Source organism: Zophobas morio, unplaced genomic scaffold (genome assembly GCF_036711695.1).
Source record: "Zophobas morio isolate AGI-343-1 ecotype UQ-CSIRO unplaced genomic scaffold, CSIRO_AGI_Zmor_V1 ptg000059l, whole genome shotgun sequence".
Taxonomy (NCBI): domain Eukaryota; kingdom Metazoa; phylum Arthropoda; class Insecta; order Coleoptera; family Tenebrionidae; genus Zophobas; species Zophobas morio.
The window spans coordinates 246,776-369,245 of NW_026972164.1; the positions used below are offsets into that span (position 1 = coordinate 246,776).

The 122,470-nt window shown below is 28.2% G+C and overlaps 13 protein-coding genes and 6 long non-coding RNA genes across 23 annotated transcripts; 10 read left to right on the top strand and 9 right to left on the bottom strand.

Moving 5' to 3' along the window:
• Positions 1 to 361: 361 nt before the first annotated feature.
• LOC135143461 (uncharacterized) lies at positions 362 to 2,668 on the top strand. The gene is made up of 13 exons (XM_064075322.1): positions 362 to 620; positions 675 to 808; positions 895 to 997; positions 1,044 to 1,113; positions 1,165 to 1,241; positions 1,298 to 1,425; positions 1,477 to 1,534; positions 1,729 to 1,791; positions 1,854 to 1,931; positions 1,982 to 2,185; positions 2,243 to 2,341; positions 2,409 to 2,504; positions 2,572 to 2,668. The coding sequence occupies exons 1-13, from the start codon at positions 362 to 364 to the stop codon at positions 2,664 to 2,666; spliced, it is 1,464 nt and encodes a 487-aa protein (XP_063931392.1). The 3' UTR covers positions 2,667 to 2,668.
• A 2,150-nt stretch (positions 2,669 to 4,818) lies between these two features.
• LOC135143489 (uncharacterized) lies at positions 4,819 to 5,886 on the top strand. Its single transcript, XM_064075357.1, has 6 exons — positions 4,819 to 5,027; positions 5,145 to 5,250; positions 5,311 to 5,411; positions 5,465 to 5,561; positions 5,614 to 5,718; positions 5,788 to 5,886. The coding sequence occupies exons 1-6, from the start codon at positions 4,915 to 4,917 to the stop codon at positions 5,875 to 5,877; spliced, it is 612 nt and encodes a 203-aa protein (XP_063931427.1). The 5' UTR covers positions 4,819 to 4,914; the 3' UTR covers positions 5,878 to 5,886.
• A 3,709-nt stretch (positions 5,887 to 9,595) lies between these two features.
• Positions 9,596 to 12,248, top strand: LOC135143472 (uncharacterized). 2 transcript variants are annotated; one of them, XM_064075335.1, is made up of 11 exons: positions 9,596 to 9,737; positions 9,819 to 9,913; positions 9,984 to 10,066; positions 10,136 to 10,213; positions 10,267 to 10,383; positions 10,461 to 10,560; positions 10,624 to 10,704; positions 10,751 to 10,854; positions 11,698 to 11,814; positions 11,870 to 11,970; positions 12,022 to 12,248. In XM_064075335.1, exons 1-11 carry the CDS (start codon positions 9,703 to 9,705, stop codon positions 12,146 to 12,148), a joined length of 1,038 nt encoding a protein of 345 aa, XP_063931405.1. In that variant the 5' UTR covers positions 9,596 to 9,702; the 3' UTR covers positions 12,149 to 12,248. The 2 variants fall into 2 exon arrangements, with proteins under 2 accessions (XP_063931405.1, XP_063931406.1); XM_064075336.1 differs by having other exon boundaries at positions 12,039 to 12,150.
• Positions 12,249 to 17,703: 5,455 nt separating this feature from the next.
• LOC135143487 (uncharacterized) lies at positions 17,704 to 18,581 on the top strand. 2 transcript variants are annotated; one of them, XR_010282800.1, is made up of 5 exons: positions 17,704 to 17,842; positions 17,919 to 17,948; positions 17,999 to 18,085; positions 18,132 to 18,365; positions 18,423 to 18,581. It is a non-coding gene; the product is annotated as an uncharacterized LOC135143487 (long non-coding RNA). The 2 variants fall into 2 exon arrangements; XR_010282799.1 differs by having other exon boundaries at positions 17,999 to 18,365.
• A 3,051-nt stretch (positions 18,582 to 21,632) lies between these two features.
• On the bottom strand, positions 21,633 to 29,027 carry LOC135143463 (tRNA (34-2'-O)-methyltransferase regulator WDR6-like). Its single transcript, XM_064075323.1, has 23 exons — positions 28,798 to 29,027; positions 28,261 to 28,360; positions 27,002 to 27,109; positions 26,669 to 26,732; positions 26,003 to 26,046; positions 25,879 to 25,943; positions 25,603 to 25,814; positions 25,170 to 25,391; positions 24,947 to 25,111; positions 24,695 to 24,890; positions 24,576 to 24,642; positions 24,421 to 24,518; positions 24,260 to 24,361; positions 24,122 to 24,192; positions 23,980 to 24,066; positions 23,813 to 23,901; positions 23,448 to 23,551; positions 23,156 to 23,238; positions 22,851 to 22,984; positions 22,142 to 22,400; positions 21,957 to 22,088; positions 21,842 to 21,884; positions 21,633 to 21,783 (listed from the first exon to the last, which is right to left on the bottom strand). The coding sequence occupies exons 1-23, from the start codon at positions 29,025 to 29,027 to the stop codon at positions 21,633 to 21,635; spliced, it is 2,826 nt and encodes a 941-aa protein (XP_063931393.1).
• Positions 29,028 to 33,340: 4,313 nt separating this feature from the next.
• Positions 33,341 to 34,057, top strand: LOC135143485 (uncharacterized). The gene is made up of 3 exons (XR_010282795.1): positions 33,341 to 33,450; positions 33,804 to 33,934; positions 33,991 to 34,057. It is a non-coding gene; the product is annotated as an uncharacterized LOC135143485 (long non-coding RNA).
• A 512-nt stretch (positions 34,058 to 34,569) lies between these two features.
• On the top strand, positions 34,570 to 37,809 carry LOC135143486 (uncharacterized). Of its 2 annotated transcripts, none has more exons than XR_010282798.1 (7): positions 34,570 to 34,679; positions 35,369 to 35,466; positions 36,302 to 36,375; positions 36,450 to 36,588; positions 37,207 to 37,287; positions 37,342 to 37,441; positions 37,608 to 37,809. It is a non-coding gene; the product is annotated as an uncharacterized LOC135143486 (long non-coding RNA). The 2 variants fall into 2 exon arrangements; XR_010282797.1 differs by having other exon boundaries at positions 36,450 to 36,546.
• A 29-nt stretch (positions 37,810 to 37,838) lies between these two features.
• On the bottom strand, positions 37,839 to 42,792 carry LOC135143474 (stress-induced-phosphoprotein 1-like). Of its 2 annotated transcripts, none has more exons than XM_064075340.1 (16): positions 42,785 to 42,792; positions 42,431 to 42,640; positions 42,300 to 42,372; positions 42,153 to 42,218; positions 41,849 to 41,936; positions 41,405 to 41,469; positions 41,292 to 41,341; positions 40,093 to 40,137; positions 39,874 to 39,981; positions 39,614 to 39,725; positions 38,923 to 39,025; positions 38,546 to 38,666; positions 38,287 to 38,485; positions 38,117 to 38,220; positions 37,985 to 38,052; positions 37,839 to 37,932 (listed from the first exon to the last, which is right to left on the bottom strand). In XM_064075340.1, the coding sequence occupies exons 1-16, from the start codon at positions 42,788 to 42,790 to the stop codon at positions 37,857 to 37,859; spliced, it is 1,494 nt and encodes a 497-aa protein (XP_063931410.1). In that variant the 5' UTR covers positions 42,791 to 42,792; the 3' UTR covers positions 37,839 to 37,856. The 2 variants fall into 2 exon arrangements, with proteins under 2 accessions (XP_063931410.1, XP_063931409.1); XM_064075339.1 differs by having other exon boundaries at positions 39,874 to 39,984.
• A 2,633-nt stretch (positions 42,793 to 45,425) lies between these two features.
• LOC135143449 (uncharacterized) lies at positions 45,426 to 45,989 on the bottom strand. The gene is made up of 4 exons (XR_010282783.1): positions 45,929 to 45,989; positions 45,746 to 45,868; positions 45,578 to 45,686; positions 45,426 to 45,515 (listed from the first exon to the last, which is right to left on the bottom strand). It is a non-coding gene; the product is annotated as an uncharacterized LOC135143449 (long non-coding RNA).
• A 131-nt stretch (positions 45,990 to 46,120) lies between these two features.
• LOC135143464 (uncharacterized) lies at positions 46,121 to 49,462 on the bottom strand. Its single transcript, XM_064075324.1, has 10 exons — positions 49,392 to 49,462; positions 49,143 to 49,224; positions 48,958 to 49,020; positions 48,755 to 48,847; positions 48,116 to 48,684; positions 47,945 to 48,059; positions 47,746 to 47,889; positions 47,353 to 47,682; positions 46,908 to 46,981; positions 46,121 to 46,204 (listed from the first exon to the last, which is right to left on the bottom strand). Exons 2-10 carry the CDS (start codon positions 49,204 to 49,206, stop codon positions 46,121 to 46,123), a joined length of 1,536 nt encoding a protein of 511 aa, XP_063931394.1. The 5' UTR covers positions 49,207 to 49,224; positions 49,392 to 49,462.
• A 4,980-nt stretch (positions 49,463 to 54,442) lies between these two features.
• On the top strand, positions 54,443 to 55,118 carry LOC135143450 (uncharacterized). The gene is made up of 3 exons (XR_010282784.1): positions 54,443 to 54,534; positions 54,847 to 54,949; positions 55,051 to 55,118. It is a non-coding gene; the product is annotated as an uncharacterized LOC135143450 (long non-coding RNA).
• A 4,970-nt stretch (positions 55,119 to 60,088) lies between these two features.
• On the top strand, positions 60,089 to 71,887 carry LOC135143465 (splicing factor 3A subunit 1-like). The gene is made up of 22 exons (XM_064075325.1): positions 60,089 to 60,176; positions 60,265 to 60,339; positions 60,396 to 60,491; positions 60,558 to 60,687; positions 62,014 to 62,173; positions 63,384 to 63,446; positions 63,505 to 63,595; positions 63,803 to 63,897; positions 64,012 to 64,102; positions 64,665 to 64,798; positions 64,855 to 64,885; positions 65,319 to 65,496; positions 65,905 to 65,977; positions 66,043 to 66,179; positions 66,267 to 66,385; positions 66,560 to 66,613; positions 66,687 to 66,728; positions 66,854 to 66,928; positions 67,997 to 68,076; positions 68,989 to 69,060; positions 70,364 to 70,480; positions 71,801 to 71,887. Exons 1-22 carry the CDS (start codon positions 60,089 to 60,091, stop codon positions 71,885 to 71,887), a joined length of 2,088 nt encoding a protein of 695 aa, XP_063931395.1.
• A 221-nt stretch (positions 71,888 to 72,108) lies between these two features.
• LOC135143484 (multidrug and toxin extrusion protein 1-like) lies at positions 72,109 to 76,216 on the bottom strand. Its single transcript, XM_064075355.1, has 15 exons — positions 76,145 to 76,216; positions 75,954 to 76,052; positions 75,749 to 75,894; positions 75,552 to 75,702; positions 75,337 to 75,415; positions 75,170 to 75,282; positions 75,046 to 75,121; positions 74,895 to 74,972; positions 74,529 to 74,590; positions 74,383 to 74,478; positions 73,132 to 73,235; positions 72,868 to 72,991; positions 72,700 to 72,756; positions 72,472 to 72,650; positions 72,109 to 72,244 (listed from the first exon to the last, which is right to left on the bottom strand). The coding sequence occupies exons 1-15, from the start codon at positions 76,191 to 76,193 to the stop codon at positions 72,182 to 72,184; spliced, it is 1,476 nt and encodes a 491-aa protein (XP_063931425.1). The 5' UTR covers positions 76,194 to 76,216; the 3' UTR covers positions 72,109 to 72,181.
• A 2,940-nt stretch (positions 76,217 to 79,156) lies between these two features.
• Positions 79,157 to 80,522, top strand: LOC135143466 (U3 small nucleolar ribonucleoprotein protein MPP10-like). Its single transcript, XM_064075327.1, has 9 exons — positions 79,157 to 79,224; positions 79,281 to 79,435; positions 79,487 to 79,578; positions 79,628 to 79,801; positions 79,856 to 79,927; positions 79,995 to 80,110; positions 80,169 to 80,230; positions 80,303 to 80,403; positions 80,469 to 80,522. The coding sequence occupies exons 1-9, from the start codon at positions 79,157 to 79,159 to the stop codon at positions 80,520 to 80,522; spliced, it is 894 nt and encodes a 297-aa protein (XP_063931397.1).
• LOC135143473 (uncharacterized) lies at positions 80,470 to 82,116 on the bottom strand. The gene is made up of 8 exons (XM_064075337.1): positions 82,017 to 82,116; positions 81,685 to 81,921; positions 81,545 to 81,632; positions 81,235 to 81,365; positions 80,980 to 81,177; positions 80,848 to 80,918; positions 80,730 to 80,787; positions 80,470 to 80,666 (listed from the first exon to the last, which is right to left on the bottom strand). The coding sequence occupies exons 4-8, from the start codon at positions 81,361 to 81,363 to the stop codon at positions 80,562 to 80,564; spliced, it is 561 nt and encodes a 186-aa protein (XP_063931407.1). The 5' UTR covers positions 81,364 to 81,365; positions 81,545 to 81,632; positions 81,685 to 81,921; positions 82,017 to 82,116; the 3' UTR covers positions 80,470 to 80,561.
• Positions 82,117 to 85,491: 3,375 nt separating this feature from the next.
• LOC135143467 (DNA replication licensing factor MCM3-like) lies at positions 85,492 to 89,793 on the bottom strand. The gene is made up of 21 exons (XM_064075328.1): positions 89,637 to 89,793; positions 89,264 to 89,367; positions 89,119 to 89,209; positions 88,937 to 89,048; positions 88,584 to 88,714; positions 88,357 to 88,515; positions 88,205 to 88,284; positions 88,013 to 88,127; positions 87,788 to 87,964; positions 87,484 to 87,685; positions 87,273 to 87,409; positions 87,048 to 87,219; positions 86,840 to 86,990; positions 86,662 to 86,761; positions 86,416 to 86,596; positions 86,299 to 86,351; positions 86,128 to 86,239; positions 86,002 to 86,074; positions 85,833 to 85,947; positions 85,667 to 85,784; positions 85,492 to 85,595 (listed from the first exon to the last, which is right to left on the bottom strand). Exons 1-21 carry the CDS (start codon positions 89,703 to 89,705, stop codon positions 85,492 to 85,494), a joined length of 2,556 nt encoding a protein of 851 aa, XP_063931398.1. The 5' UTR covers positions 89,706 to 89,793.
• Positions 89,794 to 91,663: 1,870 nt separating this feature from the next.
• LOC135143493 (uncharacterized) lies at positions 91,664 to 92,797 on the bottom strand. The gene is made up of 6 exons (XM_064075358.1): positions 92,669 to 92,797; positions 92,557 to 92,601; positions 92,426 to 92,508; positions 92,126 to 92,364; positions 91,831 to 91,970; positions 91,664 to 91,777 (listed from the first exon to the last, which is right to left on the bottom strand). Exons 1-6 carry the CDS (start codon positions 92,765 to 92,767, stop codon positions 91,685 to 91,687), a joined length of 699 nt encoding a protein of 232 aa, XP_063931428.1. The 5' UTR covers positions 92,768 to 92,797; the 3' UTR covers positions 91,664 to 91,684.
• A 3,645-nt stretch (positions 92,798 to 96,442) lies between these two features.
• Positions 96,443 to 99,727, top strand: LOC135143491 (uncharacterized). Its single transcript, XR_010282804.1, has 7 exons — positions 96,443 to 96,519; positions 96,566 to 96,623; positions 96,717 to 96,804; positions 96,871 to 96,915; positions 97,393 to 97,471; positions 97,766 to 97,856; positions 99,661 to 99,727. It is a non-coding gene; the product is annotated as an uncharacterized LOC135143491 (long non-coding RNA).
• Positions 99,728 to 105,401: 5,674 nt separating this feature from the next.
• On the bottom strand, positions 105,402 to 112,335 carry LOC135143448 (uncharacterized). Its single transcript, XM_064075310.1, has 7 exons — positions 112,250 to 112,335; positions 112,100 to 112,174; positions 111,645 to 111,716; positions 111,514 to 111,588; positions 111,360 to 111,450; positions 111,173 to 111,296; positions 105,402 to 105,462 (listed from the first exon to the last, which is right to left on the bottom strand). The coding sequence occupies exons 1-7, from the start codon at positions 112,296 to 112,298 to the stop codon at positions 105,409 to 105,411; spliced, it is 540 nt and encodes a 179-aa protein (XP_063931380.1). The 5' UTR covers positions 112,299 to 112,335; the 3' UTR covers positions 105,402 to 105,408.
• Positions 112,336 to 122,470: the final 10,135 nt, after the last annotated feature.

Consider the following 122,470-nt stretch of genomic DNA (forward strand, 5'->3'; position numbering starts at 1 on the left):
TCTTCAAACCTAATTTGTAATGGTCAGCACAATCGCACGAACTACGTATAAGAAGTTAGCATTACCAAAAAAAAAAATTAATGCGTTTAACAAATACTTAAAAAATTGATACCTTAACAATGTTAGTGTTAGAGTATTTTTTTTTTATAGTCTAAATAAGTAGATCTTTTTATATATCATTCGCTGTAAATTAAAACTTGTACAGCTCAATATGGTGGTACTCAACCTTATATGGACTATAAAATTTTAAACATTTTTTTTTTTACAGGTAATACATGTCATATAACCTTTTCATTTTAATTGTAAATTTATTAAGTATAAAATTAAAAAAAGAGAGAATAATTATATGTGACTCTACAATATGTACGTTCTAACTATTCTCGGACTTCGTAGGCTCCTGATATTAATTTTAGTAACTGTCTTCATTATTTACTATCTTCATGCTGCCCAAAATCAACCTGCTCACAAGACCAAAAATTCAAACTTGGTTTTGAGGTCGTTCTTGAGCCATGAAGAGGAAGGGTGTTTGGGAGGAGGGAAAAGTGTGTACCTTGTAAGTTATAAAAACTGCTACAAAACTATAGAGGAGGCAATAAAAGTACTTTCGAAGCATAATTCAGGTAGCTAATTATATTTACACCTAAATCATTTAATTTCTTTTTTTTTCTCTACAGATGAGAAGAATTTAATAAAATTATTAAAAAGTAAGTATGAAATCTTCAAAACAATAAAGTTAGACAGAGATGTCGTCTTCTTAGGATTGGAAGGTTCAAGAACTACTATTATAGCAAATTTTAAGGCAGAGGAGGTAAACCCTTCAAGCACGCTATATTATCAAATGTTTTTAGTGTTTACTCCCTCTCACAGTTGACTTGACGTCTACTAATTTTTCAGGAAATATTAAGCAAGTCATCTATAGGAGACACCATATTTTACGCTCCTCTTAACCGTCAAAAAATTGTTTTTAAAAATCTTATTTTTACTTCGAAAAGGAAAGGTGAGTTTAACTTATCTCCTTAAATAATTTGACAATTTTTTTTTAGCAGGAGTCGGTATTTTGAGGACTGATGGTAATTACGTAAACGAGTACAATATTACAGATCCTTGCAAGGGGTAAATGACTTATTGATCAATTGTAAATCTTATACTGCCCTTTTTACTTAGAAGCGACGAAGATTGTGCTATAAACGCTTTAGAATTATATAACATAGAAGTTTATAGCATTTCGTCTAACAGAATAGGTGTGTCTTATATAATAAAAATTCCATAAATATTAAGTTTTCTTTTCTTGTTATAGGATCTGCTTTTTTTGTATATCGTAGTAGAAAAGTTTACTTTGGCGCTAAATGTTTTTTTCACCAAAACTCATTTATCGGATATGATGACTCATTACCTTCTCCCAAAAATAGAGAGACTTACGGAAAGGTGCTATTTTTTCAACATTAGCACTGTTGTAATAAATTCTCTTTGCTTTAGGCTGGAGGAGCTGTTCTTTCTATTATACGCGTGCTCAGGAGTGATAGTGTCTATATTGGTCCGCCATCTCGCTTGCAGTCTACATATACGAACACATTTTGTTCTTAAACTTTACGATCTCGACTTTTATAGTTTTAGGGCTGTTGTTAAGTTCTTTTATACAACTATTTATAATCGCATTGTGACTTATTTACAGTTATTATTTTATTATTTTCTTCAAGTATTGATCTTATTTTATGTTAATATGTGAAGACGGTTTATTTAGACAAAATTACGCTACTTATCACTCCTTGAACAATCCACCTCATGGAAACGGTTAACTATATAAAGTTTATTTTTATAATGGTACTAAAAAATGCTAAATTTATTATGCTTAGGAGGAGCCATATTTATTTATCAAACTGAAGGCAAAGTAGTTATTAATGGGAAATTTTTCGAAAACTCGGCTAATCAAGGTCTATAATTTAATTTCTTCTGATCCTTCCCGTGTTTCTCACTTCTATAGGAGGAGCCGTTTTTGTTAATATTTGTAAGGGTAGTTTACTGTTTGACGGTGTTTATAAGAAAAACAAAGCTTTTTTTGGGCATCGCAAGAAAGAGCTTGGGACGGGTGGGTGTCTGCGCGTCCAAAATCTCAAGGCTGGCTGCCTTTTAAATTTAAAAGGTCGTTACGAGGAAAATTTTGCTGATAAACGAGGAGGTGTTATAGGTTTTATTGTAATTAGGCGCTTCTTGATAGTACATTGACTAATATCTATTATTCTAGCTACCAATGCTCACGAAGATTTTTCTTACTTTATCTTGAATGCAGACATCCACCGCAATCGTGCTGCTGCGGGGGCCGTTTGGGGATCCTGGAGTGAAGGTATATACTACTATTTTCTATACGGAGGCTGACCATAACACGTCTATTCTGCTCCGAAAAATAATAGGCGGCTCTTTAAAAGGTATTTTCATAGTTAACGAAGCATCACGCATCTCCGGAAACGTGGCCACTACACGGGGGAGTTTCTGTTCTATAAGAAGAAGTAAGTCTAAACTTTTTCAAACCTTTTTTTGTAAAAATATAAATTATTAATATAAATATTAAAATAGAAAAGTTAGGGCTAGACTTCTTTTTGGACAAAAATTTTCAAGATTCTAAGGTGGTTGTGAAACTCCCTGATTTTTCTAACTTGACAAATTTGTAATTTTTCGCTCACTAATAAATATGATATTTTTTCTTTTTATAACCTTTTCCTGGCCGACACCATTTTGTATATAGTTAATTAACAAAGACCATAACTACTACTTACCTGGCCAGAGGCGAAAAGTGTCTAGAAGATTACTTACCGCCTCCAAACTTATAAGTTATGTATAACACATAGAAAATCAAGTTTTAAGAGATCGATTATATTTTAGTATTCTATAAATAAAATTCTCAAGAAACGGCGTATAAAAGCCTCACATTCTTGGTTAATAACTAGGGGGTTTCAAATTCGACTTTTTTCATTGAAATAGTTTGTACGAAACTTGCGCTAATTTACCTTGATAATGCTTTTCAAGTTAAAATATAGCTAAGTTTATACCTTAGAAAATAGTTCTCAGTTTGTTACAAAATTTCGGTTCGAAGGAACTTAAAAATAAATAGGTTGTGAAAAGTGGCCTGATGTACAGTATTAGTAGGAAATAGTAAATCCTCAATTTGGGACTTTAAATCCTTTATATATAAATTATTAAAAAAATAGTTTGAAACTGTGCAACTTCAGATTTTCGCAGATTTTAAGGTAATTCGATTAAGAAGGTTTATAGTTGGAAAGTTGCTTAAAAGTTTGTCAAAAATAGAGCTTAATCATATCTATTCCAACAAAAAATTGTTAATATTGACCTAGCATAATAAAGATCAAAGATTTTCTTATAAGATGTTACCTTAGTTGTACAAACCACTGGATATGTGTTGTTTTTAAAAACCGGGTCTGGTTTGCCAACGGTTCTAAGCGACCAGCAACTTACAAGTTTTAACAACTGAAAATGCTGTTCTTGTAATGTTAAAATGCAAAAACTTTTCTTAAAATATTCTAAAAAATTTACTCGAGAAAAAACTTTGTGTTAGCTATAATGCTGTAAAGGCTACACGCTTGGAACTTTAACTTTACAGCACGTAGGCGAGGCAAACTTTTAAGTAGTAAATTAAAACTCGGTTAATTTAACTCAGTGCTTATTATATTTAGTATTTATGTTAACATAAGAATTTCCATGGGTTATATATACTAGTTTTAACTTTTAATATTTGTCGCTTAACAAGTATTAAATGTCCACCCTTTGTAATATATGTTTGATTAGCAAGTTAGCACTATTTTTTAAAACTATTGGTGGATAAAATTAATAAGGGTTACAACTTTTAGTTCTGAGTGAAGGGAGGTGGCACCTTTTTATGCGAAGGCTTTTTTTTTAAAAATATGCTGGCTATAGCTGACTACTACAAGTTGGTTATTAACAATTATTTACAGCCTATACGAGAGGCTATTTGCTAAAGTATATATTCTGCCGTCTCGTTAGCTTAAATATATTTAAATTTATCTTCTTACTGACTAGGGCGCTTCTACGGTCTGCAGTTTTATACTCGTTATAAACCGATCAAACTAATCAGATATTTATTACTTGTTCCGAGCCCTTTTTCTTCGATGAACATTAAGTTTGCTTTTGGAAAACCTTTCTTAGTGCATGATCAAGTCAATCAACTTCGAGCAATCAAGCTCTCAATAAGTTATCGCAAGCAGGGCCGGGGTCACCCCATAAATCTCTGAGAGGGTAATGCAGGATTATCCCGAAGGAGTGGGGTATAGCATGTATTGGATCCGAACTCCCGATATTCGGCTTAGAGTGGTGGAAACCGCCAAATCTATCATCAGGAAAGGAGGCCTCGAGTACTAGACGCGAAGTTTTCTGGAAACACCGACCTGCATCTTTTGCAAAGGCCTCCTCAGCTGCCAGCTTACCACCCAAGAAAGATAGCTCTACTTTTACCAGGCTTAAGTCTTAATATACTTGATATTATAAACTGACTAGTTAGGAACCTCAATATTGCAGTTATTCACAACAGTTTTTAGTTAAAAAAGTACTTCCTTGAAGTAATTTTTGAAGACTTTACTAGTCATGCGTGAAGTTTGAACGAATCACGTAGAAATATTAAATCACTTAGAAAAAAAGAATTTGAACCAAATTAAAACCTTTTACCGCTCCTATTCTTCAAGAGTTGTCTTAATTGCAACAAAATCGGGAAACGGGTAGAACTTGTTAATATCGAGATAATGTTTAATGTGGAAAATTCATTCGCCTTTAAAAAAAAAGGTTACTTAACTTTCACTGCAGGAGATCTTTCACAGTTCAACAGCTAACTGCTGGTGATATCGAAGGCTGCGCGCACTGTTAACTCTTTTACGTAGATATTTTTTAGTTATGAAGAGAGTTGAGGAATCACAAGAGATGCTAACAAATTTGGAAGGATCTCGTGTTAAATTATTAAAAATAGCTGTTAATACCGCTCTTGCTAAGGTTCTATCTTCTTGCAGGTGAAATTATTTTTTATATAATCGAAGTCCTTTCAAATTAAATTTGCTTTAAAAATTTTGGAGTTTTTTTAATTAAAGTAATTTTAAGAAATTTTTATTTTTTTGCTTTAACCATAGTATGGACAAGCTCTCAACTTGTTTTACAAATTTAAATTCAACTCAATATGAATATTTAGATAAAATATTTAAGCAATTACAAATTTTCATGCAACAAAGCGTTGAGGTATATATATAGTACTTTATTTTCTTTAAAACATCCCTCCTATATTTTTTACTTTTGTAGGAGGAACTGGAGAAAATATTAAAAGAAAATCAAGCTATAGAACGTCTTAACGCCTTGGATAAACTTATTGAAGAATCTAAACAATACGCTACCACGAGAAGGTTTTTCTTGGTTACCCTTGTTTACAGATAGTTTCAATCTATTTTTTTTTTAGACGAACGCATTCAGAAACGCCTGAAGATTTAGTTAATAAAAGATTGTATTATATTAAGAAAAGCTACCATAAGAAATTAGTAGAAAAAGTTGAACAGGTTTTCTGTGCAGTATAATCTGTTTGGTGGACTAAAGAGTTTTTTATTGTAGTTGCAAGAAAAACACGAAAAGATTGTAAGTACTTTGACTGTTAAAAGAAACGAATTGCAAAGTCGTCGCAGCGTTATACTTGAAAAGCTTTCTTTTTTGAATGAGGTTTATATGCTCTATTGTTATATAATTTCCTGCACACACAATTTTTTAATGTGTTTTACCTTATGTTAGGCCACTAATTTTGCTAATGAACTGCCCATTGATGAAATTAGCGAAGCCATACTGCAAGGAGAAATGCTTATTGCTAATCAGCGGCTTTAAATTATTAATTATTAATGGTTAATAATTTCCTTTTTTATCCTTTTTGTCAACTTTACTAAAATTCTTAAAGTATTGTTATGTTATCAAATATTGAAGAGTGAATATAAGTAGAAAAAGGTACTTTTGTTAGTTTTTTAGGAGGCTGCAGCTCCTACTTTTCTTTTTTCTCTCCTTATAGCTACTAAGTTAAGCCTTGGTATCCCTGAGCGACTTAAAAAGTTGTTAAGTTATAGTATTCAACAGTACGCTCCCTACTTCAGCGTTTATAAACTTGAGTGCTGCTAGCGTCTTATTAATTGATGGCTCAATAAGCTCTACATAAACGTTAAAGCGGTTGTAAAAGATCGCATATCAATTGTCTTCTTATCTGTAACCTTAAAAAAATTGCAAATTTTAAATGGCTTATGTAAATCCTTTAGTTCAAAAATACGTTGTAAGTAGAGAACTATTACTAAAAACCACTTCTAGTGTTCGGAGTGAGCATCTTACTCGTTATTGACAAATATATAACCGAGTTTACTATTCGGTAATAGTACAACCTACTATATTCAGGCTTTCGGATCTTTTTTACGGCTTCATGATTTGGGCAGGTAGCTTTTCCCGCCTAAGGGTTCTAATATGAAAATTGTAAGATCTTAAACTCTTGGTTAACTACCTTATTTTTAGTTTTAATCTAAAATTAACCCTATCAAAAAAACAATGCCAAAAACAAGTGTAAGCTTTGGTTTAAGAAGAATGAGACTAACTGAGACTAAACAGTAAGAAGTTAAATATTATTTTAGTTTGCCAAAACATCTCAATTGTGTCAGTTACTATTTTAAAAAAATAATAAAAAGCAAGAGCCCCATGGTGCCATTTTTTTGAACAGCGATAATCTGAAGTAAGCCGTGCGAATAACAAACCTATCTAAATAAAATTCCCTGTGTGTATTTTACAGACCGGGAGCCCTCGAGGAAGAATACAGAACATTCGTACTATTATTGACTTTTGCAGATGCTCGGTAAGTCGAGCGCAGGCCGCTTTTAGTCTTGACTTGGGGCAGGTAGTCGCCCGTACCACTAGGATAAGAATCATGCATGTTCCATTCACATTATGCTTTTTGCGCATATTAGCAAGCAGGTAGAGTGCGTGAAATACGCTAAGTCGGTAATTTATCGATGATGACGTCCTAAAGTATGGCCTGAGAGCCCATGGGACCTTAACACCTTCGAAGGTCGGAGGAATGATAATAATAGCAAAGAGCCTTGCGGGACAACAGAGGGGTAGTAATCAATGAAAGTGTCCGCGAGTGATCTCTTCTAAATCCAAATTAGCAATTCTGGAGGCCCTTTGTGTGTTACTACAAACTCTTCTTGCCGACGTAGTATAACAGCCTCCAAGGTTTTGCCCACCGCTAAAATAGGTTAAAAGAGCGATATAAGGTGGCGTATGTTGAGGGCAGCGGAGTATTGGGTAACACTGTTTTTCAGCGTACTGAAGAGAAATTAAGCGACATTGCAAAAGGGGGAAGGGGGGGACTGATCGCCACCAGCAGCTACTTAGCACCTCTTTGGTATCGCTGTTTGAGCCGAATGCTTTGATTTTTTAATTACAGACTCTAATAGCAATTCATTAGCTTTTCTTGGTTTTGGTAGATCTGTCACCAATGGTTGACGAATCCTGCGTTGTCTTGCCTTTCGTACCTAAAGATAGGTTAAAACAGAGAAGCGCACTGGGCAACGAGATGGTCGGCAAAGAGCACCGCCTTATCTCTGTTGCTTTCAGCCGCTATCAAACCGTTTTCAGTGGCGGCGGATTTTAAAAACGTTTGACGAGCGACTGCCTACAGACATGTCTTGCAGCTCTTCGGGTGTAAATTCGGTTTGGCCTCTTTGGGTAGTTGGGGAGGGTAGTGTAGCAGTGGCCTGGTATACCAATTGACGGTGTTAATGAAAAAGGTTCAGTTTATAAACCTGTAGACGAATAAGCCGACACTATACTTCTCGACAGGTTGAATAGCTGTTACGGGTCTCTCAAAGTTAGTAATAGTCCCTTCTAACAGGGAAGGAGGTCGGAGGGAGACCAAATAGCTTTGTAATCTTTACAATCTTAAAGCTCATTCCCACTTCCATTTAAGTAGGTTATCTACACAATTGTAAAACTCTATTTTTACTGAACTTACGCTCCTGTCACCCTGAATTTTACTGTAAAAATTTTTGAAGGCTTCTATAAAAAGGCGTATATGTAAGGAAGCTTGATTAATCTTCTTGAAGCTTTTGAAAAAGGAAAGAGGTAATAAACTTAACTTCTACGAAACCAACTTGACCCATCTATTATAAAGAATAATAAAGCTTACAAAATCATTTTTTTGTATACCATATACTTTGCATTGTACCAAAAAATATTATTCATTAGCTCATAGAAATGTAATATTTACACGGTATAGCGTAGATAAACCTATTACCATTCACATATTGGGGAATTTGTCGTGCTTTAAATTGATTTTTTGAATACTAGTGCTCCTATATACTTGCTTAAATTTAAATTTCAATGAGCAGTTTCATAGAACAAAAGTGCATGTAAGTCAAAACTTAAATTATGAATAACTAATTTTGCAGTACTTTCCCTCTATTTTTGTAAGTAAAATATTATATTAAGATAGCTTAAAATTTTTCACCAGGTTTATCTATATATGTAAAGTTTATTATAACCTCATTTTATGGATTTTTTTAGTAGTAAAAGTTATCATATTTATACGATGTAACAAGTGTAGGGTGCACAATATATCCCTCAAATCCAATATTTCCATAAGATTTTAGTGTGAGGATATCGCTTCTAGTTGTAATGTATATTTATCACGCCTATATTATTGTATTGCACATGCGCTGCTCCACGAGCTATGCTTTTGTTTAGTTAAATCTATCTTTTAAGTAGCAAAATATTAAATTAAAGGTAGAAGGAAAACCTAAAAGTCTTACAACTGATTAAAAACGGTAGGAAATCTGTATAAGCGTTATAAATGACCAATTAAAATATTAATTGCGTCATAAAATAATTTTCAATTATATTTAGCGTCTTAAAGTCATGTTTTAGCAGATTTACTGCATTGAAAACGCTTAATCTATCATGCATTAAATGCGCCACCAATTATTATTTAAGAAAAATACTGAATCGCCTTAGTTCATCTAACAAATACTGTAGTAAATTCTTCTAAACAAATCTGTTCATTAAAATTACTGTACTAAATGTAGCGAAAGAACAAAAACAGCAATTTTTAGTGTTAACAATACTCAAAGGAAGCCATTGTTCTAAGAGTTGTATGCCCTACGACCATTATAAGAAAATTTTAAAAAATTTGCATATCATCCTACTACAAGTTAATAAAGTATATTTTATAAAATAAAATAAAATTTATATAAAATGAACATTTTAAAAAAACCCATAAATACTATTACTTGAAAGTGCTGCTATTTAAGTCTTAATTTACTAAGCTACTTTGGAAGTACTTAAAAAGTTTACCAAAACTCATTAGATCTGAACGGCCTCCCCCTAGTCCTTTAATAAACAAAAAAATTTGAAATATCCAATAAACATGCTAAATTAAAAATTCTTACTTCGAGAAAAAGTTCTAAATAAACAATAATGCGTGAAAATTTTGTTTTTTGGTGGGTTAATGTAGTTGTGGCAGTAAAAAACTTTTACCTTATTAGCATTTAAAAGAAAACCTTTTTTTATTTATATAAAATCACGGTACTAGTTTTTAGCCTAGGAAGTAAAATTGCAGCCAGGCGATTTTAAAAGTCAGTTATATTACGTTTATGTATAAAAACAAGTTTCTTTCAAAAAATGTCTATGTTGGAAATGAATTTGAATACTGGATCGTAAATTTTTTAATTTTTTTTTTCTGAGCTTTTTATGGGGTATGCAGTCATAACTTTTCCGTTGACTTACTATTAATAAAGCTTTTGGATTGCTCTCTATCTTTTAACCAATGTCGGTTTGTCTGTTTATAGCAAAGTTGTACTAACCTCTTTCAAATTCCCTTGGACGCTTTCAGGTGGCGAGATGAATGCTTGACTTTAGGATAAGACCTACAAAACTCGTTTTTTTGTTTATTAATACTTCAGCTGTGCATGTCTTAATATCTGGCTTGGGGGCTGCTATAAGCATTTATATATTTAATTCCTGTCAGCTTAACACTTTAAGGAAGGTACTTAACCATTTTATCCTTTTAAAAGTTAATTTCGTTATGTAAAAACTTTTCACTAAACCTCTTTAGGAACAGGTGCCCATTTGGCTGGGCTTTTCTTTTTTGTATACTATGAATATAGCAGTAAGCAATGTCGCCCTTGAGAGAGTACGAGTTATTAACGTTGGTTATAACAAATATATTAATTTCTCCGATAAAAGGTTTCCCTTCCATTTCATCAAATTATTAGAAGCACAAATCCAGTGGTTACAAGTATTTTAGAATACTTTATTTTCAGACGACTGTACTCAGAGAAAACTTACTTAAGCCTCATACCTGTAATTAATATTAATTGTCCCTTTCTCAAGGATATCATCTCTGCAAGTGCACTACTGTGTCCTTTCTCATGTGGTAGGTAGTGCTGGGCGTGGGCATAGCTTCTCGAGGCGAGCTCAGATTTAACATTTCAGGTCTGCTTTTTACCTTGCTTAGCGTTCTTTTGGCTTCTTTAAAAGGTAAAATTTAGCGAGCGTTAAGTTCACTATTTACTATATATTTCTTTAATTCGCGGTTCACAGGAATAATTTCGAATATGTTAATGGTGGGGGACACAAATGTTCACCCCATAGAACTCGTTTATCGAATGTCCATTCCGGCAGGTTTCTAAACGCCCACGCTATATGTAAATTACTGACTTTTCAACAGGCATCCAGTGCGTTATTTTCTGTGCGCTAACCGGAGAAGCCAGTGGTGTATTAAAATATATACGCCTGCAAGTCTTGTCGAATTACGACCACCTCGAACTCAACGTATATTTAGTTGGATATATATATATATTAGATCGAATACTACCAGAAGGACAAAGGGAAGCCCACCATCTTCTGTCTTCTAACATTGCCATTGTTCATACACGGTTTATGGTGCAGAGGCTAACCAGACAGCAGATAAGTATAGAGAAGTAACCGCACAGAGCATAGAGTACTATTATCATAAAGACGAGGAGCGTTTTTAATTTTAGTAGTAAATATTATGTAAATCGTTAGGCAAAGCATTCTTAGAAAAGAACCCATTTTTTGAGAGTAACGTTTACGTATCTGTGTGTGAACCATGCCTTCCAGCTCGCTTTGTACTATGCTTAAAATTTGCATGATGAGCTAACTAAGCCGATAGAATAAATAATCAAAGCAAGTAATTACAGTTGGGGCTTTTTAAATTCTGAATGAAGACCCTCAAAGAATTGCGTTACCTCTTAATTTTAAGTTCTTACTGTATTTCCTACCTGAAGATGTAGCGGTAGTACATCCTATTGTGTTAATTTTAATAAACAATAATTAAAAAGGTTGCATAACGAAAACTGCTTATAAAAAAAAATTTTTTTTAAGTTTACGTAGAAAAAGAGAACAAGAATGCTAACTAGCTTTTTTATACAATTATACTATTATCAAAGGAGGGAAACCCATCAATACACTAAAGTATAATTGGTGGCGCGCTGAGTGGGCGAAAAAATTTCTGAGGATTAGTACAAATTAGCACACATAATATAGTATAAGTTTCACCAAGGAAAACAACTTGTTATACAGCGTTAACTTTCCGTATAATAAACTGTCGCTTTTCCTAATATTTTGGCCGGTATTTAAAAAAAATAAAAAAAGATGTTATGGATTCTTCTCTTTAACGGGCTCCTTGCTTTTGTCCTGAATGTGGTCAGCTTCACTGCTAACAAGAAAACGGGAGCGCTTTCTATGACTGTTGCTGGAAACAGCACGCAGGTTTGCTTCCTTTTAACCACAAATTATATAGTGATGTTAAAAATTGATATTCAAGGTTTTGTGCATTATCGCTTCAGTTTTATTTTTGAAATATGTTTTAACAATGTGGAGTTTAGCAGGTGTTACTCTGACTATAGCAGGAAGCCTTACCTACAGGTACTTGCTTACTTTGCTTAAACTATTTAAAGGTTTTTAATATTCAGATAGTATTATCAAATATAAAGAGAACAAGTCCAACGACTTCAATCTTGATAGTGGCGAAGAATACGAAGAAAAGGGATTGAATAATGAAACGGAGAAAGAAGGCCTTGAAGAAATTTTTGTTGCTCGATGACAAAAGCTCTGGAGTAAAGAATTCTAGATAGCGTCTCTGTCCTTGTTAACACGGTCAATCCTTAAAAAAATGCTTTAAATTTCAAATATAATAAATTTTATCTGCGTGCAAGCATTCTTCTCGGCACCCATTAAAGTTTTGTCATTCGCACCATTCCACCGACGTAGAACGCCTCGAATCCCAATATTATCATATTTTTTCGTATTGTAAATAGCTTTACACTAATTTATAAGATTCTTTTTACATGCTAAGTTGCAGAAAATAACTAGCTCCCTGCTTGTAGTAAATTTAAGAATTATAATTATCTATGTATGCAAATTTTGTTAGGGTTATGGCTTTAAGAACCCATAAATAATATATTATCAAAGCCCTAATTAAATCTCAAATATGATTAAAAGAAACATTATTTATCAGTAATATATCCAGCCCCGGAATTGCTAAGAGATCTTTTTGTGAACTATAAGAATGTAATAAGCCGATTCCATGAGTGTAGAGATGAAAAGGGAAGCTCTTTGGCAAGGCTGACTGGTCAGGCGTGCGGACCAACTCTCCCAACGATGGTTCTAGCGGTAGTTTCCCCGACTCTTTGGGGAATAACGGGAGTGGACCCCTCCCACCCTCGGGACAAACGTGATACTTCCTCGAGAAAGAAACACTGAAGCGGTCTGCGCAAGCAGATAGATAGCGTTTGTAATAGTTATTAATAATTTTAATTAAAGTTAGTAAATAAGTAAGGGCCTGACCTCTGCACCTTATATTCCTTTGACTATGGACTATTCGCATTCATATATAATATATAATGGACATACCCTTTCAATAATAAATTTACATTTTTTCCCCCCACTGCGAGGAATTTTAAAGGCTAACTTCAGATAGGAATCTGAACATTTTAAAGTTTTATAACCTAAAAGGAACTTTAAAAAAAAAAAGCTTAATGCGTTTAAAATTTTCTTAGCACTTTTAGGCTTTTTAACAAACGCCCTACAGAAGGTAACCTCCTAACATATTTTAGAGAAAATTATTGTTCGGCCCTAAGACCAAAACAATATATTAAACTTGCCCTTTAGAAAATAAAGCTTACAGCCCTATAGACAGAAAGAACTCCGCAAGACAAAGAAAAAAATCTAGTTGTTTATTAAGATTAAAATGAATATATAGACACAATTTTAAAGTCTAGCTTGTTAGATTAAATTTACCTTTTAAAATTAATAAAACGCAAAGCGCACACCCTCACTTGTTAGGAAATTATCTTATTTAACTGTTCACTGTAAGTGGTTCATCCTCCAACAAGAACCTTGACATTACCGCTTCAATATATCAAATGTTAAATTTGTGATATTTCTCGATATAATAAAGTAAAGATATACTCGTCTCCCAGTAAATTATATATTAGTTAAGACTTTATCATTTTTAGTTACAATTATTATCATAAAATTTTTGGTGTAAAACCTTAACTTATAGTGAGGTTACTTATACAATATTATAAAACATCTTGTACTTCTTACAGTACGCTGGTACCTCTATATTATAACCAACGCATTTCAGCTTGTACTATCTTCAAGTACCACTTTTACCAGTTGTCTAACAAATTGGGTTTTTCGCTAAAACTATTAGAACGTTAATCTCATTTTGTTTAAAACAGTTGTCTGGGGCGCGGCCTTGAGTTTACTGCCGCCCTCTTTAGAAAAGCAGTATCCACCCTTTTATATTAAAAATTAATTTAAAATTTTAAAGCACGTCATTTTCTTCAACAAAATCGTTAATCACTGCAGTAACATTCTCGTGGATACTTTGAGCAGATCATACCTTTTGGAAAGAACTGCTTGGAGCCAATGAAACTACTTAAAACTTTCCTGTTTAAAGTAAATTTATTAACTCCATTAAATTTGATGGGAAGTTTCGGTGAACAATACAATTTATCACTATCTGATTCTAAAACTGTGCCTTAATTATCAAGTATCCTCCGGATTTATACCTATCGCGCCCTATCATTAAGGTTGATCAGCAAACACAATAGTAAAATACTACTATGGAAGTCCTCAAATCATTAGTTTTTTACCTTCGTATTTATTGTAATTTGGTCATCCGTACCTCGCACCAAAAATTTCATTCATATCCCGTTGATATCGAGCGAATACATTGTGTGATCTACGTTTCTTTCTATAACTATAGGTACCGCATTGAGGTAGCTACTTTTGTAACTCCTTTAGGCTTAATGGATATTTTTTTCATATGCATGAGTGCAGACAAGTTTACAAGTGAAAGTGAGCACATTTTTCGTGACATTTTAAATAAAAAGCTTTTATTTTATTAAATCTTTTAGAGAAACCCAATTTCTATTATAAAAGAATAATGATCGTCACAGAACGCTACCTTCCCCACAAACCGTATATTCTGCAAAACTAAGCTTATAGTATACCAACTTAAACTTCACTTTACTATGTTCACAATTTGTTAATGGAGATATTACTACTGTCAATGCAATAATTTTTTTAACTTTTATCAGTATGACTTTATTGATACTTTTGATGCGCATAGAAGTATTCCTAAACCTAATTTAAGGGTGTAAAGAACAAGGTAGGGTTAACTAAGGTCTTATAAAAAGTATTATAAAAGTAAGGTTTAAGTAATATACACGGTAGGCGAGAGATTATTTTAAAATGACCAACCTTTATTCATTATACAGGATCTGCATAATTTGTGTACATAAATTAATCCCTTGGCTATCTTATGTTTATTATATGCATTTGGGTGCTAGTTTAATAAATGTTATCCTTCTTCTCTCTACTTGTGTCGCGTTAGAGACGCTAAAGTTAAATTTTGAGAACTATGCTTTCGATGCTTGTAATCACAATATATCGCTGAGTAGGTTTTGTTAAGGATTTTTACTTTTCGGGTTAAAATTTTTATATATCAGATGTTGACAGATATCACAAGTTAACGGCCTTGTCGGCCCTGCTATCCCGATTTCTGTTTACCAATAGCTGCTCTAGTTTCATCCTCTCGATATGGAATCAACCACAATAAAGTCACTCTCTTCTTCCAAAAGTAACTACCATTGATGACCTAATTGACTCAACGTTATGGGATTCTAGCTGGTAACCTCGGACTCAAAATTGTTTTGTATAAATTTCTTCCAGAAACTATCCCAAAGTCATATTAATAATATTTAAATTTAGTCACATCCTATAATTTTTTTTCAAAACGGGATATCATAGTATGTCGGTTAATTACACATAATTCATTAATTCGTATGTACACCACACACAACCGCTTAAGCTTTCCTTTTCTTGATGCTATACTTCATTTAGGCATTTAGAAATTTATTCCTTGCGAACTATAATATATTTGTAATAAATCTCCATCTATATCAAGCAATTTGTTTTTTAACTCGTGCTCGCTATTTTGGCATGAATTACACACAAACTTTTTTTTAACACTATCGTTACTCTTACTCAACCTTCGCTTTCTTCTCAAAGAGGTTACTAAACGATGCTATTAATAACGCTATATTAGATTGCATTAATTCCAATATTATTAATGCATGTTAATAACTTGAAAATCCTTGTTTGTTTTGAATTTTAGCATGTGTATACGCTTGTATAAGGTCTTCGCTCGACCGTATCCCTCTTTTAAATTTTTTAAAACGTTTACTTATCTATATTACACTTTTACAGTCAATTTTTAGCAAATATAGTTCGTATTTTTTAAACCAAACTTATAACTTCTTAAGGTGTTTTTTTAAAAATTATATGCTATTAGTTGCCGTTAACATAACCTTAAGCTTCAAACCGCTGAATACATAATCCATGCTTTTTGATATCTGAAAGGCAGCATTGGCATTTTTATCAGTGGTCTGTCTATTGTATATACCCAGTTATACAATAATAACTAATACGTTACCGATGGAAGTACGTTTTCTCCTTTAAACTCTTGAAACATATCTTTAGCACATTTAAGGAATATACATAAGGACCTCTTTAAAATAAAGCTAAGTTTCAATCCACAAATATAGCATCTGATAAAGGGATCGCATCAGGTTGGTTTAAATCAACTTACGACCTTAAGTTTAAGCGTCAATGCTCTTAATCGCTAATTTACAACAACTCTCAATCCTGTATGATAGATATTTCGTATTAAACCTTTTAACTTCCTGTCATATTCATAACCCACTTAAATCTTATCGTATATAATATTACTGGTAGGGGTAACCTACATTATGAACTATGTAATTTTTTTAATATTTTTTAATTGATTTTTTAGACCTTTCTTCTATACGCTCCTTTCCATATTACTTACTTAAGCATTGCTTTAAGTATAGCTTGAAGTAGCTTTCGTAAGAACTGGTTCTTATCCTCTTTATTTGCTACAGTTGACGTGCAACTTGTATGTTCAAGTTTTTTGGCCCCATGCAATTGTTCTAATTAGACAAACCTTGGGCTGTAGTATCTCTACCTCGACCAGTATTCCAAAGGGTTCTAGGGTAAATGTAATTCAGAAAAACCCAGTTGTTCACAGCAACAGATACCCGGACGAGCAGTTCTCCTGCCCTGTTGAGATTACCTTTCCAATCTATTATAGTTTTACAATTGCTTGTCCTTAGATCACTTCTAAACTTCCTTATTCTACCAATCCAAGGAGTTTGGCTATAATTTATTAGTGGATATTACAACAATAAATTTTGTTATCCAATACTTCTAGTACCTTGTAAGATCACTCCGACTTTCGAAAAGAGTTCTGCTTCTAAATTGAAAACATTCAATGTGTACATAATCGACTATATTGTGTATTTACTAACAAATTTTTTGCCGCAACCTCTCAATGTTTTTGGTTTTGATTTTAATATACCCCTATAGTTCCCTAACCCGCTTTTACAAACATGTCTGCTCGATGGGTTACTGCAGTTATTTTTGTTTTTATAAAAATCAAACTCATCAAGCTTTACATCTTCCTTAAACATCACTTAAACGATCGCTCCCAAAACATTAAAATCTTATTATTATTATATATATTTGTATGTAAATTTGTCTATTTATTGGGGTCCTTATATTGGCAGTTTCTCGACTGAAAGCCCCATGGATTCTAAACGCGGGGGTAAGGCATTGTGTCTTTTATGATGGAGACTATACTGCTTTCCTAGGCTGCTTTCCTAGGCATTGGTACTACTTTTTACCAGAGACATATGTTTATAAGTTTTTTTGTTGAAGGTGTTGAACTCTTTAAGACGCATATACGTAGAGTGCGATGTAGGTGTAAAGATTTGCAATGAAGAGCAGTGGTGAATGTAAACAGCTTTCCGTTTAGCTCTCCCATTAAAAGTTTATTAAACCTGGTCACTATAAGCACATGGCTTTAAAAAGGGGCGGTTTAGCTCTGACTTGCATCGACAGTTACATGATGATGGGTGAACTATTGTCTTTTTTTTATAATAAGTATAACTCATTTTTAGTTGGCTTTGAAAAATATCAATTTTATAAGGGTTCTAAAGAACAAAAAGGAAAATATAATAATAATAGTACTAATATTAGTGATAGTGATAATAGTAATAATTTTGAAAGTGCTGCTGAAATAAAGGAGTGCACTTTTTCTAAAAACTATAGCGGTGAAGATCTATCTAATATGACAACCTCCCAGAAAAATCATTACCTTTCTCTATCAATGCAAAGGGAAACCTCAAGTATACCAAAAGCACCTGTATTTATCTATACTTGAGCCCCTGTTTTTGAGACAATATCAGTATTTTTTTTTTAAAATTTATCCGTAACTACAGAGCAGTGAAAAAGACCTTGATGCAAAATGGGTAAAATTTTATATATAGTAGTGTTCTCCCTTTGTTTAAATACAATAAAGTCATATCCCTCTCCCCAAATGTTTTATAAAGCTATGAAGAAAAAAGGTTACTCGCCTTCGGTAGAAGACATGGACTTAGTTGTTCAGGTTTAAAAAGTTGGTATCGTAATATATTTAAGTTAATACCTAAAAGATTCACAACGATGTTAATGAAAGAACTTGGTTACGTCTTTTAGAGTGGGAAAAACTTCATCCAACGCAAGTCTACTTCGTTTGTTGTATTGTTATTATTAGCAACTTTGAACGCTCCGCACTCTGGCAGGTGTACCATCCTCGTCTTCTTAAATTTCGCCGGACGTCCTGCTGACGTTTCTCCGCGTGCTCGTATACGTTGGTTACTTTTTGGTTATCCTCTTCCTTTTGATAGGTTGTTGTTGGTTTTTTATATATAGTATACTTTTATTAAAAGTTGTGTTATATACAGACACGACTGGATTATTGATCGTTGTGGTACCAAAGTTCGCTATGTAATTGATTTTTATCAGTATAATCTGGATGAAGGTGACCCTTTTTCAGTACCAGTTACGGCCATAGACGTGAGACCTGCACTAGATTCTTTTTCTAACGTCTACGATAGAATTCGTTACGCTTTCGCTTCTTTGCGTTAATAAAATAATTTATTTTATTCAAATAATTCTTCTAACAAAAAGGTGTTATTGCCTAATAATATCAGATAAGCCTTTATTTTCTTATCATTTCCACAGTACAACTTGTTTTCTCAAACAATTTTGAATTTGCTTACTAGGCAATTATAGAGTTTGTATAACTTTCTTGTCTGAGAAAGTCTTGAGGTCACGGCGTCCGTTAATTCTGACGTCGAAAAAATCTTTTGATGGAGTTTCGCATGAATACGTGCTTTAGTTTTAGCCGTCCCTTATGGCCTCCTGATGTGTTTGAATCGGGTCCTCAGCACGCTACTGTCACTGCAGTCCCGCAGGGCTCTCTACTTCTTCCCTTCGTCCTTTATGGGTGCGACGTGCCTTTGCCGGTCGACCAGTTCCTGCAGGCCGCCTATAGGCATGCGATATGGCGAATCACTCCTCGTCTTTGGAAGTTTACAACCAACTGTCATGGTAAAAGTACTGCAGCGCCGGCAACGGATCCAAGCTTCGACAATGCGGAGCTCCTTTAGCGCTACCAAGCGAAATATCTCTCGTACCGGAAGCATGTACATCTTATGGTGCGCACTGTTTACCGTTTAACGACGCAGTGCCTTGCTTAATAAGAACAGCTAGACTGGCACAGGAAACGCCTAATGGCCCACCCGCGTGACCCGCTTTTAGCAGTTTGCAACAGCTTCAACGAAAATATTGAGGTGTGTGACTAGTTGGAATCGCGCATCCGATTTTTTTTTTTGACTCTGTTGGGCATTAGAGAGTCACAAATAATAATACCTCCTTCTTTCCTCGCTGTCTATCTGCTCAATGCCTGATAGATATATGATTTGCAATTTCCTACAACATACCACTGAAATCTGGCAGAGATCCTTTTATGTCGTTTACTCTAAATTTTCAACTTTATCTCCTTGTAAGCTGACCTTAAGTTTTGTAGAACTTTCATGCTTATTTTGTAACAACAAGCTTTGTGTCCTTTTAAGTTGCGTGCCCCTTCACTTTTAAATTTTAATAGGTACGAACGTATACATATGCGTTTTAAAGGCTGTGCGCTTGGACAGACACTTTTCATCAGGGTTTTTCTTTTTGAGTTCGGTCTACACAAAGAAACATCACAGTCGCTGCACATAATATGAATGCGTTCTAGTCGTTCAACCAGTAATAGAGTAAAAAACTAAGTTGAAAAATACTTAATTTCAAGTTAATCGAGCTCGTTTATTCTCTCTTTTAAGTTAACAGAATAGTGCTACTTTTTTTGACAGCTGTCATCATACCTTCTTTACTTGGTGAAATTCTTTTTGCAGCTTCTTTTTATGTGCCCCTATTACTTGATTTTATAAAATCTGCTCTTTACTCTAGGAATGCCTTACTAAACTACCAACTACTGGCACTTTATAAATTTAAGTAAGTAGCACTAAATCTTCTGCGCGTACATAAATTCACAAACTTGAAATATGCCTTGTAATGGCTGTATTGGCTAAGTAAAAATTCGTTTAATATAAAGGGAAGAATTAAAGGTGTATACTATTAAAAACCGCAGCCCTTCGCATCGCAGTGTAAAAAGAGCATAAACTTTAAATACGCTTGCAATTCAGACAACCAATAATTATTGTAATAGACGGCTTAAATGCATAAGACTTGTCCAGTCTAAAAAATTGGCAGAGAAGAAAATTAATTTGCTTGGGGCTTGTTTGGCTAACAATGGTCTAGACTCAAGTTATTCCATAGAATTTCGTTGCCAACTTAAAAAAAAGTGAAGTTGTAAGCGAAAAAACTTAAGTAACGTACACTGACGACCGTGTTCAAAATTGCTTGCTAAAGTTATTTGGTTGAAACTAAATACACCTTCAAACTGAGGCAAGAAATTCAAATATTTAAACAAACTATAAGAAAGAAGAGAAGAGGTAATTGAGTTAGTAAACCTAAATTTTTTTTATAAGAGCTACTATAACTATAAACAACGAGTTTAGTTTGTCTTCAAATTTCTAAGGTGGATTAAAGGGGAGGAAAATTCTGTGATGCACTCGGAGAGATACTTATAGCAAACGGAGGAGGGTTCTACAAACTCATTAGGGTTTGATAATCAATTTTCTCTAAAAAAAGGCCTACAATTAGTAAAAAAAACTATTTATTTTGAAAACTGAGTTTATTGAGCAATTAATATAACAGCTAGCTGGCGTTCTTTTTATAAGTTAAAGCTTTAAAAGCAGTAGATCGAGAGATGTTTTTATCTCCTTGCGCTCTAAGGGTTTCAAAATGCCGGGTTTTAACTCTTTGAAACAATAAATCTTACAGTGCTTATAGTTTTATTTACTATATTGATAAATAAATTAAGTACTTATTTTTTCCTAAATCAAAGTAATATAAAAAAAATGAATAGTAACGCGTTTGAGAGAGACTTTATCTCCGATATAAACCCTTCAAATATATATATATATACAGTATCTTGTGCAGCCTGACATAACCATCTTTTTGTTTTTATTATAAGTCTCTGTTTGGTGGTTTGCATAGTGAACGTTTGTTAATAGTTATCTACACGCGGATTGCATTCACATAGTTAAGGAGTTTATTGTTGTATTTTTAATAAAACGTTCAAGCTCACTCTTTTCAGTTGGTAAGACTAATAAGAGTTCTACTTCAATTTTCGATATTTTAAGACTGCATAAGCAGAAGTAGTTATGTTTGGTATATATTAATTATACTTCAGAAAAAATAATAACCATTAACTAATACAACCGTATTGTAAACTCGCCTTGCAAAATCCAAGACACCAAAAAGTTGGTCACACCAACAAATCACTTGCAAAAGTAACTCTAGCTCATTTGGATGTTACATTTTCCTGCTTATTACAATGAAATCTGGCTCTGTCAAAAGATTATACACAGATTTTTATTATTATTCGTGATTATAATAATATACGGCGCTTTCCTAAGTAAAAAGGAATTCTTTGTAACATTCACCTTAATTTTATAAATTATAATGACGAAAACACTACCGAGAGATAAAAAGATTAATTTTTTTCACTTTTTTTTATTATAACGCGTTATTTTATAACAATTTGGAAATTTGGATTCCCTTTCTGCAAGCTCCTTCAATTTAAACAGATTTGTTTCTTTCAACACTTGAAAAGTTTGAAGTCCGTTACCAACAATAATGAATTTCTCATTGCTTCTATTTAAAAATATAATATATTTTAGTTATCTCAAACGGTCAATCTATAAGTTTATACAAAAGCTCCATAGTAGCAATGTCACTAATATCCGCAAGTCGGCCTACAAAATAATTATTTTTAAATCCAAAGCATTCTTATGTTATTTGAGTATAAAATTATAATTTTCTTTAACCTGAAATATAAGTAAAATGTAAAGTTTGCAGCAAAAAATTATAAACGAGCTTCCGCAGTATCGTCCTTTGATCGGCCGAAGCGGTTAAAATTAAGAAAGTGCCCTCCTCTGTATGCTCGAGCAAGCAAAGGCCTTTCAGTAAAAAGTTCCGAAATAAAACAATCTGATTATAAAAAGTCGCGAACCAGTAATAGTTGCTGCGTGGGCAGCTTCATCTCTGACAATTGCTTTAGTTTTTACTGTACAAAAGCTACGTGCTTTGTCATTATTAATATTATTTTCACTAAATTCTACTATAACTGCACAAAGAGCATTGTCGTCCCCACCAGTAACCACCAATACTAAGTGGTTATCTTTATAGTCTTCGCCAGTAAGAGGCAAAGTGGAGAGGCAGTTGACGCCAGATTGGTGGAGAGTGACGCTATATAACGGGGAGGCGTAATTCTGTAATATTAGTAATTATAATTAAGTATCACGTGCTTGGCTAATATAGTACTGTAAAATAATAGAAAAATATATTAAGACGTGGGTATATAATGTGAAATTTGACGTTAATGAATACTCTAAAGGATGAATACCAGCAAAAAAGTAAAAATGGAATTCAATTATATGAAATGTATTGGTGGAGTTTTAGGTTTTTTTATAAAAAATTATTAAAAAACAAAAATTTTATTTTTATAAGTTTTGAAAAAAATTGATTCGAACAAAATTTGGGCTACTTTACTATAAAATTTTAATTTTCTAATTTTGTTAGCACATTATAAATTAGAAAGAAAACTTATTTGCATTATTCTTCTCCTCCCAAAATTAAAAAAAAAAGTTATAAAATATTACGTTACAAAAAATAGTGCATTAAAGCATAGGTTTGCAAAAAATATCATCAATTAAACCAACCAATGAGGACAAATTTGAGAGATCCCAAAGCGCTATTCGTCCTCCAGTGTCTGTTGAAAACAGATATCGTTTCTTATTGGGCAGTTCACAGAGTTTTAAGCACAGAATACAGCGCTCATGGTAGTGGTTATAAACTATTTATGAAGAAGTCGTATTTACTGAGCTGAAATGTATTCATTATTATAATTTATATATGTTTTACGCGTTTATAATTTTTAGCGCAACAAAATGATTAATTATCTATTTTATTCCAAAAAAAATTGATAAAACTTAATCAAAGTTTAGCAAGAAAAAATATGAGTAACGTTGTATATCAACGTTTCCATTATTTGCATCGAACGCGTAAAAGGAAAGTCTTCCGCCTGAAGAAGCCGTAATGATAGATAGCCTTCAAATCGGTATATATAATAATTTTAATATTTTCATTATACTATAAAAATTTATATTTAAAGTTTCTCGAAATTTTTTTTCTTTCATCGCGTTATAGTTTTTAAGTAGAGGCAATCTTTATGAAAAGGTACTTGCGTTTCTACGCTCAAATAGTGGTGTACTTCTTATAACTATTCTATCCATTAATATTATTAATATATAAGTAACTTATTATCTGAAGTGGGGAAAGACACTACAGCCATAATACGCCCGGCTACTTTTTCCTTTGGCTTCCTTAGGTTTAGTCCTAAATGCTTAACTTCCAAAAGTTTCTATTTTAAAAAAAAATAAAAAAAAAAGGTAAGTAATAGTCTCCTGTTATTTTATTTTTTTATTATTCTAAACCGAAAAAGAAAAACTCCTTGAAGCACAAAATTTTTTTTATAATTATAATTTTTTTAATGAGGAAAAAATTAAAAACTTGTATAATTATAAAAAATCTATTAACATCTATTATATATAGCAACATTAATAAAAAATGGATGGCAGAAACACAGAAAGGGTAGCATAATGATAATAAAAAGTAATAATACTGTAACATTATTCAAAGTAAGCATGCACGCGTCCAGATACCCTTTACTCCCTCCCCAAAAGACGAGGCAGTCCGAAAAAAAGAGGCTTTCTAGAAGTTGTTTACATTTAAAAAAAACAATAATAATTCTATACTTAATTTTTTCTTGAATATTAATATATAAATAACTTTCTTTAGGACAGCGGCAGATAGAAATTGCACGAATGGTATGGCCGGGTGTTTCTATATGCGCCACGGTGGTTGGCGGGTTCTTCACTATTTAGAAGTTAATTATCATTAATAAGAAACGAGACGGTTCTTTATGAATTACGCTCCGATATATATAAGCAACAGTCTTCTCCTCCAGTTATGCAGTATATAAATTCATCTTCTTCCGAGTTTCTAATAGAAATACAAACAAAACTATAAACAAAAAACTAAGAATAGTATATTTAAATTGATATATTACAGTGGCAACGCCTTCACCGAAGTAATACGACGATGGTGAAACTTTTTTTGGAAGAGAAAAGGCGATTGGGGTTGGTCGTCAAAAAGCCAATGAATTTCGTGACTGAAATAAGAAGGTTAATGGCTAAAATTTTCTACTTTTAAATAAACTTTTTTAAATACTTTTTAATATACGCAAAAGCAAAGAAGTGCTCATCAGCCAGCTTTTTTATCAAAAAGTCCAAAGAGCGATGACTTCCAGTGCAAGTAACCTCCCACAACTGTAAGTAAATTATAATAATACAAAAAAAAAGGAATGATAGATCCTCTAAACATACTTTTCTATTGCTACTTCGATTGTATACTTGAAAGGTAGCCCCCACAAACCCACACAATAAAAGGTCACTATTGGTTACCCCTGTTAGCGGTAATAAATAAATTATGAATTAACAAGAACCAATCGTCCCAGAGTATATCCAAGAGCTGAGCAGACTGTGAAAAAGGGCGTATTTTATTAAAACAAACTAGTTGCTTCGTGTCAGTATTAACATTACTACTACTATCCTCATCATCATAATGAATTTCACTTTTATTATTGAGCCATTTGAGCTCGCATAGATAACCATCCCTGCCACACGTAAAAACTTTTTGTTCTATAAAAAAAATTAATTGGGTTAGTAAAAAAATAGCCAAGTATAGACTACTATACGTTGAGTAACGCATAAAATATTCAGTATTGCTTGTTTGTTGTGAACTTTTAGTATTTTGTATTGCTTGACGGCGTATTTGGATCCTGGTCGGTTTAAGCCTTCTTCAGTGGTCCCCAGTTCGTTCTTTTTTAAATATATTACGTGGAGATTTCCGTGCTTATCTCCTTATATGTGTTATTAAAGTGTTATTATTAGAGCATTTTTTGCTGGTAGCGTAACAACCTGCTAACAGTATCTTCTGAGTAGTTGTTATAACGTACAAACAAGCAGAACACGGCAAATATTCCAACGATTGTGTTAACACCAACCCAGCGTGATGGGTCGAATGACAAATACGAATCTTCCACCACTTAAATTCTGCTCTAGCATTGGAGGAAAACAGCTCGAGAGACTTTTCGGTTGTCTTGTGCCAGGAAAGCCAGCAGACATTTTCATCATCGTAAGCTTGAAAGCGGTTCACAGTTAACTATAATAATAATAATAATAATAATAATAATAATAATAATAATAATAATAATAATAATAATAATAATAATAATAATAATAATAATAATAATAATAATAATAATAATAATAATAATAATAATAATAGTAATAATAATAGTGATAACAATTATAACTTTATTTTTAGTATCGAATATCCATATGAATCCACTTCTTTCGCCAATAGCGAGGTAACGTCTACTCCGGCAGAGTAGAACTTTACTGATGTTAGAAGTTCTATTCGCCCTTGAACAGGAAGGTGAAAAGTCATTGGCGAGTTCACAGGAGTTAGAGAAGCCGCTTTCTGATTGGCTGAGAATGTGTTTCGCCATGGGGGTTACTAGACAGGTTCCGTCTATATTTATTTCGGCTTTATAAAGGTTGCTTTTACAGTAAATATGAAAACTCTCATAAAAATTTTCATTATATATAAAGACGTGTGGCGTACCCTTTATTTGAAGTGAGTACTAAAGAGTTTGGGCTGAGGATATGCACGGTCCGAACTTTATCATTCTTTAGGTTGAGTAGCAAGTATATTAATGAAAATATTATATACAATGTTATGTACGCACATTAAAGGCACTGCAGTTTAAATTGATTTTTAGTATTTTAGCTTCTGAACAAAAAGTAAAGTCAGAAAATAATAATTATTGTAAGAACTTTAATGTTCATAAATTTAACTAACTAATAAGAAAGCACATTAATTTTTTTAATGACCAACTAGAGCGTCTTTTTTTATTATTTTTTTATAAATATTTATACGTTAAAAAAAATGATAGAGATAGCATATTTGTAGGATTAAACAAAACATGGGCAGGGGAAAGTGACTAATCAAGTGGTTGAACACAAGTAAAAATCACGTGTTGTATCAAATGGTGCTAGAAGCAGACAAACACATTGCAAGAACATGTAGTACAGTCTAGTGGTATGCCATATGGAGAATTATTACAGGTCATTAATTACAGCCCGCTATATTATTGGTTAACTGATAAATAGATACCAAATATCTTTTGATTATCTAAAAACTTAGTATTTATTGTACTGCTAGTTACCGTTTTATTACTGCAAAAGATGCACATGTTCTTATAGCGCGCAATGCGGGGTTAAAGAAAGTAAAAACACGATTGGCCAATAAATATTTCTTAATCTTTAACTGCTCCAATGTCAGTACGGCTCCGCAACGTAATACAATGTGATACTATTAGCAAGCAAAAGGTTTCCTCTTCCTATTAACAAACCATTTTCCTTCAGTATCACTTCAACGTTCCACACAGCGAGCACGTGGTCATCACCGCCCGTTATCTAAAAATTTTACTTTAATAGAACACATAAAGTAAAGTAAACCATAAAAGTCTTCCTAATAATTTTTATTGTAATAATTTATAAATAAGCTTCCAATTAAAAAAAAGCAATTTTTTATATATTAAACTAACATAATTATACTGTTACTAATATAATGTATATTTAAATAGTATATAAGAATACTAAATCATAATCAGTAAAAAAATTAACCACCAGAATCTACTTTCAAATTAACGAATTTTTTATGTAAAGTATATTGATTTTGTTACTATATATTTATTGTCCAATGAAGAACAAAGCGCTCGAATTCCTCCTGAGTGAGGCGTCCAGCTTTTAATAAGTTCACATGAAGGCGCCCAGATGCAAACCTTGGAATCCTAAATTTTATAAAATGCACACAATTAACAAAGAAAAAAAGCACATAAATTAAAAAAATGTGAACACATTATGAGATTAATACCACTCTATTTATATTTGTACAATGCCAGCAAAATATACACATACCAAAACTTTTAGAGTTTAATGAAACATTTACTTAAAAATAAACAAGAATTTTAAAGTATACAGTTTTATCTAGAAAAAGAAAGTTTGTGCACGTACGATAGCTCTTCACCTAGTAAAACATTACTTAATAGGAGCCTTTTGCAGCCTTTTGCCTAGATTTAGTAATTTTTATAGAAAACTTTATTCTTTGCGCCTTGTTATAACAAAAAAATTTTACTAAAATTTATATATAAAAATTAAAAACTATCCTTCTTAGATAGAATGAGTAAGCAAAGAGCTCAAAGTCATCAATGTTCAATATAATTATCATGTTTTTACATCTTATATTTTATTTTTTAAAATTAAAGTAATCAAGCAACACTTTTAGATAAAAATTAACTTAAATTTATTAAATTAGTAATGCGCACATTCAATGTAAAAAACTTTTATTAAATTATCAGAGGCACAATTGTTTTGTGGTTTAATAATTTATAGAAAGCTATAATGGGGTGAATATAAGGTACATATATATCTAAGATTTATATATAGAAAAATTAAATAAGTTATAAAATACAGTCAAATACGATGAAAATTAATTAAAAAAACACATAAACAATAATTTCATTAAAAATTTTCGTCTTGCAAAGGTAACTAACGCCTTAAAATTTACTAAATTCTCAAAAATAGTAAAAATTATTTTGACAAATTACAATGAAGAAAAAAAATACTAATACACACTAGGTAATTGCGAAACTACATGAAGCTGGAATTTCTCTCAAAAAACTACTAACACTTAAACGATTTCCCTCATTTTCAACGAGATGGTAAACTTGGACTTATAAAATTTTATAATTCACGAAAAATATTTTATTTTATATAACAAGTAAGCCAACTCGTAGTTATATACAATTTTGTTAATTACTCATAACACAATAAACTAAATCTTGAAAAATTATTAATTACTAAAAAGACAATAAAATAAATTAGAAGCTGCAGGAAAAAGTAGTAGAAAAGCCAAACTAGACATATATAAACTTTTATTTACTTCTCCAACGCTTACAATGTGATCGTCCAAAAACGTAACTTTCCATATACGTGCCTCGTGACCATAAATAGTGAAGCTGCAATGCTTTGAATTCTTATCCCTTAAAAATAACAATTTTAAAAGTTATTGAATATTAAATTAACTTTAACACGAATTTATATTTTAAAAAAAATTAAAAAAAAAAGCAAACCAAAGTTGTGCTTGCTTTTATAATACAGCAGTTATTTTAAAAAATATTTAAACTACTTATTATAAATTGTTAATTAAATAAATATAGTTCTAGACATAAGTCACTGTAAGAATTGAAGACAAAACCACTATACTCACACCTACAAGATAAGCCATCTGTTAGTACAAATTTGGTTCTTACACTTTTATAATATAAACCAGATCAGAAAACATAGAAATTATAAAAATCTATGAAGAGTTAAAAAATAAAGTCGGTTTACAAAAAGTTTTGGATAAAAATTTTAAAATTAAAAAACTTTTTAATTTCAACATAAAAAAAAAAGAAGTCAGAATAAACGATAGACGAACTCTGTTAAATTTCTTAAATCCCAAACTCTTATAGTTCTGTCGTCGGAAGCAGAGCAGATGCTCGTTAATGAAGAGTTAAAGGCCAGATCGTAAATGGCTCCTTTACATCCTTTTAAGTAATGAAAAATTGTAATGTCTTCTCGTTCAAATAAGTTAGACTGGATCAACGTAAAAGTTTCCGCTAACGGATGATCAAACTTATTCTCTTCTATAATGTTTTGTTGTTTCATTAAGATAGACTCAGTTGATTTAGAAAAGTCAAAAGTGTCTGAAGAAAAGTTGTATTTCCAGAGTAAAACGTCACCAAAAACAGTTCCTGAAGCAAAAAGTAAATTGCTCTTCGTAGGATTTGATATTGCGAAGGAATAACTGTTAACAAACATAATTATATTATATTTAAAGTAAACAAAAAACTAGAGATAATTATATCGGAATACAGTATTGGCATTTCTTGGCAGCAGAGGGTTTTCACAATTGTTTTTTGTTTAAAATTAATAATTTGCACAAAGTTGTGGGCAAAAGCAACCACAATGTAAACAGAAATAGTTGCAGTTTTCAGGAACTGAACTGCTAAAACTCTGTCCATCAGAGTAAAGAAAGGGCTGAATACTTTAAAAAATAAACTGGAAGGCCCTAACGTACCCGTAAGCGTAACATTTTATGAGAAAAATAAATATATATTAAAAAAAAACTAAACCAAAAAAAATACTTTCAAAACTATATGAAAAGATTCTCAGCTGTTTCTCGCCAAAAACGGCTATAAGCTTCTGTTCCAGATGTGTATGTATTCCATATATTCTTGCCCGATTAAGAGCAGTAAAACTATGAACACAAGTTTTGTATTCAATATTAAAACACTTTAGTAAACTTCCTTCGCCTATAGCCAAAGTTTAAATTTCTATTATACTATATATATATATAATTTTCTAAAAATAATTACTGACCCGAAAGAAAATATTTATTTGTTAAAAACGAAACTGCAGTTATCGGGGCCACCAAAATGTTTCCTTCAAAGAAACCCATTTCTTAGTTGGTAAAAAAAAATAGAGTTCTTAGAGGTTGTATATATTTTGTTTTTATTTATTTAATGTTCTGATATAATACAGTCGTTAAAAATGCTAAAATTTAAACTGAACCATTAACATCCCTCAGCACTAAGAGGGTTGAGGCGGGCATATAGAAGTGGAGACCAGGTACGCCGTGAGACAATTTCTTTTTTAAGTACACATTATTGTGGGCTTATAGAAGCGGTGTTAGTTAATATTGTGTTAAAAATTGAGTCGGCTAAATTATACCAAATTAGCAGGGGGATAACCCGAGATTAGGCAAATAGGTAGAATGCTCTGTCGTCAATTCTTTAAAGTACAGCAAAAATGATTTTAGCTTACATTCATGTTTAACTGGGCGGTTCATATAAAACAAGATGGCAAGTGAAAATCCTAAAGATGGCTCTAAAGAGCCTAAATTCTGTTAATATGCTAAGTAGAGCAGTAGGAGCATGCGACCCAGGCGTACCTTTAGTTGGTTTTACTTTTGCTTAATAGATAAGTGCTTTATTCCCGAAATTTAAATTGTCTCTTTTGCAGATAAGTGGGTAAAGGCGGCATAAGTGGTATGAACTTCGATCGAATATATTTTATAATGATGTTAAAGTCTTTGGCTTGTTTGTTCCAGGGACTGAGAGAATGTGACAGTGAGAGGGCATCAATTTTAACCATTATATATCTCTAATGTACCGCGTTTCAGTAAAAGGGTTAGTTGTAAGTTAAAGTGGTCTGCATGCAGTTGCAGTCAAAGCCAGTATTTTGCAATACAATATATGGCGGTATCATCCAAATATTATTGTAACTTTAGTTAGTCGGAATAAAGATTATTGCAGCTTTAAAGGGTGCTAGGTAAGAATTCTCCCTACTGTATTTCTTGAAGGATTACCACGCCTGTCTTAAGGGCTCTCAATTACTAGAGTTTATTTGGCCTTGACATTTACCTTAAACTTCTGAAAACTACCACCAGGAAAAGTAACACTGGTCACAGAGATCTAAGGACCATAAAGACCAGTCTGCATTGCTGACATCCGGATCTCCTAAATATAAAATAGAAACATTAGAACCCTATGGAATTTGTAGTTTAAATTCTTTAAATCTTCCCCTTAAGGTTCTTATAAACTTAAAATAATAATGCCCTTAAAATATTTTTGATAAACTCATGGCTAAAAGGTATTTCTTTCGTAAAAAAAGGAATTTTATTAATAGTTAGTATTATATAAAAATTTCTAATCGATGTCTTACATATCATAATGGCGTAACCCTTTACATATCTTTAAGAAAGGTTTACAATTTTACACATATTCTAGTAGGTAGTTCAACCACATCTTGAAGTAAATTTTCGGATATGGTAATATTTGTTGAGGAAAAGACCCCAGTTCATAAGTTTTAACGCAAATTACCATTTTAGGTAATTTTATCATTATTGATTATTTCATTTCTTAGTGGTTAGGATCTAATGAAGGTACACGAAAATAAACTGGCGGTCATGTTACTTTTTTCGTCCGATTTTTGGTTTAGTTATATTTGTACATCTATATATATACATTTGTCTACAATTAATTTTAAGAGGGCTTAAAGGTTTAAAACCCTAACATTTTATTTCAGGAATTATTGTGTTATTGCAACAGAAACGAAAAAATAATGTTTTTCGTTGTGATCCGTATATATATTTTATATTTTATATTAGAAATAATAGGTTTAATGCAGTTTTATTAAAAATTTTTTTTTTAGAGAGTAAAAAATTACTCAAACTAAGTTAAGCTATATTCTGGTTTGGGGATTTATAATAATTTTTTTTAGTATTTATATTGTACTTAACAAAAAAGCTAAATATGCATCGACGTCTAATATCTTATTTACTTAATAATTACCTTTGTAATTGTATTTCATCGTGTTTTTTAATTTTAGTCATCTGTATAAATTCCTGCAAGTTATTTTTAATAAAAAGTAAAATACAGATCTTTATAATGAAGCCTTGAAAGAATTTTTTTAATTTGTAAGTTAGTACATTGATTTCTAAGCAATACTGTTTATTAAAATAACTTTTTAAAGTACGAATGCAGTAGCAATAGCAGCAAGGTAAAATAGCGTTTTTTTTTTTGCCGTGCTACGCAACAGTTGTAAAAATTACTTTGGAGGATTAGGACAGCTTACTTCGTTAAATAGACATTCACTATCTATTGCTAACTCTGCTCATTACTTGAAAAATACACTCCTTTCTTCTTTTTAACTAAAAAGAAACAAGACTAACCTTAAAAAATGTATATTGGCATGAATTAGGTGGTAAAAGAAGGAGATTTAAGAAAGTAAAGTTTTTAATGCTATAAAAAAAGAACTAAAATATTTAATATTAGTAAGAAATATATAATAGTGAGAGCTGGATCAAAAATTTTTTATCTTGCACAAACTTATATACATGGAAGCAAGAAAAAGTTAAAAATAAGAAAGCAAGAGTAAGAAAAAGAACAAGGTAGTAACTGCAGGCGGCAAGCTTGCATCTTTGTTAGCGTTAGTGCGCATTTATATAAAACCTGAAATAGTTAAACACTTTTGTTTCTCCTATATTTTACTATTATTCCTATACGTCGTTGCGGTATTATATATTAACGATAAAAAATAAGTAAAACTTCAACCAAAGTTTTACATGTCTCTTAGCCTTATTTAGCCCTTCTTGATAAAGAAAGAGACCATAAACAGCTAATTCTTTTTAACATCAAGTTAATAATACGCTTGCAGCAATATTAAGTTCAATATTTTAATCATATAATAACTCTTTAAAAAATTTTTTTTAACTCCAATTACTCATTTTTATTTATTTCAAAATAAACTAATTTCTTTATCTCATTATTTATCAACAAACAAGACAATATTACAAACTGATTTGTTTATAAGGTACCGCCCTTGGCTCGGAATGCGACGACAAGTGGTTTGATCCTGCGAGGGTTTATATTAGTAAACACTAGACTTCTCGGCGATGAATGCGTTAACTTTTTTGCCAAAAGCAACTACGGACGCCCACGAGCACTGACTTGCATAAAAATAAGTTTATATTTTATTTTTATTTTAACCTAGTTAAGTTATGACTATACTGTTAGCATGATAATTCAGACAGTCATTTTTAACGCTAATAAACACGGCGCTCTACTTGTAGATTTTTTAGAAAATATTATTAATTTTCTCAACCAAAATTGTATTCGGGCTTTCATTTATACAGTTGACTATGTTACTTTTCTTATTGATAGGTGTTTTTCTTTTTTTTAACCTTTTTATTATAATTTTACTTTATTCTTTGTTTTGAGGTACTTACCTCTGACTTGGCAAAATCACTTTTTGTTAGTCAAAAAGGCTTTTGACTCGACCATTACTACTGTTAGTCTGTGGGTTGAAGTTTTTGAGCCTCTTTTTCAAGGCATTTCCATTTATATTAGCATTCGAGTTATTCATACCATAAATTATCTTAAATTGAGTATTTTAGGAGTAATTTGTTTAGCAGAATTTTTGTACACTATTGTAGTTCCGGCTTCAAAGAACTTTTTTCGGTCTCTTTTAGAGCAATTTTTACATATGCTTAAAGTTCTTTCCCCGTTTTTAAAGGCTTTCCTGTTCGGTAAAATTATTTTCTATTAGTATAATAGATATCCTTAAAAGGTTTACCATAATTTATTGTAATTAATATATTTAAAATAAATAGTGATAATAAACTTCATTACGAGCACATATATTATTAAGAATTTACTTTATAATTTGGTGTTAAAAAAATTCTATGCTGAATTCAATTTTATTATACTTTAGATAAAGTTATATAAGTGTTTAAGCAACGAATATTGTTTATTCGTTAATTATTGCTATCCTTTTACTAAAACTGGATCAATAATTTTTTTTTCTTTTTCGAATCTTTGTAATAAACTTTTTGAGTTGAACAAATTTTAAATCAGTTTTTTTTTTATCATTTACTTTTAGAACTTCGGGAGAGAGTACATCCTTTAATTATAATTTTGTTAACCTTAATTATTGCGTCTGGTCCTTTCGTACCCTTTTTCATAAGAAGATTTATTCAAACAAAGAAAAAAGTTTTTTTTCGCGTGAAAAAGGTTTTGCTTATGATGACAACAAATTTTAACTTGTGGGTTTCTATTTTTCACTGCAGCTTGGTACAGCCTTAATAGGGAAATTTAAAAGTTTTAGCACAAATTTATTTTCAATCGCCTGTCATCGTACTATTTGCATTCTTTTTTATATAAAATTAAAGTAAAAGTAGTTTAATATACTTTATAGTTGCCTTCGTTGTCTTCTGCTTTTCTAGTTATTACTACTTTCAGAAGGTTTATTATATATTATTATATAAAAGTTATAAATTTTTTATTTAATGACATTTTTATGACAATTTTTTTGTCTCTAATTTTAATTTTTATTAAAAAATTAGCAGTTTATTTTAGTTCAGGATTATGCTTTTTTCGCTATAACATATCTTCTTCCTTCATATCTTACCTTGAAGTCTCTCGCTCTTTCCTGTGAAAAAGTTTAGTTTGTTTAATTTTAATTTTAATTTTGCCCACGTGTCCGACTATTGCTTTATTGCAATTTTTTTTTAATTTTAATTATTAAATTTTAAGAATTTTATTATTTTTTTTATGTTTTATATATATATAAATGCTTTTATATACATTTATAAGTTTTATTATTATAGTTGCTATTACGAATTTAATTTTTTTTTAATTAGAACAATTTGTTTTGGATTAAATACTGGCTCATCACCGACTCTGCTATATTTTTTTTATTTCTTCCTGTTCTACCCGCTTTAGCCCTGAAATTTCTTGCAAGTATTCTCCATTTTAGGTTTTTAATTTGCATTAACCAATTAGTTATGAAATTATTGTAGTATAGTATTATATTTTCTTTAATATTTTTTATTTTGTGTGCATCTATATAAATTTATTTAGCAAGCTTATATAACAATCGTTTACATTTTTTCATTGAGATTTCTATAAATAAAATTTAATTAAAATTATTAAATTGTAATATTTTATTTTCTCTCTATTTTATATTATTTCGGCTTTTTATAATTTTCTATGATCTATATAAAATTTTTTATAATAAATTTATAAAAGTTTTCCTTACTTATTTCAGATTTAATTATTTAATCTTAAAAAATTACTCTTAAAATATTTTATTATTATAATATTTTATTTTCTCTTTACTTTTTTATTTTCGAAATATTTAAGGCGCTTGTGTAATTAATTTGTTATAGCAAATTTAGTTTATTATTTTTTAATTTCTTTATGGCGAGTGATTTGGTTAATTCAGGATGAAGTGGCCAATAACGTAGAAAAGTAAGTAAAATAAAAGTTTATATGAAGCCAACAAACCAAAATGAAATCGGTGCACTTTTCGTGTCGCCCTATAGATTTAATTTTCTTTGAAATTCAGAATTTTTTTCGAAAACTTTAAATTTAAATTTTTATTTCTTCAAAAAAATAAAATAAAAGTTTTTAGTTATTTTTTTCTTAAAATAAATTTTTTTAAAGGACAGCCATAATGTTGTGGTTGTGGTTTCCCAAAACTCGAGGCGCATCTCTTTTGTATAAAACGTTTTCTTCATTAGCAGAAAGGCATTGCTTCTTTTGTTCGTTGGTTATATTATTTTTATTATTATTATTACTTAGTTTTACTTTAGAAATACAAATATTTATCTTATTTATAGTTTTAGTATTAATATATATATACTATTAGTTTGTTGGTTATATTATTGTTGTCATTTACTTTAACTTTTACTTTGTAAAATATGTTTGTGTTATTTTAGTAATTATTGTTTACTTTTTACTCTTATTCAAATATATTTTTTTATTACAATTATTATTAATACTTTTAGTATAATAAATACACATTATTCAAAGCTCTATAAAAGTTTTTATTATAATTAATAATTTAGAAAAAGTATAAGTATATTATTATAAATTGCAATAGTCTGATATATATATATTATTAATCATACTTAGAGTTTAATAAAATATACAGTTATATAATTATTAATAATTATAGAAAAGTATATTTATGTATTATTAATAGTTATGTTATGTAAAATATATATTATTGATACTAATACTTATACAATATATATATATTTCTATTATTACTAATAGTGTTAGTATTAAAAAAATGTATATTGTATATTTCTATTAATAATCTAGTGAAACTTGTCAACATTTTTTTTTATTTTTACGTAAATTTTTTTCTTTAATCATATTTTTATATATATAAAAAGTTGGCTGTAAACTTTTTATTGTGGTTTATAAAAAGTTCTTTGTTGCTTTATTTTTTTTCAAATGAATTTATAAATTAAGGAATTACTATTTCATTAAAAGTAGTATTTATTAGACTAGTTATAATTATTTTCTGTATTATTTTATTAAATTTTTTCTTTCCAATTTATATTAAGAAATTTTTTCATATTTTATCAGGATTAATTGGTCTATATTGCGCATAAAAAATGAAGAAAAGGATTGCTATTCCCAACATTTATGTAAACTGGGAGGTCGGCACTTGTTTACTTTTGATTATTATATTTATTATATTTATTATTATTATTATGAATATTATGAAAATTAGCTTTTTTACTGCCTGGAAAGTTTCAGTGGGTCGCCGAATACCTGCAAACTTCCAGCCCTTTAACTTTATTGGCTACTTTATTCCTTTTCACTAATTGGTATGAGCCATAAATAAATACAAAGAAAGTTGTGCACGTTCAGTAAGTTATTGAATATTTTACTCCTGTTTAATAAATTTAACTAAAATAAAAGTATAGTTTTACATAATATATGTTTGGTATTAATAATTTATGAATTTGTTCGATATTAATAGCCAGAAATTGAGCCAAGAATATTCCTTAAAATAATTCGTAGGCCAATTAGCTTAAATATATATTTTAGTTGGGGAACCATCCATCGTCGTTGGTTTACTGTAGTACCAATTAAGTTTTTGGCCGCTTTTAACTTAAATTCCGCGGATTATATAATCAAGTCAGAATGAATCTTTTCATCTTTTTTTACTGCCAACTATTGAATCTCTTCTTAGCGAAGTAGGCGTACATAAACTTACCATTCACGAGTATAAATTTTAGTAGTATTTTTTGTTAATGAGACTCTTTTTCTGTTTATTGTAAAGTTTAAGTACTTATAATAATAATTTTTTTTTCGTGTCATGCCCTTTACAAAGTAAAGTAGTTGTAACTTTTGTTGGGTTTATTATACTCTATAATATTTGCAATCTAGTAGTAGAGAAATAATCTTCTTTTGCTTGATAATTTTTTTTGATGAACTTTACTTATTAGAAAGCGTCCTATCAAAGTTTTTATTATTTTCTCGAGGTATGTCACCATGTGGGGCTGCTTACTCTTCGGCTACATATATCCGCTGTACCGAACGCTTATAGTTTTACAACAGCACAAGTATTATTATCTTATTAACGATAATTATATTTCCACTACTTTTTTATAAATCAGGACTTTAACGAAAGCTCGCGCCACTAAACTAATTGAGTATTGGACAAAATATTGGCTGGCTTACTCTTTTTTTAAGGGAGCGCACACGTACTTTCAATTGGTAAAAATACTTAATTACACGTGTTAATTTCTGAATACAGCTTTAATAATTATAATTTTATACACGTTTAATAGTGAAAGTAAAATTGTTAAATTTTTAAGACAAACTGTTAAAAATGTTTGTTAAAAATTTTTATTAAATAAAATACTACTTTCTCTCCTGTTAGTGGCTTAAATGGATCCCTTTTTTTTATTATGACTTGGAACTCCTTTACATATTGGCCCTCCGACTAATGGATCCTAACTTCGTCGTCTTTTTACTGCTAAAAGCTACCAAATTACGACGATTACAGACTAATAATAAAAAAGAAGGCAGCCATTATATAACAACCAATAATGACAATAGTAATAAAGAAATGATCCAATAAATGGTTTATATTTAATAAAATAAACTCGAAGTACAAAAAGTCAGGCTGCTATTTGCCTTCGGCCTGCTGCTGCTGTTGCTGTTGCTGCGCTTGCATCATCATGAGAGCCCGTTGGCAGCCGTAACTAAAGGGATACTGATAAATAAGGAAAAAGTTGCTGGATAAAGCAAACTCACATGGCGTCCTCATTGTTCTTATCCACTTTCAGCGCCTTTTCGTATGCCTCAAAGGAGAGCGTGTACTCCTAGACCAATCAGAAGGCTCCGTTAATATATTGGTGACTGCGTGGTTGATTAAAGCAACCGTACCTTCATGGTAAAATAACAGCGGCCCTGACGAATCAATGCCTTCACAAAGTCGGGCTTCAGCTCAAGACATTTTGCACAATCCCTTAACGCAGAGGGAAACTCGCCTGGCCGGAAAAAATAGTAGTGTTAATCATAATAAATAGATGGATATCCTTGGTCACAGAAATAACCAAGAGCCATTAAAGCGGCCGCCCTATTAGAGTACAGCACGTGGTCCTTGGGATTCCTGCGAATGGCTTCAGTGTAGCATTTGACAGCTTCCGGATGTTTGCCATTGGCATAAAATTCGTTTCCTTTGGCTTTCTCCTCCAATGAAATATTTGGGTCGATATACTCTTTTTCCTTTCGCTCCTTCAACAAATTTTCTGTCTAAATATAGTAATTAAAAAATTATTATGAAGTAAAATAAAAAATAAAAATAGAATGAGCCTCTCTGAGTTTCGTAAGTGCCTCCTTAGTGCGGTTTTCGAGAAGCGATTTGTTGAACATTCTAACGGCTTCTTCTAAGTTGTCTTCTTTAAGATATGCGTTTCCCATTCGCAAATACAATCTGGTATTAGCAAATTGCGTTAATGGACTACAAAAAAAATACTGAAAGTGTTCAACAAATAAAAAAAAGGCCAATAAAAAAAGCCAATGCGATAATTATTGAGTAGATAAAAAGCGTAATAAAAATAGTTTGCATATTTCCTTTCGAGAAAAAGGCTTAAAAAACTCAAAAAAAAGTTCACACGCTACAAAGATTTTAAATAATACTTAGAATATATAGTATTATTCCTAAAAAAAATAGTTATAATAAAAAAAACTTTGCAATCACTGAAAAGTCGGCGTAATTGTCCTGTCCAACTTCAATAGCCTTTTCGCAAATTTCCCTGCATTTTGCGTATTCTTTCATCTCAAAGTAAACAGCTAATAATAAAAAAGTTAAGTGCATGTAAAAATAGTGAATAATATATAGTGCATCGTTTCTTTGGTTGGAGCGACAAGTAATAAAGATTTTAAAAAAAAAAATAGAGTTAAAATGAATATTATTTTTTTAAAAAGGAATTCTATAATTCTACTAAAAAAATTCTGATATAAGAGGAAAGTGTCCAGTTGAACACGGAAGGGGCCCTGAAACTTAAGAAAACGAACCAATTGAGTTAAAAGTCGACCAATAAGGAAACAATGGGTAGCCGTTGCGTACGTAACTACAACTTTGCTTTTTCTTAACCAATCAAATATACAACAGTCGAACTGTTCAAATTTTTATTTGCAACCAACTTTTACAGGTCCGCAAAAAAGATAATAAATATTTTTTTAATTCTTTTTAAAATAATTAAATGCAAAAAAATTAAAAACTTTTTAAAAAAGTATAACAAAAACAACGCAAACTCTAAAACCCTTAAAAAAACTTCCATTAAAAAAATGATGGACCACGAAAAATATTCTTTAAAACTGAGCCGCTCAAGTCATAAACAATAAAACAAAAAAGAACCACCAAAGTAAATATAAAACCTGCCAAGTTGGAATAATAGATGCAATTATTGGGGTCCAGTTCAGTAGCTTTCTGGTAGTGAGAAATAGCCGCCTCAAAGTCTCGCTTTTTATAGGCTTTATTACCCTTTTCCTTTAAAAAATAGCATACAATACGTTTTTTTAAAAGATAATAATCATACAAAAATAAATAAAATTTATTATAATAATTTACAAGTAAACATTTTTTTTAATTAATATAAAATATTAATCAATTTATTTCTTTAATAAAGCTATCCTACTTTTTCTTCAAGAGCATTTTTTCTAGCACGTGTTTCTTCACTTTCATCCTCAACAATTTCAGGTTCAGACTTTTCAGGCTCCTTTTTTTCATTGTCTTTATTGCTTTCCTTCTTTTATATATAAAGCAAATATAATATATATATTTCGCACTATTCATAATTAAATAATAATTAAAAAAAATATTTTTTCTTAATATTTTTAAATATAAATATACATACTTCATAATTTTCTTTTTCGTCCTCAGCGGTGGGCATATGGAAGCCCTGCAATAAAAATAATGATAAAAAAATTAATTTATTAATATTCATTATATATATAAATAGCAAAAAAACATCGAGAAATTACTAACAATAATTATACTATTAAAAAAAAAATTAAAAAAAAAAGCAAAACCCACAAAGTTATTATAATAATAATAACTGTCTTTGAAAATAAATTTAATTTAGTTTAATAAATAATTATAAAAGCAACTAATCTTTTGAAAAGATAATTAATAATTTATTATTTCAAAAAACGTACTAATTTATATATTTATATATATATATATAATTTTTTTTTCCAAAAAAGATTTGAAAATTAACTTTTTCTCAAAAAACAATTCGATATGAATATTTAAAAATTCTTAAGGTAAAATAAAAGTAAGTTCCTTAATAAAAGTGAAAGAAAATAATTTTTTTTAAATTCACTAAAATAAATTATACAAATCATATAAAAACTATTTAAAATTGACTTTTGTAATTTTTAAAAAATAGAAAAGAAAAATAAACAAGTTATATTATAAATAAGGAGTAAAATTATTTATGAAGTAAAAATAAAATTTAAAAAAAAGCAATTTTTAATAAAATACTAAAATTATTAATTCTTTACAAAAACTTTTTTAAAAAAAATACTCATTTTATAAAAATTTGTAACTTGTGGAAAAAAAAATCAAAGTTACTACTTATAAATAATATTTAATATAAAAAACTTTACAATAAAATTTAAATAAATAAATATAATTAAACTTAAAAAATAAAACTTCATAAAAAAATACTAAAAAGTTACTAATTTAAAAACTTAAAAATAAAATTTACTTTAAAAAATTGCTAAATACTAGTCATAAAAATCTATTTAATGCCTTAAAAGAAATCTTAAAAAATTGGATTAATTAAAATTATATTGGTTAAAGTTTCGAAAATAAATAACTAAAAAGTTAGTAAGTTTATTGTAAAGAACTTAAATAAAAAATAATTTATAAAAATTAAGTTTAAAAATTTTAATACTAAAAATATTTAAATAGAAAAATATAAAATTTACAAACTAGATAAAATTAATAATATAAAAAATATATTATAAAGTTACTTTTAATAAAGTTTAAAATAAACACCATTAACCAAATTCTAAATTAATAAAACTATTATATATAATCATTATAAACCATTAATTCCGACAAAAGAGCCATAATTCCGGGATCAGAAAGATATGAACCTAAAATAGTTCACAAAAATAAAAAATATATAACAAGTAAATAAAACAGAATTTCTAAAATACTCAAAAGCTTGGGATCCGACTGAATCATACGAACTTTATTAATAAAGCTCGGATCACTTTTGTATCTAAAATTAAACAAATTAAATTATCTTAAAAATTTCGAAGGGTTTTAATTTATTAAAATTTATAAATTCAGTAATAATATTATATATGAGTCAAAAGCTAAGCATCATGAAAAGTACAAAAAATTGTACAAGTAATAAAAAAGAAAGTATGAAAAAATTAAAAAATCTATACAACACTAAGTTGTTTTATTTATAAATACAATAAATTACAAATTATTAAACTAAAAATTAAAGTTAACAAATTAAGTAAAAATAGTAAACGCAACTTTTATTTAATTAAGAAAATCTGCAGTCCCAAAAAATTATTATAAAGCATTTGTTTATAAAAAAAACTTTAAATCGGTATAAAGGTTAATTATAATAAAAAGAAGTGTCGTACTTTGCTAGAGAAGGCGCAGTGGAAATTTTTAACCAGACTTCAGGTTTATTAAGAAGATTGCCAAGTTGAGTAAAAGGATTAGAATCACCTACAAAAAAAAACTTAATTATTATATAAAACAAACTGTTTAACTTTATAAAAAAAAATACTAATTTCAGCAATAATTCTAATTAACTAGAATTCAAAAAATAGTACCATAAATTTAAATTATAAAGAAAAAAATATACACATAATATCATACAATAAAAAAAAGCTATCAATTGTAAAGTTTTTTTTAAGCCTAAATATTAATATAAAGTATTACTTATCTGACGTCGAACATCTTCAAGGCCTTTTTTTAATAGCTCGCTTTGAGGGTCATACTTAAGTCCTTTTAAATGTATAATTAAAGTTTTTTAAAAGATAATAATAACAATTTAAAAAAATGGTAAACAACTAATATTATATATACCTTCGTTGTAGGCTTCAACAGCTTCATCGTATTTATTAAGATAAGCTAAAGCAGCACCTTTTCTAGAATATCCCTTTAGTGATGATATTAAATTATTGAATACCCTTAAAAAAAGGTATTGCTATATTTACCTTTGACCAATCCTTCTTTAATTCAATTGTTTTATTGGCATCTGTCAAAGCAAGATCATAACTACCTAAAGAAGCGTAACAAGCCGATCGATTGCTATATAAAATATGATTGTCCGGGGCAAGTTCAATAGCCTTGGAAAAATAATCAACGGCTTTGGCGTAATCCTTAGCAGAAAAGGCAGAATTCCCTATAGCTTTAAGCTCTTCAACCTAAAAAATATGAAATACTTAACCGAAAAAAAAACAAATAAAATTAATATAACTTTATTGTCTAACTTTATTGTCTAGTACATATGTATTATCGTGGCTATGTTAACACTATTATTAAAAAGAGTAGAAAGAAAAAGTTCGTACACTCATGGCACGAGTGATAAAAAAAAAGACACGGAAACTAGTTGAAAGTTATCAACTAAATTACTACTGTACCACGTGACTTTTTTCTTTGAAAGTTCGGGAAAAAGAAAAACGACTCAATGACTGATTTTACGTATGACTAGCTTGACTTAATAAGGCTGTATAAGTAAAATGGATATAAGTATATTTTGTGAATTGGGACAGCGACCTTCTTTTTAATTTTTGTTAAATAAGAGAACTACAAACTATTTATAGGCCTTCTGGTTGACAGAAATAAACAAGTAGCTGGGCATAATTAACTTGTGGTGACCGTATACAAACTTTATGTGATGCGATTTAAATGAGGTAAAGTAACAAATATTTTTTTGAAGTGAAACGGATAAGAAATTCTTGATTAGTCCTAAGTATTACTAGTATAGTTAGCATTTCACTTAAATAATTTAACAAACAAACTGAGTTTGAAATGGATTCATTGTATGCCTAATAAATATTTTTTATTAGATTTCTTGCTGTAAAAAAGTTGTTCTTTCTATATAATATACTTTTTTTTAACTCTAAATTATTAAAAGCGGCCCTTTTAATTTTTGAAGGTTACATCTGTACTAAAATTTAAGTGCCCTTTTTACTAATTTTTTTTATTCTCTAGTTACAATAATAAAATATACAAACTTTTAATAAAATTTTCATATTGCTTCAAGTACCGAAAGGTTTGTATAGCTTAGCCCAATTAGGCATTTAGTATATTTTAATGTTAAAACTAACTTTAATATACATAAAGTTAATGTTTTCCGTATAGCCCTCTAAATTTTAAAAAATATTACTGTTTTAGCATGACAGTAAAGTCGTTGCTTTTATTATTTGCATTATTGTAATTATCCGGTCTTGTTTTTTGCGCCGCCATTCTTCTTAACCAGTTAGTTTGAATTACTTAATTTAATTAACATGTTTTTTGGTTTACTACCGCAAATATTATTAAAATCTTAAGCGTTATCTTTTCTGTCGTGCTATAGAATTAGTACGTGTTTTTTTTTTGTTTGCGCATGCTACTACCTATGTTAAGTTGTTTAGTATTTTGCTCCTCGAACGGCCTTTGTTCATTTATTTTTAATTAGAATTAAAATAAAAAGATTATTTTATATTTAACTATTTCACCCCCAACTTTTTTCTAAAGAGTATGTTATGAATTTAATCCATGGACTTAAAATAGTAAATTGTTTGGAGGTAATATTCGGTTTGCATTTCTTAGACATAGCTTTTTTATTTTTTTCGTGGGAGTTATACTTAACTTTTCGCATCTTTTTTATTAAAAAACTGCTTAATAAATCAGGAAGTAATAAAATGTAATTATATAGACTATTTTTGTTAACCAATTCTTTATAAGAAAGTTATTATCAATGTAGCTGTAAGGTGCTTCAAGGTTAGTGAATTCTCAATGTGATAACTATCATAGTTTTTCTTATTCTACTGTGCTTGTTTGTGAAAAGTTTTTTTTCACAAACTTTCTGTTTTGTCGCTTTTTTAATAAAAAGGACAAACTGTAAGAATTTTTGAAGTTCTTGTTCATGCAAGTTGTGGCAAGCAATACGTTCTGTAGTAATAACGCTTGCGGACATACTTTCTACCGTTTTAGATTTTTTTGATATGCTAACAAAAAAAAATTAAAACTATACCGCAGACAGGCTAAAGTTATATCAGAGTTCATTCCTATTTTTTGAATTATTGACCTAACTGGTTTTTTTAATTATTCGTGCGTGACAACGCCTTTATACAGATTATTTATTAGATCTCGCTCTCCTTGACTTTGTAAATGTTAATGTTATTTGCTCATCGAAAACGGCTTAACGGTTTTTTTTTCTTTCAGTAAGTATGAGAAAGACTAAGGGATGTCTTTCTTAAAACTGAACATGTCAGTCGTGTTTTGGAGACTATCGTAGGAATACAATAGTCGGAAGGATTATAAAAGAACTATTGTTCCTCCTTATTTGAACTTTTACTATCACTTGCCTTAAAAAAATTGCGTTAGTAAATTTGTGTAGCAAGCTAAATAAAATCTCATCGCTTTGAGATTACCAGCTAATATTATAGGCTACTATTATGTATATCACTAAAAGTTGTTAATAAATTCTCCTTCTGTATCACTGCTGAGCGATTCATGTAAACTACATTAATAAAACTGCTATAGCAGTATTGAGACCCTATTACTTCGAAAGTTTCAAGATAAAAATAGTTCTTTTTTACTGAAAAAAGCGCTTTTAAAGTGATAGTAAACCATCTCTCGTAAATATTATCGTCAGGTTAAATTGAAAATGACCTACAAATGAACATCAGCAGGAAACAAAGCTTGGGTCTACCACAAGGAATTTAATCTTTAGAGGCGTCGCGTAGAAGCACCTTGTATATAGCCTAAATAAAATAGTTTTTGAGACCTGAGCTTAGTTAGCGATGTTTAATTTTTAAATAACAAATTCTTACAAAACTAAACTTTTTGAAGTCCGTGCTTGAGATTTATATCAGAAGTCATAGAAGCATTGGTGACGCTACACTTAAAAAAATACGTGTCATTTCAACGGGCTACAAAAATTGCTACAAACGTTAGCAAGGTGTCTTTAATTACACCAGCGGTACTTTTAAAAAACTTACAGCCAGTTTAGAATATAGCAATTTTTAAAAATAAATTAGCTGAGAGGGTTACCTGGCAGAAAAGCCAGAAAAGTCCTTGCCATTTTATACCCTTTAATATGCAAGAAAGTTAGATAAACTTAAAAAAGCTTTGCTTATATAAATTAGCTATACCCACGATTAATGGTCTACGCCTCTTTTTCCTGGGCCCGTTCCTCTAACAAGTATATGCAACGATTTTAAACATTACAAACTCGATTTTAGAGATTGGTGAAGCTCCTAACTTTGTGTGCAACAATTAAATAAGCATGAGAATGCAATCTCAAGTCAACGTAGGAGTACCATTATAAAATATCCGAGACTGGCTTAAATTGCCAGTAGTCACCCTAACATTTAAAATAACAAAGGTCTTGCAAGTCACTTTCGTTGGTTCGCCAAGAATTTGCCTGTTTGAAGGGAATACGGCTAAGATTAAAATATAATTAATTTATAATGGTCTGAAATATAGCTTTGTTATTGTTATACGTATTCTCATCGTTCATATTATATTTCTACCACTTTCTCTTGATATGTATACTATTTGGTGGTGATAATAATGCGCATCCGTTCGAATAATGACGCAAGGACTCGTAAAAGAAATTATAACCTCTACTCTCTTAGTAGAGAAAATTCATATTTGTAAATAGCGCATGTAGCAAGCCAGCGCTATTAATAAAATTAAAAGAATGGTGGACGTGGCCTTCTCCGCACGCCCGGCCCGCTGCCTTTCAGTTTTTCGAAAAAGTCATTCATTTTCCGAGGCTTTAGACGGACATATAAATATAGCAGACTAGCAAGTTTAAAGTAAAAATGAAAAGGATATTTTAACTAATACTAGACTCTTTAAACTAGAACCCCTTTTGAAAAAATCTTACTGCAGATTTACATCAAAGTTTAAAGCTAGAACTTTATTCTGTATTTTTCCTAATACTTGTTAAGACGAACAACTTATGAGATATAAGAGTAAGGTCTTATACATTTTACTCTTTATTTTCGGTCTTAATAAATACAAAAAATAAAAAACCAACAATGCATAATAAATAATTTTTCTTTTACCTTAGTTTTTCTCGTGCAAGTATTATTTATATATAAACCTGAATAATTAACTATTTATGCAAAAAATTTTGCGAGCTAAAATTTCTTGTACAACTTTTTAATAAATAACATATACCTACCTATATTTTTAAGAATATATTTACTACTTCAATAGGCCGTTTATGATAGTTTAAACTAAACTTGAAATCTTTCAAAAATAGAGAACTAATGTAACATGCAAGTTAATTAAAAAACTGAGGTTTTTGACCCCGATATTTTTATTAAACAACTGGTCTTCTATACTTAAATTAAAACTAAAAGTTTGTGTGTATTATTTGAATTAAGTTAAATCTTTCTTGGAAATTAATAATATATACAGGAAATATTTAAAATTTGTGACTATTTTGTATGTTAACTTTTAAGTCACTACTTGTAGTTTGGGAAATATTATTTTCGGTGGGTTTTTCCTGATGCCGTTAAGAATGCTCTGCACTTCGTCAACACCTACAAAGAGGTAGTCAGCTTTAACATATATATATTAATTAAAATCTAAACTTCTGTTATTTTTATTTTTTCTCTATTTCCATTCCTTGCTATTTTCTTACTATTATGTTTTGATATATGAATTTATATTTTTATTACTATTCTTAAAAATATTTAAGAGATTTTAGAAACTACTTATTTTGTGATTTCTGTACCTACTTAACTATTTAAGCATAGGAAGCTTGGATTTAAGCAGTTTTTATATAAAAAAAAAGTTATAAACAAAATAATGGTCTCGAAAGTTTAAAAGTCACTGGTTTAAAAAAATGAAAAAAAATGAATTGTGTACTTGTAACTGCACTTAACAAGTTTTAAAAAATATGAAAGGCCACCTTTAGAGCTTTCAAGTACGCTTAACACGTCATTACTGCCTTCAGTCTTCATGCATTTCTCATTTATCTTTAAGTTACTTCTCTTCGGAGTATTCTTTAGCCGTTTAGCACTTCCTAAAAGATTTTCCGACTCGTGGATCGGTTTTTCTGCGTGGGCGGCCCTTTCGGGTGTTTGTCTAGTCTCGTTGATTGGTCCTTTTTCAGCTTTAAAGCTGTGTTCAGCCCGTAATTGTTGCTTATAATCTGTATGTTTGGGCTGGTCCTTTTCTGCTTCGCTTCTTCTGGAAAAGAATATATCTTTTTTAGTGACAATCTCCAATTCTTTTCCGCCTTGAGGTTTTTTTTTATACAGTTAAGCTACTTTGCAATATTATGAAGCATTATTTGCTTTACCAGCTTCATAATGGGACTTCAGTCGAGCCATGAGGGTTGTTTGTTGCTCTTTTAAGGCCATTATCCGGCCGTTTCTATTTTCTGTGGTTTCCTCCAACTGCTTGATATATGTGTACGCTTCCTGCAGGATGTTGACGGTCGATGCTATTAATAATAATCGTATTACGAAAAAAAGTAAGACACAAACCGCAGGCGTCACCTTTATGACCATTCAAGCTGGGAATATTGTGCTTGAGAACTTCAAAGCATGACTTCAAATGGGCTCGTCTGTTCTTCTCTACAATGTTATGTGAAGCTTTGCTTTTGTGCATCCTCTAATAAAAAAATTAAAAATTAAAAATTAAAAATCCGCAAACTGTGCAGCGGCGACCTTCCTTCGCCCTGAAGTTTCCAAGTGGCATTCACCGCTCGTATCGCATCCGCAATTCTCCGTAGGCGACTCAAGAAAACTTTCTCCCGCCTCGTATGGGCACTGGCAATTCGTATAAGTGGGAGGGCCGCCCACCCACCTGTCCTCCTGCCTTCCTCTCCTACGATGCGTCTTTGCATCCTGCCCCGTTGGACGCACTCTGCTCCCTTTGTAGACACTTGGCTGCGCGACTAAAGCGTCGTACGCGGCCTCCCCGCAGAAACTATTCACCTCGTCAATGTCCTCAAAATCGTTCCCTTCGCTACTATCGAAGCCGCTGTACTTTCCTGAGCTGGAACTCTTCTCTTCTGGTATAAATAACGGACTGTCGTGTGTGGCATAACAACAACAGTTGCTATCTGCTTGGCATTGTTGCTTTTCTTCCTGATTGGCGGTTTTATCAAAAGCTGGGCAAGTGTATTGGTCGGGGGAGAAATAAGGATCGTCACTAAGGTGGCGTGGGGAACCAGCGGGCTCCTTTGAATTCATCTGATAGGCAATTTTGGAGTAGTCGACGAGCTTGCTTTCCTCTATAAAAATATATTGAGGCGCTTACATTGAGCCGTTTTTTATAGATATAAGTTAATAATTTGGACTAACCATAGTAACTGTGTTGTGATTGTTCGCTGTATTTCCGACTGAGATCTAAACCTGCCAATTTTCTCTCCTCGCAGTACAAACTTTTATAAAAATCTATATAATAGTCAGATTCAATTTGAAAAAGTTACTACAACTATGTGATCTAACTTTTAGGATAGATCTTAGAATAGGTTTAACAACTTTATATTGAAGATAAATATTACGGTCGAACTGCAAAGTTCCGTAGTCTGGATAGCAGAGAGTTTTGACCATTTGAAAAAAGTTATCTATTGCATCAAGAAAAAAAAAAAATTATTTTTTTGTTATTAGTAGGAAAGAATATATTAACAACTTTATTTAAAGATCTAATTTAAAATTATAAGAAAAGCTAATAGTCAAATAGTTACACCTCCGTGTTTTTCTAAAACTTCGGCTACGTGCAGTAGCCCCATAAAAGCTGAAAGAGTGTTCATAGTAATTAGTGCCCTTTCCTAATTTATATAAGCCATTGTGAAGAAGTTAATTTATATCCAAAAAAATACTAAAAGATTTGTATAACTTATTAAAGGAGGATATCCTTTACTTTAATATATAGATAGAAAGTTATAGTTGTCAAAAAAAGATGAAGAGTCAAGAATTAGAAAACTAAACACAACACCTCGACCAGCGAGAACGCTCAGGGGATAATAGTTAAGGCCAGGAAGGGCAAAGAACCAGCGGATAACCGTCGGTAAAGCGTTAGGGAGCAGCTAATACTTTTTTTCTGGCCTTTTTATAAGGAAATCTCAAAAAGATGAGATTTTCGCTACCAAACACGAAATATAGAGTTATCGCAATATTTGGAAACTTTTGGAAGTTCTACACGAGGTGATTGGTACAAATGTACTGTGTTTGGTGTCTCTTGTTTTTTAATTCCTTATTATGGATATAAACACAAAAATGGTGGATTTTTGCTAGAGCGAGAGGTTAAAAAACTTTGAATAGAACGCTTTCGGAGAATCAAAAATGCAGTAAGAAAGTGCGTGTTTCGCAACTTTAGTATGCATACCATAATTTTGTTTGGCCAGTAATTAACTGCACATGGCTCTTATCAGTGTTCTAAATATTCCACACGAGTAACAATACGTATTTTTCGTGGTTAAATAGTTATAATTTATACAATGAAATTTATTGGCTTCTCATTTAACAAAGAGGTAAAAAGGCTATAAAAGTGCCTCTTCAACACCCACAAGTTAAAAATAATTTAATTTAAAATAATTTAAGTTTTTAAAAAATTGTATCATAATAGAACCTATTTAGTTTTAGTGAATTACCCCACAATGAAAATATAAAGGCTTAGAAGAAATCTATAATAACAAAAGATTAGGTATTAATCCAACTTGAGCATCTCAAGCTTAAAAGAAAAACAAAATAGTATTTCGGGTAGTAAGATTTACAATATAACATTGAAATAATAACTGCTATTTAACTCTGTTTAATGGGAAAATTTTATCTTCAATCCCAGTCACTTTAATAGGTTATTTTATGTAAAGTATAGTTTTTTACATTAATAATTATGACTGCAATGATAAATTATGGCTTTTTAACAGCAAAGCTATAATTATCACGCGATAAATACCGACAGTGGCCGTTCTTAAGGCCCCTGAGTAAGGCCTCGGATTTTTCAAGTTCATCTCGCTAAACTTATGTAAACGGTAGCTGGTTATGCTTGTCTTTCTAAAATTTTATTTCGTACAAGTCGGTAAGGAATAACAATATTATTATATTAAACTAAAATTAACATATAAAAATGAAATAGGAATTTTTTGTCTTAATCTTAAAGCTATCAATTTTTTTTGTAGACCAGCTCTGGAAACGAGGATTAAGCATCTTAAGTTTAAATCAGACTATATTGATTAAAAAAACAGTAAATTGCGACAACAAAACTATTTTTGCTCTCTTTTTAGTACGTTGAACAAAAAGTTTTATACTTGTAATTAACTATAACCATTTTCAATATATTTTCCTAAAAAAATCATCTATAGGAGATGAACAGAACTTCATAAAAATTACAATGTCCTTTAATAAGGAACTGTTTTTTGGAGTGAGATTTTGTCGTAGTAAAAACAGAAGGCAATATTTTAAAGGCCGAAATTTTTAGTTTTTTTTAATTAGAAATGTTAAGCGTTTTTCAATTGGCTGTCCTTTAATAAGCAGATATTATTTGCTTCCGATAATAGAAAGCTCAAAATAGTGATCACTTATTATAAATATAAATTATTAGTAATAGTATGTTTTATAATAATAAAAGCAATGATAATATAATTTTATTAATAAACTAATATTTATAGAAAAAGAAAAATTAATATTTTTAATATATTAAAACCCAACTTAACTCTATTAATAATATTTATTTGTAATGGCCATGTAAAAAGTGGAGAATTTTTTATAAAATTTTTTTAAAGGGGCACCTTCGGACCTTTAGAAAAAAAAGGTAAAGTTTAAAATATTATAATATATAGGTGTATCAGCACATTTAAAACTAAAATAACATAAATACTAATAACTTTAAATGAAAAAAATGGGCCAACATAAGTGATTCTTTGCTCTAAAATTGTGTTATTTTAAAGACCGTTAGTTTTGTCAATTATAGTCTCTGCTTAGTAGTTTACACCGATTATTAAAATTTATTTTCTTCTAGTTTACGGCTTTAGTATTTGCATGTTTTTTCTAAGTTGTTTAATAGTAAGAACTTATACAATAAAGAACCTTGACCTTCAACAAGTTCTCCATAGTTATATATTACTATACATGTCCATAGTTATGAAATACTTTAAAATTAAATCGAGTATCTTAGGGGAACTTATGTTGAACAGTAAAATAACTTTGTGAATTATACTGTCAATTATATATCTTAATATTCCAGTTAGGCTATAAAGTCATAGAACTCTTTAATGATCACACTTTGCGTTCCAGGATGTAATACTATGTCTTTTTTAGTTAGTCAACTAGCGTTATTACCATTATAGACTTTTAAAACGTCACAGTTTTTTAAAAACAGAATAAAATATATAAAAGTTGCTGTCTAACGTAATACCTACAACATGAACGTAACTTTAGCCCAAAAAACAAATTGTTTTCTTACGTTTTCTTATAAACTATTTTTAAACGAACATATAAAGTAAGCGCTCGTAAAAGCCTGGTAGCAGCAGCCTTCTATTTAACTTTAGGGAATATTTTGGAGCCTGCAAAAAAGAAATCTGGGGGGCCTATTAGATTAACTGATCAAAATTAATATTTTTAATAAGGAGAAGGTAAGCTTGAGAGACTGAAGCCGTTTACGGTACATCAGCTATCTACAGACGAAACAGCAGATATAATAAGAGGATTAAAAAGTAAGTACAGGTCAAAAGAACAAAGTGAAAGAGAAAACCAACCTGTATGGCCAAGTCAAAAAAAAGGCATAAAGCGCAAAACTAAGGTTAAAATAAGTACGGTATACGTATATGATTACCCAAAATTTCACTATTAAAACAATGGATATTAGTTAAAAGAGAACTTCCGAGTAAATTGATACTGATTTAAACCTTAATGGTAACTTGAAACCACTGGTAATATAATCTAAGAGATTTGTATAAATTAAAATACCACTATTTAACACCAAAAAAAAGTAAACAGAATTTATGAAACCAACTTTTATTACTATACCTTAAGACAACTGCAAAGAGCCTTTAAATAAATTCCTGGTAAAATAGCGTACGTTAAGTTCATGCCTCCGTCTAAACAAAGGATGTACATCATATTACTTGCCTCAATCGATAATATTAATTCTTTTTTTTGACGTTAAAAGGCAATGGTATTCCATATTATGCATAAAATAAGTTACTTTGCGACCAGTACCAGAGCTAGATTTTTATTATTTCTATATCTTTTTAAGTAGTGCGACATCCCTTTTTAGTCCTACTGTGTAACGCTAACTTAGCAGCCCTAGGCAAAAATCTTCAAGCCGTTCCCAGGCCCTCCCTAAAGAATAATAATCTCTGCTATCTGAAACCATAAAGCATATGTCGTCCAACTTAATTTTAAAGTTAACAAAGAAATTATGAGCGCCTACTTAAAGAAAGTAAAAATGTTCGAAAGTGGAGATCACATAGGCGTAAGATCTAAAACAAAAATTTTAGACCGGGTCAACTGCTTAGTAGTTTTAAGTCAACCCCATAGTAGAAGATATGGTGGACTGGCGTCTGCCCCTTTGACTTTCCTGTTTTTTTATTGACTAATTTTTTTTTTTGCTTCAGTGTCTTTTCAAAATTTTGAGTGGTTTGCACTAAATTATAAGAATTAAAAATTTATTTATTATTTTTAATTAAACAAGATTTTTAATTTTTTTATTATAATTGCGAATGAAGGTGTTTATCCTATGCACTCAAAAGGTTGTTTGGCCGTCTTAAATATAATTCTTGTGAATATGGTACACTTCGTGTTTACAAATCTAAAAGGCAATCAAATTTCTCTAATTTAAGAATTTAAACTGCAAATACCTAAGCTTTAGTTTGCATTTGAATTAATAGCTAAATTTACTCAAAACTTTAAACAAACGGTCTACCCTTACCTCAGCGCGCACGCCCGTTCGATTATGTTGTTTAGGGGTATCCGCCACTAAGACTACATCGCCTACGAAGATTAGACCGCTCCTCTTGTCGAGCTAAAAGTGGGTAGAACGAAATCCTGTATATTCGTATATACCCCATGGATGAGCGGATGGTCGTACTTACTTGAGCACACCTTGTTTAATATTTTATAACATTTTGGAACAGGTAACTCCTTATCCCGAGTGGGTGTAGATTACGTAAGAATCTCTTGTGTGGTAATTTATTGTGATTTAGTAAGGCGATAAGCAAATATTATACTAGCTACAACAATTTCGAAAAATAGTTCAGATTGCCAGTCCAATATTTTAAATTTTTTTTAAACGTTATTTATTAATAAAGAGAAAATAAACCAAAACATTACTCAAAACTCACAATTTTGCTTTAGCTCTAACAACAGATTAGTTATCTAGCAAAACTAAGTTACGATGAAACAGAGCACGCCACATTTTAAAAATTCTGTTAGTATTAAAAGGTAAGTTAAGCACAGTTCTCAAACTATCCTTTATAAATTTACAGTTTGCATAAAATATTAAAGATGGCAGATTAATAAATAGATTTGAAACACTGGGTAATGCTAATTTAAAAAAATACAAGCACAGAGAAAAATAAAAAATTTTTTTTTTAAGACTTTTATAACTGTGCTAATAACACTGAAAAAATTAACCAACAGCAAGTCTTTTAGTTGTGTAGCGAAATTTTCTTGTTTCCTTCACTTTTACTTGCTTGAGATTCGATAATTCGCTGCTGTTATAATATGGATGCCCACTTTTTGGTGCGTTGGGCAAATTAATTGTATCCAACTGTACTAGTTCGAGAGCTCCACCAAACTCTAAAAATTATTTAAATTCATATAAATACTTATAAAAAGTAGTTATCTACATTAAAGAAAACATGAACTGAAATATAAGAAATTCAAAAGGTAGAGTTGTTTGCTAGTACTAAATACTTTTAATAAATGAGTTTTTATTTACTTTTGCCACGCTCCCACGTCACACCAAGCACTTGCCTTAAATCTCTAAGCTTGGGGTCTTCGGAGTTTGACTTGTTTTTTATTTTTTGTTATTTGTTGAGTGATGGACTCGATTGTCCAAGAATTTTTTCATCCTCTAACTTGTTTTTATAAAGATAGTAAAGATTTATTACGCAGATGTTATAAACCTGATCGTAACGGTAGTTTTCGCTTTATTGCGAAGTCTTTAATAACTTTATTTAATATAATATTGTAAAAAATTTCGTAAAAGGTTTAAATAAACAAATTGAGAAGTTGGTAATATACACTAAAGCTATTAAGTAATATTTTTAAATTAAACTTGAATTAGTAGGCTATTTAGCTTAACTTTCAATATTATTTAGAATAAAGTTATTGTGAAAGCAGTTTGAAAAGGATTTACCTTTTAAATATATCAAATTCTTTTTATAAAATATTTGAATCCTGTTTACAGTTGTAATTATTTAACTTTATTTATTTTATCGATACTAAAGAATTTCTAGGGGTGTCTTACGCCACTTTGATCGGTTTTTGCGTTTTGGGTTTTCTTGGTTACTTCGTCAAGTTAGTTCACATCCCCATAAAAAATATATTAGTGTACTTTTATATATGATTGTTTTTCTTACTTCACTTATGTTCTTTTTTTTTAATTATGGCTAATTATTGCTTTATCTCCTTTATTTAATAATTATTTATAGGGGCGCCTAGTTAAGAAAACTTTGAGCTGAAAAAAACCATTAAAAACCGCCTTTAATTTTTAGTCATAATTTTCAAGAATAAAAGTATTTTATTAATTTTTTTTAGTAGTTTTTAAAAAAAGTATTCCATTTTAAAGCAATTTTTTTTCAATTACAAATATCAATTAGGCTATACATCTACCTGCTACTATAAATATCTTTCTACTTATGTTATATATAATTTTTAAACGTTGCTAAAGAATTTTTTTCTCTTATTCTATACCGCAATTTTGGGAGAAAACCCCAATAAAACTTTTGTGCAACTATTAGTGCTGTAAGTAATAATCAATCGTATTAAACGAATTTTAATAAAGAAGAGTAAAGGTGATTTATCTATCTGTATCTCCAAAGTTGTGACTTATTATTCGCCCATAAACTATAATAGAGCTAGCACGGTATATAAAAAAGCAACAGTGTAGCTTCCTATAAAGCTTGGTTAGCAAAAAGATTTGATTTCCTGCAAAAGGTAATTTTTTTTTAATAATGGTAATTGTCGCAAATATTAAATACTATCTCGAATAACAACCTTTAAAGTGATAATTAAAATTATAAAAGTAAAGTTTGGATTTATTTTCAAACGAGAAAATTTTTATTATTTTCATAAATATACCATTTTATATTATCTGCCGGTTACAAATTTTCTTTGTATGTTCGTTACAGATTTTTTTTAAAATGAACGTTAAAAGTATAAAGTACGGTTACTTATAACATAATCTATATTACAAATTACTATTTATTATTTAATTCTAATAATCAGTTTTTAGTTCGAATTCCTCGAAGCTTCACTTTCCCATTTATAACTTAAAACAATTTTACATTTTGACATTAAAATAAAGGATTTTTAGGAGGTAGACCGAACTTCTGAATACTGTAATAACAAGTTAACAGGAATTTTATATCCTTAGAACAATAAAGCCTAAGTACTCTAAAAAAATGTTTTAAATTCTGAGAAAGTATATCCCCGTTTAAAAAAAAATATTTACACATGTCTGAGAGATTTCACGCAACCTTATAAAGGAATAGCAATCCTGCAGGTAACAAAACTCACATTGGTTATATTTGATAAGTTATGGGTTATATAATTTTTGTAACAAATTATTATTTTGTAAGTCTTTATGACTACAATAAGTCTGAGGATATAAAGAACATTTTGTCACTTTAATTCTGTAAATAGTATTAAACACTTTTAAATCTGTTGTTTTTCCATCCTTCGCCTTAAGTTTAAGGCAATACCAAGTCCTTATCTGTGTTTACCAAATATGAGTTTAAAACAACGCACCCGGAAGGTTGCTTAAAAAATTTAAGTAACTTAAGTATTATAGAAAGAAAATGATTTTCTTTTAATTGACGACTTTTATTTTGAAATTTGGGTTATGAAAATAACAACAAAGCAGAGAATGCCTGCTACATAAGGTGGACTTGAGATGCAGAAACCTTACTGCTTTAGAACCAAATAAAATTCAAGTTAAGCAAAGATATCCCATTAAAAATTTACTCTGCACTCAAACTTCAAAAGTAAATAGAAAGGTATTGTTGTCACATTCGATATCTCTTTTTCCTATGGTAAAGTCATATATGTCGAAGGATTATATTAGAAAGACACTTTTAGTAACATCCCAAAAATATTGATAGATTTTAAGTTATACTCATGTTGCAAAAGCAGTGCGAAACTCCTAAAGAGTCAAAAGAACGCAAAGAGAGAACGAGGCAAACTTGGTAGATTATTTGTTTTCTTTTTTTTTTTTAAAGTATTTAAAGTCAATTTACCATTTAAAAAATAATTATCTTCTACGTCGAGAGAAATCAGGGCATGAAGGTCTTCCCGCGCGTATCACTCAAACTATCATAGCTGTCCCGAGGGGCGGTGAGCTAGCGGGAAATATACCGTGCTCGACTCCCGACATTTGGCCGAAGTGTTATATAGTTTAAAACCGTTTAAAACCTACACAAGGGGGGGCTTCTCCAATTATGAAACTGCGCACCACTTAAGGATAACGTAGAAGTTATTACCCAAAAAAGCGTGTGGATCATAGATATCATACCTTTTACTATATTAATGAACGCATGATTTACTCTACTTAATTTGGTTAAGATGAAATGTAGCATAAGTTGTTCGTGCTCCAGTGAATACTTAACACCTCCCAAAACATATTAATCAGTTCACCAGGGCTTTTTGGCGACCTAGAGAGAGTATATGAAGTGATCCTACTGAATCTTACAAGTTCTGTTACTTTAGGAGATAAGTGATGTTTAATCTTTTGGGCGTCCAAGGCGAAGCATTATAAGAATACTTAGAATATAATTACCAAATTAATAATGCCAATTACCCTGATACCTGTATATCATCAGTTTTTTCCCGTTATCTATAGTTAGTAAGTGCATATAACTTAGTGAGGGCTAAGTTATAAACTTGTATATATATGCTAGCCAGCGGCGCTGCTCCAGAGATCTTTTTCTTCTATCGCGTAGTTGCGGGGGGGGCCTGCTTCTTGCGTTGAGTAGCGTCGCTGGGCTAATGAAAAAAATTAATAAATTATAATATATAGTTTTTGTAAATCTTTATTGTACTTCGGTCAGTAGAGTAGATAGTGCCTATATACTAACATAACCTGTCGTTCAAAGTATACTAAAATCCCCTTTAAATTTAAAACAAAGCTAAAATTAATCGCAAGTTTCCACTGGTAAGGACTATTGCACCAATGCTGTGGGATGCACATGGTAAACAAAACTGTCAAAGCTCTTTGCTAAGTTGACAAAAAACCACAAATTCCTGATCAAAATAAACTAATGTACGATCCCAACTAGTTAAACGATATAGAGGACCTAATTATATTATATGCCAATAGTTCTTTGTATTTATTAGATAAAACTTATTGTAAACCCACACATGACTGTACGCTGAATTAATATTAATTATGACAATTGGATTAAGCAGTCTATGTAAATTTTCTCTACATCGTTTAAACTAACAATTAAAATACATAATTATTAACGCAGGTCGTGGGCTAGCCCTTTTCTCTGCTGTTGCTATTAAAGGTTTAGTCTCACATGGCGCTAATTATTTAAGTTGATGGTGGGGCACATTATGCATAGCGTAGAAGAAGGGACAACCGCGAGGGCTTGCGCTTTTCGTTTGTTCCTTTTATAAGCCCAGGATGCTTATAATTTGCTTATTTATAAAATTATATTGAACGTATTAAGTAGTCTTATTATATCATTAGTAGTCACTACAAAAGGTAGTGTCAAAAAGTCCGCGCTTGCACCAAACAGCAATGTTCGGTCCCTCAAAATAATTGTCGACGCTTGTGATCTCAGCACTGAGAGTCATGCCATAACGGTTGACACACTACTCAATTGCCACAAGAGTGCTTATTTTTAAACTGAAGGATACAAGCGTGTGGAAGCTTTGAGAGGAAGAAAAATAGTAGTAATAATATAATTTATAAATATTTTTGTAGCTGAGTTTTCAGTATCGAGAGGTTTGCTTCCTTTAATCCTAATAACCGGTTCTTTAAAAGTTTGAACTCTTATTATAATATAAATATGCCTCTTAAAAATAAATTAGAAGTTTTTTAACAGTAATAGTTAATCAAGTTCATATTAAGCTGTTCAAGGTTAATACGTAGTTGTCGGCTCCTTCAATAAGTACCTAACAAAAAATAGAAAAAGAGGTTCCTCTTTTTCTAGTGCGCAAAATTGTTGGTGTTTCTTTTTAACAACTTCATAGTGTGTATTGAAAACTAGCGATAATATTAATGTCGAAAGCTGTAGAGAATTTTGAATATATCTAATAACTTGCACCGATTAAGCTGAACTTAACAAAGAATAATAAAGAATAAATGATTTTTATTGAAGACAAAAAATTTAAAACTTTAAATCCTATCTTAATGAAGAATTAATATAGAAAAATTTACCTATACCGGAAAGAGGTAGTGGGCTTTATGTAATAACAATAAAAAAGATAAGAAGAGTAGGCACTGGTATGGTATGTATTAATAAGAAATATTAATAAAATTATTAACCAGGAGGCCGGTAAATGTTACGTTTACTATCATACATTTTACAAATAAAAATCAGCTTACAAGGAAAAATTAAGTAAATAAGTCTATTGCTAACGTGTTCAAACTTTTTTATTTTACGTAACTCAATTTTAAAGTACAGCTATTTTAGTAATATAATAAGCATACTTCTAAGAAACTAATAAAGAGAATAAATAAAAGAGTAAGTTAAGCTTTTTCGTTATAAAGCATCTCATAGGAGAGCTTCATGAAACGGAAGGATGGAAACCACTGTAACCTCTTGCAGTTGGTGTTTAATGTCGAGAGCTAACAGGGATGAACTAACCAAATGGTAAGTTATAATAGTTTTATCGTTTTGTTACTATTTTTTTTTTTTGATAATTTATAACTATTATATTATCTTTTGGCTCCCGTTAACATGACTTCGTAACATTTTTTTTTTACGTGGCAGAAACCTTTTAAACAACAGTATTAAAAACCAGCCCACGTCCAATATTAGATGCACGTGTAACGGGATTGGCATTAGGCTTCATCCTTTTTTCTTCAACTCTACTCTATTCAAGAAAAAAATCAATTACTTTCATATAATAAAAAAAGGAAAAAAGGTGAAAATGGGTAAAATACTTATATGAGAATATTTAATATATATATATTTTTAATAAAATTCCAGGTGTTGATTAAGAACCTTCTGATAATCGCCATACATTTTGCCGAGTAGTTCAAATACAAAAAAAAAATTGCGTTTAATTAAAATATAGCAATATATATAGTAAACAAGCAAAAAAATGTTTTACTTTTGATAGAAAAAACACATTTATATATCGTAAACAGGTTTAATAACTGAGTATTTTTTACTTTCTTTTTAACCTTTTTGAACCCCCACTATCATGATGATTAGCTCATCACATATAGTAGAGCGTGTCTCGGTATCGCCAGCGAAACGTTAAATCTTCTCTAAACTTGATGTACATTTTGTGAAAATGCCTACTAAATTAGAAGAGACTTCAACTACAGCTAAAGGCACTTCAAATATTATTGGCATTATCCATCCACCCCCAGATTTAAAAAGTTCATCCTGATTATTAACTTATATTACTCTTTATTATGATTTAGCAACTATACACTTTTTCTTTCTTATCTTTCTTATATGTTATAGCTCTTATTGATAGCACAGCTAAGTATGTAGCCCGCGTTGGTGTTGAATTCGAACAAAGAATTAGAAAGGAGAAAGGTGATATTATATTATATTTACTTTCGTGATAAAAAGTGGACTCTAATTTTGTTTAGCACATCTCACATTTCTCAATCTTGGTGATCCCTATTACGCTTATTATATCACAAAAGTTAAAGAATTTAAAGACTCAGGCACCACCACCACTTCTTGTAAGTTTCGTTGTTTTTTTTGTTTTATTACTTATTTAAATTCTCTTTTTATTATTTATTAATTAGCTAAAACTTCTGATCAAACAACTGAAGTAAAAAGTAAAGAATTTATTAAAGAAGAACCGGAAGCGCCTGTTCTTCCACCACCTGATTACGAATTTCTAATAACTGTTCCTACTATTGCGGCTATGGATATGTATAAAAAAATAACTTTTTTCAAATTTCTTTAGTTTTTGGTAGAAAGTTTTATTAAATTATATAAGGCTTCTTTTTAAAAAAAAATATCAGTTTCGCTTTAAGTACTTGGAAAAAAATTTAACCTTATTTTAATTTTCTAATAGTTTTGCTAATTATAAATTTTATAATATGCTTTTATAATTTACTTACGAATTTTATTCTTTAAAATATTGATGTTTTTTTACATAAAAGTTAATGTATAAGGATTTTTTATGTTTTTTTATAAAACAAAGATTTTTATTAATTAGCTACAACTTTAAAATCATAAATATCTGTTCTATACTTTTTATAACATTAAATAAATAGTAAAAAGTAAGAAAAGAGAAAAAAAATATATATTATAGTTTTTATTCTTTTTTATTTCTTTATTTAATTATTTGGGTGGCATAAAAAACTCTTGTTTATGAAAATCTTTACTTTTTTAATTTTTAAAATAATTTTCAAACTTGTTAGCGTTTAAAATGTTTTAACTAATAATTTTGCTGTATTTTTAATATTTTATTATTATTTATTATTATTTCACCTCCTACGAAGTTTATATTATATATTAAATTATCATTGTATTGGTAAAAGTGTCTTCGTGAAAAAGTTTTGGATCTAACTTCTAGTAAAAGTAAAAATAATTTATAATTTTTTTTTAAAGTTGATTAATTATTATTGGTGGTTGATTATACCGGAAAATTTTAGTATTTTATTAGATTTATTAAATTAGAAACTTTTTGAATTTTCTAATAGTAATTGTTTATTTTTTTATAAATTATTTCTAAATTGAATAAAACTTATATAATAAATTTTTTTTAGAACGCATTATTTTATAATTTTTTTATTGTTACAATCAGTTTACTTAAAAAGAACAATGAGAAATTTTATTCAAAACTTTTTTTTGTATAAAAATTATTATGTACTTTAACTATTTTAAAAGTTTAATTTTTATTGGTATATATATAATATTTTTGTTATTTTTTAGTAGAATAAATATATTTTTTTCATACAATGTAAATAATAATATGATAAAACTTTTATTATATTAATTTTTATAACTAATGAATGTAATTTACATTTTGTATAAAATCTCAGATTACATTTAAGATGATCGTTAGTTTATTCGCAGAGTATTAATTACCTTTACATGTAATTATAGAAAATAAATATTGCTTTATTAGGATTAATAACAATTTTTTTAAGTAATAATTTTATATTTTTTTAATTTTTTTCAGCTTTGGTTGTTATTTTATTTGTAAATTAATTTATTTTTTGAAAAAGTTGTACATTTTTTTTTTTACAGAGCGATCGTCAAACTGACAGCGCAAAGCGTAGCGAAAAACGGGAGGCAGTTTTTAATGTCTTTAATGCAACGCGAATCCCGCAATTATCTTTTTGATTTTCTTCGTCCTCATCATATTTTATTTGGATATTTTACAAAACTTGTTGAACAGTACACGAAGGTTTTTTTTTTTTTAAAAAAAATTCACTTACGGAATTTTTACTTTAATTATAATTGCCAAAAGTATTAAAAAATTACTAAATTTATAAAATTTGAAATCATTTTCATTAAAAAAGATTTATTTAGTACGCAAACATTTTTTGTGTAAAGTAATTTATATATTTTAAGCAATTAAAGATTTGTGGAACTTATTATTTAGTAGTTTTATATATTTCTTGGCTGTAAAATTTTTAATCATAATTAAAAGATTAATTTATTTTTAGTAATAATAGTTAGAAGTTTTATAAAATTTACAATTTTGAAAAAGGATTTTTCTTTAATTCTTTATTTTTAGAATGAAATCAAATTTTGCGCTAGCAAAGTTTTTTGATTTTATTGTTTATAAATATTATTCATAATTAAAGTATTAATTGTTTGTGAAAAAAATTATTAAATATAATTTTGTTGTAATAATTGCTTAAATTTAAAGGAAAAAATAAATAAGAAAATTTGTTTCGTAGAAAAACCTAATGAATTCATTTCGTAGATCTAGAAGATAAAAGATTATTTAAATTGATTAATAATAAATTTAATAAAGGAACTTAACTTTGGAACTGTATAAATTTCCATATAATAAAAAAGTGATAAATATAAAATATAAAATTTTATTTTTTTATAAATTTTATAAAAAGTAAATTAACTTTTCATATTTCTAAATGCAGTTAATTTTTTTTAAGAATATAAACTTTTGGTGCATCTTTATTAATTATTTTTGTCTTTGCTGATTTTTTGATAACACTTACATTAATTGAAATTTCTGTTTAAAAAAATAAATTTATTTAGGAGGTACAGTTGCTTAACTTTTTTTAACAATACTATGCTTCGTTATTATAGTTGAATTGTTAGTGTAGATGTACTTTAAAAATAATGAGTTCGTAAAAGTTGAAAAGTTTAAGGGCCACGTGCACATGCTAATGAGTGGTCTCACTGGATTGGTCTATCGAAAGGGTCCAATAGCATTAGGAGAACGTCCATCAAAAAATATTTACGAACAAATTGTTTATTGTTAATATTATTACTTTTGGGTTTGCACGTGTATAGTTTGGTATCAGTAAAAAAATAAAACTTTATTTTTATGTATTTTGCAAGTAATAAAATTTTCAAATTTTTATATATTAATGCTTAAAAAGTTGTTTACACAAACTTTTTTAATATATTTATTAATATGAAAGATATTTCTTCCTTCTAAAGAGTCATTAGAAAACTTGAAAAACCAATCCACTAACCGCGAAGCAGTAAATTTTTTGTTGGAGGAGGGCGTTGGGTATAGTATACATTTTTTTCCTTTTGAAGATTTTGCGACGTGTAAAGCAACGAGTTGCTTGGGAAAATCAACAGAGAAAAAAAAAACAGGACATTCAGAATAAAATAGAAGAAGAAAAAAGTATAATGCCCTTTTTTAATGAACTCTATAAATCACGTGCTACATTACTCGTATGCTGTAATACTACATGGCTTTACGCCTTGTTTGTAGCACGTGCGTTGGCTACCATACCGTGTGGCACTTCAAGTGCTTGATTGCTCCTTTTCCATTTTTTCCGTCTATTATTATTATTATTATCGTTATCATTATCACTATCAATTTTATAAGGGCAATACGCGACCATTGATTGGCACGATTTCACAGTTGTTGAAACGGTCGACTTCCCTGAAGATGATTTTTCCGAACTTCCACCACTTATTACAGTTTTTACTGCTTATTATTATATATTTCTAAATATTTATTTTTGTCATTATTTTAATTATTAAAAAAAAATTGATTCATTATTTTTGTAGTCTTGATCTTTTAATATTATTTAGAGAGAACTTTTAAAACAGCGAATCATATTACAAGAAAGATACGAACGAAGTTTAAGAGAAAAGCAACAAGTCAGAGCTCCCGAGCAGCCCGGTTTCTTTTATTTTTTTACTTTTTTTATCATTTATTTATTAAAAATAATTATTTCCTTTAATTTTCTATTAAATTATAAATATAATTATTTTTCTTAATTCTCTATTTATTTATAAAAATTATGTTATAATTTCCATATATATTTTATATTGATATATAAAAATATTTATTTTTTTTTATTTTCTATTTATATATAAATATATATATGTATTTTTCTTTATATACTTATAAATATATTTATATTATTACTTCTTTGATATTTTTCTTATATTAATATACAAACATATTTAATTTTTTTTATTTTCTAATTATAAATATATTAATGTTTTTATTATTTTTATGTTTTATTTACAGTAATTTTTTAATATATTTATTTTTTTATTTTCTATTTATATATATAACTAATAATTTTTTTATTTCTTATTTATTATTATATTTAAGTATATTCGCCTTTTTTGTATTTATTTAAAAATATATATTTTTATTTCTTCTGTTTATTTATTTATTTAATAATATATAATCATATTTTTCATTTATTTTTAAATATTATTTTTAAATATAGAAGTAGTTCCATTACCTCCTAAACACTCCGAAGAAGACGAAAAGAAAATGCTATTGGCTAGTCAAGCTTATGAGGAAGAGCACGAGGTTCACTACCCTCAACCAAATGAGGTGACGGAAATAGTTCAGCAGAATGTACGATTCATTATTATTTATTTATTTTTTCTTAGTACTAGTGTTTATATTTTTAGGACATAAAAATTGTTGAGTATGATCCCAAAGGTTTACCCTACTTTTCAATAATTTTTATGTGCTAAAACTTTTTTTTTTTAATAATAATAAATGATTGAATAGAAAAAAAATAACTTTTTAGTATATTTTTTTATTATGAAAAGTACTGCGTTGGTAATATTCTAATTAAATAAGACTTTTTTCTTAATAGCTTTACTTTTTTAGTAATTTTTATTATTTCATAATAAAAAAATTTGTTTTATTATATTTTATAAATAGTCATCTAAGTTATTGAAAGAAAATTATTATTATTATATATTTTTAATTTTTTTTACGATAATAAACTTTTTATTATATGATTTAACTTTTTTTATTTTTGTAACTTTTATATTTATATATTTGTTAAATATTTATAATAATAATAATAAATAAATAAATAATTAAATAAATAATTAAATAAATAATTAAATAATAATAAATAAAGCTCCGCGAAAGAGCTCTTCTAGCCAGGAATATTCCATCTGTCCCAATTGCAAGCAATCTATTCTCTCTTCGCAAATGGACGAGCATTTACGAGTAGAATTGCTGGATCCACGCTGGCGGGAGCACGACGAACGAAGAAGAGCAGAACTCCAAGAAATGAAGAAAACTTATGCTTCCGGGTTTTTTATATTTTTTGAGTTTTTTATTACAACAAAGTTTACTTTTTTATAAATGGAAATACAATTATTTTATATATTTTATATTATGAAAGAAAAGTAAAGAAAGCTTAAATAAACTAACAAGAAAAGTTATTAAAAGAGTAACGTTTAAAAAAAAATTTTAAAAAAAACTTTTTTCCAAAGCAATTACTATTAATATTTTTATTAGTTTTTATTTGTAATATAAAAGAATTATAATAAATGAATTTGTATAAAGTAAAAGTAAATATTATACAATTATAATAAATATTATTTTATTATTATTGTTATTTAGTTAATGGGAAGTTATTTTTAAAAGATTTCATTATTATTTTTGTATGAAATTTAAGAATTTTAAATATGCGAAACTTTTAATGCTTCATAATTAAGTATGGATATGCAAGCAAACTTGAAACAACTTTCCAAAGTCCGCACAGATATCTTTGAAGGAGAAGAATTTCAAGTATTTTGCTCGTCATTATTATTCCATTATTTTCATTATTTTTATTGTTCTAAATCAAATTAAAGGACTCGAAAGCGGAAAAAGATAAGGAAAAAGTTATTTGGGACGGATTTGCGTCTTCTGCCTCGGCCGTTAGCGCTGCTGCTCAGGCTTCCGTGACCCATGACGATCGTGCGAAAGCGCTAGAACGCAACATGGCTGAGTATTTTTGCTATTCATTATTATTTTTGTTCTCTCTGTTGTTTTACTTTTCATTATTAGTTTTTTTTTGGTTTCATTTTTTGTAAAGAAATGCAGAAGCTGATAAGATTGGTCCGGGAAATATTAATGCTTCTGTTCCACCGCCCATTCCTGCTCCGCCAGTCACTCTTCCGCCCTTTGCTGGTTCCATGCCACCACCTCCTCTGGGTGATTACTTTTTATTTCGTTATATTTTGTGTTTGGTTTTCATTATGATATCTTCTAATAATTTTATCTCTTAAAAATTTTTAAACGCTTTTTTATAGGTTGTTGAGGGTGTGTAAAAAGCTCTTATTGTTAGATGTAACTACTAACTTTTTTTGCATATTAACACGTGTACAGGGATGCCTGGCGGTCCTCCTGGTTTCATGGCACCACCCTTAAACATGAATTTCCGTTATTAATTTATAATTTATATTCATTATAATTAATATTTATATTCATTATTATTTCTTATTTATAAATGAAGCCGGCCGCCCCAACTTTTTACCTGGAATGCCAATGCCTCCAGGTTTTCTTATTTTATTGGTTTATTATGAAAAAGTTCCATAGTTCTTATGATTTTTTTTCAAGGTATGCCTCCAGGCTTTATATCCAACATGCAGGGATTACCACCAAACATGTTCCCTCCCCAAGGTATGCCTCCAGGCTTTATATCCAACATGCAGGGATTACCACCAAACATGTTCCCTCCCATGACTGGTCTTCACGGTGGGTGTTTGTTTTTGTACTGAATTTTTCATTAATTACTTCTACTCAAAAAAGTTTTAGATTTTTTCTGTTTACTTTATATATATTTTTATATTTTTTTCTTTTTATTGTTTTATAAAACTTTTTTTTTTTCATATTTTTATTAAATTTACGAAGTAATATTTTATTTTTTTAATAATTTTTTTTTAGTATTTTTCTTTATGCAGTTATTATTATTTTTTATAACAGTAAAATATAAAAAGTAATAAATTTTATTATAATATAAAAACGGATAATTATATATAAAAAAATAATAATAACAATATTATTAGAAATAGTAGATATATTTTCAATAAAAAGAATTCATGATTAAAATTTTTTTTTTGTTTTAATAAAATATAATAAATAGTAAACAATAAAAAAAATGTTTAGTATAAAAAGTAAAAATAGTAATAACAAAATACATGTAAAAAAGAAAATTCTATATCTATAATTATATTAAAAAAAGTGTAAACTTTAAATTTATAATTAAATATAATCACTAAAATAAAAATCTAAAAAGTATTCTAAATTATTAATAATAATGAACTGAAATTTTTGTGATTCCTAAAATTTTTGTGATTCCTATTTTACTTTATTATTTCTATTTATTAACTTTTTTTGTTTATTTTATAATTATGTAAATTTTATTAACGAAGTTTTTAATTATTATTATTCTACTTTATTATTTTCGTTTATTTTTATATATTATGATTTGTTCATTTTTTATCACCTTTTTTGTTTTTTTTTAAATATTATTATTCATTATTATTTATATTTGTAATTTGTTTGAATTATTTTTTGTAAATATATTTTTTAACAGAATTTTGTAAAGTTATTATTATACTTTATAATAGATGTTTATAATTATATATATATTATAACGAAATTTTTTTAATGTTACTATTAATATTTTACTTATTTTTTTAATATTTATAATATATTTACTTTTTCTTTGAAGGAATATTCTATTATTATTATTTTAATCTATATACTACTTTATTTATAAATTTATACTATATATCTCAAAAAAAACTTTTTTATCTCCAGCGCGTCCGTATTTTGGCCAGCCGCCTCCTTTTCTTGATCCGAAACGTGTGAAAGTGGATGAGACTGGCGCGATGGAAGCCGTATTTTTTTATATTAACTACATATTAATATTGATAACCTTTTTATTTTTTTTATATATTATTTATTTATCATATATTATTTATTATGCTTTATAATTTTCCCTATTCAATATTTTTTTATACATAATTATTATTTATATCTTATTTTTTTGTATTATTTACTTATTCTTATATTTATAATACTTTATTATAAGTTTAGCTATTTTTTTTAAATATTTATTTTACAATTTATTATAATTATTATACTTAAATATTCTTAGTTTAAATATCATTTTATATTTACAATTATTTTTCTTATTTATTTTCTTATTATTTTTTATATAATTATTTATTTATTAATTTTTTTGCATGCTTATTTTTATATCGTTAATTATTTTTCCATTTATTAAATTAATTTATTTTGTATATTTTGTATTTATTTATTTATTATTTTATATATTTCATAATTTATATACATTTGAATTTCTATTAATTCTTTTATATATTTATAATTTATTTATTTTACTTTTTAAATTCTTAATAACATCTTTTTTTTGTTTAACTTTCGTTGTTTTATATATTTATTAATATTTTTATTTATTTTTCTCCTTATTTATATACTTAATTTCCATATTTAATATATTTCTTATGTACTTTTCATATTTCTCTATTTATTTATCTTTTATTTTATACTTTTTATATATCTATATACATTCTCTATTTCCTTATTTTATTAGACTTCTTAAGTTTTTCAATTTATTTATATATTTTTAATTTTTTTTCTTTTTCTATATATTTATATATTTATTTTTATACCTTTATATATTTTTATTTATTTTTCTGTATATATATATTCGTACTTGTATTTATCTTTATATATTTATATATTGTTATAATTTTTTATATATTTATTAATATATTTTTATCTATTAGCCAACCGTCACCTTCAAAATAGTCGTTCCGCACGTCCCCGATAAGCCGGAATGGAATCTTTCAGGACAAATAGTTATAAACTTTATAGAAAAAGTTTATTGCCTTATTAAAAAATAATGAACAATACTTACATGTTAAAAAAAAGTCTTTTAAGGGCTTTTACTTATAAGTATTTTATTTTTTTTAGTTTATTTTAATAAAATGGCCTTCTTTTGTAACTTTTTATATTTGTTGTATGAATAATAATAAAATAATATTAATAATAGTAATAATATAGTTTATTCATAAACTTTTATATTATAAAAATAATAAGAAATAATATAAACTTTTTTATTTTTGTTTTACTTTTATGAAGGTTTGATTTAGTTTTTAAAGTTTTTTGCTTTTAATGAAGTTTATATAATTATTTTAAATATAAATTTTTTTATTTTGTATATTTTTTATATAATATTTTTATAGAAAATAATTTTTTTATTTTTATAATCATTTTTGTTATAATTACTATATAAAAAGTTTAATATAGTTTTTTTTTACTTTTATTATTACAAAGTTTTATAATTTTTTAATGTTTATTAACTTTTTTATTATAGACTGTAGATAAATTTTGTGTTAATCTACCTTTTTCAGGGAAAATTTCTGGAAATTTAATTTAGTTTACGTTTAATTTTATATTAGAAAATTAAATAATATTTTTGGAGAAATAATAATTTACTAATTAACTTTATTATAATAGATATTGTAATAATAATAATGATTATATTGTAATAAAGTTCTATATAATTTATATGAGTTATAATATTTAAAAATAACAATTATAATTATTATAATTACAATATTTATTTTTAACTTAAGTTTGAATTTATATTTTTATACGCTTTTATATGGTAAGGTTTTTTTTTAAATTATTCTATTAAAGTTTTTAAACTTCTCTTATAAACTTTGTGAAAGATTTATTATTCGTATTATTATTTACTTTGAGAAAAGTTTTTAGTTATTATTATAAACTTTAAAGGAATTGTTTTATTTATCATTATTATTTATTTGTACTATTCTCTTTTACTTTAATAATTTTCTAAAAGCTTTTTTAAATAATAATTGTTATAAAATTGAATAGGTTGAAATTTTAATATATTTTTTAAACTTTTCCCACATTTCAAAACTTTTATTATAAACTTTAAAGAGACGACTTTTGAAAATTTTTTAGTTATTATTATTATTATTATAAACTTTTTAATTTAAAGTTATAATAATAATAATAATAATAATAATAATAATAATAATAATAATAATAATAATAATAATAATAATAATAATAATAATAATAATAATAATAATAATAATAATAATAATAATAATAATAATAAATTGTTGAAAGGTTGATGCTGAGCTGAAGATCACACAAACTATTGCTGATATCAAGACTTTTCTGCAAAACGCCTTACAAATGCCCGTTAGTAAGCAAAAACTTCAGATCGGCGCAAACTTTTTAAAAGTAATTTTTTTTTTTCATTATTTTTTTGGCCTTATTTTTTAAGTTTTTCTATACCAAATTTTTTTTTAGATGAATTTTATTTTGCAAATTTGTTTCTTCAAAGTTTTTTTTATTGATATTTTTATTTTTGCTATATTTTTATTTACTTAATATTTTTTGTTTTATTTTTTATATTTAAAGTTTTTGAATTTTAAATATTATATTTTTTTTAAAAGTTATTATTTTGTTGTACCGTTGTGTTGTATGTTTATATAAAATGTGTGTAAACTTTATTATATATAAATTTTTTAGCATTTTTTTTATATTTTTCTCAAGTTTTTAATATCATGTTATACTTTTTATACATAAATTTATATTTTTTTCTAAGTTTCTATTATTATTATTATTAGTTTTATTTTTTGCTTTGATTTTGTTTTTATTGAACGTTATGAAGTTTATATTACTCATTAGCTTGGCTTTTATTTTAATATATTTTAAATATTCTTGAAATATGTATTATATATTTCTTATTGTTATATTTTATTTTTCAATTCACTATTTTTTGTATTATTTTTTATAAAATTGTTTGCATTTTTATTTTATCCTTTTTCTTTTTTTTTTTAACATTATTATAAATTCTTAGCATATTCGTCATATTTTTCTTTATATTATTATTATTATTTATTAGTTTTTTTGTTATTGATTTTTATTACACTTAAAAATGTATTATTTTATTTTTTATTTATAAATATTTTATTATTAATTACTTTTACTGTTATACTTATATATATATTATTATTATATATCAATTTAGTTGTTTCTATTATTTTTGTATATTTTTTATGATTTATCACTAACTTATATTATCTTTGAAGTCTTTTTTAAATTCGTTTTTTATATTTTCTTTGTATTATTTATTTATTATATACTATTAAATAACTATATACAAATTAACTTTTATATGTAACCTTTTTATAATTATTATTTTTTTATTTACTGTTATGTTTTCTTGTTTCCTCGTATATTATTATTATATTATTATAAGTTAAATATTAGAATAATTCTGGTATAAAGTATATTGCATGCCGTCTCTTTTTCTATTGTTTCATATATTTTTTATTACCAATTTTTTTAATAATTTATAGTGTTACAAATATATTTTATGATTATTACTATTGTTCATTATTTTTATTGATTTATAGTGTTAAGAATATTTTAAATAATTTTTATTTTAATTATTTTCCATTATGCCAATTATATTTAACATTATTGCTCGCGTTCATTATTATTATAGCAAAAAATAATAATAATTATTATCACTAATATTACTTTTTATTCCAGGATAGTGAAACTTTGCTAAGTTATAACTTCAACCCAACAACAGTGGTCCACTTAACAGTGAAAGAGCGCGGAGGTCGTAAAAAATAAGGATTAATAAAGAACCAATCAACACCTATTATTTTTGTATATTTCACGTTTTTAGCCAATAAAGAAACGACATTTATTACGGCATTTAAGAATAATAACCAATGAACACACTTAGTTCTGTATATTTCACGTGATCAATCAGTAAGAAACCGATATATTTACAATATCAAATAAGAATTATTCTTTTATTAGTATATAGCCCACAAGCCAATCAAGGCAAGTTTTTTTAATCTGTATATTCCACGAATTCAATCGGTAAAGGATCGTTTATAACCAATAATAATTCATTTATCCCTATTCGTCAAGATTTACCAATAAAGGGCGACCATCTTCTTGGATACTGTTGGAAATACAGTTCTAGGATTGGTGCAATATATGTAAGCTTAAATAATATATATCACAAAGTTTATTATGAAAAAATAAAAACTTTTAATTAAATAGAAAAAAGTTGGGAATGCTTTAAAAAAATTGTTCCCCTAAAAAAAAAATTAAGCTTAAAAATAAATATTTCAAATAAAAATAGTTTAATGAATATCAATAAAAATAGTAATAATAGTAATAACAACAACAATAATAATAATAACTTGAAGGCTTTCAGCTGTCACTCTTTCAATGGCTTCTTCTGATAACTTTTCGAAGTTAAAAAGCTTTAAAGTAAAAAAGGAAGCAAAAGAATGAAGAAGAAGAGCCACGGCAGGGCCGAGCCAAACGCCCAGCAGTCCCAGCCGCACTACAAACCCAAGCAAAACGCTTAAAGGTAGTCCTGTTATTTCTATGTAATCAATAATAGTTTTGTATCAATTAACTTTTACCAATAACGTAGAAAGCTATAAAAGAATAGGAAGCACAAAGAATTTGATAACCACATCCTGTAATAATAATAATAGTCATAATAATAGTAATAATAATAATAATAGTAATGATAGTAATAATAATAATAACAATAACAATAACAATAACAATAATAATAATAAGAAAACCTCTAAAAATAGCAGCAAAGGCGCATTCCAACGAATCGACGAGTTGATAACTTGCAAGGACAGGAAAAACTTTTTCAGTTTCTATAATAATCTGCGCGTCCCTCACAAAAAAGCTCGGCAAAATCTCGTTTTTTTAAGGAAATAGATAAGCTGAAAAAGCTTCTATAATAATAGTAACATAAAAAGTTCTTAAAAAAAAAGGTTTCAATATGGATATGTAAAAGAGGTCGTATAAACTTTATAGTAAAGCAATACATAGGATACCTTCATTAATGAGAATAAAAGAGCGCAAAAAAGAAGACCCACAAAACCCGCCAAAACTAAACCGATCATAGCACTTTTATAAGCCTGCTTTGCACGCCCAGCGCCTATTAGAGTAATAAAATAATGTAAAATAGCATAAAACTATAATGGAAAAAATATATAATAACCCTACAAAACTACGCCTCTACTTATCTATTTTGTTAGAATCTGGTTATATATAAAAAATACTAAAATACAAGTCAAAAAATTTTCAAACTTTACTAAAGTTGTACTATAAAATTATAATAACTCAAGAATCCAGCAATAAGTTTTCTATATAAACTGCTGGAAACTATAAAAATTATCAAAATTACTAATAGTAAAAGTTTATATTTATTAAAGCAGTACTAAAAAAAATTTATAACAACATTTTTTTTTAGTGAAAAAGCTTTTCTCTTTAAAAGTTTATATGAACTAAAAAAAATAATCAAAACTTTAATAGTAATGAATAAAAGTTTTTATTAAGTGGCTAAAATAATATTTATGATAATGCATATATAAAAAAAATTATTAAATAATAATTAAAAAAAAACTGTTTTAAATATTTTTTTTAATATAATATTTATAATTTTTTTATATATTTTTTCATACAACAGAGAAAAAGAGGAGAAGCAATTCAATCTATTTCCCGTAGAAAAAAGGGATTTATACCTTCAGGGGAGAAGTATAGAATGTGGGACAAACAAAGAAACAAGCGCTATCACACGTGAAATACCACGTGGTATATGAGAGTTAACTCCATATATTTAAATAAATTAGAAAAGTATTACTTGTCATGAATATTTACTTTTTAATAAAATTTTTTTTTTAAGTATATAAAGTTTGGTTTTAATGTGTACTAAAAATATATAACTTTTAAAAAATAAGAATTTATATTGCTAATGAACATGTTGATAATAATGCTTGTAAGAATAATAAATATATAAAAAAGATATGGTTGTAATTATATTTAAAATAATAATAGTAGTAATAATAATGATAATCATAATAACAATAACAATAATAATAATAATAATAATAATAATAATAATAATAATAATAATAATAATAATAATAATAATAATAATAATAATAATAATAATAATAATAATAATAATAATAATAATAATAATAATAATAATAATAATAATAATAATAATAATAATAATAATAATAATAATAATAATAATAATAATAATAATAATAATAATAATAATAATAATAATAATAAACCTAAAAGGTTTGCCAAGTAAACACTAATAGCAGTTCCGATTCCGGAGTACCACATATACGTAAAACCAGTAACGTTAAATAATATTTGATGCGCTCCTAAAAAATTAATAATAATAATAGTAATAATAACAATAATAATAAATAACCAAGGGTAATATTATTGTTAGGGAGTAGCCCGCTTAACGCAGCTTGAAGCTCAAAAGCCCACCTGAATATGAATATAAAAGTATAATATTAACACTTTACATATTAAATATACATATAAAAATAAAGAAAGTTAAAATAGTTAAAAAAAAAGAATATAAAACAATAAATTGAAGTTGTTACTTTTAACACTAATCACTGCTGCTTTCTTTAAAACGGCAGCAATAATAATAATAATAATAATAATAATAATAATAATAATAATAATAATAATAATAATAATAATAATAATAATAATAATAATAATAATAATAATAATAATTATAATAATAATAATAATAATTATAATAATAATAATAATAAAATACCACTCGAGACACATTTGAAAAAGACAAGGCAACCCAAAACTTAAAGCAGTTTTCCAACTAAAAAAAATTTCTTTCGACCTTAAAAAAAAAATTAAAAAAAAATAATAATAAGTTTTTATATATAAGAAAGGTTAATAAAGTAATAATAAACCATCCGTCCGAGGGCCAAACTAGTTCAAAAGATTTTGTGTACTTCGAATAAATTAGAAGCACGCAAGGACTGCTAACTGTAATAGTTATAATAATAATAAATAATAATAATAATAATATCTTACGTGACGCAAGACTGCGAGCAAAAGCCAGGCCTTCCAATCCATAATTAGTGCAACGCAAAACAAATAAAGAAAATCCAATATTTGTTATATTCGTAATAATAGCAGGTAAAATCCTGTAATAAAAATATTTGTTTATAAAAAATATATAAAAACGAATTCAATGTTACATTTGAAGCACAGCGCCTTGAGTGATAAAAAGTTTCTTCAGTAACTCATAAAACCAGAGCGCGGGAATAACAATTATCGCTATATAGTACAACTACCGTAAGTTTTATAAATAATAATAAAAAATAAACCAAAAAAACATTTAAAGGGAAAATGTTATGGTATTAAACATAATCAATCCATCGGTTTGCAAAAACCAACTTCCTAATATATAAACCTGATCTACAATAACGCTGTGCATAGTCCGATATAATAGGAGGTTGGCGTAGTATATAAACGAGAATTGTTTTTGAAAACCAATTTAATATTGAAACCGGTACAAGAAGAAGTAACAAAATAAGAAAGTAACGCTGAAACCATCGTCCTACCTATTATTAATAATAATAATAATATAAAAAAATAAATTAAAATTACTTGTTGTTTATCTCCAGCACCATTTGCTTGAGAACACAAAGTATCTAAACCACCGGAGAGGCCAAATCCAATTGAAATTCCAAAAACATTCATATACATTGATGCCAAAGTGGCACCTTCCATAAGTTCAATTCCGAGATACCTACCTCGAGTAAAAAAAATTAAAAAGGTTTACGTACAAACAAGAAAGAAAAAATACTCTTACCAACTAGTATAGTGGTGGTAATGGAAGGAAGATATTCTAATATTAGTGTTGTTATTACAGGCCAACTTAGCTGAAGAAGAATCCAAAGCTCTCCTAAAGCTGTAGTGAACATACTTGTTTAGTTACAAATGTAAAGAAATTATTATTCTTTTTAATTATTAATTTTATAAAGTAATTAAATATTTAGATACTTCTGTTTTTAAAATGACGGTCTCCAAAAAAATTACTGTTTGAAGTCATTATTTAAACAAAACCGATAAAAAAGAAGCTTCCAACTTATAAATTTATTCGTTAGAAAAATAATATTAAATCTTCGCACTCATGAAATTCTGCTGTTAGGAACAATCCAATCAGCTATAAATTACCGTGCGCGGTTCGAGACTTTTATTTTAAATTTTCCGTTTCAGTATTTTTAGCAAAGTAGAAAAGTTTACGCTCATTTTAAACTGTTGCAACTAATAATATATTTTTATAAGCGCTGTTAAATGTCAAATATTAATTATTAAACATTTTTTTATAAAATAAATTAGTATTTTATCCGGCTCAGAATATTTTTTTATTGCTTTTACATAATTTACTATTAATCACGGTAATAAATGTAAAGTTTGCTAAGGGATTTTTATAAAAATAAACATATAGCGCTTGCAGATTTTAGATTAAAGGTTAGATTGGAGGATAACTTCTTTCTAAAGTCACTTTATCAGTTTTTTTGCCAGTAACGAAGGTGATATGAAGATGACGAGACATTTGGTGGTGCCACAACCGTGTACTTAGTGGGCTTACGACTTATTAAATTGCGTAAAGAATTTTAGAATTTTACGGCTTTGGAAAGCAAAAATTATTAAGTTAAAAGTTGATGAAGTCAAAAGATAATCTGCGTTTTGCTTTCAAAGGTTAAAGTTTGCAACTGCTGTAACTCCGAAAAATTGGTTTAACATAGTTTAGTAATTAAACATGTAAGTGTTAGTGATATTATAACGTTAGTGCGACGTAAAGTAATTAAAGGCTTGTTCTTTTTTTTTAAAAAAAAATGTTATTAGACCTCGAACTGCTTAAATGGAATTTCAACCCAAATATGCCCAACCTTCAACCATGCAGAGTTGATTATTTCAGAATCTTACTACATAATTAGAAAAAACCTAGGCTGATAATAGTTATCAACGGTAGTTAAATTTTGCTGCACAGCATGTACGTCACAGTTAGTTACTGAGAAAAATTAAATACAGCAAATTAAAAAAGAATAGTTTGCTTTCCGAGTAGGACATCTACCTTTACTAAGTTTAAAAGAAAAAGCACCTCTCGGTGCAAACATATTTTTAAAAATAAAGTCTTTACCTTATAAAAGAACGCGAGATAGTATTAAAATGGGAAATTTTAAAGACGTCATTTATATAAAATGAAACTATATAAGAATTTGTGGTAACTACATTGAAAATACAACGCGAGAACAACTATTAAGCACTTTTGAGGAATAGATAAGGAAGAGCGGGGCCGCCCTGTTTAAAGAGTATAGAGACCGGGATTTAGAACTTTCTGGTATTATTGCGCTTGGGGACTTGTTACTCTTTCCAAAACAGAAAAACTTTTTTCTGTGATTCTATATATAATTGGAGCTGTAGTTTCGTATCTAAAAAAAAATTGGTAGTAGTTGGAGAGCAAGGCGACTCCTCAAACCTCCAATTTTATAGAAAATTTATAAAGTAACATTTTCTCCCACTACGAGACCACGTAAAAGTTGTTTTATACTTCTTACATGTAATTATTAAGATAATATTCAAGACTACAGGTTTATAATTTTTTACTATTTAAACAACTTAAAATTGTTATTCACAGCTCTGGTGTCTCATGTGCTTCACTGCAGACGAATTGTGTTTATTGATGTTATAGCACGTGGTTCGCACAGTAGATTTTAATTTTGCGTAAACAACCAATTTAAACCTTTATAGTTCGTTTTTTATACTTTTCATGCGGAAAGACAGCCTTAATATTAACTTAAAAACTGAAGAGTTTTCTTGGTTTTTTCTAAATCTATGCAATACCCCTGAAAATTTTCTTTTTACGGAGGATTCCACCAATATAAAGGTTTTATTATATAAATTTTTAAATTATTATTTTTGCCCTTACATTTATATTTATAATCTAGTTAAGAATAATAATTAAACAAATTTTTGACTGTGCAAAATCGTTGGAACCTAAAAATAACGTGCTTTGTCCCATTGAGGAACTTATTATTAAGGATTTTAATAGTGTACTCAGTTAATGCTTTTATGGTAACGTTTAATTTTATTCAACTTAATTAAATTAGGATCAAATATGGGAGGAACTTAAACTAATGAATGTTAGGGTTTTGAATTTTTTAAGAAAAAAGTATAAAACGCTGGAGCTTATCAATAAAAAAAAAACTTTGACTGAAAATGCCGATTCTACCAAAACACTTGCGGACGTACAAAAAGGGAAAAAGGAAAGTTACAGTTTGAAAAGCGTTGTAAACACACAAAGTGAAGAGATAAATTCTCAAACAAAAATTAAAGAGAAAAAAAATTCTGTTGTGGATGATGAATTTTTTAAAGTTTCGGTTATCATAGTTAAGGTTTTACTTTTTTATTTTTATGAGTGGTTTTTGCAGGAACTTGAAGAGTTTTTAGATGAAATGGAAGATAAAGATTCTAAAAATATTTTAAGACATAGCGATCCTGATGGTACAGATGTTTAGCCATCGCTGTATCGCGAACTTTTGATGTATCAAATTTTGTTTAGATGATTTGGATGTTGATTTATTTATTGACTATAAAAATCCAGACCAATCCGATTCTATAAACTTTTACCGGGACGAAAGGAATCTGTCTATCGACTTCTTGATTTTTAATTTCTTTATTCCTGCTTCAGGATAACTGAAGCTGATAGTGGAAATATAAAGAAAGAGGAGTTAATCGGGGGGGAAGACGGTTTTGACAAGTTAGACGGCGATACGTATAAAATCAACGTCTGATGCTATTTATTTTTTACTATAATTTTGTTTGATTCTTTTAATTCGATGAATTATAGAAACCTCGTGAGTTGTTTGCCACAAGCAATGAGCAAACTAACGACGCCATTTCTATAAATCAAAGTCGGTTAGAGAAAATCGAGGAAACGATACACAATCTGGAAGGCAATTTTCCCCTTTAAGTTGTTAGCCCTTTTTATAATTTTTGGACAAAGAGATGAATCTAAAGAGAAAAAGTTGGCAGCTTTCCGGCGAAGTTTCGGCAAAGAGTAGAGGAAAAGACAGGTTTTTAGCTTTGCCGATTGTTGTAGTAATTACGGTTCTAATAATTTAGTTTACAGCCTGTTAGCTGAAGACTTGGATTTCCAGACTACCCTCAAGCCGGCCCTCGAAATTACAGAAGAGTTTACATTAAATTTAGAGCAAAAAATTAAGTATCGTATTCAAAATTTACTTTTTGATGATGTTCAACGCAAAGATCCTCTTCCTGTCTCCGGTCCGATCTTGTTTTTAATATTTTTAATCGTTCTATAGAATACTTTTTTAGATTATAAGCCGAAAATTGTGCTTGATATGGAAAAAAGCAAGCTGAGCTTAGCCGAGATTTACGAGCAGGAATATCAAAGGGAAACTTTCCAGGTAGATGTTTTTTTTTTAAAATTTGATTATAATAAAAAAAAACTAAAAGGCGGTAACGCCTGCTGTTGAGCAAGAAAAGAATAAAAAATACGACGAGTTAGCCAGATTGTTCGAATCTCTTTCACGCAAATTAGATGCCTTGACGAACGCCAGCTTCACTCCGAAGCCGCCCAAAGAGGAAGCCGTTGTGATTGTGAACGCCCCGTCCGTCCAAATGGAAGAGGTCCGTCCGTCCATCCTTCCCTCTCTTTGTCCCCACTGACGGTCAATCGCGTAGGTACTTCCGGCCGTCGTAAGCACCACCCAGCATTTGGCGCCTGAAGAAATTCTTCCGAAGGACAAACATGAGGTTAGCTTGAAAATTCCGCCCTTTCGGACTCTATATTCACTTTTTTTTTTAATTTTTTTTTGATTAGCTTAAGACGTCCGGCGAGAAAGCTAAAGCCGAACGTAATCGTCAAAGGCGACTAAAAAAGCAACTGATGCGCCGAAAGCAAAAGGCTCGTGAGGAGGCGCTGCAAAAGAAATCCAAGTAAGCCGTTTATTTCATTACTGCTTTACGCACTTTTAAGTAATACATATATTTTTAGAATCAATATTAGCGCTGCTAAAAAGTACGAGTCTCTACAGGCTTTGAAAAAAATCCGCGAAGGCATGCTTCAATTTTTTTTTTTCACCTTGGGGAGAACGTGATTAATATTTAAATCCCATTTTTGTTTGGAAGGTAAAACGAAAAGCGCCAAATTGGGGAAAAAGGGCGAGACGCTCCACTACGGCTCCTCGGCAGCTTTTTTTTCCAAATTAGGAGAGCAAGCCTACGTGGATGTATCTTTTTTGTTTGTAATTTAGGTTTTATAAAAAATTATAATTAATCATAAAAATAATTGAAGCACAGGAAAAACGCTCCCGAGACAAAATTTAAGGCCGCCAAGTTTAAATTGTGAAAGGATTGTTCCTGAAATGTTTTTAATATTATGTTTGTTTTATGGGCCGTCGTTGAGAAGGCATCGCTTCCTGAATAATAAAAGATCTGCTGGACGAGTTGAGAAATACTCGTCTATTGCCTGCTTAACGATGGCGTGTGATTTCTGTTAGTGTTAATTTTTAAATTATTTTTAATTGGGAAAAATAAATAATTTTAAAGTGTTGACCGAGTCGCCCGCCTTCATCGTTGAAAAATATAATTCGGCTATCTCAACCTCTCGCTTTCTACTAATTTTTAGGGGTTAAAATAGTAGTTAATCTGGCACGATTGTTAATGTGAACTACCGCACTTTTTTGTCGTCGGGTGAGCCTTCGCGCATCCCGTCCATCACCCCCGCGAGATAGCGAACGCAAATCTTTGGGAAAAGAAAGAGATATTAAAAAAGTTTTTAAAAAAAGGATAAAATTTCAGATTACCTTAGCGAAATTGGGGTGAAAAGCGGAGATTTTGCAGCACACTATTACGCTTTCTTCGTCGTTTAAGATTATTTCTTCAAGACGCTCTTCCTTAATTAAATTAGTAAGCCAATTACATAAAGCCAATGAAAACGTGGCTTCTTCCTTCTTAATATTAACTTCGGCCACTCCAAATGCGGTGGCCATAAGGACCACCGACTGTTACGACAGCAGTGGTCAAACAAGAATTAATTTGTTTGATGTTAAAAAAAATACCAGCGCGTCGGTGTTTATCTTTAAAAAAATTTTTAATTTTTCGAAAAGCGGTGAAGTAGTTAGAAATTCATTTTTTTTAAAATCCGAAAGAAGTTGGTGATAAATTAATTGAGCCATGTATTTTCGCATCTCTAATTAATTAAAACAGTTGAGTCACGTGTTTTCAATAAGTATATAAATTTTTTAAAAGCATTTTTCTTAAGGGAATTAGCTTAGCAAACTTTTATTAAGCAAGGGGATTAAAAAATCTTATTATTATTAAAAGACACGCCGAAACTCGTTTGGTTTAGCCCTCCAAGTATTAGAAAACCTGAAGTAGCTGGTTTATCAAAAAGATTATTGTACACAGTTCTTAAGCATCGCAGTTGAGTTTGCAGCGTTATGAGACTAGTTGTTAACTATTCAGTTTTGCATTTAATTCATAAGAAAAATCTAAGAAAAAATATGAACCTGAAGAAATTTGTTATTTTTCAAGCCCCATTCTTTCAATGCCAGTGCGAGATTTTTCCACAAGGCAAACGGAAAGTGTTCATTTTTTAAAAGTGTTTCCAAGTATAAAAGACGAGCTTCTTTTAATTGATTTAAAGTTTTCAACCTTCGTAGGCGGGGTTTTACGTTTTTAAGAATAGAATGAAAAGTTTCAGAAACGAAATCCCAACAAGGTCCATCAGAGGAGGCTTTTATGAGCTGGATAATGTTAACTTAATTTTGAATATAATACAGCTACAATAAGAACTGTAATCCTAAAGAAAAGAAAAAATATACAACAGTCAAAAGTAAACCCTCTCGCTGTAGTCGACCCAACCTAAACACTTTTTTAGTTGAGGTTCGGTAAGGTTAAAAACATCTTTGCTTTCTGCTATTTGAAAAATAGATATAATAGAAATAAATTGTTTTTCTAAATCTTTTGAATTTGCAGCAGTAAAGCTGCCTAATTCATTACTACTTTGATTACAATTAGTCTTACAGCCGCGCATCTCAAGTTAAAATAAATCTCCTTTTGCCTATAGCGCGACTTACAGCATGAAAATACAATTTTTTAAAAAAAATTTAACACCAAAAACAAGCGGAATTACCACGAACCTGATTGGGTTGTAACAGGCATCGGCATACTACGGCCGCCCGGCGTAAGGAACCACAAACCACTTAATCTGAAATCCCGAAACCCTGCTCTGCTGCCCTTCAGTGGAAGGTTGGGCGCCAGTGTACGCTCTTTATAGAGCTATAATGACTTTCTCGAAGGACTGGAAAGCGGGAGATATCTGGCTTAGACTCCCCATTTGGCCTAATGTGATGAAATTCGCTAGAAATTTCCGCCGGGAGAGGCAGCCTAAGAACCTAATACCACTTGGAGACGTCAGCCTGTCCTACGGTCAGCCGACTTTGAGCTTTCCACCCAGAAAGGAGGAGCCCGACCCCCGTATAGTGATATTATGAGTCTACACATATACTTTTAAGGGATTTTGTTTTTATTAAAGCGTAGCTATAGCGGATGGATTATCCATTAAGGGTTAAGGAATTATAAATATGTAAAAACTCTTGGCTAAATAAATAACTAATTTTTTTTTAAATATTAAATTTATTTTTAAGACGTTATATTGGATGGTATTACCTCCTTTAAGTTGCAGAAAGTTCATTTTATTCTGCTGGGCTTACAAGTCTTTCTTTACCATTGGGTTCATTTATCATTATATACTTTTTATAGCTCTTTTATATTTAACCCTTATACAGTTTATTTAGCTCAGATTATTTCTTTTCCTAAAAGTTGGCCTAAATCTAATCTTATAATATTTTAAATATAAGCCTAAAAAATTGGGGCTAAGCCAACCTACTATTATCATTTTAAATACTATTAAGTTAAGATTTGATTTTTACTTTTAATTGACTTGCCATTTACTGTAGGCCTGTATTTAAGATCTTTGTTTTGGCTGACAGTTGTAACTGATAAAACTAGTAATAAGAGAACATACAACTTACGGCTCCCTTAAATTCCCCCACTGTTAAGATGTTAAACGTAATATTTTATAATATTTTTATTAATGTTAAAAGTAACGTGAGTAATTGCGAACAAAATCAAAAAATATGAGCTGACTGTTAAAAACTTTTTAAGCACATACTTTTAGCTACGAACTTGGTAAAAAAAAGTGTCTCGTACTAAGCCTTTTTTCGTTTTAGAGTTATCAAAGGACTTAACATATTATACATGAAACTAATTTAAATCAGTTATTAAAACTAAATTTTTTCTAAAGACTATTGTGGTTAAAGTTTTAAAGCTATAAAAAGTAATTATTAGTTAGCTTTCTGCCAATAATTAAATCTGCAACAACTTTAAGAGAACACAACATTGCTTTATAATTTTTCATATACCAATTTAAAAGGCAGGTCTCAAGCGAGTACTTAGAAGATAAATGAAAACTTGTTATTTTTGAATCAATAAAAAAATACTCATCACAAGCTCGTCATATTGCAAACTTAGTAGGCAGTATAAAAAATTATATAACAAAGTTGTTACTAAGCAACTTTTTAAATGTTTTTTAACTTAAACTAGGAAAAAAAGTATTTCGTTTAAAAGCTATGCAGTTTGTTAGTTTAACCAGCTTGTCGACATCAAATTATTAACCGTTCGTAAAGATAAATTCTGAACAACTAAGCTTCAAATTTTAATAAGTTAATATAATCTTATGTTTGGAAGAAAAGGAGTAGATAAATATATTCTTTTGTTCTTGTATACATTAAATCAGCTATGATATAAAGGGAGGAGGTACTTATTAAAACAAACTTTCTTATTTATTCCTGTTATTGCTCTACGCTTTTGCTCCTTCGTACGCACCTAAACTGTTAAAAAACGATAGCCAGTAGTATGAGCTCGAACAACGGGCAGAAAAGAAGAGCACCCACTTAGTTCGAGTATTTTAAGATTTAGACTTCCTTTAAAGTAATTTTTTTTTTTTGAAACCATATAACTTAAACTTTAAAACTTAGTTTTTCTTTAGTACTTCATGACAGCTTTAAAGAATTATTAAATTTAGTATTTATGGACGGGATCCTTCAAAGTTACTGGGAACTACCTCCCATAACACGATCTTACGCATCCTTATGTTTTTGTACTTCACTTCTTTGCGTATGTAGTGAATGTTAAAATTCCCCCTTATTATAATCTCCATTAAACCTTTTACTTGTCCATGCTAATAAACACTCGTAGTACTTCACGAAGAGCTTAATGCTAACGTTATATTTTGAAAATTTAAGCTATTCTAACAAACTTTTTGTATAATAATTAGCAACTTGATATTCTTAATCCCTTTATCTTATACTTAAACTGGCATAAAATATGGTCGGGGGAGGTACTTACTTTCCTTCAATTTTTCAACTCAATAAATGTTTCAGTTTTTTTACAGGTTTGGAGATTGTTAACTAACTTTTTCTATTACGGCCAATTTGGATTAGAGTTTTTTTTTCACTTATTCTTTTTGTAAGTTTTAAAACTTTTTTTACCAAAAAATTTTAAACGGATCAAATCATTAGTGTAGATATTATAAATGTACTTTTGTGTATTACTGACTTTAAGTATTACTGCCTTTAAGTTTTTAAATTCTTTTAACTTAATTAATTCTTAAAGAACTCGCATGTCGCCTTATAAACTAAATAATACTTCAAATGTTAAAGTAATAACGACTTTTTATAGAGTAAGATACACAAGGATGCTTGAGGAGGGCTCCTTCCGCGGCCATCCAGCCGATTTTCTCTTTATGCTCTGTTTTGGCGCTGCGCTTCTTCTAGTATTTTTTATTACTATTAAAACTTCGTAACTTTTCTTATGATCTTCAGATAATTAGCACGGCAGTCCCCGTGCTTTTTTTGGGCCCCTCTTTGACTTTCATGGTTGTTTATCTCTGGGGGAGGCGAAACAGATTTATACGACTTTCCCTCCTGGGATTCACTTTTACAGCGCCATACTTGCCATGGGTTTTACTAGGACTCAGCCTGCTTTTAGGCCACTCGGTGCTCAGTGATACTCTTGGAATCTGCGCCGGCCATCTTTATTACTATCTTGAAGATTTCTACCCTTCAATCTCTGGCCGCCGACTCCTGAAAACGCCGATATTATTGTTATGTCTTAGTCGGCCCTCTAGAAAAATTCTAGACACGCTTTTTTTTCTAATGCAGCAAATGGCTAGTAGAGGGCACCAACGCGGAGCCGGAATTTCGTGGAGAGGGCACAGGGAGTCGCGTGGAAGAGCGCCCCCGCCCGGGCGGCTACGACTGGGGAGGGAGCGCAAAGCCGGGCGATGGCCAGAGCTCCCTTGACAGCGCTGGCAAACTCGTTGGAAAAAAGGAAGATTGATTTCCCAAAATAAAATCTACATTTGTTAAAAAAGGAGTTGTTTAATAAAAATCCGCTTTTAAAGAGAAATTATCCTAAATTAAGTACGAAAAACGTCATTCCCGTGAATAAATATTTTGCTTTCTTTCATCATTTGAATCAATATTGCTTCCGCTTCCGCCTCGGACACTCCAAGTTGGCCAACCGCCGCCAAGATGATACGGTCCTGTTAAACATTTGGCGTAGCTTTAAAGAAAAAAAATAAAAAAATGACCTTTCTGTTGTAAACTTCAAGAGCTTCGCTAAGAAAAGTGTGGAAACGAGAGACGAGCTCTTGTGGTAGAGATTCATAAGAAACATGTTCCTTGTTGCGTTTAGTCAGAGGCGAGCTATATAGAAAAAGTCAAGCTATAAGGTATATTTTAGTAAAGTAAGAAGGGCGCCTGCTGGATGGTAGGGATTCAGAGGCCTGCCGCTTCGCTCCTGTAAGGTCATCTGACTGTGATTGACCCTCTTCTGTATAAGAAGGGGTCAATAATACCTAGAAAAAGGCCAATTCTCCGACTTACCAGAATCCTCGTCGCTACTGGAGGCGGTCGAAGAACTGGTGCGACCGGAGGTTTCCGAGTCCGAAATCTCGTCACTAACTTCCGACACCTCTTCGCCTCTTTCCTCCAGGCGCTGAAAATGGTTGATTTCCGTAAAACAATATAACAGAAGCCAAGTTTTTTGAAGAAAACCTTACTAAGACGCCGTTTAGCGGACTTTCTATACCGTTTGGCACGTGCTTTAGCTAATGTTATGTTGCTTCCTTTAAATTTGTTGTGGCAATGCACACTAAAAATAAAGAAGACAACCTTCATGGAAAGTAGCGTTATTAAGCTCGACAGATGCCTCCTCCCCGTACAAAGCGAAATGCAGAAGGTCGAGCGCTTGACTCGCATCCCGCTTCGAAACGGTCGGGCTTAAGCGCAGTTTAGCAATCGAGGTAGACAACCGAATCAGCGTCTCAAGCGTGCGCGCAGTAATAGGAAGTGTCTATTGGAGAGTAAAGTTTTTTTTTAAAAGGTAATAGGCAGCGAATTGACGAATAGAAAGCTGACCTTTAAACGCCTATTGTCCCGTAACGACGCGTACGACTGGCATATAAAACGGCATGCGGACGACGAAAGCAAAGGTTTGATCTTCAGTTTCGCGTAATATCTAAATGTTACGTTTGGTAGAGAAGGATTTCATTACTAAATATGGCTGGAAACGCAGTTATTAATGAAAAAACGATACAAATATTTTTTCAAAAAGGAGGTGCTCACGATTCGATCGTTAAGCGACTTTAAGGGACCCCTAAGCTTTACGTTGTGCTTAGCATACACCCAACTTTCGTCCTCATCATCGCCTTCTGATTCGCTATCGACTTTCGTTAAAAAGTTGCAGCCTAATAGCAAGTTCATCGCACCCGTCTCAAAGGTACTATCAGCCAATGAAAACCGACCAAAAACAAAAGCGGAATCCACAAAACCGTCAGGTTCGTTGGCGGGTCGGTACAAGTGATTTAGCAATACGTGCTCGGCGACCTTTCTGTCCAATATCGGGTCGATTTCATCGAGGATTATAAAGAGGAAGTCGAAACGAGACAAAAGAGAGTCGGGAAGCGCCACGTTTTCCTACGCTTTTTCTATAAAAAGCGCAACCGCTCACAAAAATATATGAAAGCTACCATGACGGAAAGATCAGTTCGGTATTGGCCGTAAACGGGATTCGCAGCCGCCAATACGCTACAGCGGGCGTTAAGAGCAATGTGGATTCCGGCTTTATTGATAGTGACCGTCTGCTGTTCCATAACCTCGTGAATGGCTGCGCGAGGCGTGGAAAAAAAGGAAGTAAAAATGAAGATAAATGCAGGTGGCCAAACCAAGTGACTTGCGTACCCACGCGGTCAGCATCGCTCATTTTATCGAATTCATCGATGCACACGAGCCCACGGTCTCCCAGAACCATGGCGCCCGCCTCAAGGCGTTTCTCTCCGGTGTCTTTGTCCGTCAAGACAGCGGCGGTCAATCCGACCCCGGAAGACCCTCTTCCAGTAGTTGCAATGGAGAGTGGTGCAATGGTCATTGCCGACCGGAGCAGCTAACCAGGCACAGAGTTAAGATTATGTTGCGTAGATATTAATAATAATAATAATATTCATAATGATAATAATAATAATAATAAGAGCCAAGAAGTGTACACCTGAGACTTCGCCGTGGACGGATCTCCAACGAGAAGAATATTCAGGTCTCCACGAATGTGAGTTCCATTTTCCAGATTTTTTTCCAGGCCGCCAATAAGCTGGCACAATATCGCACGTTTGATATATTCGTGTCCGTATATAGACGGCGCAATAGCCATTGCAAGTTTATGAAATACCTACAAACACAATCTTTATAGATTTTTTCTTTTTTGAAAAAAGGCGACCTTTCCTTTATAAGTGCTAGCAAACTTTTTTATAAGACGAAGATCGTTTTGACTGAGCTGTATTTTACTGCCGGTCGAGACTAAAAGCTCCAAATGATTCGCGATGATTACACTTCTACAGATCAATAAAACATACACCGTCGAATTGGAAATAAATATTTTCGGTGATAAGCACTTAAAAAAAAAGCCCACTTAAAGATGCCGCTGGTGCTCCCTCCAGACTTTGAAGGAAGCGCTCGGTAGATCCCAAACACTCTAGCGCGATCGCCCGGCTTGTAGAAAAAAAATTAAATGCTCAGGCAAGTATAAATAAATTGAAAAAAATAACGGAAAAAAGTAGCAACCTTAAGCTTATCCACAAGATCGCAGGAAAGTATGACATCAATAGAGCGGGGCAGCTGGCCGGCAGGCGTCCGTTCTGGCATCTCCTGAATGGTCACTCGCTGATAGTCTTCGTAAACCGACAGTCCAAATTCGGTGGTGAGGGGATTTCCAGCGTCATCCTAAAAAATAAATTTCCAAAAGCAATTACACTAAAAGAAAAAGATGCGAAGATTAAAAAATCTATAACCGTTTTAGGGTAAACGGTAGCCGTTTTCTTGCCAGACAGGGAAACTAAATCCGAGTAATTTCGGATGAACTGGTCGTTAGTGGCTTTGCAGTAATGAACACTTTTGATCACTTTGCAACGGAGCTCGTAACCTTCAGTAAATAAATAAAAAATAAAGTTTAATGCGTAGCAATTGGATGGGTAAATACGCATTTCCAGCATTTCTTAGGAGTTTACAATTTTAATAAAAAATGGATAAATAAACAAATGATATAAACATTTAAATGTAAAAATTAATTTTTATATTATTAGTAGAAAATAATAATATAATAAATTAATAAAATGAAAAAAAGTAAAAGAACGACAAAAAGTACATCTGGTAACAATCCCTTCCAGGCATATCAGCTGGCCGAAAAAAGATGCAAGTAAATTGCGTGGGGTCATATGATTAGCACCAAAATTACCGCAAAAACCAATTAAATAGTTCTAATAAATTAAGAAATAATATAAAATTGAGTTTACATTGAAAAAATTATATAAATTTATAATAACAAACTGTTTTAGATGTCTCATAATCTATTTTCTCCACTATTTTTTCTAAAGCAATTTGAAAGGGCGGAACATAATCGACGGGATTCTGAATTAAACTGTTAAGGAAAATTATTGACGTTAAAAAATTTGTCAAAAAAAAACTGGTAAACTTTGAAGCCAGTTCGCTGTCTACGTGGCGTAAGTCGTCTATAGAAATTATCAATCTCTTTTGGCGGCTTTCGATTAAGTCTTCAATCTTTTCTTTATAGTGAAGCTGGTTAGTTAAAAAAGTTAAAAAGTATTTAAAAATTTGGCTTATGTTGTTCTTATGCTTATCATAATATTTAAATAGTATATATAAAGCAATAAATAATTAAAAATATTACTTTTGCGTAAACAACGTACGCCTAACTATATGTCTTTCCCGCTTTATTTAAAATTTTCCATATGATAAATTTTCAAAGTAAAGTATGTAATTAAGTTTATTAGCGGCTATATGATCCTTGTAAAAGAAGGAAAGTCTGTTCTAGGAAAAAAACTTACTTCATCAGAATCCAAAAATTCAGTAAACTGGTCCCTCAGGCGATTATGTCTGGTCTGGACATCCTCCATGTTAGTTTTAACTTTCGTGGAGCGGAATTATTATTAAAAAATAAATTAAGCGTTAAAATTATTAAGGTGGTAGTTTAAAAAGATAAGAAAAGAAAACGTGCATACAAAATATATTTGTATAAAGTAATACATGAGCACCTTAAAAATCTATAAAAAACCTTTGTAAATGCGACCAGCGCGGGTGGCAAGGAAAAGGGGGTATTGTACAATTCTCGCACTTCCTTGAAATATTTATTCACTTTCATGTATAACGGTACTTTCTACAGTATCTACTTTACAGCTCATCGCCCTATAAATATAATTTTTTAATTTGTACGCTCAATTTATAAATTATGATACAGTCGAGTTTTACAATTAATTGTTATGAAAATTTTGTTTTTAAAAAAGAAATGGAATTGTTCGTTTAGTTTTTACTTTGTACGTTTTATATTATAAAATACGTTGTAACCAAGTTTTACAGTTCATCTCTTTCTTACAATATTTATTTACATTTAACAGTAATTATATTTAAAGCTTTAACTTGTATACACAATTTACGTTATTCTGTCTACTGTAGTCACTTTAAAAAACGGGTTTTCTTTATTTTTCTTATAGATTGCTTAGAAGTTGATAACCTATACGTTTACAAGATTTCTATAAAATAATTTAATTTCCGCAAAATTTAAAGTAGTCTGAAGTTTTCCACTGTCTCTTACTAATATGCAACTTTCTGGCAGAATATTATATATATAATAACTTATTATTAAAGTAGTTATCCTTTGACGAATGTACATATTAATATTTAATGTGAAAATCAAGGCTTAAGTTTTTTTTTTACTTTTTTACTTTGCATTGTACTACCAGAACGTTGTATGACCGCCTAGTTTTTATTTTGCTAAGGCTTCTGAAAAGTAAAAAAAAACTGACAATTTCAAAAAAGTTGTAATACACCTTATTTGCTTTTTCTTACAGGATTTTTTTGTCTTTTGTAGAAAAATAAAACCTTGTTCTTCCTATGATATTTGAAAACGTTAACTTACGCTATTTGTAGGATTTGCTGTAATTAAAAGCAAGCGATTACTGAAAATACAAATTCATATATCTTGTATATAAATAAATTGTAAGTAAAATTAGTTTTACACCTTTATTAAATACTCGGGATTTTATTGAAAACATAAATCTTATGTTAAATAGAAATTCGACCATGCTTTTGAGTAGAGATTAGGGGGCCAAATAAAAATAGGAAGCTTTAAGTACTTCTAAATAACATTTGAATAACTTTAGTCGACTAATTGATTATATTTCTTGCTTTTTTTATAACTGAAGTTTTAGAACACTTTGAATGTAATATATTGAACAGAAGTCAGAGTTAGAAACTGCTTAAATAAATAAATAAAAATTAAATTTTTTTAATTATAAAATTATTATTTTGAAGCTCATAAAATATTCCAAAAGCCTATAAAATTATTTTAAGTATCGTTGTGGCTGCAAAAAAGAGATCAGAAAAGTATTAAATTGGGAAACAAACATTAGGAATTTTAGAGAATAATATGATCATTATTTTCAAGTATAATAAAAATTACACCATAACAATTAGTTGTGCTGTTTTTAATTATCAATTCTATATGTGATCGCAACAGGAGGCATTCTTGATCTGAAAAACGTATATTTTAACGAGTTTTGCATTAAACTTTTTTTTTTTCCTTTACTCGTAATTAATTTAAAGATTAATAAGTTTTAGGTTAGCTAAAAATTTACAAAGACTATAGTAGAGGCTTCCTTAGCAGGTTTGAAATAGTTCATAATTTTAAGGTATATATAAATTTGCAACAAAATAATTTAAAACTTATCCTACAGTAACGATTAAGATAGGAAATATAATATTTTTATTAATACTCGTCAGGCGTTGTAGATTTTGCGTGGCACTTCTAGTTTGTATAAATTTTAATTTATTTTGAGATAGATTGAGATCGAAAGGAATTAAAGAGTTGCTTTAAAGCTTATTGTTTTAGAAGATAATCGTTAACACATTCTTTGATTTCAATTAAAGAATTTTTTAAATCTTCATATTCATTTTCCCAACTCACGAGATCCTAAATTGAAGTACAATACTGACATTTGAAAAAAAAAATTAATAAAAAAACACTTTTGCGCGTTTCTTGTACAAATCCACGACGGACCGCATTAACAGCAAATACTCTTCACTATCAGTTTTTTTGCTTTGTTGATAATCTTGAAGTTGGTTGCTCAAATTAACAAAATCCTCGCGATTGCTCTTCAATTTAGCTGGCATGCAAAAAAAAATAATAATAAATTATAAGAACCGATTCAGATGCGGATTAATACAAGATTTTAATAAAATAAAAAAATAATTTATAATTTTATCATTTTTTACACTTTTTTATATTTTTGTTATTTAAAAAAATTATTATAGAAAAAACCGTTTAGCTCCAAGTATCGCTGGCGCTTCAAATTAAATTCCTGGCAGTATTGTTGAAAGATTTCGGGTGTTTCTATGGTTTTATACTTTTCTACGGTCTCGCTGGGACGCTGCTCAGCTAAGAACTTTTCGTGCTGTTTATTAATTAAATCAATGTCTTCAGTGCCGGCAGCGGCAGTAGGATTTGAATCGTGAGAAGTTTGACACTGCAACGCGAATGTTAAATCTTTTTTTCCACAACTTTTTTTTCATGAGAATTAATTTTCGCCCGAAAATAATTTTTTTTTTTCAAAAGGAAAACCTTTCTTTTGTAGAACCATCACTAACGATTTTATTGTTCTGTAAATTCTGAAACGACTCAGCCTTTTTATCAATTTTTAAATCCTAAACGATAAGTGAGATAAAATAAACGAATAGAATTGCAAGTGCGACCTTACAAATTAACTTTCCAGAGCCGTCAGGATCAATTATGGAAACCTTAAAAAAAAAAGAGTATACAAAAATTAAAATTCCAATAAAGGCTAAAGCAATGAAAAACAGGAACTTTTTCCAAAAAAGCAATTAAACTGGCTTTCAAAGCTGAAGTTTTCGGCTTAATTGTCTCTTCAAGTTCATTAGCGGTGTAGCGCTTGCTTGCGAGCATCTGCAGTACTCGAGATCTCAATGCAGCTAATTCGGCTGCGCTGTTCGCTATTTCTTGTCTCTTTTTTAAAATTATTGATACAAACTAATAAATTTTAAATTCAATAACTTTTTCAGCAGGTATGCTCGAAGACTGCTGCACTCGCTGAGAATTTCTTGTACTAGTTCTTAATTTACTTTTTAGACCAGCAACGGAAGACTGAGGGATTCTCAATCTTTTAAGTAAGTTTTTCTTAGGCGGCGGTACTGCACTTAAAAGGTTCACTTTCCTATAATGTGATAATTAAATCTCGAGAACTTTTGTACAACTAAACTAAAAAATTTTTAGAAAACTTACGACTTATCAGTTTCGGCCTTTTTAGTTAAAGCCGATGCGCTTTTTGTGGCTTCATCGAGATTAGTAGAAACATGAAGATTTGACCGAATATTACCTTTAAAATTAAGATTCAGTAATTAAAGATAAATAATTTCAATGAGAAAAAAAAAGTACCAATGCAAGTCATGACTTTACTTTCGGGAGCAACAGAGATAGCATCCACACAGTTTTCATTATTATATTCATGAAAGGCGTGACGGCTTCCACATATATTTATGCTCTATATTATATACGTATCAACACACTTCATTACAGAAAAAAAACTATCAATATACCCCAATCTTTACTCCTTCTTACATATGAAAAATTAATTACTAACGCCAAGAGAATCTTTAGAATCTTGATCCGGAAATGTTATAGAAATATCACTAGGCTCGCTAAGAATAGCTTTCAGCAAGCTTCCGCTTAATTTTATACTGTAAACTTCTTTAGGTATTTCACAGGGATCAGAGCGAAGTTCATATGATCCAGAGAGATGAGACATCCAAAAAATATAATATATTTTTATTTAAGCAACTTTGAAAAAACAGAGGAAAGAAAGAGAAGAATAAAAAATGCTGTAGTTTTCCACTAAAAATAATGGTACAACTGGATCGTAAAAGCACGAAATAAAAGGGCTACCAACGTCCCATATAAGGGGCTGCACATTTTTGAAAATTGTGTGGGGCTTTTCTATTTCTTAATATAGCTTATTAATACTGAATTTAGAAAATTATACAGTGGAATCAAGAAAACTGATATTTTGATAATTTCAAGTTTTTCTCTTTACCATATTACACAGTTTTAATATCAGCTTCTACTCATCGCAAAAAGTCTAAAATAAAAGAACTTGCTTTTGAAAGAAGACGTATTTAGTATGTAACATATATGTTTTAAACGGTAGCGTAAACATATTTACTTTTGAAAATATATGCTCTTGCCTTTTATAAGTCAGCTTAAGGTTATATCTCAGGCACATAATTCTTTTATAATTTATAATTTTTATATTTTAGGTATCTTTAAACTGAGCTACAAAGAAATCTTAATACTAGGGAGTCTTTTTGAAACTATAATATATTTTTAAGACGAAAAGGAGAACATATAATTGGACGAAATTCATATTTTGGGTTCTACGCAGTTTCGCGGACACCTTAGGTCATCATCAAAAAACTCAGTACTGTAAGTAATCTTAAATTCATTATCTTTTAGAAAGTTATTTATTTGTTTTACAGAGAATGGTTTTGTAGCTAGCGTTCCTATAGAATAAGGTGTGTGTTTTCATAAAACCTTCATTACTGTGAATTGAGCATTCCATAATCATTACTATGGTGAATCCTTTAGAAGCAGTAAAAAACAAGTGATTAAAAAGGACCTCCAACCCGCCCTGACGGTATTACTAGGAGGTGCAGAAAAGATGCCTGCCTGAGCAATTTCGCAAGTTCTTTAGAACCTTTATGTATTAAAAAAGGGCTATATTTGTAATGGAAGACGCCGCGACTTACATTCCTATTTTAATTAAGAAAAACACTAGCAATTGTAGCATAAAAACCCCCCGATGCACAATTTAAAATTATAAAACATTTTGCATTTAACCTATTTAAAATACTTTTTGTTCATATATTAGGTCAACTTTTAAGCTTAATAAGTACTGCGGGGGGTGATCACGATGCTACCGAGTACTGCACTCTCCTCTTAAAAAAGATTAGAAAATCCTGAGCAAAAAGCGACAGACGAAAAATAACGCAGCCCTAACGACCTTCTAGACGTAGAGGACTTCTGATCCAAATTATAAATCAAAATAGGGAGTACCTTATGCCCTCTTCTAAATTTGTCCTAACTGAAATATGTAAAGTTAATAAATAAATTATGTTATTTTAAACCGCAAGACCTTTTTTAATTTTTGCTCTGTGTTTTTGCCTTTCCATGTTATATTTTTACTCTAACAATTATTGCCTGATCAGCCAGCTTTCTGCGGTGAATAAAAGTTGTTCTGCTTTTGTGCTGCGCTGACTAAAAAATTTTTGGAAGCACTTGATGGAATGCCAGAATTTTAAAATAAATTCAGAGCCGACAACTCCACTTGCACAACACGGCCGAATGCGTCGTTCTCTCTTCATGTGGAAGAAAATAAGCTGTTACGTGTCATTATGCGCCCGTCATAATTTGAAACGTTGCTTTTCAGCAAGGCCTTTAGCTTGGGCTCTTTGCTGGTGTAATTCTTCCTCCAATGCAGCAACGGCTTTCCAAGCCCAACAAGCGATTACAAGCAGAAAAGCTCGGTGAGAAACCATGCTTTCGTCGACTGCGTAATGCGCTTTGAAATTTTTGGTACCAAAGCTGAGAGTAGAAGATATGAATATATATATAAAAGCAATAATTAACAAATTATATATATATATATAAATATATATCTACGAGCATAATTCTGGTTCGTACATTTTCATTCTTTTGAAATTTCTCTAAACCTGTTTTTTTTTTGATTGCTCGAACTCCAAAAATTTCAATAATTAAAAAATTTTTATTTTTGTTGTACGCTATCGTCTTGTAGGAAGTATGATAGTTTGGTTACTGTAGTTCATTTGAGCATTACTAAAAATACCGTTAATATTTTAGTAATTAAATGGTAAAATAAAAGATTTTAGGTAAGCATTTTATGCTCGAAAATGCTTGAGCTTTCGCCAAAGTTATTAATCAGAAAAAATATTAAGCGCTAAAGCTATTATTGCTTAATTTGTTTTATAAGAATATTAAAACTTAAAAAAGTCTTTTGCAGTATTTTTTTATATACATCAACAAAGAGCGTTCTTACCGATAGATTTTTCTTCACGCCCTAAAATATATAAGCTGGTCTCGAGTTTTTAATTACGTTATGTCTATGTTTACAAATTGTCTAAAGCCCACGCAATGTAATTATTTTTTTATGATGTTCACAATTTTTTAAAATACGTTTATAAGACTAAAAGTGTGCAGTCGTCGCACTTTGCCTGCAATCTTTCCTGAATTTTTTTTGGCTAATTTTAAAAAGCTGTTCTAAATAATTTCTAGCCGAAGTTGGTTAACTGTCTTTTTAAAATTAAAAAGTATAACTTATTTAATTGGAACAACTCCAAGCAGTCCTTTTTACTTTTTCTTAGTTCTGGCCTTACACAACTAAATATCATTAACACAGACGAAAGGGCTATCATACTTTGCTCTCGAAATGTGTACAAGCATAGTATAAATAGTTTTACCTGCCCGCGGGGTTGCTAATACGCAACTTGAGGTAGAGCTTTTTTATTAGTATTTTTTACTTTCATGGCTAACTCGAGTTTTGAGTACACCAAACTTTTTGAAACGCCTGATCCAATTATAAAAAACACTTGGATAGTTGTAAGGATTGATGGTAAAAATTTCAAGAGGTTATTGAATTTTTATAATTCTTAAGATATATTAAAGTTGCCTTAGTTAAAAAAATTAAGGCTTTCAGAAAAGCATCAGTTTACAAAACCGTGGGATGAAAGAGGTGACTATATATTAATATTCTTAATCTAATTCTACAGTTGGAATTTATTTCATCTTTTGTAGTTAATTTTTATCATCATTCGGTTTATATCAGGTTTGCATTTAATGAATTTTTGCGCCTTGCAAACTTTCAAAGAGTTTTCGGATATAATATTGGCTTATGGTCACAGCGATGAGTTTAGGTTTTATTTTATTTATATTTTTGATTTTATATACTTTTTTTTTTCTTTACTACTTTTTTTTTCAAGTTTTGTTTTTAGAAAAGAAACAGAACTATATTCGAGACGAGCGAGGTAATTATCTATGCAGTTTAATAGTTGTTTCTATATTAAAAAGTTTTTGTTTTGAAAAATTAGTATATGTTTTAGGTTTTAAATTATTTATAAGAATCTTATTACAGTTTTAAGGTATTATGATTATACTAGTTACAAAAATTTTAAATTATAAGGTTTATATAAAATTTGTCTATATTTATTTTGGACAATTTTAAATCTTGTATAATTACGTTAATTGTCAAGCTTTTAATATATTTAAGTAATTGGTTTTTCGTTTAAAAAATTAACTGAAATGATTTACGAGTTGGAATTAAATTTTACAACTAAATTTTGGTCTTATGAAATTTATATAACAATTTTTGTTATAAAAATTAATTGACTTACTTTTTCTTTGTTTACAAAATTATTATCAACAATATTTTTTAATTTAATTTTCATATGAATTTATTTTGACTCACTTATCCTCTTTTTTTATTGTATATAAAAAAATTTAAGTAAAATCCTTTCGTCGATGGCGAGTTATTTTACGAGTTGCTTTCTCTTCTTTTGGAAAAATTACTTCGAGGATCAGAAAGTTAATCGTTTATATAATTATAAGTTTCTTTAAATTATTCTGTTTTTTACAGAAATGGATTAAGAAAATGTTATTTTGAATAAATAATCAAAATAAAGTTTTATAATAGAAAAGTTATTTTAATAAATTATAATAATTATTAACAAAAATTTAATATCAACTAAATTAGAATTGAATTGTTCATAAAAAATTTATAATTATTGTTTAATTGTAAGCTTAATTTTTATAAGTTTAACTAAAAATTAAACTTTTTCTTAATTTTTATTTTAATTTTTTAAATTTATTACTAATCAGTTGCTTTATCCGCCCTCCTTTGACGCGCGCGTCATCCCGTTTCCTTCAAAAAAAAATCTCCGCGATTATTTGTCGTGGCGCCAAGTGGATTGTACATTTAAATTATATTTAATCGTAATTAGAATTGTAAATCTTCTTAACAATTATGAATAACATAATATAACTTTTATAAAACCTTTTTTTGTAATTATATTTTTACTATTAAATTTACTTACTAAATTTCTTTGATTTATATAAAAATACTTGATGCTAATATTTTTTCATCTGTAAATTTTTTTTAAGAATATATTTTTTGTAAGTGCATAATAACATTATTTTATTATAATACTATAAAAATTAGAAATTTTTCATAAAATTATGATTGCATTGAAATTTAAAAATTACTGTAATTTTATGAATAATACGATGAAGAAAACTAAAAATCTCAATATTATTAGCAGTACTTTTATAAAACTTTATATTATATTTAGAATTACCATTTGTATTTTACTTAATTTTTCCAAAAGTTTTATAACCGATTAATGCTTATACTTTTATATGTTTACGGAAAAAAATTGTTTTTTTATAAATTTATATGTGTATTTTTCGTGTGTATGCATTATATACAATACTATATTTTTATTTTACTATAAATAATAGAAATTAATATATTTAGTTTATTTATATCCGTAATTAGACTTAGAAATTTTCTTAACATTAAGAATAATATAGTAAATATATACTTTTATATAACTTTTTTTTTTCAATTTTAATTTGGTTTGTGGGTTTTTTATTTTTTTTATATATTTATAATTGCTTAATGGCTATACTCTATAATTACAAAAAAAAAGTTTTAATTTTTTGTGCGTTTGTATAATAAATTATACTTTTTTTTTATTATTATTAAATTAAAAAATGAATGGAACTATTTTATTTATAGTAATCTATATTTTAATTTTGGTTTGTGAATTTTTTAATTAAACTTTTTTAAATTTATAAATGCTTAATGCTTATACTTGGAGATGATTTCGAATGAAAAAGTATTTCTAATAAACTTTTTTTTTTATTAAACTTATTTTTCGTGCGTATGAATAATATTTATACTATTTTTATAATATTATACAAATTAAAAATAAATGCATAAAATTTATTTTATACTAAATAATATAGTAATATACTTATAATTTAATATATTTCATATGACATTCCATTAATAAAAAACCTTTTTTTTTTATATATAATTTTGCTTTGTGAAAATTTTCATATTTCTTCTTACAATTTATAAATGCTTAATGCTTATACTTTTATATATCTACCAAAAAGTTTTTTTTTCTAGTAAACTTTTTTATATAAACATTTTTCGTGCGTTTGCATAAATAACAATATATCTATAAGTAGTAATAAAGTTTGCTTTTTATTTAAACTTAATATAATTAAAAAGATTTGTTTATATTATAAACTTTTTTATAATATTAATAAGTAAATTCAACAAAAAATAATAATTTGCTAATATAAACTATTTATTTATATTAATAAGTAAAAATAAAATAATAATTAATTTTTAAATCAAATTTATAATTTTTACTATTAACCTTTTAATAATATTTAAAGGAACTTTATAAAATAAATGTTATTTTGTTATATATTTTTTTATATTGTGAAATCTGTACTATTTTTTATATTAACTTCATGATTAAATAATAAATAAAATAAATTTTTAATGTGATAAACTTTTTTTCCTTAAAAAATCATTAAATTTACTATTTTTATTATTAAAGTAATTAAAAATAATAAATTTAATTTTTTTTTTTTACTTTTTTTAATAAATATCATAAAAATAATATTATCTTTTTTTAAAAGTTTCTTTTTTTTTGTATATACTTATACTTTTTTACTTATTATTATTAATATTTCAGGCCACATTAACAATCTTTACAATTTTTGCTTCTGGTCTCTTATAAATAAAAAAAACTTTTCACCTCAAGAGGCTGAAAAGAGGCTAAAAGTTTTGTTATTATTAACATTTTCCTTTTTATTTGTATAATATTTTTATGAAAATCCAAAATTTTGTAGTTTTAAAATAAAAAATTTTTAAAAAAATTTTAAATATTATTATAAAAATAATAATAATTAATAATTTATTACATTTTTTAAAATCTTTTATGTTGTAGTTTTGAAAAGTTTTTTTTTATTTATTATTATAATAAAATTTACTTATAATTATTATATAATACATTTTTTATATGTTCAAGTTTTAAAATCTTAAATTTTATAATTTTTTATTACACAAATGTTTTTCTATTAAAATTTATAGAAGTTTTCTTTTTTTTATTTATAATTATAATAAAATTTACTTATTAGTATTATAAACATTTTTTTTATTATCAAAAATCTTGTATCTTGTTATAATTTTTACTACGCCAAGGTATTTTTTTTCCTTTTTAAAAATACTAAAAAGTCCTTTATTACTATTCTTGAATATCATTTTATAATTTATTATAATATTTTTCTATTATTTCTTTTTAATATATTTTTTTTATATTGATTAAAATCTTTTATGTTATAATTTTTACTTCCAAAACTTATTTTCTTTTAAAAAATATATATTTTTTATTATTATAATATTTACTTTCCACCATTTTACATATGTTTTAGCGTTTGGAAAACTTTATAACGAACTTTTTTTTACTTCGCGTAGCAAATCCTTTTTAAAACTTTATAAAACTTTCTTTATATTTTTTTTAAAATCAGAAAAGCAGTACTATTTTTTATTAAGTACAAATAAAAAAGAATTTTTTTTAATAAAGTAATATCATTAACAGTTTAGCATTACGAAAATATAATAAATATTATTTATATAATAAGTTTATAAGTATTTCTTAAATTTTGTATTATACTAGTTATTTATATTTGTACGTATTTTAAATTTTTTTTGTTTAAAGAAAATTATTTTTTTTTAACATCTTTAATACACTATCTGAACATATATAAAGAAAAATAGAAGATAAAAGGGAAAAAATACATTAAATATATATAGATCATAAATTTATATAAAAAGTAAAGGAAAAAATAATATGGATACAATAAAGTTTTAATAGTAAAAATAACTAAGTAAAGTTTATGAAAACTTTTTTTTATTATTATTATTTTTTTAAGGAATTTATTGAAGCTAATTAATTTTTTAATTATAATAATTTTTTCTTTTACGTTTTAAATTTTATGGATATCTTATTAACCAATGGAAACTGCTTATTTTATAACCAGCATTTTTATTGGTTTGTAGTTTTGGGCTTTTGCTATTTGCTATATTTATTATTTTATAATAATATTTAGATGCAAGACATTTTTTATTTTGTACCGCTTAAACAGTTTTCATTATTTTTTAGTTTTTTTGTATAAATTTTTGTTTGACTTTTTTTTTTATTTTAAGGGAACTTTTGCAAAAGACAAAAACGAACTTTTATTTTCTGAATGCGATATTAATTATAATAATATTCCTGAAATTTTTCGGAAAGGAACAGTTTTATTTCCGAAATTTGTTTGTTTTTAATTTAAATTTATTATTATATTTTATACTCTTTGCTGCGCCGTTACACATTTATAATTTTTTTAAATTTAAAACTTTTTTTTTGGCGGATAAACTTTTCTATATATATTTTTTTATTTAAAAATTAAATTTATAAAAATATATATTGCTTATTTTTCTATTATAAATTTATTATTATTTGAAAACTTTGAAATTTTAATTAGATTTAATTAATTTTTAAATCGTTTATTAAATTTTTAGTTGCAATCGACATCAATTTAATTTTTTTTTACTTGCCACCAAAAAGTCCACCTTAATTTTTTTTCATTACACTTAAATTTATTTTTTTACTCAAAATTTGTTTTAGATTTTTCGTTTGTATAACAATTTCAATTTATTTACAATACTTTTCTCTTTTAATCTTTTTTTTAAGAGAATTAAAAATTTTAAATGATTATTTTATTTTTGTTAGAATTTTACTAAAATTGTAACACGTATAATTTTTTCCTTAAAAAATAGATAAGCAATTTTTAAGATTATTTTTTTACGGCAGGTTAAAGATGAAGTCAACTCTAAAAGAAGAAAAGAAATTCAACTTATGAATATTGATATTATTAAAAATGAATTTTGGGAGATAAATCCCGAACTTTTGAAAAAATAAATTTATTATTTATTTTTAAAGTGCTTGATATGTATGAAATTATAATTATGACTTTATTATTTTTTTATTAAGCCTGTTTATATTAATCTACCAATAAATTTGTTACTCATTTCATTTTTAAAAGAGATTTACTTTTAATGAAATTATACTGCTTTGTGTTAGTTAATTTACTTTTAGATTGAATTTTTTTTAATTTTTATTTTACTGAAATTAATATTTGCAATTTCACAAAAATTCACCAGTCATCTTTACGACACTGATATTTTTTAAAGCCAGTAAAAGAGATCTACTTTAATAAAAATTAGATTTTTATATAACTTTTTTTGTCGAGCTTGAAAATTCTTTAATCTCGGGTAAAATTCCAAGCAAAAAAATTAATGCCATCGAAATTATTTAAAAAAAAACTTGAACTTTTTTTTTATGCCATTTCTACCATCCCTTGACTTTTTTCTTTAATTTATATCTTTGTGGTCGCCACTTTTGGAAATCCAGATTTCTTTTCATCAATGAAAGTCCGCCGTTGTTCAAATGGGTTCCTCTAAAGAATATTGATTTTTAAAGTGAGTGTGGTTTTTAAGAAACCCAAGAAATAAAAAAATATGCACGTATAAATAAAATAAAGAGGCTAGAAAAAAAATATACATAACAAAACTGTGTTGAGAAAATTTAGATTCACAATTAATTTTTAGGCTGCTAGAATAAATGAGTAAGCATAATTGCAATAGTTTTCAGTAGGGCCGATGTAAGTTCTATATAAAGATTACGTTTATCATAATTTATTTAAGTATACTTAGTTAAGTAAAATAAGGAAGGAAAATAGAAGTAAAGGCAAAAGTAAATTAATGAACTGAGAGCAAACAAATTAAAAAATAGTATTTCAATTAATAGAAAAATTAAATGTTAATACGGAAGTAGTTGAATAAACAAGTTATCTAAAATTTAAAAAGTTAATAAATAGATTAAACATTATATATTCTACTAAGGGTTTCCTTTCAAGAAGAATAATATATACTCAGTAAGTAATTTATATGTTGTACAAAGATATTTTTAAATATTAGCTTTAACAAAAACAATATAATTCTATTTACTGGCAAAAACTGCGCTCTAAAAAAAAAAAAAAGGAAGTTTTCATATTAAGAAATAATTCTTTTTATTTATAAATATATAAAATAACGAAATTGATCTTGGTTGATTTCGTTCCTTTAAGTATCCTTGGCTAATGATTGACTTTGTAATGCAACTTGCATAAGAAGAGTTGGAGACTACTGACGTAGTGGTATATGATATAATTAAATAAAATAAAAAAAAAGTTTTTTATAATTTGGTACCAAAAGGCCATAACATAGCATTGTCTTAGTAAATTATTTGTACTCACCACGTAATCTCTTTTAGCCTTACCTTTTTTTTATATAAATTAATCAATCCTCGAGAACTTTGAAATTATTATTTAGAAATAAAAGCAAAAAGTGAAGGCATATAATCATCTAGCTTTGCATAAAGGTGATCTTATTTTCGGTTTTTCAAGTAGCTTTTATTTAATTTATAATATGTATTTTTATAAGTTTCAAACGATTCTTAAACATTTCCTTACTTTTTACTTATAAAATCATATTAAATATGCATTTTTTATTATTATTATTTTCTTATCATTTTTTATGTAGCTTAAAGATGTAATCTTAAAATTTCTTAAGCGATTTTTAAGCATTTCCATAATTGTAAAGTTTAATTTTAATAAATGGTTTTGAAAGTAAAAAATTTTTTTATTAATGATTTCTTAAGTAGCCTTTAACTAATTGATAATAATATTTAATATCTTAAATATCACCTTGAAATACAATTTACTTTATTGTTATTTTGCACCGTTTTTTTTTTTGATGAACTTTCAGGTAGCCTTAAGAGAATTACTAAAAAAAAGTGAAACTTTATAAAATCTTAAACAAATCTTAATCTTTTCAATAATATATATTTAAAAATTATTAAATTAGTTGCATGTACCGAACTTTTATCCCGTTAATTTAAGTAGTTTTTATTTGCTTTATATTAAAAATTATATCCTAATAAAATCCAAAACGATTTTTGCCTATCAGTGTTATATAATTAGAATTTTACTTACTAATTCGTATGAATTAACCCTTCTTTTCGGTGAGTTCTTTGATAAACCTTTTGTTAACTTACAATAAAAGATGTAACCTAATAAAATTTTAAACTATTCTTGCCTATTTACCGTGTTATAAAATTAAATAATTAAAATTTACATTTTTATTTTATTCTTTCTTTTCGATGAATTCTGGGGTAGTCCACGAAAATTATTATACTAGAAAGTTGCAATTTAATAAAGTCTAAATTCTTATTTAATTCCTTGTTATATGGATAAAATCTGTAACTAAACTTAATACGTTGTAAACCATGACTACTAAAAAGAAAGTTAAATTTAGACCACAATAGAACTGGTCAAGTACGAAATTTTTTTTAAAACGCTTCTGACTATAAACTTTAGTAGCACACTCTAAATTAATTTTTAAAAAATTAATAGTAAATCTCGCTAGCAGCCTTTCCTTTCTTTTAATTTAATACACTAATTAATTGGGGCTGTGGACTAATTTGGAAAAATACTATTTTCGGGCAAATTATATATATATTTATTTTATTAAAAAAAATGTTAAAATAAGTTTTTTTAGTAAAATTTTATTTAACCCTTCTAAGTTTTGGCTTGAAATTTTTGTTACAAGCTCCTATAAATCAATTTTGTAATTTTCGTAGTAAATCTCACAACCAGCACAACCAGGTTAATTTGAAACTCAATTTTATTCCCCACACTAAAAGCGTAACTGTGAATGCATTAAAAAAGTAATAGTATTTCTTGCTATTTAATATTTTTTTATTCGTTTATTTACGGATAATTTGCTCAATTTGGGTTTCTTTGTTAACTTATTTTGTTTAATTTTTTAAGTTTAGACAAAAATTATTATTGCAAGCTAGAATATATACAAAAATTCATTACTAGTAAATTTCAATACCAGATTATTTTTACACTTAATTTATTATCCACACTAAAAGTGGGGCAATGTGGGCCTTTTAAAAAAGGAAATACTATTTTTTAGAAATATACATGTAAATTTAAATTTTATATAAACTGGACTTCTTTACATCCCCAAATCCAATTTCAAATTTTTTTAAGTAATAATTTTCTTTAAATTTATAAATTTATAAGTAGAGAACTTATAACTCCCAGCGAGAATATCATATTAATTTTAGAAACCTTAATAATTTATCAAATTATATAAAATTTATATAAGTTTACTTTAAAATTAATGAGTTATAAAAAATAATAACGTTTGTACTACTTTCCAAATAGTAACACCAGCTAAATAATTTTAAAATTTAATTCAGGCTTTATATAAATTTATTTAAAATCGATCTCAAATAGTCAGGGTAGTGTGTTGAAATTTCAATGAATTTATTAAATATATATATTTTTTACTTAAGCAAATCGTTAACTGGAAAGAGCTTGTTTTCAACAGGGCAAATATACTTCATTATAGAAAAAGTTTATTAATTAACATGAAAAACAGGAATAAACATAAGAAATGACAAAAAAAAGTGGAACAAAAATCTTAAGAAATTAAATTTCCTTTAAATAAATCCAAATTTTATAATAAATGCTATTATAAAAGTTTTTTTTAAAGTAGAATTTGTAGAAATAATAAACCACCAAAAAATAAATTTACGATTATAATTTTAGAGAAAGCAAAATGAAAACATGAAAAATGAAATAAAATATTTTATGAAAGTGAAAAGAGAGTTAAAATAAATTAATTATTTTTTAAAGTATTCAGTTTTACAAGAAATAATAAATTTAATAAAAATAAGCATAAATGCTCATGTAAATACTTTTCTAAAATTCAATTATAAAAGGAAAAAAAAATTACCAAAAAAAAATTATATTTCAAAATATTGATAAAAGTAAAATGAAACATGAATATTAACTGAAATATTTTTAAAAAAAGAAAAACTAAAATTAAAAGATATTAATTTTCTTTTAAAGTATTCATTTTTAAAATTTAATAAAAAATTAAGACGTTGAAAACCCTAAATTTAATAAAATAAAGCATGAAATACTTTTATAAGTTTTTTTATTTTATAAATAATTTACAATAATCAAAAATTAAAAAAAAATAACCAAACGAAAAATAAAAATTAAATTTATATTTTGTAATAAGTAAAATAAAAACATGAAAAAAATAAGAATTTTTATTAGAAAAAAATAAAATGAAAAATAAATAAGAAATTCTCATAACGTAATCAGTTATAAAATAAATTATGGAATGCGAATATAAAAGGTTTTTTTATAAAGAGAAAAAAATAATTAACCAAAAAAAAATAAATTCAAATTTACCAATTTGTAAAAATTAAATGAAAACAGAAAAATATACAAAAAAAATAAAAAAAAGTAAAACGAAAATTAAAATAATTTATAAACTGAAAAGTTGAAATTTTTTTATTTTATAAACAATTTTACTAAAAATTAAAACCTAAAGAAATATATAATCACCAAAAAATAATTTAACTTTATATAATTTTGTAGTAATAACATGAAAAATAAATTAAAATATTTTAAAAAAATTTAAAACGAAAATTAAAATAGATTAATTATTCTTTTAAAGTATTCAATTTTCAAATTAATATTCAATTAAGAAGTTAAAATTGTAAATTAATAAAAATAAGCATGAATTCTATTATAAATTTTTTTTCTCAGTTCATAAATAATTTACTAAAATTAAAATTAAAGAATAAATAATCATTCAAAAAAAATTTAAATATTTATAATTTAATAAGTAAAATGAAAAACATGAAAAACAGACAAAAATATTTAAAAAAAAAAAGTGAAACGATAAATATAAACAAATTAATTAAAAATTATAAATTTAATAAAAATAAGCATGAAATACGGTTATAAAAGTTTTTTTCTATTTAATAAATAATTTACTAAAATTAAAATTAAAGAATAAATAATCATTCAAAAAAAATTTAAATATTTATAATTTAATAAGTAAAATGAAAAACATGAAAAACAGACAAAAATATTTAAAAAAAAAAAGTGAAACGATAAATATAAACAAATTAATTAAAAATTATAAATTTAATAAAAATAAGCATGAAATACGGTTATAAAAGTTTTTTTCTATTTAATAAATAATTTACTAAAATTAAATTTTATAGAAAAAAAAATTAACCAAAAAAAAAAATAAATTAAATTTTGTAATAAGTAAATTGAAAACATGAAAAAAAAGCCTTTAATAAAAGTAAAATTCAAAATAACTTATAAGTTGTAAGCTTAAAGTTACAAATTCAATAAAAATGTAAAAATGATAAATCAAAGTTTTTTATTTTTAAAAAATTTTAATCTTAAAAAAATTAAAATAAAAATTAAATGGAACTTAAGAAATATAAAATATAAAAGAATAAGCAAACAAGCGTCGTAAAAATTAAAAAGTTAAAATAAAGCAAATTTAGTGTGGAAAAAACAAATTTTATTAAAAATTTAATTATGAAAATACAAGTTTAGAGAAATAAATATTATATAATTAATGGAACAAACACTTCAACCAAATTAGCATTCAGAAAAGTATTTAAAAAAATTTGCGTATGCACGAAATAAAATTAAAGAAAATTTTAAATATAAATTTTAGTAAAAATGTCAAGTTACAAAAAAATAAAAAATATTAAATTGTTCAAGTAAAACAGTTAAAAAGTATTCAAAAAATTACACAAACTTTAAATTTTTTTAATAACTAATAAATTACTGAATTAAAGCATATAGAAGTCAATAATTAAGAAATTAAAAAAATTTTAATTTGTGATAAGATAACAAATCTGTTAATGTAAGAAGTAAAAAAAAATAAGTTAAAAAAACATTTTAAATAAATATTGAAGCAACAAAAATCACTAAATTTATAAAAATAAATAGTAAAAAATTAATTAGTAAAATAAAATTATTTGAAGTAACAAAAAAACATAATAATGATATAAATAGTAAAATTATTATCGGTAAATTAACAAAAAAAAAAATAAGCACCCAAAAATTATTAGATTTATAATATAAATAGTAAATTAATAATTAATAAATTATCAAACCAAAAATAAAACTAAAAAAACCAAATCTATTAGTAAAATAATAAAAAGATATATAGTAGTTAACAAAAAAAATTTTAGATTTTTTAAGCATGTGCAATCGATTAAATTTATTATAATAAATAGTAGAATTTAGATTAGAATTTGGAAAAAAACAAATAAAATAATTTTATTAAAAAACTAAAAAGCTAAATCTATAAAAATAAATAATACTACCAGTAAATTAACAAAAAAACAAATAAAATTACTTTAGCATACAAAAGAAAATTAAATCTTTTATAAAAAATAAATAAGTAATTAGTAATTAATAAAAGAAAACATTGAAAACTATTTTTTAGAACGCAGCTATTATTAAAATAATTTAAAATGAATAGTAAAATTATGATCAGTAAATAAAAAAACAAGTAAAATTTGCAAGAAAAAACTATTAATTTTTTTAAGTACCTAAAAATATTAGATTCGTAAAAATAAATAGTAAAATTTCAATCAGTAAATTAATAAAAAACATTTAAATTTTTTTTCAAATATCCAAAAATAATAAAATCCATAAAAATAAATAGAATACAAGTAATTAGTAAATAAAAAACTTTAAATTTTTTTTTGAAACCTAAAAATTAAAATATTAATAGAAAAAAATAGTATTTAGTATATGAGAGATGGTTATAATAAGCAACTGATTTAACACTAATTTTATTAAAAACCAAATAAAAAAGTAAATAGAAAATAATAAATACATTTGATTTTTTTTAAAAAAAATTAGTAAATTAAAGAAAAGGAAATCAAATTTTTTCATTCAGTCAATATAACTCCATATATTTTTTTTAAAAAACCGCTCAATATCTTTCTTTTAATTTTATTAATTAATAAAATAACCTTAGAAATTCCAGGGAAATAAAATATTTTGTAACATTTATTATAGAAAATAAACAAAAAAAAATTAAAGCAGGGAGAGTGGTAGACTTAATTAATTTTTTTAATAAAAACTTAAAATTTACAAAAGGCATCAATAACTTTTCCAATATAATAAAAAATTATATTGTAATACTTTTATAACAATTTTTTTATTTGTTTTATAAAATATATTTTCCTTAAATAATTAGTTCAAGCAAATAAACAAAAAATAAAGTTAATTATAAAAATGTTATATTAATAATTTAAAAGATAACTTTAATTAAAAAATAACAATTTAAATGTAAAAATAATTTTTTAAAATTTCTTAACACTTTTTTTTTAATGTTTTCAAAAGAAAAATTGTCCTTAGAATTATAAAAAAATTAGTTAAAGCACATGAACAAAAAAAAGTTAAATATAAAAATAAATCACAAAGACAAACTTTTCTATTGTTTTCTACTTTCTTTGGGTATTGATACTTGATTACAGCAAAATAAATAAATATTAGACTAAAAAGTTATGACATCAACTTTTACAAAAAAAATAAACTTATATTATTCCATAAATTTGTAACATTCCTTTATAATGTGTTAAAAAAATTATTTTTAATCAAAATTGTTATTTCAATTAAGCAAATGCACGAAGACTGTTAATTTATAGTAATAAAAAAAATAATTTATAAAGGCTTTAACTATTATTTAGAATGAATAAACTTTTTATTGTTTCGCAAATGTTGTAATTTGCTTCAAAAAAAAAGTGATACACAACTTCAGCAAATTTTTAGATTATTTTTTAGTTTTAAAAAAGTTTATTTAATTTTAATGAAATCTACAACTTTCACAAAAATAAAGATAGTAAACCCTCCTTATTTGTATAAATTATGTTACATCTCTCTTGTGTTAAAGAAAATATAATAATAATCGTAATAGTTGCAATAATATATAATTTATATTATATTATAACTAATAAAAAATTTTTGTTAATAACAATAACTTTAGATAACATATGAATAATAATAGGAATTAAAAATTATATATATAGAATTAACAAGCAAATGGTAAATTATAAAAAATTTTTAAAATTGAAAGTTATAATTTATAAATGCTTCATCTTTTATCATAAATAAATAAACTTTTTTTTTGTTTTATAAATAATATAAAATTCGATAAAATTACTAATATTTTACTTCAGCAATTTTAAAGATTTTAATATTTTTTTATAATAAATTAAATAAATTTGAAGACATCTACATCTTTTACAAAAATATCCACAAACTTTATTATTGTGTAAAAGATATTGTAACATCTTAAAAAAAATATATATATTTTTAGAATTATATTATATTAATTTATTATTTAATAATAACTAAAAATGATAAATATACAAAAAAAATAAAAAAAATTGAAAAGAGAATAAGCTTAAAAATGTAATTAAAAAAAAACTTTTATATTACTATATTTTTTAACAACAATTAATTTAAAATTATTATAAATAACAAAATTTTCTTTAGAAAAATTCACAAACTTTTATTATTATACAAATTTTATAACATCTTCAAAAATATATATTTTGTAATTATTATTATAAATAAACCTCAACAAATAGACAGAGTATTTAAATTAAAAAAAATTTATAATTAATATATACAGAATTTACTAAGAATTCACAGACTCTATTTAAATAGTTGTGAATTTTTAAATTTGTTAAAAAAACAATTAAATTTTAATCGAAATTATTAAGTGCAACGAATAAGTATTATTTAATTTACAAAGAAAATTAAAATATGACTATGCGACTTTTACAAAAGAAATTCACAAAATTTGTGTTTTTCAAAAATAAATATAAATCTTTATAATTTTAATTTATAAAATTTAAACTTGAAAACTTAGTTAAAATTAAATTTCCTTTTTTTAAATATAAACAATTATACTCAAAAAATATACAAATACACCGCTTTTACTAAAGGAATTCCAGTGAACTTTACAAATTGTATTATAAAAATTAAAAATTATTATTCTTCAAATTTATTTATTTTAACAAATTCATAAACCAATTAATTATAAAAGGAAATTAAAAAGTAAAATACTAAGTTCCACATTTGGGGGGCTAAAAACTTTTTGACTTTTTTTTAAAATTTACATTTTTAAAATCAATAATAAACAAATGCAACGAGAATACAGATTAATTTAGATTAATTTTTTTTAGAAAAAAATCATACTTCTCCTTCATCTTTGGGAACAATAAAAAGTCCAAAGCAAGATCCTGAACAACGTATAAATTTAGTTTGAGGATCAATCGGTACAGCATCTTTTCTACAAGTTATTGTCTTGCAAAATCCACATCTTTCCAAATTGTGTTAAACAAAATTCGTAAAGCTTGCAAAAAAAAAAAATTTAAAAACGTACTTCACCATTTTCTGATCTTCGATTAAAAGTTTTCGCCCGCATCTGGAACAGCGAATTGCGTTCTTTAGTAAATATAATTTGCTTTTCAAAGCTGGAATTATTGATTAACATAATAACGTTAAAGAAAATAAAATTCTTCGTATAAATTTTATACGAGTGGGCTTGGCATAAAATTCATCAGCACTAATTTCAAGTGCGTATACTGTATTGGAATTTGAAGGCCTTTTGGCTGGAGTAAAAGTTTTTAAGAAAACGAAAGAATAAAACAAATATGAAAAGTGAAACTTTGATGTAGAATAGAATTATAATCAGGAGGTGGTTCCGTAGGAAAATTATCTTCCTGATAAGAATCCTTTTCTTACGTGAAAATTGTAATAGAATTGTAAAAGAAAGTATATTAATACAATGATACAAAAAAAGTTTATTATGTAATATAACAAAGTTTTTAAAATAAGTTAATGGTTATAAAATAAATGAATAATTTTCATAGTAAAATGGTAGTACCTTTACTTATATACATTAACAAAAATTTTATATTAATGTTTTATAATAAAAAATGTAAATGCATTCTCACGAAAAAGTTAAAAATTAAAAAGGTTTCTTTTCACCTAACTTTTTAATTATAATTAAAAATTACTTAAAATTTAATTCTATCGATGAGTTCAGAAATTTATCAATATTTTATCTAAACTATATATAGGCATAAATCTAACGTGTTATAATAATATATTTTAAATAACCCTTGAAATCATTTAAGGTAGAGTGATAAGAAGGAAGCCCATCAGCAGCAAGTTCTTTACTATAACTGGCCTCTTCTATAATATAGTATAGTAAAATAAAATTTTTATTATTATTTATTACAAGAAGAAATAAGTAAGTATAAATATAACCTTCTTTGCTAATGTTTCCCTTTTCGCCGTAATCAGGAGGTTCACTCATTTTAATAATGATTCAAGAAAAGTTTAATTATAGCGAGACTAATACCCCATAGCGCAACATGCTCAAAAAGGGAACCTTTCTCTTAGCCACGTTGTTTGTAATAGGTAATAAACATTAAAAAAAAAGATATTTATTATTGTAAAATACGTTTAAGTTTTTAAAAAATATTTAATTCTTTCAAAATAAACTTGTATGAATAGATAAAAAAATAAAATAAACATTTTTAAGAGCATTAAGCAGGCGGTATAATGAAAGAATCCTGTAAATGTAGGGGAGGTGTAGATAGCATTTTGGTATTCTGAAATAGACATTTACGGTTTGCATTGGTTTTATGCTTTTGTGTTTGTTAAAAATTCCAAAAGAAGGTGTGAGAAGAAGATTTATATACTGTCTAGATCGTAAAATAACAAAAAAATATTTATAGGAACTTTATTTTGGTGTCGAAACTTCGTTTATGATTACAACTTATCACTGATGCTCGAAATAGTTATGCTAATCGATGAAGTAGTCTTTACTTAATGGGTGTGATGTATAAATCTTTGTCTGAAAAACAGATTACAAAACATTTAATCGTGAGCTTATGAATAGGAACGTTCAGACTATCAATGAGATACAAACAATAGATAAATTTAAATAATTTATTTAAATGGCATACCTCCAATAAAAACATTGTAATAAATTCCAAGCCAATAAGTAACATCCATTTAAATAAGTAACGTTGCTTTTTATATAAAAATTGAAATAAACAAAGTAATTAGAAATTTTTTTTTGGTCAGATTATGAATACAGCCAAACGAAGAAATTGTCTTGTGCTTGTGTTTCTGTTCCCCCTCTCAACTCTCTTATCTCTCTATCTCCTTTTTTTTTAAAGTGTTTCCATACAATATAAACGCGAAGCTTTAGCCATCTCGCTACCTGTGAAGAGGAAAATCTTAAAACTCTTTTTAACCTGGAAAACAATAATCGCAACTAAAATATTAGGAAGTAAAATATGTAATATATAAAAACTTGTCTATCAAACGATTGCATAAAAATGTATACAACTTGTATATACTGCAGAAACAATTATACAGAAAAATAGTTAGAATGAAGTGTTTCACTATTAAATAATTGATAAAGACTTAACCAATGTGATGTCTAAGAAAACTAATTTAATTGTGATAACTCCAGAAATTTACTTACTTGACAAGAAAAAAGGCTAAATTCAACCACAATCCGATGTTTGTCGTCAAATTTTTTAAATACGGCTACAACCATATGTTTCTTAAAGCAGGGAAGCGAATGAAAGAGCTAAAACAATCAGACTGAGAGAACGAATCACAACGTATTCTCTATAATTAACTTACTTATTTACATCTGTATATATTACGAAACTCTTCTTTTTTTCTTTTAACTTCATTTATATTCTTATATTGTTATAAATACATATATATTTTAGCCATGCAATAACACTCCCCCCGAGATAATAGTCAAGTTATTAGCTATTATCGAAGAACTAACAATAAAAATAGCAAACAAAAAATTATCGAACTTGAAAGTGAAGTGAACAACTCTGGTTTTAATGCTTCGAAACAGCGAAATGGCTGTTTCTTTTGCTCTAGAATTTCCTAATCCTAATGACTTAAGCTTTCCTGCTGGTAGATGAAGTCAAAGTTGCTTACATTGATAATAATAATATCACTACTAATAGTAATAACTGTAATAACTAATATAGTAACAGAAACGATAGCAATGAGTATAATACTATTAACAATAGTGGTGAGGACCATAGTAATAATAATAACACTTATACTTCTATTACTAAGAGCAGTAACAATAGTGATAACACTCATACAAATAATATTAACAACATCACCAGCGACGATGCCGGTTACACATTTAAAAATAAACATTCCTCCCGTGGTTATACGTGAAAAGCAAAAATGATCCGAGGTATTTTTTTTTTATCAAACAGTAACCTCAGTAACTTCACCTCAAGGGATACTCAAACTGTATTTGAAGTTTTTCTCTTAAGTTCTGTCTGATTTCGGTAAGCCACAAAGCTCCTCATTGAAAAAAAAATTATCAATTTTACAACTACCTGAAGAGCGAGGACTTAGAGTAGTTTTTAGGTATATTCACAGAATTGGAGCGAAGAGATCCAAGAAGATCTACGATAACAGGAATTTCACTCATTAAAGGTCGCTCTATTGAAAAGCTGAAGATTCGAAAAGAAACCTCGTCTACTTTTCTCGTGCATCTACCGAGATCTGAAGTATTGTTATATAAAGTTACTTTTTTTTGTCATCCCTCAACCTTTGTGGACAGCCGTTAAAACAGCACGACAAATGGTCATGCCATCGCTTTCAGCTCTTCGGCCCCAACTCAAATTAATGCACCTCAGTCTACGAGTGAGTCAAATTTTGCTGAATCACGAAACTATACGGCGCAAAAAAACACCGGCTTCCTCCCCTAAATGTGCTAACTGTCAGGGTAATCACAATGCAAACTATAGGGAATATATCTATTTATCCGAAAACACATACTTATGAAAAATGCAATTTACACCCACCACTTCTGTACCTGAACCAGAATCCCCCTTAAAAAAAATATTTTTACCTCTAACGAAAGAGAGAGCCCGTACTGAAGATAAAGTTACGAGTAATTAATTAAGTTTAAGTAATAGACTTTTCACTTTAGCTGAGTCGCTTAATGAGCTTCGCAAATCATTTTGTCCTGCAATACCAGATTAAAGTACATTTCACTCTAATCTGGAACACCAATGGCCTGCAAAACTGTGAAAGAGAGGAGTTAGAAGAGTTTCTTATAAGAAAAACTCGATATTGTTCTTGTGAGCGAAACACACTTAAAGCCCGGAAATATCTTTATATTGTTCAACTACTCAGTATTTCGTGAAGGAAAAGGTGTAGCGGTATTGGTCAGAAGACACCTTCTCCCTTCAGAGCTTTTATTTAACCAGTTAACTTTCATCGAGGCAACTGCAGTAAAAACAAATTTTTATGACCAAGGCGATGTAGCGATTGTCTTTATAAATGTATCTCCTGAAAACCTTTAGCAAATAACGTAATGGATCCCGTTTTGAACTCCGAAATTCTATTTGGCGAACTAAAAATGCAAAATTTTATCTGGGATTAACTGAAAAAAAAAAGGGAGCCCTAATGGGGAAATTCTCAACAAGAACGCCGATGATAAGGGGTAAGCCCAACACGCGTTCCTAAATGAGGTACTGCTGGTGTATTAGACATTGCAGTTATGAAAAATATTTGTCTCGAAGTTAAGCACACGAATTTATATGAGCTTTGCACAGATCACCTGCATGTATTTCTTGAAATATACTCCTTAGACGTCGGCCCTCCGCCTTCATTACGTAAATTTTCCATTTGAAACTTTTTTAAAATCTACTAGACGAAAACTTGAAGACAAACCCTTGAGACTTAATTCGCCGTGCTACTCTATGATTGAGTAGCTATCTTTGAAGCACGATCATTTAATCAAACCAAAAGGCCTCTACCACTATAAAAAAAATCATATTTAAAACCACATCTTCCTGCAAAAGATGAAGTTTCTTCAATCTGGGTAACAGCAAAAGTGGAAGTTTGCGTCAGCTGGCCCCCTGAAGGTAAACGATTACTAAACAACCTTGACAAAAAGGTCAAAAAAAAGCCTTCTTACGCTCCACAACCAAGAATTTAGAAGTACACGTAATCCGCGTTCCTATCGGCAAATCATGAAATCTGTAAAGAACCGACCACAACAGCACAACTCCCCATTATATTTAGAAACCAGCACTGCTTACTACGACAAAAAGAAAGCGGAAGTCTTTGCTTAATGTCTCCTGTCCCAATGCCCACTCGAAATAATTCCTTCAAATAGAACAACAACCCTCACAGTTATATCCTCTGGTAAGCAAGTACCGCTAAAGTAATACACAGACCTCGAAGAAGCATAACCGATTAACCACACCTTTTCAACTAAAAAATTGCCGGGACCTGATGGTATAACAAATTTCTCGCTAAAAACTTACCTGAGTTGGCCATAATAACGTTTACTCTTATAATAAACGGCGGTCTTTGTTTTTTACTACTTCCGGATCGATGGAAAATAGCCACAAATTTCTTTACCAAAATTTAAAAACCCTTAGATAAACCCGGCGGACATTTACCTACTTAGTCACTTAAAAAGTCTACCGTCCTGTGTTAGCAAATTAGAAGAGGTAGTAAAGCTTAAGCGATTACAAATATGTAGAGCAAACCTATTTCATCCCTGAAACCAAGTTAGGTTCAGAAGGGGATATTCAACTACGCAGTAACTCTTGAGGCCCCCGCCACGTGACAAAAAAATTAATAACAAGTCCCCATGTTCTGTTCTCTTATATTTTTTTTGAAAAGAATTTAAGAGTTTGGCAAGCCGGTCTCATTACTATATGACCAACCAGGAATACCATGTTACCTCCTTCATTAAATTATTACTGTTTCGTAGAAAGTTTTTTATAAAAATTGGAAAGGCCTGCTAAAGTTAAAAGGGTTCAGGGAAGGCGTACCGCGAGGTTCCTTGCTTCCAATACCTCAACAACGTTCATGACACTAAAATCTTTTCTATTTCTCAGTCAGCTCCGCTAGCAGTAAAAACATTTGCAAGTGTACATTAGAAGGATCCAGCTCTGGTTGCCCAGTGGCGCCTTACCCTTCACAGAGCGCAACGATAAGCATTACTAATGATGCCGAAGACTAAATGTTCAACCAATCGTCATTGATGGTGCGCCAGTCCCTTGGCGCTCTAACATAAACTATCTTGGTGTTATCGTAAGCAACAGACTCTCTTGGTGCGACCATATTAAACAACCCACAAAAAGACTATCCAGAGGTCAAACTACTATACTCACTTATCTGCCAGAAAAGTTGCCTCTTCAAACACAACAAGCTTCAAAAGAAAAATTTCTCTAATCACTATCAGACCAAAGATGCCCTACGCGTCCTCTGTGGCGTGGTCATATTGCCCCGCTGGATTTATTCGCTCACTCCAGGTTATACCAAACTCTATGCTGAGGACTATTTTAGGTGCGTAATGATTTGTTCAAAGCTTTATTCTTCATCGCGACTTAATTATTGAAATCTTACCACAATTTTGGAAAGTTTTTGCCTCATTGGAATTCGTTTTATACAGAAGTGACCTACTATACAAGTTTATTTAAGAAATACAGGAGACTCGACATCAGCTTGCATCTGATAATCCATTGCTCACCTAATTAACCTGACTATTCTATCATTCGATGTTACACCGCAACAAATTTAAAGAAGTATCTGAGGCCTTATAAAAAGAGAGAGCTAGCTATAACATGTCAGTTATAAATAAATATAATATTAGAATTTATGAGAGCTAGATCGAAACGCAACCAGTAAGTACTCGAAAAAGAAAGTCCGCCTCGGTCATTAATCTTAATAGCTGAGGTACGAATATATAACCTGTGAAGCATAAAAACCTATTGACACGAAGTCACAAATCTAATGCATTCCTAACTTATGTAAAAAGTTTAGGAAAGGTTATACTATTCTTTAGAGATAGAAAAATTTAAGGGGTTAACTTGCTACACAGGCACACATGAAATACAAGCTGAGCTTTGAGAAAAAAAAGGCAATTTCAGCATAGATTTCTATTGTAAGCCTAATGATCTTTAATAAAAATCTGAGTTTCTGGACGGTATGATTTGACCTGCAAACATCGATGTTTTAGCAATTCGAATTGAAGATAAAGAAAAACGCTAACTGCACATGAAATCTGTTAGAAAGTACTTTTTCGAAAATATAAAGTTTTTTATACTCAAGAACCATTAAATAACAAGCTCTATGTAATTTGATATAAATTGAAGCAGAATTTGGTTTGCGAAGTTACTATTATAAGAATAGTTGAATATATTACAAGTATAACCCAAAACAAATTTTCTTTAACAACAGCGAAGTTAAGCTGGTATTTCAATTAACTAAGAAAATGTTAATGTTTAACTCTAAAAATAGGATTTCAATAGCACTTGAAAAAAAAATATGGATTTTTGTAAATTTGTAAGCAGTAGCTTGAATTGATGTAAAGGAGGGGATGTATGTACATGAAAATGATTCTATGGTGTTCAAGCCGGGAACTTTTTCAACAAAAAACTTATGATTGATTAACGTTGCCTTAGATTTTTTCGTTATAAATAATTCCTCTTGATACAGCGAGGCCCCTTATTTTGCGTGGCCTTCGCTTAGTACGATTTTATTGCGATTTTACAGCAGATGACAATATAGTTCAAGTTATTTTACTTTCTACCGGAGCATTAAACGCAAGCATTCTAAGAAAAAAGCTCTCTTGCAATTTCAGTATAAGCTGGTTTCATAAGTAACTTCTAAAACCCTAAAACGAATATAAGTGAACTAAAAACTTACCATAATTTCCTTTGGTCACCGTGCGTATATATTATTTCGGTAGGCTTTCAACGTTTAAGTCCCAATCAAAATAAAGCAAGCTAGAGAGAATGTATTATAAATCCACTCAGTATAAAAAAAAAATCAAAATCAGAAACGTAATATTAGGACGATTACACACATAATTCCAAAAATCTTCCGACGTAAATCTAGAACTTACAAGGGGAATTGTAACTTTAACTGATAAATATACACATTACTTTTATAACGCGTACGTACTAATTAAAAAACACATAAATACGATATACAAGCATTTAATTAAAACCTCAAGCAAATTAAAAGCAAAGCAAAAAGAATAAAATAAATTTGAAAATTAGTGAAAGGATGAGCAAACACAAATTTAACAAGGGGTCCAATAACATTTAAACTGTAACTTCTAATAAAGGATTATAAATTTATTTAAAACAATTTTAAACTGCTTAAAAAAGGTGTATAAATATTTATTGTACAACAACAAACGAAGTAAAAGCAAATTAAACATATAATTATTCACGGAGACACACACAAACTTCAACAATCGAATTAATAACAGCATATCTCAACCCTGAAGAACAAATTTAGTTTTGCTTTTGTTTTTTTTGTACAGAATTATAAATAGGTTGACAAACATTTTTTACTTCGTTTTTTTATATAAACCGACTTCATTGGTGTATAAATTTCGAGCTCCCCGCAAGTGTTGGATAAATTATTATTTTTGTTATTGTATTACATTTTCTTGCTCTTAGTTTAGGATGGCAAGGCTTTTAAAAAGGCTTAAGATTATTATATAAACTACTACAGTTTATTTAGACCTTCGACTTTCTTTTTTTACTATATTTTTTTTCTAACTATAACATAACTGTTCTTAAAGCTATCAGCTTGTAACGCCTCAGTATAGGGCTCTGCGTAACCTGATGCTTACAAATGCGTAGGGTATCTTTGGCCTAACCTTTGTGAAATGGAGTTGCATCTATATTTTGTTAGAGAGTCGGTTTTCCGATCAGGTAGGCGAGAATAGTAGTTTTTTCGTAATATATATAAAGAATATCGCTAAAAGAGCTCGATTTCTAAGATGACGCCAAGGTAAAATTCCTTTTATAAGAAAAGTTTAGATGTACTTTAAACTATGTAAAGGGTCCTGCCGTCCAAGAAATATAATCCATTTCCCCCCCTTAACTATTTTGCTTATAAGCGCACTCACTCTTTTTTTAGTTTCCTCTGAGTTATAGCTTGCGAGCCTTATCGTTAATGTTAATTGACCTAGAGCAAATTTAGAATCTGTGTAAATTCAAGAGGTCTCAGTTGCATTTTTTACGATTTAACTTTAACAGTAAAAGCTTAATAAAAGCATCTGATTTGGATTATTTCCAGATATTAAGGTATAATTGAATTGACCACCCTTCCAGCAAATTTAAAAATGTTTCACTAATTCAAGGGTTCACGTCTAGCAGTTTTATTTATATTATTAGACTCGAATACAAAAATTATATAAGTATTGCTAGGAAACTATGTCGTTGTATAATTCAGCTCTCCCCCGAAATCTAAAGAAAAATATTTACTCATAGTAGGCAAGCAAATTTATTAACAAATAACCTAGGCAATTTACAAAGTATTCGGTATAAACTTAGACGCTCCTGAGCTTTATATCTATGCGCTTGTATTAATAAGTAAAGTAATATTATAGCCTTTTTATGATTAAGAAATTATAAAACAAAGGCTTGTATAAATGAAACTAAAATACTTAAAGGTATATTGGGTTTCTCTCCGCTCTTAGTGTATATGATTTTAACTTGAGTGACGTAAAAGCTTGTGAAGTAAAATGCAATTAAAAATTATTCTCGGACAACATCCGTGTTTGCAAATAAACATTTGGTTATAATAAAATAATAATTTTTGTTTAGTTCATTAAACTTTTATATTAACAAATGAATTGCGCACACATGGCAGCATCCAGAAATTTCAAGTGAAAACCAAAGTTTTACACAAATTTTTATAAGAAAATGCGAATTATAAATAGAAAATAAAATTATTAACTTAACTCAATATAGATTTTTTTTAATCTCTAAAAAAATTTCTTTACAACTTATAAAAGATTAATCAAAGGAAGTTTTAAATATACTATAAACCTACTACCCTTTAAAATCTTTATACTTGTGCTGCCTTAATTTAAAATACTTACAGTTTATATATTTGCTATGTAAATAAGCGAATGTACCTTTCAAAGATCTCTTACAAATGGTTTTTTTATAAGTAAATTAGCTTATTAAGTTGAATGTGAATTTATATAAAAATAATTTCCTTATAATGAAAACTCATATTTTTTCATTGATAAATTAGCTAACAAGTTTGACAATTAAATTGGCTTTCATAACAATTTACCTACAAATTATAGAAATTGTTGTGAATCGCGTATACAATTTCCCAAAACTGAAGGAAGAATTTTTTTTAGAGTTTCTACAATTACTTTTGAGTGATAGTCAACTTCAATATTAACATAATCGTTCACTTTGACAATTCCTAAAGTTGTCCGGGACTAAACAAATGTTAATAGAAATAAAAATCATTTAATTTATAAAGTTACTAAAGTTTCTGGGATCAAGCAAACGGAAAAGATTTTATTTTTTTTCTTAACAATCTATTAATAGTTAACTTTAAAATTACGATTTTGAAAATTGAAGTAAAAAAAAGGATTCTCAAAATTTAAATTATAACTTAAAAAAAATATATTATTCGAAATGTTATTTAAAAAATTTAAAAATAAATCTGAAAGTATTATTAAATCTGACTGTCAAACTGATGCCGTCAACTGCTATAAAGCCTTTCGAAAAAATGTACTCTTCGATCTAAAAAAAAATTAATAATTATAAAAAGCGATTATATTTTAAATTAAAAAAAATAAAATTTAAAGAAAATTAAATAAATTTCAATGTTTGAAATTTATTTACAGAATCTTCTGTAAGTTCAAAAAACATTTCACAATTATTTTTTGACTTTGTAATTTCGATAACTCGAGCAGTACAGTCGACATGGCCCGATACTTGATGTCCTAATAATAATAGTAATAATAATAATAATTTGACATATAATTTTATTTTTAAAATATACAAATATAAATTTATTTATATTTAATTTATTTATTTTCATAAAAAATTTTTTACGACTCAATCTGTTAAGCCCTTTTACTTTTAATTTTTATTAGTAACAATAATAATTGCCTTTGAATTATTCATATTTACATGAGTATAATTTTATTATCTCATTTAATTGTTATTTTCATAAAAATATTTTTTAAGCCGTAACGAATCTTCACGTCCTTTTATTTATGAATAAGTTAAAATATTAAAGAAAATTATTATTTATGACCGAAAAAATAAATGAAAGTGTTACGGATAATACAGTTAACTTACCCCCCAGCTCTTGGCCTACTTTTAGGGATCTCTCTACGTTTACAAAATCATTCGTTCTTAATAATCCTAAATTTGTTCGTTTTAAAGTTTCCTAAGTGGGTAACGTTTCATTAAATATCAAAAAGAATAATTAGCATTTGACAAATAATATTTTTTTTTCTAAAACTAGTAGAAGTTTATATTACAATAATTATTATTAAGCGAGTGGAATTCTTACTTCAATTACATCAAAGTAAACATTATTACTGTCTTCTTTCTCAGTTAAGCCCACTACTGTTAGACACGTACCGTTAACCGCTATGCTGCTACCTGTACTTTTTTATTATAA

Excerpts from the sequence above, each read along its gene's own strand:
- LOC135143484 (XM_064075355.1), bottom strand. The coding sequence starts at position 76,193 with ATGACTTCAAACAGTAATTTTTTTGGAGACCGTCATTTTAAAAACAGA. Across the intron at positions 75,895-75,953 it reads TACCACCACTATACTAGTTG|GTAGGTATCTCGGAATTGAA; the intron begins GTAAGAGTATTT and ends TTTTTACTCGAG. Across the intron at positions 72,651-72,699 it reads TATAGCTTTCTACGTTATTG|GACTACCTTTAAGCGTTTTG; the intron begins GTAAAAGTTAAT and ends TAGAAATAACAG.
- LOC135143465 (XM_064075325.1), top strand. The coding sequence starts at position 60,089 with ATGCCTACTAAATTAGAAGAGACTTCAACTACAGCTAAAGGCACTTCA. Across the intron at positions 65,497-65,904 it reads AAGAAAACTTATGCTTCCGG|TATGGATATGCAAGCAAACT; the intron begins GTTTTTTATATT and ends TTCATAATTAAG. Across the intron at positions 68,077-68,988 it reads AGACTGGCGCGATGGAAGCC|CCAACCGTCACCTTCAAAAT; the intron begins GTATTTTTTTAT and ends TTTATCTATTAG.
- LOC135143489 (XM_064075357.1), top strand. The coding sequence starts at position 4,915 with ATGAAGAGAGTTGAGGAATCACAAGAGATGCTAACAAATTTGGAAGGA. Across the intron at positions 5,562-5,613 it reads TAGTAGAAAAAGTTGAACAG|TTGCAAGAAAAACACGAAAA; the intron begins GTTTTCTGTGCA and ends TTTTTATTGTAG. Across the intron at positions 5,719-5,787 it reads AGCTTTCTTTTTTGAATGAG|GCCACTAATTTTGCTAATGA; the intron begins GTTTATATGCTC and ends ACCTTATGTTAG.
- LOC135143473 (XM_064075337.1), bottom strand. The coding sequence starts at position 81,363 with ATGCGAAAATACATGGCTCAATTAATTTATCACCAACTTCTTTCGGAT. Across the intron at positions 80,919-80,979 it reads TTCACCCCAATTTCGCTAAG|ATTTGCGTTCGCTATCTCGC; the intron begins GTAATCTGAAAT and ends CTTTTCCCAAAG. Across the intron at positions 80,788-80,847 it reads CCCGACGACAAAAAAGTGCG|AAAGCGAGAGGTTGAGATAG; the intron begins GTAGTTCACATT and ends AAAAATTAGTAG.
- LOC135143474 (XM_064075339.1), bottom strand. Across the intron at positions 41,937-42,152 it reads AGATGTTCGACGTCAGATAA|GTGATTCTAATCCTTTTACT; the intron begins GTAATACTTTAT and ends TTTTTTTTGTAG. Across the intron at positions 39,726-39,873 it reads AAAATGCTCTTGAAGAAAAA|GAAAAGGGTAATAAAGCCTA; the intron begins GTAGGATAGCTT and ends TATTTTTTAAAG.
- LOC135143467 (XM_064075328.1), bottom strand. The coding sequence starts at position 89,705 with ATGGAGGATGTCCAGACCAGACATAATCGCCTGAGGGACCAGTTTACT. Across the intron at positions 88,128-88,204 it reads AGCACCAGCGGCATCTTTAA|AAGTGTAATCATCGCGAATC; the intron begins GTGGGCTTTTTT and ends ATTGATCTGTAG. Across the intron at positions 86,240-86,298 it reads CTAAACGGCGTCTTAGTAAG|CGCCTGGAGGAAAGAGGCGA; the intron begins GTTTTCTTCAAA and ends AACCATTTTCAG.
- LOC135143448 (XM_064075310.1), bottom strand. The coding sequence starts at position 112,298 with ATGAGTGAACCTCCTGATTACGGCGAAAAGGGAAACATTAGCAAAGAA. Across the intron at positions 111,717-112,099 it reads TACCTTAAATGATTTCAAGG|AAAAGGATTCTTATCAGGAA; the intron begins GTTATTTAAAAT and ends TTTTCACGTAAG. Across the intron at positions 111,297-111,359 it reads GAAGATCAGAAAATGGTGAA|ATGTGGATTTTGCAAGACAA; the intron begins GTACGTTTTTAA and ends CAATTTGGAAAG.
- LOC135143466 (XM_064075327.1), top strand. The coding sequence starts at position 79,157 with ATGAATCTAAAGAGAAAAAGTTGGCAGCTTTCCGGCGAAGTTTCGGCA. Across the intron at positions 80,111-80,168 it reads GCGCTGCAAAAGAAATCCAA|AATCAATATTAGCGCTGCTA; the intron begins GTAAGCCGTTTA and ends ATATATTTTTAG. Across the intron at positions 80,231-80,302 it reads TTTGAAAAAAATCCGCGAAG|GTAAAACGAAAAGCGCCAAA; the intron begins GCATGCTTCAAT and ends TTTGTTTGGAAG.
- LOC135143493 (XM_064075358.1), bottom strand. The coding sequence starts at position 92,767 with ATGCTCGCAAGCAAGCGCTACACCGCTAATGAACTTGAAGAGACAATT. Across the intron at positions 92,602-92,668 it reads TAATTGCTTTTTTGGAAAAA|GTTTCCATAATTGATCCTGA; the intron begins GTTCCTGTTTTT and ends TTTTTTTTTAAG. Across the intron at positions 92,509-92,556 it reads CTGGAAAGTTAATTTGTAAG|GATTTAAAAATTGATAAAAA; the intron begins GTCGCACTTGCA and ends CTTATCGTTTAG.
- LOC135143461 (XM_064075322.1), top strand. The coding sequence starts at position 362 with ATGTACGTTCTAACTATTCTCGGACTTCGTAGGCTCCTGATATTAATT. Across the intron at positions 621-674 it reads ACTTTCGAAGCATAATTCAG|ATGAGAAGAATTTAATAAAA; the intron begins GTAGCTAATTAT and ends TTTTCTCTACAG. Across the intron at positions 2,505-2,571 it reads TTTCTGTTCTATAAGAAGAA|AAAAGTTAGGGCTAGACTTC; the intron begins GTAAGTCTAAAC and ends ATATTAAAATAG.
- LOC135143463 (XM_064075323.1), bottom strand. The coding sequence starts at position 29,027 with ATGAAACAACAAAACATTATAGAAGAGAATAAGTTTGATCATCCGTTA. Across the intron at positions 24,362-24,420 it reads GCTTTTGCGTATATTAAAAA|TCACGAAATTCATTGGCTTT; the intron begins GTATTTAAAAAA and ends TTCTTATTTCAG. Across the intron at positions 24,067-24,121 it reads TTGCTTATATATATCGGAGC|TGAAGAACCCGCCAACCACC; the intron begins GTAATTCATAAA and ends ACTTCTAAATAG.
- LOC135143472 (XM_064075335.1), top strand. The coding sequence starts at position 9,703 with ATGTCTATGTTGGAAATGAATTTGAATACTGGATC. Across the intron at positions 10,855-11,697 it reads ACGACCACCTCGAACTCAAC|ATGTTATGGATTCTTCTCTT; the intron begins GTATATTTAGTT and ends AAATAAAAAAAG. Across the intron at positions 11,971-12,021 it reads GCAGGAAGCCTTACCTACAG|TATTATCAAATATAAAGAGA; the intron begins GTACTTGCTTAC and ends ATATTCAGATAG.
- LOC135143464 (XM_064075324.1), bottom strand. The coding sequence starts at position 49,206 with ATGAACACTCTTTCAGCTTTTATGGGGCTACTGCACGTAGCCGAAGTT. Across the intron at positions 48,848-48,957 it reads CGGAACTTTGCAGTTCGACC|ATTTTTATAAAAGTTTGTAC; the intron begins GTAATATTTATC and ends ACTATTATATAG. Across the intron at positions 48,685-48,754 it reads ATCACAACACAGTTACTATG|AGGAAAGCAAGCTCGTCGAC; the intron begins GTTAGTCCAAAT and ends ATATTTTTATAG.